The 144,179-nt window shown below is 39.6% G+C and overlaps 2 pseudogenes; both read left to right on the top strand.

Annotated features, from left to right (window-relative positions):
• The first annotated feature begins 56,046 nt into the window (after window positions 1-56,046).
• LOC149212986 (polygalacturonate 4-alpha-galacturonosyltransferase-like) lies at window positions 56,047-58,216 on the top strand (annotated as a pseudogene).
• Window positions 58,217-59,406: 1,190 nt separating this feature from the next.
• On the top strand, window positions 59,407-121,202 carry LOC149212985 (polygalacturonate 4-alpha-galacturonosyltransferase-like; annotated as a pseudogene).
• The last annotated feature ends 22,977 nt before the right edge of the window (window positions 121,203-144,179 follow it).

Below are 144,179 nucleotides of genomic sequence, written 5' to 3'. Positions count from 1 at the left end.
AAGGCACGTCAAATTACTAAACAAAGCGAATAGAAGAGATCAAACCACACATGAATCGGAAATAATGGTACATGAACAAGTGATCCACCGGGGCCGAGCCCTTAGCATCCAGGGACACATTGCTTAATGTTACTCCAGAATCAAAGATAGAACGTCAACAAGATTTATATATTAAAACATCAAAATAGAGTTACAGTGAATTGTGGAGGTTTGCCGTTACACCAAAACCCGCAGGTGTTGGTAAACGTAACAAACAGTAACTAGGATCCCCAGGGTGGAAATTACGAATTCTATAGAGGTGCAGTGATTCTTCCAACACCCCCCCTCAAATGCAACTCGGGGGAATCGACCCTGATTCCAAGCTCTGATACCATGTGGAGGTTTGCCGTTACACCAAAACCCGCAGGTGTTGGTAAACGTAACAAACAGTAACTAGGATCCCCAGGGTGGAAATTACGGATTCTATAGAGGTGCGGTGATTCTTCCAACATGAATCACTCTTCAAAGAGAGTCGATGATCAAAGTTACAAGTACAAAGGAGATTTTCATAAAATAGAAATAGTTTGTCCCCCGGGCTAGCAGTGCTACCCCCTTCTTATAATAGTCGAGCGGAGATATCAATGATACAAGAAATCATTAATGTAGCGATCCCTCAGGATCAAAGGATCCTGAAGGATTCACCAAACTGTTAGTTCTCAGTTATCCTCTTTTTCTCTTGCGCTGATTTAGTATCTCCTTTTCCTTTTCCTAGCTGATATGCTCCAATTTGGATCACCTTGTTTGAATGCGGTTCCCTGTCAAAGGGACAACAGTTAATTTTGTCTTGTCTTTTCCTTTGGGATGGCAGTCTTCCATTTTCTCCTCTTTCTGCATAGAAAAAGGGTAATTAATAGTTATTTCATGTTGCATATAAATTTTCTAGATTTTATCATAATCTCTTGTCATATACCTAGTTCATGATGTGAAGAGGTTATGAGTTTTAAAGAAAAGATGACAAAGTAAATGAAAATAACATACCTTCTCTTGTGCTGAACAATAGCCTTGATAGCCTGGGCCATTTTTACCCCCTTGCATACATTAGTCCTTCCAAACGACGTGTGCATTGGATCTGCCACCAATAACCAGGCTGAATATGATGCAGTGATGGGTTTGTTAGTCGATTCCCTTTCTCATCGCATCCTTCATCTTCATGTTCATTTATATTCCTTGCTACTTGTCATGCAATTGAATGGTGTGTATCATGTGCATAACCAAGTCAGATTTAAAAAATATCTGCGTGTTAAGCTATTGGTATGTGAATTTGAAACCATTATTTTTAGTCAAGTTCCTAGAGCCGAAAATAACTATGTAGATACCATTGAAAATAACATTCTAGATTGGAATTTATCACATGTATACCACAAAATATAACCATAAACAAAACACATGGTGAACCATCATCATCATATAAAAATGCATAATCATATTATGTATCATACAAGTGTTCGGAGCCCATAGCTCTAAATACATTCGACATGCCCATAACATGTTACAAAAATCAAAATCAAAAGGATCCACATGTCCCCATATCTAGTCACTATCTGAAGGATCACGCACCAAAGGCTCTGCCCCACCTACACGTAGATCATGTGCTGCATGACCAGCCATCGCCATGCGACGCATGATACCTCGCCACTCTAAGGGAAGGTCATTACACTCATATATGTATCGATCGTCTAGCTCATGCCATCCGTGCTCAGAAACTCTGGTCAAGAGTACCCCACATCTACGGTGTAGATAAATGAGTAGCACGCTATCCTCTGGAGCTTGACAAGATGATGATGTTCCCCAATCTACAGCCACAGGCGCTGCGGCTCGTCCTACATTTCTTGCCAGTTTTACCGGTGCTATGTCTACATACCACATATTTTACACTTAGTACCATATACATGTGATAAAAGTATGAAATGCACAACAAAAATAACAACTTAAAAATTACCGTTTGGTCCCCATGCTTGCCTGAGTGAAAGTGGCAAGTCAGGATCTCCCTGATAGTTCATCCTGCTATAAGAATAATTGTCAATCTAGAGGGGCATCTGATCGCAATGTGCAAAAAACACAAGTTGGAATACTCGTCCGACTCCCCATCCTCCTCTCTGCAGTAGCTGCCCCCAGTGGTGGATCCTGGGCTCCTGTGGGCCCCCATATCAGATCTATACATGAGGAAGGATGGTGGGTATCTTCTCAAAGAAGAATGCACACAATACTGTACCAAAAACATAGTCATGGCTCACCTGCATAGACTTAACTATCATTTGACCGATGACAACATCATCTCGGCCCACCAATAGTAGGACCTAGCCAAAACACTCTCAACTAGCATCATCTGCCCACCAATGATGTGGTGGAACGAATGGCTTCCCAAGACCCATAGCACAACTTCGGAAAAAACCTATGTCTCTACCTGGTCTAAATCACCAATCGGGATAGTCGTGCCCTTCACATGCACATCCTGTGGACAATGGTGCTCCACAAACTTTTTAATGTTCCTCCCACAAGGAAACACCAGATGTATATCCCATACCACTCTAAGGGGAGGGAGTCCGATGAAGAAATAAATAACCTGTAATGTGAGCTCAATATTGTGCCCCTGCATGACAAATATCTCATGGTCTGGATCCCAATAGCTCACAATTCTCAATAGCAAGGGCTCTCTTGCCCTCATCAATGAGTTCTCTACCAACTTGAGAACCCCATAGCGAGCCAATGCCCCTCGAACCCTCGGATCCATCTGAATCTCGGATTGGAGGGTATCCAAGTCTCACTCACACCAATTGATTTTTAGCTCTGCCATGCTTGCAAAACACCACATATCTTATCAGTTGAGAGAATAAAACACTAGTCTACAGTAATCAACCTACAACCCCCAGCAAGTGAGCAAACCACCCCACTTTTCAGCCCCAAATTGCAGTTTTATGCCCAGAAAGTGTGAGATCACAGGTTTTCACCTATTTCCTATGATATAAATAGCACTTCTAGGAACAAAATGTGTGATTAGACCATGAAGAGGAGTAAGGGTCTCCCAGGGAGCTTCCAGGAGCCAAAAATCACGAAATAAATAAATGAAATTGAAGAGATGAGTAAGGTCACCTACCTGAAAGTCGCAGATCCTGATCCTAATGGCTGTTTTTTTCTTCTATGATCTCCACAAGAATTAGGGCCTTTTCCTCCTCTCCAAATTTACCACAACTCACTTAAAAAATGAATTCCAATTGGAGGGAAAATGTCCTTTCATAGAAAAATCCACAATTTTTATGTTGCTTGCTTTGACCAAATGGTAGCTTAGCTTGACGAACCATCAACATTATTGGAAGTCTCTCACCGAGTACTATAATGAGTCTTTCTCAGTTTTGGATGATTTGAAACTTCACTAGGAAGCCATTTTTCCAAGAAGGGTCACTTCGTCGCCTCTCAAAATCACATTTCTTCATATGCAACGCTTTTAATTTGGGGATCACCTTCCGTTGGAACTTGTCATATCACGTGTCAATTTTCATCATGTGTAACCATCATTTACTCATTTTTTCATGGTCCCCACTGGGCCTATTTTGTGTGGCAATGTCATCGAGTCACCCTTGTTCAGAACATCCGCGATGAGTCACCCTTGCATCCATGGAGTCTGTTTCGTATCCCATTTTATCATATCACAGTATTCCATACATATTTTGATACCGTTCATCCCGTCTTTCCCATTTTGGCCTCCAGTCATACTTTCCGCATCCCATCTGAAGTTGATTCAGTTGCTGCTAGGTCAACCATGTACTTTATGCTCTGACAAGGGAAGTCGTCTATTTGTCCCTCAATCCCTCATTTTCCATTATACCTAGTGTCAGTCCATCAGTCACATTACTATTTTCCCTCATACCTTAGTTGAGGATCCTCATTGCCTCACCTATCGTGGGCCCTATTCTGTCGACATCAGCGCATTTATTCCATAAGAACGACCTAGAGGGTGGTGTATCTTGGTTCTAGCTTCCATTCTTGTTCGGTACTTTGGATCGAGTAGAGGGAATCATTATTGCCCTTTGACTTGGGTGATTCATGTTCGTGATCCATACATTCGATGGTCTAGTGATGTAGCAGATTGTACCAGTGGTTCCTAGGTGTGCGTGGGATGTTTGAGACCTCATGAGGGGGTGGCCTTTCAGGTAGTCCCCCACATTCTCGAATGCATTCCTATTATGCTACAGCCTTAGATGCAGTTCCAGAAATATAATGGGTTTGGTTCCTACCAATCACAGTGTTCATAGCATACACATCTCCTTCAGATGATCCATTTAGTTTTGCAGATCCCTTCCTTGTTCAACAAGGCTTCCTCAGTTGTTCTACCCTCCCTCCAACCCATTTTTTGAGGGAAGGGCCATTATATCTCATGTAATCAGTTCATATTAGATTCAATCCTGGCTCATATTTTTTCATTTACTGTCGTTCTATTTCCTTGTGATGTTCAATTTATTCTTAGAATAAAGATTGTTATTACTTTGGCTTTACTGATTTCCATTAATTAAAGTTTGCTGTTCATTTCCTTTAATTCTAGTTTGCTGTTCCATTTACGGCCGTTCCATTTTAGACTTGCTATTCCATTTCCAGTTTGCTGTTCTATTTTGCTTTTTTCCATTCCTTTTACTTGCATTTATTGCTTTGGTGTGAGAGAAGGTCCAAGGCTGTCGTGAGCCTCAGCAGATGCTACCATGCTCCCAGCTCCATGGTCCATACTCTATTCCATCAATTTCTAGAGGAAAGAGTTATTGCTACTATATCCTCGATTGATGGTTGTTTGAACAAATCATTTAGTTTCTTGCTGTTCCAATTAGATTTTGTTTCAAGCATTCATTTACTTGTGGGTTTTAAGCACTATACTGCGAAACATTACTCTTAAGTAAATAGCCGCCTCAGACAGAGTACACTCTTGAAATAAAAAGTCGTCCCTGGGTTGATAATTAATGTGAGGTAATTAGGAGTTCACAAGACACCTTTTTATCGCTCCACAAATGTGTGGAGCAAGGACCCTTGAAGCCCTCGGTCTTTGGAAAAGAAATGTGGCCTCCAAGTGATCAATCTCCAAATTTGGCTATGGGTTCAACCTCAATCCTAGGATGAGCTTGATTAAACAATTTATATTTTTCCTTGGGATCAAGTTTAGAAACTCAACCTTCCAACCTTTGCAATTTGACCTCTTTTACCTCCAATGAAATCAATCCACAATTATTTCAAGGAGACACTTTAGATCTATGAGAAAGTTGAAAATGGCATGGAAAGGCAAGGTCTCCTCCCTAGATTTAAATGATCTGGCCTCTTACCAATATAGATTACAAAAATATATTCATACCATTGATCTTGAAACGAAACAGATATAATTAGATATGATACTTATGCTCAGAATTTTGCCTTTGAACCCTCAGTCTTTGACCCACTAGAAGGAGATGAACTCTTCCGTTGGATTTCTATAGACCTGTAATCAAATTATAATCAAGATGGTAGTACTTCCTACAACAAATCTCACAGCCTTGCAATACAATTGAACAGAGACCCTCAAATCTGATAGGGGTTCGATCTCGACCCCGTAAACTTAAATGGATAAATATGGTAAAGAATACCTAGGTCCAATCTAAAAATTTGGCAAAGTAATGTTTTCTCTTTTGTTTGTAATAAAATAATAACTCTCAAAATAATGCAGAAAATTCTCCTTCCAATCAAACGAAAAATAGAACCAACTAGAATGATACAAAATACCATCAAAGATGGAAATGTTGGCTAGGGTGAGCATAAATTCCACCAAAGTTCCCTGCATGAAACCATCAAATAACCTTGCAAATAATTTAGAATTTCCCAATAAAACCCTCAGGCTGGTGGGATGCATAGCTCTGATACCATTGTAATTTCCTAATCATAAAAATTTTAATTAGTTCTGGTACATTGTAGGTGTTCGAATAATATTCTTGCAGTAAAAACACCAAACACAATAAAGATCTGAGAATGCAGCATTTTATTTATGTAAATAACTATAAAGAAAATTACATGCCCACAGAAGCACTACTAAAGCTCGTGCCTTGGAATTTATGGCTTTCGATCAACAGAGAAATTAAAGATGCTGAAGCACAATCTTAGATCCTCGATGGATCCACCAGAGAAATTAATCCCATGGGGCTTTTTTCCTTGGGATCAACTAGAACTTTCCTTGACAAGCTCTCAACAAAAGAAAAATAGATAAATAACTCTCGATGATTACATTGTTAGGTTTCTATCCCCTTTTACATGCTTCATTGAATCTCTAGAGACTTTATTTTATTGTTTTCACTCGAAAAATGAAGGCAAATACCATGGGTCAATGCCATGGGCAACTACCATGGGTAGATTCCGTCCACTTTAACCATATCCACAAAAAAAAGAATATTACAAATTGATCGCTTCTTATTTAGTCTAAGAAGTTTATGTTTAGGAATTCCCCAAGATCCATAAAAGCAGAAACTTAATAGAAATTACTCATCAACACCACAAAGTATGTTATTTTTATTGAGAATATTGAGCACATGGAAAGATGCTTGTTAAAGTGGATGTCAGAGAAATCCCTAATGCATAGGTCTAACAATAACAAGAATTGTGTTACCTTTTGGGTAATTTTCTTAAGAATCCTATCTATGTCTTAAAAATGTAGCTCGAGGCATTAAGTTTAAATGATATTCCTTATTGATTTTGGGATTGGGATGAGAGAGAGATAGGAGATATTCTCTATTCTAAAAATAAACATCTTTTCACTTGTATCTTTTCCATACATAACGTCTCTTTTTCATAAATTAATTGGACAACCTTCTTTCCTTAATTCTTCATGAGAAACCATCCTTCCAAGAGGCATTAAGGCCATTTCTAGACAAGTAAGGCCACCTACTAAGTCATAGATTCGAAACCCAACGACTCAGCTACAAGCTCACCAAGATTTAGTACCTTTTACTCTTCTCTAAATTCTCCAACAAATCAATGTACAAATGAATTGGAATTGGGGACAAGAAGCCCTTTTATAGGAAAAACTCTAATTTTTTTTGGCCATTAGGAGTAAATGGTAGCTCGGTTTGACAAACCGTCAGCACTATTGGAATTCTCTCATCGATCTCTACAATGGGTCTCCATGTTTTTCGTAATTTGAAACTTCTCCACAAAGCCATTTTTTCCATGAGGTCTCACTTTGGAACATTAAATCAAATCTCTTAATATGAGTCACATATACTCTCGTACCACTTTTCCTTTGAACTTTTAGAATTATGAGTCGAGTTTTGTCAGGAGTAATCACCATTTACTCATTCTATTATGGTGCGTTGTGGGCCTTTCCCATGTGGATGCATCATATAGTCACCTTTCTTCAAAGCATTAGAGATGAGTCACCCCTACATCTATGGAGTCTGTTCAAAGTCCCATTGAGTCCTGTTACAATATATTATCCATCTATGTGTCGCATTCATCCCATTTTTCTTATATTTGACCTGCATCTATCCTCATGTGCCTTTGAAAATCCTCTGTCTGAGTAATTGAACATCCCTTCTAGAATTTTGTTAGTCACTACGAGGTAAACCTTGCATGTTATGCTCTGAGAAGGTAAATCATAACTCCACGAGTCCCCATATCTTCTAATTGTCATCCCTGGTATTAGTCATTATTAGCCATAATACTATGATCCTTATGCCTTTGTTGAGGATTCATAATTTCCTAAACTCTAGTGGGCCTGCTTTTGTTAACATCAACACATTTATTCCAGGAGAGTAGTCTAGAGGATGGTCTACCTTGGTTTCAACTTTCATCCTTTCTTGGTGCCTCTAATCAAGAAAAGTGAATCATTATTTCCCTTTTACTTGGTTTTTTCTCGCATGCTCAAATTCAACTCATTATCGCACGATCAAGAAACATACACTTGGTGGTTTAGTGATCTAGAAAATTTTCCTAGATTTTTTGAGGTGTGTGTGAGATGTTCTAGACCTCATGAGGGGATGTCTCTTCAGCTAGCCCCTCACATACCTAGATGTTAGAAAATTATGATCTAGCCTCAAAAGAAGTTATTTTTTATTTGAATGGATTTTTTTCTGTCGATTGCGTAACTCACAACATGAACCTCTATTTAAAATGGTCGATTGAGATATTTAAATACCTCTCCTATTCATTAGGGCTTCTTTGGTTGTGATCTCTCCCCCCCGGCTTCACCACACCAACGTGGGATAATTATGTCTCATGTCCTCAAATCAACATACTTAATTGTATCAATCTTGGTCACTGTCTTCGAGGAAATTATGTATATGAGGATCATTATCTCATTGTATCATTTTTTGCCCCATTGATACCAGCATACCATGTATCATGTACTATGTACCTTAGACCTAGATTGTTAGGCACACCATTATCATTTGTACTCGGTTGTCTCGTAGGTATGGGTATACCTCCCCCACCTTATTGAGATCTTGTACTTACCAATAAAGGAAACTTTTATCTCACAGGTAGGTTTCACCCCCTCCAACTTCACTCCTTCCTATTACTTGAGTGATCTCTCTCTCTCTCTCCCTATGACTTCCCTTCGGTGTTTTACGAAAGTGAAGCTACAACATATTTCCATCATACAATGTGCTCCTCAAACTCTTATGTTGGGCAACAATCTGTTATCACCAAAAAAATGATCACCTAGTCATGTATTACTAGGTTGATCAAAATGCACCATGTAGGATAGGTTTTTACATATTAAAACCTTCTTTTATCTTAGGCAATAATTTAGTGAACCAATTTCCTAAAGTATGTCGTTGCATTCTAGACTACTACATGGAGGGGAATTTTAAGACAATTTTTCAAGACAAAATAAATCTTTTGTCTTAAAATTTTCAATATGATGCGCTAGTAAAAAAAGGTAAAGGATTACGGGTTCGTCTTTACACTATTGATGGTTTCTGCGGGAAGTAGAGTGATGGAGGTTGACAACAACTAATGGGATTTCGGGCGATGGAGGCTGAAAACAGAGGTTTGCATTGTGAGAGGAGCGATGGAGGCACTTTCGAAGAACATTAATGGGTGGTAACATAGTTGGAGTACTTTTCGGGGTCTCCATCGATTATGTTTTAATATGTGTTTTTATACTGTTTTATTTATTTTGAACGCTACTTATATAAATTTGTTGTTGTTATTAGCAAATTGTTGTGCTAGATTGGCAACATGGATTAGATTCACTTGAAGGATTGTTGAAAAATGTGACAAGAAATTCTCAATTTGATTTTGCCTTGATTAAATTGAGAAAATTTGAATTTCCACATCAGCAGACAACTTGGATGCAATTAGCTTGTATGACATGGTTTGTGTCACCCATTTTACTCAATTAATTCGAGTTGGAAAAGTTAGAGTTCAGTTAAGAATGTGTGAGTTTTAATTTGTAGCAGTCAAAGTCAGGTATCTCAAGTTGTTTTCAGTTAAACTAGGTCTAACTGTTGGAGGAACTAGTGGAAGGCTAGTTGTGCAGTGAGACTTTAGTCAAATGCAATGATCATCTAGCTAAGTGTTCAATCATCCCAAAATTGCTAGTGCATGCAAACAATTCGAGTTCCCCAGCTATGGTGGAGATTCCAAGGCAGTGTAATATTAGTTGTAAACTAGTCTTGAGCATACATGTGTTGCATGCAGTCACTTGATCAACCTTAGGAATTGTGAAATCCATTTTGGAAGAAACCTAAATAACAGGGGCCTAATTTCTCAAGGAATTGCACAAGGAAATAGTGGCTCAAGCAGAGGTAGAAATTGACGAAGTTTGGGTTTGAGCTTCTTAGTGAGTAGAGGGATAGGTTATTCAATTACGGGTTGTGCATAGTTGAGTAAATCAATTGCAATATATCTATATTCATAATATTGATCCAAAAAGGCATTGGAGTTATTAGAAGATTGCTTTCCGCACAAAAAATATTGTGTGCATGTATTTTATTTCTTATTGCATGTCTGAATTTTTTGTTCTAAATTGTGAATTAACTTTCGTAGAGTAGTAGGGTAGGTCTGTGTCTTATGATTTTTAAAAATTTCATGATGAGTTGCAAATCTACACCATAATTTCTACATCGTATCATAGTAGGATTCACGTTAGAGCATGAATTTCGAATTTGTTTCTCAGGAGGTTCAAATTTGCAGTTCAGTGTAGCAAGATCTCTTAAGAACTGAAAATATGACCCTTAACGGGCTAAGGCTAGAGTATTCCTTGGAAGGCAACTCTAATTTCATTCACTGCAAGGATCACATGGAGGAAGTATTCGATGACAATGGTGTTGAAAAATATGCAACAAGAAATGTTAAATTTAGAATGTGCTAAAAATAGACCTGCTAAAAATAACATGTCTCAATATAGTAGTTTGGCCAGTGAGGTCATTGGCCACATTGGGTGAGAGGTGAAACTGCTAAAAATAGAAAGTTCTAAAAATAGCATTTCTGGGTCCCTTCCTATTTATAGCAGTCCCTAGCCTATCTATAGGAAGTAAAAATAATTTTGGTCTTAAAAACAGTTGGAAATATTAATTAATTAATTCAGTTGAGTTAATTAGTTAAGGAAATTCAAATTTGAAGTCTTTGTGAGCATGCACATGAGTTGTCCCACTGATTGAGGAATTTATCCTTAATTTCCTCCACTGATTGAGGGAATAAGTATGAGTTCTATAATGAGAGAATCGGTTGACTTAGTTCTAACTAGTCAAGTCCAGTGAGATTATTTTAACAAGTTGTTAAAATAATGAAATATAGTTTGTTAATGCTTGCATGCATGTGACAACTATTATTTTAGATAACTGAGGATTCACTCATGGATAACTGTTGCATGTCAGTTCTATCAGAGGCCCGGTTGAGATCAGATGAGGAACAATGTACTATCAGATGCTTGGATATTTCTAGTAAGTATTCCTTGCATGGAGAAGGATCTATTTCAAGAGAAATACATATTATAGGAGATTGGATCCTTGTGGCCTATATAATGAGGCCTAGGTAGTCCGTGATTTTCATCTTCTGATTGAAGATCATCACGATCTTCTGATTACAGAGAGAGCAGGATAGCTATGGAGCTGATTCTTTTTGTATGTTTTTGAGGATCTACACTTGGTTGATAATACATGGTTGGGGTTTTATGCTGGTGCTTTCCCCTGGATATATCTTGTGTTATGTGCGATTATTTCTCTTGATCAGTTATGCATGTTTCTACTTGATGTTGCTCATGAATTCGATTATGCTTCCGCCTAATGTTTTTTAGAAGCAGAACAAGTATTATGCTTTAGGACATTGCATATATCAGTTTGTTCTACGTGTGAAATTTTTACGTGGTATCAGAGCATATGTGATCAAGCAAGAACAATATAATAGCATGAGGAATTCAAAGTTTATTATTCGAGATATAGATCTCAAGTTCTTATCACATCTATTTCATTGATGTCGTTGTATGGTTTGAGGCTTGAGTATGCCCTTGATGGTAGCTCAAACTATATAGATTGGAAGGATCGCAGGGAGGCAGTTTTGGAAGATAATGGTCTTAATGATTTCATTGATCAAGAAATCCCTAAACCTACTAACAAGGCTGAGTAGGTGGAATGGAGAAAGTGTGTGGCTAGAGCTAGGAGAATTCTCTTGGAGGGAGTGCGAGATCACATTGTCTCGAGCCTCCATGGGAAGGAGACTCCGCATGCAATGTGGAAAACATTGAAAGATTTATATCAGAATAGTAGTGATCAGAGGAAGTTGGCACTGAAGGACAAACTTCAAAAGATCAAGTGTGAAAGGGATGAGACAATTTCTATGTATCTGACCAAGCTCATCACATGTAGGGATGAGCTTGCAAGTGTAGGGGTCGAGACATCGAATGAGGATATGGTGAGTCTAGCACTCCTTGGCCTTCCTAAGAGCTGGCATAGCTACTAGGACTCGGTGAATGGAAGGCAGAAACTACCATATTGTGAACGACTATGGTCATATTTGATGCCGCAGGAGATCAAACGGAGCACCAGAGAGAGTTATTCATCCATGCATGATGAGGAGAACTATGCCTTAGCGAGTACGGCGAAGAAGGGGAAGGAGAAGGTTTCTCTTTCCGAATCCAGTTCTTCCAATGATGGGAAGAAGGTTGACAAATCGAAAGTGCGAGTGCAGGGAATCCCAGGACAGCGCATAGCTAGCAGGCTGTAGCAATGCGAGAGGCACAAGTGTTTTGCACAGTGCTAGGTGGCACAGAGAGGTGTGGAATGGTGTGAGATGCATGGAGATGTTGCAGTAGCACAGATGTCAGAGAGGGAGCACTTGTCAGCAACAGGTAGAGCATCAGCATCAGAATATGTTCCTAGCCCAACAAAGTAGTCAGTTGGGAGTGTTTTTGTTCCAAGTGTCATTGGAGCAAGTGGACCAGGTAGATATGTTGCATACAAAACATTCTAGAGTTACAGGATCGTGTTCGAGAGAAAGCCTTTCTTGTTGAGAGGGAGTGTTGAAAAATGTGCAACAAGAAATGTTAAATTCAGAATGTGCTAAAAATAGACCCGCTAAAAATAGCATGTCTAAAAATAGTAGTTTGGCCAGTGAGGTCATTGGCCACATTGGGTGAGGGGTGAAACTACTAAAAATAGAAAGTTCTAAAAATAGCATTTCTGGGTTCCATCCTATTTATAGTAGTCCCTAGTCTATCTATAGGAAGTAAAATTAATTTTGGTCTTAACAGTAGTTGGAAATATTAATTAATTAATTCAGTTGAGTTAATTAGTTAAGGAAATTCGAATTTGAAGTCTTTGTGAGCATGCACATGAGTTGTCCCACTGATTGGGGAATTTATCCTTAATTTCCTCCATTGATTGAGGGAATAAGTATGAGTTCTATAATGAGAGAATCAGTTGACTTAGTTCTAACTAGTCAAGTCCAGTTAGATTATTTTAACATGTTGTTAAAATAATAAAATATGTTTTGTTAATGCTTGCATGCATGTGACAACTATCATTTTAGATAACTGAGGATTCACTCATGGATAACTGTTGCATGTCAATTTTTCAGAGACAGAGTTGAGATCAAATGAGGGACAATGTACTATCAGATGCTTGGATATTTCTAGTAAGTATTCCTTGCATGGAGAAGGATCTATTTCAAGAGAAATACATATTATAGGAGATTGGAGGACTTGTGGCCTATATAATGAGGCCTAGGTAGTCCATGATTTTAATCTTCAGATTAAATATCATTAGGAACTTCTGATTACAGAGAGAGCAGGATAGCTATTGAGCTGATTCTTTTTGTATGTTGTTGAGGATCTACACTTGATTGATAATACATGGTTGGGGTTTTATGCTGGTGCTTTCCCCTGGATATATCTTGTGTTATGTGTTAGCCTCTTGTTGTAACAGGTGTTCATATTTCATGATTGACATTTTCACATGCCAAATATGTCATACTTTGCATGCTGCAATGATCCATATTTCCAAAAGAGGCCAAAGAAGATGCCATGAGAGTGTGCTAGTATAAATGCCACTACTGTATTCCAATTTTGATGAGTTATTCCATTTTTGAAGAACTTTCAGGTAAGGGAAGGCCAAACAACTTAATCTTGGCCCCCTAGGTTTAAATTGCTTGTTTTAGAAAATAGAGATAACTATCTATCCAAACTGTTTAATCTTGGCAGATTTGTAGATAGGTAGAGAATCTTGGGCGCTCAACAACTTAATCTGAGCCCCGACAGCAATAAGGATTGATTTAGATAGGAGGATAGTCAAAAGAAAAGTTGAAAAGTTGGGTTTGCTAGTTCAAGTGCACCCAAACCAAAAAGAAGAAAAAATGATAGTTAAGTAGGTCGGGTAGGTAGTTTTGAGGTTGCAAAATCAATGATTGTGATCAATTTTGTGTTTCAAAGTGATATTTTACTTCAGATCGCAAGTATGAGGCAGTTTTCCATTTGGATCGGCTCAAGTGAGGCATATCTAATTCCCCCTTCTTCTTATTTCCCAAATCATTCACTAACCTCCCCAAAGAGGTCAAGATCTGCTTGACATCTCTTAGTTTCATCATTTTCATATCAGTTGCCTTGGTAAAGATCTGCTTTACACAAGGAATGTCCATACTTCCTCTATGAGTCATTTTCCCCCTTAATAGCCTAAGATCTCATACTTAGCACTTTCTCATCACATTTCATATTAACTACTAACTCTATTATGTAATTCCCTATCTATTTCCCCTCCCCCTATTAAAACTATGTTAATAACTCCCCTATATACTTATCCCCTCCCCCTGGTTGAAAAGTAACCATAAATATGCTTGGCAATTACTAAGTTTACTTGAAACTTAGTAAGAACCCTCACTTTCCTCCTTAAAAGCTTTCTTCTAATGCATTTCGACTCCTTCCAATGCATGAAAGCCCCTATTTTTTCATAAGATCTCCCTCCAAGTGTACAAATCCATCTTTGGGCCTTGTTTTACCTTTTCCAAGGCATAAACCCCTTTTTTGGCCTTAAACCCTTCACAAAGCACATAAATTCCTCTCAAAATGCTTTGGGACTCCTTCCGAGCATTAAAACCCATCTTTTTAGGCTATCAGACCCCTTCTGATGCCTTAGAATTCCTTCAAAATATTAAAAAATGCCCCTCCGATTTCATAAGGCCTCCATTTTTCGCAAAAGCCTTGCTCCGAGTGCAAAAGGGTCCCATTGTACCCCCTCCGAAGCGATATCGCTATCGGGAGCCATTCACATTGCTTATTCCCATATCTCTGCTTTTTCGCAATTTCCCGTTTAAACACATATATCACGTTTTATCGCATAAACCTAAGTTTTTCATAAAACTTAATCTTATCGCAAAACCCACATTTTCACCTATCGCAAGCCTTATCGCGATATTGCCGACGGTAAAGCAGCGACCAAATCATAGACATCCATCGTTCCACCCGGATCAATGGTCCAGATCGTTTCGGCGATCACACATATGTATATACCCGTTGCCCCGCCGATTCCCGAAGTGCCAATTTAAACTCAGCCACCCATTCAGGCCCGCTGATCAACAACTCATATTGATTCACAGCAACCCCATAAATGGCTCCGACCAGCGGAGCTGAAAAGATATAAAGCGCGGCTTATAAGGTTTTCAGGTCCATAAAGGCCCCTTGTACAGTGAAGTGGAAAGGCTCCGATATGTCGGAGCCGAAAAACAATAAAATGCAGCACTTAAAGATTTCGGGTCCGTGGACCCGTTCCATTGTAAAAACCGTCGATTTGGGTTCCGCCGATGGGCCGGGCCCGAAATAAAATAAAGGGGGCCTCAAAGTAATTTCAGGTCCGCCCTCTATATCGCTCGTCGGAGGTTTAAGTGTTGGGACTGCTGATCCGCAAGCCGCCGATTTAGCACCAGCCGTTGGATCGACTCGCACCGGATCCAATGGCTGGGACTTAATCTGATGAACAGTGTCGCTCCCGCCCCGGTATTTTGTGATTTTTGCGTGTAAATGGGTATTTTGCCTATTATAAAGAAAAAGGCAGCATTTGTTCATATTTTCACATATGTGCCCGTGCCGGCTCCCGATAAGGGAATTCATGCACCCCTAAGCCATCTAAGATCGCTCCAAGGCCTAGTTTTGCATCAGAGAGCCAGTTTCGGCCTCGGTACAGTCAGCAGCATATAAATCCTCCCTTTACGCAGTTTTTTTTTCAGATTTAAGCGTTATTTTTGATCGGCCAAGCGCCGATAGCATCCCGAAGGCCACGGAAGCTTTTGCAGCAGTTATTTTGCCTTGAATAGACAGAAAAGGGGCGATGGGACAGTTTAAAGAGTATCAGTGGTGGGAAAAGGCCCAAATTTAGTGCCAAAGTGTATCAGGATGCGGCGAAGTGTATCAGTGAAGGTTTTGAGTGGAAAACTTTAAGCCCGAAGCAGGAAATCATTAAAAGAGCCCCCCAGTAAAGTCAATAAAGCGACTCTGAGCCATAAAGGCTCACCAACTCACAGTTTTTGGCCACTTAAGGCAGCAGAACCACTTGCAGGCACATATGAATGAATTTAAAGCACAGTTATGGCCATGAGGCCAGCGCATAGCTCAGAGGACAAATTTTAATCCATTTTTGAGGCAGTTGCCCCAGTGCAGCACTTGGATAAATATTTTTTGCATTTACTTCAAGATAAGATAGATTAAAGCAGGATAAATATTTTTTGCATTTACTTCAAGATAAGATAGATTAAAGCACTCATTTTCCTAAGATCTACTGTAATAGATATTTTGAGGTGCCAGCTGCCCCAGTGCAGCTGCTAGATAGATATTTCTGGCATTTACTTCTGTACATATTAGGTTAAATACATTATTTCATGAGATCTGTCTCAGATCTGTTGTTTGTAGATATTTTTTCTATTTAAAGCACCCTCTGTTATGAAAAAAGGGTTGGTTGGTTGATAACTTCCTCTCCAGACTTGCGCTGTATTTTTGAGATCCTCTATAAACAAAGATCGCTGGAATGATTGGATGATGAAACTGTCTGTTGTGTTTTAATGGCTGAAGAGCGATTGTGGAATTCTGATGCTTCTACATGGCCCAATAAGTGTTTCTTACCTCTGTTTACAGTTTACATGTGGTTATGCCACCATTGTTTCACTATCTAAATAGCAGAAAGAAAGAATAGTTCAGAGCTTACTTAGTTGTATTCTGTTCTCAATTTCTGTAATTTATCTATGTTTTCCTCTGAATTAGTCCTGAATATGAATACTGATTTGCTCATATTTAAACTAGTTCCTTCATATATGAATGTTGTTTAGGAATCCTTGATTTCTCCTATATAAATGTTCATTCACCTTCCCTCTGTTAGCATAATGAGAGCTACTTAGTTGGCTTTCATTCACTGACCTTCATTCCAGCTTGATATTGTTTTATGTGTAGCTATCCTGCTCTGTATTCCTCTTGTGACCAAGAAAACGCAACAGCAAGCCCTAATCCATGACTCCATGCCCAATGGTTTGAACTTCTCAAACTATGCATCCAAACTCTGCTTGAAAGAATCCTCCATCCCACCAAAATCAAAACAAAACCCAAGAACATCATAACTAGCCTAAAATCAACCCAAACAAAGCTAAATTATAAAGAGAGAGCCCTCTCTGATTGCAGGTAGGCTAGGACCTGCAATCCAAAGATTGGTTTGTGGTTACCTCGGCCATATCCTTTAAGGAGCTTAAGGACAACCTGAGTGTTAACATAATGGTGACTTTGCTGGGGACAATCCTCAGATAATTTCACAAATCAAGTTGGAAACCTCCGCTGGGAAAGAACCAGACCTTCAAAAAGTTTCTTTCTAACCGATATATTCTTAGAAAAATCCCCAAAAAACAAGCTAGAAGCTGGCTCCCAAAAAGAATTCGCGTTATACAAGGTCAAATCCGAACCCAAATCCCCCAGCTGCTTTTGAAAATCTGAATTTAATCCTAAGGAACCTCAGGAAATTAGATCGAAAAGAGGATTTTGCTGATTTTAGTCCTGAAATAGTTCAGCCAAGCTGTGTTCCAACCCTGTCAAAGTTTTATTTCGTTCAACCCCAACTTCCCCTAGTTCATCATCCACCTCTCAAAGCACTCCTTCCACACCTCCATTCACTGCACACACTCCCATTACCATTGTTATTGTTGTTGTTCCAGTTGTTCCATTTATCCTTGTTGTTCCACTTATCTCGGTGAATATAGCGAATAGGTATGCACCTTTACAGCTGCTTGCAAATCCTAGGGCCATGCCTCAAGATTACCAGACTAAAATAACTTATTTTGATGGCACAAGTGCCTGCACAGCCCTTCAGCATACAAAGAAAATGCAGGATTACTTTGAAAGCTATGAGATTGACGATGATGGTGTGAGAATGAAGATGTTTGTCCAAAGTTTGACAGGCGATGAAAGGACTTGGTTTAGAGCACTCCCAGCTAATTCCATAGCAGACCTAGAAGCCTTATACCAGTCATTTATCAACAGATGGGAGAGAAAGAATGACCCCTTGCACATACTAGCTGAATACGATACAATTAAAAGAGGCCCTCAAGAGACTGTTTTGGACTATTGTGCAAGATTCAATAATGTCTATAATGCAATACCATAGAACTTAAGGCCTCCACCTGACCTTGCCTTGTATAAATTCCCTGATGGATTCGACCTAGATATGGCCTACCAGTTAAAAGAAAGAGCCCCTAACAGCCTTGCTGAAATGCAAAATGTGGCTATCACTGTGGAGGCAAATTTAATTGCCAAGAGAAACAGAGCCAGAACAGAGAGGAGAACAACCTTCAAGGAAGAACCCTCAGCCTTAGACCAAAAGCTGGATGCTATTATCACTGGCATGCACAGGCTGGGAGACAGAGTAGAGAATGCTGAGAGGAAATCATCATGGGAAGGACAACAGCCCAATACCACAAGGAACCCAAATTTCAGGAAAACTCAGAACACAAATGCTGGTAGGTCTAGCCCAGACCATGATATAAGGCCTCCTTTTCATGAAAACTATGCTGAAGCATCTGCATCTAGTGAGCCCATAGAGGACACCCACATGAACTTGGTGGATTTGAAGGGTGAGCAACAAATTTTCCTAACCGAAGAAGACCAAGATGACCATGACATAAATCTATTTCAAACTAAGTCTGGTGAGTCTTTTAACTTTAAACAAGGTTATGATTCAGCTGTTTATGAGGTCCACAAACAGTATAAGCTGAGGACAAGACCATAGATGTGCCTGAACAGGTTAAACCAAATGATACCAAGCAGCCTAAGAAGATCAAAGAAAAGGCTACCCTCATAGAAACTGCTGATAAAACAGTCCCAAATCCAAAAGAAGTGACCATAGAGGATATCACAGATGTTAAGCCCTCTAAAAATCAGCCTTTTGTATCTTTTCCCTCAAAGGAAAATGTAAATAGCACTCCTAGAAGCCTTCCAAAAATAGAAATATCGCAAGGTATCACTCACCATAACGCTGATAATCAAGAGGAAAACGCAAAAAATACACTTGAAAAGAGGAAATCTGCTACTACCAACACAAAGACTCCATTGGAGAAACCATTTAACTTAGAAGCAGAAATAAGTAAACTTAAGATTTCCATCCCCCTCTCTGAGCTGGCCAAACATGATGTGTATAGGCAACAAATCCAAAGATCACTGCAAATTCCAGAGAACAGGGATGATGTCAATGTATTAGATGATCAACCTAAGCTCCTTTTCGGACCTGAAGTCGATGGCAAACCAGCACATGGAGCTTTTCTACCCTTTTATGTCAGTCTGCACATACATGACAAAGTCTTGCATAATGCCATGTTTGATTCAGGTGCCTCACACAACCTTATGCCCAAAGCTATAATGGAGAAGCTAAACCTTGATGTTACAAGACCCTACAAAGACTTATTTTCCTTTGGCTCAAGTCAGGTCAAGTGTTTAGGCTTAATCAAAGACTTATGTGTGTCTTTAGTCCAATATCCCAACAAGACAATCCTAATGGACGTGCTGGTTGCCGACATTCCACCAAAGTATGGCATGCTGTTGTTAAGATCATGGGGAGAAAAACTCCAAGGATCTCTCCAATTAGACCTCTCTTATGCCACTATTTCAGTCTTTGGGCAACCAAAGAGACTGTATAGAGAAACACTAATGAAATATGTGGTAAGTAGTGAGGAAAAGCCCCAGAACTTACCTATCTACTCAATCCATTCTTATATGGATTCTTTTATTTTGTTTAATGATGATAGCTTCCCTTTAACTGATGTGAAGCCTTTGGCTTTAGAACAGCAAACATGCATCAATCAAGAATCAGTTTCACATACGCAAGAAATTTTCAAGGCAACCAATGCAACCAGCATACTAGAAGAACCTCCCCAAAAAGAAATTTCAAATCTGCCCAATCCTAAAATGGCTGAAACTCTTAATACTAACCACAAGCAAGAAATCACATGGTATTTAGAGTTTGATGGTTCTGTTAATAAGCTAGGAGCAGGGGCAGGAATATGGATTCACAATACACATAACAGCCATGCAGAGGGTCATGCTTACAGACTTAACTTCAAATGTACCAATAACATGGCAGAGTATGAAGCCCTCCTTTTAGGCCTCAAGCTTATCAAATCTCTAGGAGCAACAAAAGTGTCCATTCTAGGTGACTCTGATTTAATCATACAACAAATGAAGGGAAACTTTGTTACCAATGATAGAAGGCTAAGAGCTTATAGGACTGCTGCCACTGCAATACTTGATACATTCAACGAATCCAAGCTTGCTAAGATTTCTAGAAGCCATAACATGCATGCTCATAACCTAGCTGCTTTTTCTAGCACTCGCAAGCTTCCTTTTGAGCCCAATCACCACTTTACAGCTGAGATAAAGCATAGGCATGTTGTCCTTAACAATATCAAAGATTGGAAAGTGTTTGAGGATGATGCTCAAATCAACCATTTTCTTACTTTACAGCATGAGTTTTCAGGCCTAAACATTGATATGGATGTCATGGATGATCCACTACAAGCAATAAACCAAAATGAGCAAACCATAACAGCTGAAGTAGCAAAACAAATGTTGCAGCCAACCATATTTGATGAAGAAAACATAGAAGAGCTAAAACAGATGCATTTGGAGGAAATAGCCAAAACAGAGGTCAAAATCATTGATTTAGAGGAGAACCTTCTGCCTGCTGGCCTCACTCCATTAGAAGATATGTTTGATGCTAATGATGCCCAAAAAGCCAAAAATGCAGCCCTTAAACACTGCTATAGAAGAACACAACATTGGGATAGCAGAGAAGCCCAAAATGATCAAACTATCTCAATCTTTGCCACCCAATCAAAAGCCCAAATATGTTGATTTGTTCAAGGAATTCCAAGATGTATTTGCTTGGAGTTATGAAGACTTGAAGTCCTATGACACCGCAGTGATCCAACACACCATTCCCTTAAAACCAAACCAAAAGCCCTTCAAACAAAAACTTAGAAGAATCAATCTCGTGCTTCTCCCTTTTATTGAGAAAGAAGTAAAGAGGATGTTTGAAGCAGGTATCATATCACCCATTAGATTTTCTGAATGGGTATCCAATCTTGTTCCCACAAGAAAGAAGACATGTGAGATTAGGCTATGTGTAGACCTAAGAAATTTAAACCAAGTCTCCCTTATAGACCACTACCCATTGCCAAAAATGGACCACATCCTACAAAGAGTAGTGGGGTCATCTAGAATCTCTTTGCTAGATGGCTTTTCAGGTTTCAATCAAATATTGGTTCACGCGGATGACCAAGAGAAGACAACCTTTACAACACCGTGGGGAACATTTAAGTATGTGAAGATGCCTTTCGGCCTAAAGAATGCAGGTGCTACCTTTCAAAGGGCCATGGACATTGCATTTGCCAAGGAAATCCATGATTTCTTGGTTGTTTATCTTGATGACCTCACCCCTTTCTCCAAATCTGATCAAGAGCACCTAAAACATTTGAGACAAGTGTTCCTAACATGTAGGAAATACGACATTTCCTTGAACCCCAAGAAGTCTTTATTTGGCCTTGAAGAAGGAAAATTACTTGGACATATCATTTCAAAAGATGGGATTAGAATTGATTCGGAAAGGATCCAAGCCATTCTCCAAATCCCATATCCAAGAAACATAAAAGAGTTGCAAGCATTCCTAGGAAAGATCAATTTCCTAAGGAGATTTATCCCAAATCTTGCTGAGCTGAGAAGACTGTTGAGCAGCATGTTAAAGAAGGATTCCAAGGTAAAATGGTCTCTTGAAACCAAGCAAGCCTTTGAGAGTATCAAAGTTGCCTTAACCCAAGCCCCAGCCCTCACAAGTCCTCAATTTGATAGGGACTTTATCATATTTTCATTTGCATCTGATAATACCATAAATGTTGTCCTATTGCAAAAGGATGATCAAGGAGCTAAAAAGCCAATTGCATTTTTCAGCCGACCCTTAAGAGATGCGCCCCTGAAGTACCAAATCATGGAGAAGCAGGCCTATGCCCTTGTTAAAGCAATCAAAGATTTCTGAATTTATATCTTATACTCCCATGTGATTTCTTATGTGCCAAATGCTGTTGTAAAAGACATATTAACCCAAGAGGGGTTAGAAGGCAAAAGAGGAAAGTGGATTGCAAACATCCTTGAGTATGACATTGAGATAAAGCCCACTAAGCTGATAAAGGGACAAGGTTTAGCCAAACTGATGTCCGAAACAAACTTTCGAGCCTTAGACATTAACCAACTGGACAATGAACCGTAGCTGGCGACTCCACAGATTAGTGAAACCTTTTTGCAATCCCCATGGTATGCTGATATATGCTTTGTATTGTTAAACATGTTTGCTCCCCCAGGATTGTCCAGAACTAGGAAAAGATTTTTAAAAATGAAGGCTTTAAAGTTTTGTGTCTTAGATGGTGCATTATTTTGGAAAAATCATGAAGGCATATTACTTAATTGTTTAACCATGAATGAAACTAACAATGTCATGAAAGAATTCCATGCAGGGGACTGTGGAGGACATCTATATTGGAAGTCCACTGCTGATAAAATTTTAAGGGCTAGTTTCTATTGGCCCTCTTTGTTTGCAGATGTAAAGAAGTTTTCTATCTCATGTCACAAATGCCAAATATTTGAGGGCAAAAGAAAGCTATTTCCCTTGCCTCTTAAGCCCATCTCAACTGAAAATCCTTTTCAACAATGGGGTCTTGACTTCATTGGAGAAATACATCCCTCTTCCTCAGGCAAGCATAAGTGGATTCTAACTGCCACTGATTATTTCACCAAGTGGATTGAAGCCATTCCATGCAGGTAGGCCAATGACTCCATCATTATCCAATTCCTTGAGACCAACATCCTTTCTAGATTTGGCTGCCCTGAGAAGATCATCACTGACAACGCTGCTGCCTTCAAATCCAAAAAGATGATCAATTTTTGCAATAAATTTCACATTACCTTAGGCCACTCCACAGCCTATTACCCTCAAGGTAATGGTTTGGCCAAGTCATCCAACAAAAGTCTGATTAGTATTATCAAGAAGATCTTAGAAGAAAACAAGAAGAACTGGCATAGAAAGCTCACAAATGCCCTATGGGTAGACAGACTTTCAACAAAGAGATCCATTGGGATGAGCCCTTATGAGCTAGTATATGGCATGGAGGCCAGATTTCCTTCATCTTTGGGAATTCCTATCATCAAGATGCTGCAAGAGATTCAAGCTGAGCCAAATGATATACAAAGGAGGATAAACCAAACAATTCATTTGCAGCAGACAAGAGAGCAGGTCTATGACAAAGCTCAAACTATGCAAGAGAAGCTCAAAATGATGTTTGATAAGAGGACTAAGGCTGAGAATTTCTGTGTTGGCAACAAAGTTCTAAGGTGGGACTCACGAAGAGAAGACAAGGAAAACATGCAAAATTTGATTTCGTTTGGAAAGGGCCATTTGTTATTTCAGTTGTTCAAGGAAATAACACATATTTCCTCAAATCTGCAGAGGGCAGCACTGCTAAAGAAGGCCCTGTAAATGGCCGTATCCTGAAGCATTATCATGATCCCTTTTGTTGAAAATAACGCAGCTTTGTATATATCTCTTTGTACATTGATATTTGTATATATCAGCACTTTGTTTTTATTTTTTATAAACAGTCCGATTGTTAGAGGAGCAGTAACAAAGTTTGTGAAGACACAACCAATGAAAGTCCTCCATTTTTAAGCTCTGTCTCTGCAATAATCTCAGCAAAATAGTAAGAGCAACGCTATCATATCACAGTGATTCATGTTAAAAAGAAATTGTTTGCAGCTTGTAGTCTTCAAGCCAACAGTATCAAAAAGAAAGGAGGATTTTCAGTTTACATTAGCACCCTTTTTTCAAGACAGAATAAGGGAAGTGCTCCAATTGTGTTCCCTATTTTGTGTTTATTTCAAAGGTAGGTTCTCAGGTAGAGGTGTATATAATATCAAGCATGCAGAAGAAAGCAAGAAGTGCTATGTATTTCACAGTATTTCAGTTAAGGAGAGTGTTGTTCATATTTCAAAGTTTCACACATTTAGCAGTCAACACAGGGGAAGTTTCAGTCTACAACAACAATAGAAGATCAAGGCAGTCTGACCTGCTGTTCTTGGCTTTTCAAAAGGAAAAGCCATCCCCAAGTGGAGCCACTGTTAGCCTCCTGTTGCAACAGGTGTTCATATTTCATGATTGACATTTTTACATGCCAAATATGTCATACTTTGCATGCTGCAATGCTCCATATTTCCAAAAGAGGCCAAAGAAGATACCATGAGAGTGTGCTAGTCTAAATTCCACTGCTGTATTCCAATTTTGATGAGTTATTCCATTTTTGAAGAACTTTCAGGTAAGGGAAGGCCAAACAGCTTAATCTTGGCCCCCTAGGTTTAAATTGCTTGTTTTAAAAAATAGAGATAAGTATCTGTCCAAACTGTTTAATCTTGGCAGATTTGTAGATTGGTAGAGAATATTGGGCGCTCAACAGCTTAGTCTGAGCCCCAGCAGCAATAAGGATTGATTTAGATAGGAGGATAGTCAAAAGAAAAGTGGAAAAGCTGGGTTTGCTAGTTCAAGGGCACCCAAACCAAAAAGAAGAAAAAATGATAGGTAAGTAGGCCGGGTAGGTAGTTTTGAGGTTGCAGAATCAATGATTGTGATCAATTTTGTGTTTCAAAGTGATATTTTACTTCAAATCGCAAGTATGAGGTAGTTTTCCATTTGGATCGGCTCAAGTGAGGCATATCTAACTCCCCCTTCTTCTTATTTCCCAAATCATTAACTAACCTCCCCAAAGAGGTCAAGATTTGCTTGACATCTCTTAGTTTCATCATTTTCATATCAGTTGCCTTGGTAAAGATCTGCTTTACCCAAGGAATGTCCATACTTCCTCTATGAGTCATTTTCCCCATTAATAGCCTAAGATCTCATACTTAGCACTTTCTCATCACATTTCATATTAACTACTAACTCTATTATGTAATTCCCTATCTATTTCCCCTCCCCCTACTAAAACTATGTTAATAAGTCCCCTATATACTTATCCCCTCCCCCTGGTTGAAAAATAACCATAAATATGCTTGGCAATTACTAAGTTTACTTGAAACTTAGTAAGAACCCTCACTTTCCTCCTTAAAAACTTTCTTCTAATGCATTTGGACTCCTTCCAATGCATGAAAGCCCCTATTTTTTCATAAACTCTCCCTCCAAGTGTACAAATCCATCTTTGGGCCTTGTTTTACCTTTTCCAAGGCATAAACCCCTTTTTTGGCCTTAAACCCTTCACAAAGCACATAAATTCCTCTTAAAATGCTTTGGGATTCCTTCCAAGCATTAAAACCCATCTTTTTAGGCTATCGGACCCCTTCCGATGCCTTAGAATTCCTTCAAAATATTAAAAAATGCCCCTTCGATTTCATAAGGCCTCCATTTTGAGCAAAAGCCTTGCTCCGAGTGCAAAAGGGTCCCATTGTACCCCCTCCGAAGCAATATCGCTATCGGGAGCCATTCACACCGCTTATTCACATATCCTCGCTTTTTTGCAATTTCTCATTTAAACACATATATCACGTTTTATCGCATAAACCTATGTTTTTCATAAAACTTAAGTTTATCGCAAAAACCACATTTTCGCCTATCGCAAGCCTTATCGCGATATTGCCGATGGTAAAGCAGTGACCAAATCATAGCCGTCCATCGTTCCGCTCGTATCAACGGTCCAGATGATTTTGAAGATCGCACATATGTATATACCCGTTGCCCCGCCGATTGCCGAAGTGCCGATTTAATCTCAGCCGCCCATTCGGGCCCGCTGATCAACGGCTCATATTGATTCACAGCAACCCCATAAATGGCTCCGACCAGCGGAGCCGAAAAGATATAAAGCGCGGCTTATAAGGTTTTCGGGTCCGTAAAGGTCCCTTGTACAGCGAAGTGGAAAGGCTCCAATATGCCGGAGCCGAAAAACAATAAAATGCAGTACTTAAAGATTTCGAGTCCGCAGACCCGTTCCATTGTAAAAACTGCCAATTTGGGTTCCGCCGATGGGCTGGACCCGAAATGAAATAAAGGGGGCCTCAAAGCAATTTCGGGTCCGCCCTCTTGTTACACTAAAAAATGTCACCATGACTATTTACAGTTAGGATGGCTCTATCAATAGTCATGCTACCCTCTTAGGCAAGTCTTATGCCTCTGCTCTCCATGTCAAACTCCAAAAAAGAGAGAAAGTCTTTCTAAATGTATTTATCTCTGGGGACGCAGGTTCTCTCAACCTTACCTGCGGGTACGCACCCAATGTTCACAAAAGCTGCGTCTTTGGACGCTCTGTATGTCAAGGGGCAGGTGCGTCCCCCTGTAAAGGTTAAAATGCGCAAGTTTCATCTTTAAAAAGTCACTTGTGGTCATTTCTAGAGCATTCTAGAAGGTTGTTCGACGTGTATTGAGCGCCTCCAGATGGTTCATGCACTCCTACCAAAGAGGAACTTATCCCATCAATAAGGGAGCTATCCCATCCAAAGAGGGGATTATCCCATTGATGGTGGACCTGATTAACTTCCTCTTGAGCACTATAAATACAACCATTGGGCCAGAACGAAGGGAGGTTGGAAGCTATACATTTCTAAGGGTAGATGCTGCAGGAATTAGGACTCCCATTTAGAAGCTTGTGAGGAGAGATTGCCATCTTTGCTTGTTCTATTTGGAAGTGGGTGAGCTTTGTCAAAGTAAAGGAGAACTCTTGATGGAGCCTGGGAGGGACTTGCACAACACCAAGGCTCAGGTTGTATTTGTTCCTTTTGTTACCTATTAATGCAAATGAGTCCATTCTTCTCAATAACTTGTTATTTATGAGTTGTTTCATGTACTCCTTGGTCTATGTGTTAAATATGTTTTATTCTATGAGATTATCAAGTGCCATTTAATCGTTTGATTGTTAGTGTATGCAGGTTTCAAAGTGAAGGAGGAGCTCATCCGGATCAGCGGAGCTGGACTGCTACAACAGCGTTGGATTACAGGTAGGATCTAAACACTTGATTTCCCATATAGTAAATGCATGTTTAGAGAAGGATTGCTCTTGTTTGTCTTGTTTGTCACTAGAGAGTCTTAGGCTCCTAGGGAGGTTGGTTGTGTCCGCACAATCGACTCTTTCCGCCTGACAAATTGGCGACTCCGCTGGGGACTCCATTGATGTGAAAAGTCTTTTCCTTTGTATGAACTTTGCTCTGAGAAAATTGGTTTATTTTTCTGGTTTTGGCTCTGTGACTTTGTCTTTGGGTGGGTTAGCTTAGGGTTAGATTCATTTTGTTTTTTCTTGAGTTTTCCAGTAGGACGCACCCTCTGAGTATTGCACAGTGCGTCCCTGGACGCACTGTCGCTGTGTGCACAGAGCGGGCCCGCACCTGTTCTAACGGGTCGCCTGCGTCCCCTGCTAAAGTTTGAGAAAAATCCATTTTTTGCATTTTTGCTCTTAGATTTTGCTTTTTCTTAGTTTTTACTGCCCAGATTCATTAGTCCCTTGTCAAAGATCTTCACCTGAACTTGTTTCGATGGCATTGAGTGTTTTAGTGGATTTCATGGAAGTTTAAGCCCTAGGGTTTGATTTTTGAGTGGATCTTGTAGTGACTTTGGTGGTAGAAGTTGTCAAGCCTTAGATCTCTCTGGTTTTGTCAGCATTCTAAGAAGTCAGACCTGTCATAAATTCTACCTGTGAGAGCATCTTACCATTGAGTTGTCTCTTTGGGCAAATTTCGAAGTGCTTGTTGATTGAGTCTTGAATTCCATTTTACAAAAAGAAAAAAAAGATTTGAGTTTTGTTTTGACTAGTCTTTTGATTCTGCATTAGCTGGTCCTTGATTTGATTTTGGTCAAGTAAAACAACCTAGAATCATCTTTGTGAGCTTTTGCCTTGTTAGGTTTGCTTAGAGTAATTTCCCTTTTGATTTGCTTGTGAGTCAAGTTTTCATAGATTTTATAGCTTTTGAGATTGTTTTTTGTTAAGATAGGTTTATATGCTTTATTAAAAAGAGAAAATACAAAAACATCTCCTTTGAAAAGTTTTGTTTCAAGTAGCTTTGAAAAGTTTTGAAAGAAAAAGAGTTTTTTCGTGCACGTAAGGAGTGGTCATGTTTGTATGCTTGAAAAGATAAAGAGAATTGTTTCTTTGATTGTCTTTTCTAAGGAAGTGGTTTTCATAAAATTTGCATCTCTCAACTCTCTTAGTTAAGAATTTCATTGAAAAAGGAAAGTAGCGTAAATCATCTTAGGTGCATCTTTGTAGTGGTTTGAGTCGAGTCTACACACCATTGGTTTCACTTCCGCTACCTTTTGTCTTAAAGAAAAACCATAAAATTAACGCTTAAAGTAAAATCGACGTAGTAACTTTTATTTACTAGGGCTCTGAAACACCAATTTAGATCAGGCTAGTGTCTTGGAGTAGGTGAGTAATTAACTCTCCAAGACAACAAAACCAAACAAGTAGCTTATCTTGTGATAGAATAAATCCAATTGTCTCATTTGTACTCTGGGAAAGCTCCTCTTAAAGGAGAAGCACGAGCTCGTGTCCGAACCAGTGAGGGGATCAATCCCCCCTCGTTGGGAACGACGCCAGACACGCACGTATTACAAACGGTAAACCTCGGATTAACCATTGTCGAGGAGCCAGGGGTCACTTGTCGGTAAACCTTGGATTATTGTCAAGGAGCCGGCAAGGGGATTGAGCTTGCTACTCTGCCCTTGCGTGCTGTCGGAGTTTAGACTGTTCCCCCAGGTGCATTTGTTACGGTTGGTAACCTTAGTGACCATTATCTTTAGGATTCTACCGAGGTGACGGTGGAGGGATGGTCCCACTGTACCTGGAGCAGACGTCGGCTAGACTCACTTGGATTTTCTGGGGGGTTCACTTCACTCGAGACGGTTAAAGTGGAGGAACTTGGTCCAGTCTATTCATTAAGCAGGTTGCCAGGGTAACTGTTCCACCCGCCACTTCTGTACTGAATCCAGCGATGTTGGGCTTCATCACCAACTAGCGCTTTCGGTCTGGAAGGCTACTGTTTGTGCTTGGTTTGACGCCCTAGATTCTTTAGGCATGTGATTCAAATTTGTTTGGTTCTTTAGAGACTTTAGGTCGTTTGATTTGAAATTTTATTTTGTTTTCGTGTGTAGTAGTTAAAAGTTTTTAGCTGTGGCGGAATTACCGAGACAGTCCCATAGACTTCGGGGCCAGTCTCCTGAAGTTATTTCTGTGGCCGAATTGTTGAGAAGATCCCGTAGGCTTAGGGGATCACCTCCTCGAGACGACCCGAGTAATCTAGAAGGTTTAAAGGTCCTTGTAACTCCTCCTAGTGGCAGTAGAGTAGGTTCACCTGAAGAAGGAGAATCTTCCTTGGTAGTCCATTCAGATTACCAAGGCTTAGAGACAGGTTATAATCCCGAAGCTGTTACAGTTTCTGAGCTTGTTGGTAGTTTTTCGTCTGCTAGTGATACAGGTGAAGAACCAGAAATATCTGAACCTGTTACTCCAACTTCTAGTGTTCCTGATTCACCGAGAATAGAAAGAATTATCACCGAAAATCTTCCTACTGGTTTGATTGCTATCGAAGAACTTGCTCCAGAGGAAGAAATAGGCGTCTCTAATCTTGAAGATCAACTTACTATTGATCTAAGGGAGCATGAATCTATCTTTTACAGTCCTCCTAGAAGTACTACTTGGTACCTTTCGTTAACCAATTATTTAGACAACTTTGGGGTAGGTTTTTCTACACCTCGTACTCCTTTTCCACCTGGAGGTATTCATACTCCTGTGAATATGGCTGGTCTGTCGTCCGTGTTTACTCAAAGTCCTGAATCTTTCTTACATGGCGGTCCTTCTTTTCCCACTGGGTATCAATCTCTTTCTGGTACCTTTGCGGGGGCATCTCCTCAACCCGTTGATCATGGGTTATTAGTTGGAAACAGTGGTAATATACCATTGGCTGTAGGAGACATTTACATGATGTCAGGCTCAGTTCCCGTTTCCCAACCTCAAGGTGGCCAATTACCGCCTGGGGGGCAGCCTCAGTTAACGCCTGGGGGGCAACCTCAAGGTACATCATTTGTGTCTGGGGGGCAACCTCAAGGTCAGTACGCGCCTATGGTGCAATAAATACCTCAAGGTCAACCCCAGCCTCAATATGTACCCCAGGGTCAACCTCAGTATCAATATCAACCTCAAGGATGGCAACCTCAAGGATGGCAACCCCAAGGGTATCAACCCCAAGGGTACCAACCTCAAGGTCAAGGTCAACCCCAGTATCCGTATTTACCTCAAGGTTATCAACCTCAAGGTCAATACTTAGGTCAAGGTTATCAACCACCTCAAGGTCAATCATATGGTCAAAATATGGGAACTACACCTTACAATTATCAATCCTATCCTCAATCCGGTTATGGATCTCAGTATCCTCAACCTATTACGGGTCAATATCCTGGAATGTTAGTGTGGGATCCGTCACAGGGTCAACAGGTGTTGCAGCCAAGTATACAGTTGGTACCTCAAGCTGGACAACCCGTAGTTTCTGGTCCACCCCAGCAACCGCAACCTGTCCAGTCAAATGTTCAAACTTCTGTAACTTCGGTAGTTACTCAGCTGCCAATTGCACCTAGTACTCCATCTCAAGCGGCTGCTGCAACTACCGCCACATCTACCATACTTACTTCTGGAGTATCGACGGCTCCGGTATCTACTGTCTCTGTAACCACTCCTCAGACATCTTTACCGTTGTTTGGATCTACGATTCAAACCACGGTCCAGATGCCTGCAGGTCAGCCTGGTATAAGTACGGTTGTCACTACTCAACCTCAATTTGTTCACCAACCGTACCAGGGACAGTACCAACCTGGGCAAGCTGTCCAACAACCGGTTTACTAGTATCAACCGTATCCTGGGTACACTTATCAACAACCTCAACAACCCCAGTACGGTCCGGTTAATCCTGGTTTTCCAGGAGGATATAATATCCCAAATGCGACTCCTGTTCCTAGTTATCCTGGATATCCTCCTCCTGGGGCTGGTATTGTGACCCAGAGTTTTAGAGATCCTAACCGACAGTTACCGTTTATCGCAACTTTGGATTTACCAGACTTGACGCGCCTAACGAACGATCCAATTCAATATCTTCCGTTCTGGCCGCTAATGCCAAATAAGTTGCCCAGCGATATACCCAAGTTCGAAGGTAAGTCTGGAGAGGATCCGTCCAATCACGTGATGACTTACCACCTCTGGTGTGCTTCAAATTCTATCTCGGATGATTCGATCCGCTTACGTCTTTTCCAGCGTACACTCATTGGTCTCGCGGCCAAGTGGTACATTGAGTTACCACGGGCCTCTTTTTACAATTTTAGCCAGTTAGCTACCTCGTTCTTAACTCACTTTCAGTTGCCAGTCAGATACGATAACGGCACGGAGTTATTAACTTCACTAAAACAATCAACGTCCACGTATATTTCTGATCACATTCATGAGTGGAGACGTCGAAGAAGGCTAGTGAAAGTTTTTATCCCGGACCAAATCTTAGCTGAATGGTTTGTTAAATCATTATTACCGAAGATTACTGAAGATGTAGCTAAGGTCGGAGTAGTCACTGAGGAGCAAGTCATTGCTCAGGCGCAATACCTTGACTTAGTTTACACTCAGTCGGGTACGTTACACGAGAAGATTCCGGATCTTCCAAAGTCGAATCAAATCGCTGCTGCTCCTTCGGGATCTCATGCCGCTGACGGTATGATTGGTATCGTGAATACAAAGAGCAAGAAGAAGTCTTCCAAGGCTTCAACTACTCCTATTATCACTTTGCCTGATTCCCCGACAGGAGAGTCTTCTCCTGAACTTACCGCCGATATTCACGCTGTAGAGTCATCTACGGCCAAATCAAAAAACGGCGGAAAGAAGAAAGGAAAGAAGAAGGCTAAAGCAGACAAGGCTCCGAAGGAGAAAACAGAAAAGTCGGAAACCAATGACGAAAAGCGCAAACCTCGATATCCTTGTCTTATTTGTGAAGAGGATCATTTTACGAGAGATTGCCCTCATCGGGCCGAGGTTGTGAAAATAGTCAAAGGTTCTCCCACTCCTGCTGTGTTAAAAAATCCATTTCCGGAGCAGGAGAATAAGATGATAGGTTCTTCCTCGAATGCCAGTGAAGAACCCATTTTGATGATGTCTCATGTGAGGATTGCGACTCGATCGCAAGATTATGGTAGTAAGAATCCTGTTGATGGTAAGGAAGCAGAATCTTCTCACTCTAACCCATCAACCTCAGCTCCTGGTTCCGATCCACTACAGATCGAGAAACCTAACCTGGACTTAGTAATTAAACCGCCCACCAAGGGTGTACTTCGAAGGTCTGCTTTCAATCCACATGCGAGAGCAGCCCAGAATTACAACATTGTTGAGGACTTAGCTGTTTCACCCTCAGCAATGTCGGCGTTAGAAGTGCTGCAATCATGCCCAGCACAACGAAAATTACTTTTGTCGGCTATCGGAGCTGTTGATGTTCAGGACCCGAATCTAATAATCTTCGATCTAGAAAATAGTACACTACGTCTCCCCCATCAAATGGCTTTCCAAATTCCAGTGATAGTAAAAAACAGGCCTATTCATAGGACTGTGATTGATGAGGGAGCTTCTACGTGTATTATGTCGATTCAATGTTGGAGATCTCTTGGTTCTCCTTCGTTGAACCAATCCCCCACCATCCTTAAGGCCTTTGATGGCCGTGGGTTCCGTCCGTTTGGTATTCTACAGGAATTGCCTATAGGGGTAGAAGGTAAAACCGTTAGTCTGGATGTGGAAGTGGTTGATGCCCCTCTAGACTACAACCTTCTTTTGGGTCGAAGTTGGTCATATGCTATGACGGCGGTCGTTTCATCGGTCTTCAGAGTAATTAAGTTTCCACATAACGGTAAGATCGTGACTATTGATCAGCTGACATACTTTTCATCCGACCCAGCCTCTTCAGAGAGTATCCAGCATGTCGGTAAGACGACAATCCCTTATAAGGACGTTGGTGTAGGTTTAGTTAAGGATTCCGGTTTACTTGGGACTTTTCCTCTCCCTCCACTCAGCGTAGAACCTTCATTTGCAACAATTCATATGATTACATCAGAAAACATTATTTATGATGATCCTTGGATTGTCCCATCTGACTCTGAGATAGACTCATTCGGTGATGCTATGCCTTTGAGTCCATATGAAATTGCTTATGAAGCTGTCATGTCTTTTACCGACTCTCGTTCAACCGAGATCGACCAAATGAATGTGGTCAGTGAAGAATCACTTTTCACCTCAACCTTAGAACGGATAGCGTTTCCCGAAGTCGTGTCATCTGACGAACAACTTCGCGAAATCCTAAGTGTAGACGATCTACCATGGGAAGATCTCCATCACAGATCTTCGTTTTTACCTAAGGATGATGCATTTGAAAATGATTTTTCATCTATCTTTACCGCTGAATATGTCAAAGACGCTCAGGATCCAACGAAACATTCTGATTCAGAGTTGAATTTAGGGAATATTTCTCGTACTATTCCCATTGATATTTCAATGAAGCCGGGAATTGAGGAGAACATTCATATAGGTGCCGCATGTACAGAAGATGAAATCCACACTTACAAGGCCCTATTCCAAGAATTCCGCGATGTGTTTGCCTGGTCTTACGAGGAAATGCCGGGAATCGATCCTGCCATTGTTGTTCATGAAATAAAGACCTACCCGGATGCTAAACCCGTCCGGCAACGGTTGCGTCAGATTCACCCTCAAAAAGCGGCTGCCATTAAAGCAGAAGTCGAAAAGCTGTTGAAAGCAGGTTTCATTTATCCGATCCCATTAACGGATTGGGTATCGAATATTGTTCCGGTCAACAAGAAACAAGGAACAATAAGAATCTGTATCGACTATAGGGATATCAATCGAGCTTGTCCAAAAGACAACTATCCTACGCCTTATATCGATCAAATTATTGATGATTGTGCCGGAAGTGAAATGTTTTCCTTCATGGATGGTTTTTCGGGCTATAATCAAATCAATATTCTACCTGCCGACCAACCAAAAACGACATTCATTTGTCCATGGGGGACATTTGCTTATTGCAAATTACCTTTTGGGCTTAAGAATGCCGGGGCCACTTTTCAACGGGCGATGTCTTACGCATTTCATGATATCAAGCACATTGTGCAACCGTATCTCGATGATTTGCCTGCTCATTCATTCCATCGAGCTGATCACCTTGTCCACTTACGAGCAATCTTTATGAGGTGTAGGCATTATCGAATTCGGTTTAATCCCCACAAGTGTGTTTTCTGTATAGAAACAGGTCGATTGCTGGGATTTGTTGTTTCAAAATCCGGCATTCGCGTCGATCCCTCGAAAGTCGAAGCTATCATCAAATTGCCTCCTCCTTCGAGTTTGCGCCAACTCCAAAGTTTGCAAGGGAAAGCGAACTTTTTACGCCGATTCATCCCAAACTACGCCGAGGTCACTAAAGGTTTTACACGGTTGTTGAAACAGAACGCTCAATTCTTTTGGGACGAGATTGCCCAACAATCTTTTGATGCACTTAAACACGCGTTGACCCATGCACCGTTGTTGCATCCTCCCAACTACAACCAGGACTACTTCTTATACCTCGCAGCTTCGCATTCCACCATTGGAATGGTGTTAGTTCAAGAAGATGAATTCGGAGCGGAACATGTGATATATTATCTCAGTAGGACCTTAAATCCCACTGAGCTAAAATATTCGCATGTGGAGAAATTGGCCTTGGCAGCCGTTCAAGCTGTCCAGCGTTTTCGTCACTACATTCTTCTCCGTAAAACTACAGTTATTTCGGATTGCAACCCTATGATTTACATTTTGACAAAACAACTGCTAGGGGGCAAGTACTCTAAATGGATCGTTATCCTGCAAGAGTTCGACTTGGAGTTCGAGAAGTCCAAGTCTAAGAAATCCTTAGTTTTTGCGGAATTGATGTGTGATTTCCCGCGTGCTGACACAGAGACTGTGGCAGAGGAGTCCATTGCGGACGAATCTTTGTTTCTTATCAGTACTTTAGATCCGTGGTACGGGGATATAATCATCTATCTCCAAACCCAAACCTTTCGGCCTGAAGCTTCAAAGGCGGAACGTCGAAAAATTCGGTTTCAATCCCAGCAATACAAAATTATTGGAGATACACTTTATCGACGGGGGACAGACTTAGTTTTTCGACGTTGTTTAACTCACGAAGAGGCTGAGAGGGTTTTGAATGATTGTCACTCTGGAGCATGTGGCGGTCATATGTTTGGGTATGCCACAGCTCAGAAGGTGTTGCGCGCTGGTTACTTCTGGCCATCTATGTTTAAAGATTGTATCATTGCAGTCCGGAAGTGCCACAACTGCCAAGTGTTTGATCGAAAGATGCGCGCACCACCTGCTCCTCTCCACCCTATAATTGCCGTTGGTCCATTCGCCAAATGGGGTATCGACTTTATTACTTGTAACCCTCACTCGGCCGGGGGGCATGCGTATATCATCCTCGCGGTTGATTATTTCACTAAATGGGCCGAGGCGATGCCTACATTCGACGCAAGCGGCAAAACAGCTGCAGTTTTCGTATTCAATCATATTATAACTAGGTTTGGTGTCCCACAAGCAATCATTACTGACCATGGGAGCCATTTTCGAAACATCATGATGACTGAGCTTACAAGCCAGCTTGGTTTGCGCCACGATAGCTCTACTCCTTATTATCCGCAAGCCAACGGTTTGGTTGAGTCTATCAACAAAGTTCTGGTTATCATGATCCGACGAACCATTGGTATTCATCGGTCGAATTGGCACATGTTATTTTCAGCGCTATGGGCATACCGAACCTCAGTGAAAACTTCAACAGGGTTCACTCCTTTCCAGCTAGTTTATGGCTTGGAAGCTGTGTTACCCATTGAATGCGAAATCCCATCACTTCAAATGGCTGTCGAATTACTTCCAGCTACTTCCGAAGAGGAGAAACGTTTATTGTACTTAGCTAAATTAGATGAGACTCGACGTGACGCTGCATTGGCAATCGAGACTCACGCGAAGCGAATGAAAGCTCAGTATGATAGAAATGTGACCCCTCGAAGTTTTTCGGAGGGAGACCTAGTGCTATTATATGATCAAGCTAACGATAAGCTAGGTGCTAGAAAATTCGTTCCTATGTGGCATGGACCCTATATTGTAAAGCGAAAGCTAGCGAAAGGGGCTTATGAGCTTGTAGATTTTGATGGGGACTCTTTGGGTAAACCCAGAAATGGACTTTACCTAAAGAGGTATTATGCTTAAATGGTGGGTATGGAGAATTTTTAGTTAGGTTAGGTTTTCTTTCTAGCTAGTATGTTTGTTAGTTAGTCAGTGTGCTTAGCTTAGCGAGTGTGTTTTTCATCGTTATTCTGGCTTATCTTGGTTTTACTCTTGATATTGCAGATGTCGACGCCTCTCCAAACATACATTGGATTTGCTGGTGGTGCTTGTCGTAGTACACGGAATATCTCTTCCGCAGCTTGGGTTATCTATTCACCCTCTGACGAGTTAGTTTCTATGCATGGGGTAAGCCTCGGTCAAACAACGAACAACATTGCAGAATACAGTGCAGTGGTTGAATTATTATCCGAATCTATTTCATTTGGAATTCGACGTTTGATAGTGAGGTTAGATTCTGAACTTGTTGTATTACAGCTTAATAGAGTTTATGCCATTAGAAATCCTGTGTTATTAAGGTTGTTTTTGAGAGTTCATCTCTTGGAACGTGAATTTGATTACATTGAATATCAGCATATTCCAAGGTCTTTAAATACATTAGCAGATGCAATTGCTTCTCGAGTGTTGGACAGACATTTACGATAAATCATGCAAGTAAATTTAAAAACATTTCATCACATATATTAAACAAGATAAGCCGGTAATAGTGATATATATATATATAGATAGGAGTGTGTCAAAAAATATACATCGTCTTCGATCATAGGTTGAAAAACACCTTATGATCGGCAAAAATGATAAAGTACAAAAAGTCAAAAATGTCACATGTGTCTACAAAGTGACTAGCCAATCACTGGTGGTGCTCCCTATACGACACCACTGCACGGGCTACCTTACGCAAAAATCTCCTAAATGGTCCAGGGACTGCGACTACATAGCGCTGAAGTCTGATAGGAATATCATCCATGGTAGTCTCAGGCATATCCGCCGTCAGACGCTCTAGATCCTGCTCCAACTCAGCTAGTGTCTCTGCAGCCGCGTCCTGTGGGGCCGGTACCGGTGCAACTGGATGTCTCCTCTCAAAAGGCCGGAGGTTGGCTGGGCGCTGTGGACCAACATCTGCATTTTGAAAATTTTTACTGTCAGTTTTGAGATGATATATATAAAAAACAAAAAAAAATACATAATTTGAAAACTTGTGAAAAATAAAGTACCTCTGTCGTCCCATTGTTCTCCCTGTGGAAGAACCGTGTCTGGATCACCTCGAAAATCTACTCCGGCATACAGAAAGTCCTGGATCGAAAAAACCTGGTCCTCTAACCAGTGAAAATAACTATCAGTGAATCGAAAAACCGCCGCGCCCTCGTCAGGATGCCGGGCCATCACCGCAACCCATCGTACCAGCTTTGGCTCCCGAGGACCCAAGATATCAATAGTGAGTTGCTGAGGGATCAGCATCGGAACTCTCTCTAAGGCAAAGCTCACGACTAAAGGCCCGTATCCAAAGGTTTTCAGTCGTCCGTTCTTTGCCTTAGTCAGTTGGCTCTTCATATTAGCCGACACAGCATCACACCAGTTGAAAATGGTGCCTTGGTAACAGTCAATTGCCATCCGCATTTGGGACCCGGAAGCAATATGTAAAGCGTCTGCGCCGCAAATTCTGGTAACCGTGAAAGCTATAACTTTGACTTCACGCAGAGAGATGTGTTTGATTTCCACGCCTTTCGCATGGTGTGCATTGGGTGTGCACCAATCTTCCCGGAGACTAGCAAGGGATTGGCCACCCGGCCTAGTCCCAGCTAGATTGAGTTGCTCGCCTCTATTTGGCAAGCCAGTGAGAAAGTATACATCAGAGGGCTCTATCTCGAGCTGGTGACCTCCTATGTAAAAGCATTTCTCTTGAACGTTCCATCTCTCAACCAGCCATTCTAAGAATCTCACCTGAGCCCTCATGCCAGGTATGGCCCAGTATTTATATAGCCCGCATGCTTTTAGGGCATCAATGGAAGGTTGATGTTCAATTGCAGCTAAATCAACGTCCTCGTGCTCTCTTTCTCTCCAATCCAACATGGTGAGTGCCCTACACACCGAGAAACAATGATTAGAATTAATTTTGGGAATTTTGAATGGTTATTTGTGAGGATTGGGGTTTCAAATTCCGCATTTCACGGAGGACGCACCCCGCGTTTAGAACACAGGGCGTCGGGATGCAGCTGGCCTGAAGGTGGGCTGCGTCCCCTGACCTTTTTCCTGTATAGGAAAAAGTCGGGGGACGCAGGTCACCCGAAGGGCACCTGCGTCCACCGCAGAGCGCATTTTGAAACCTAAACCCCCCCAAAAAACAAAACTAAAACCTAAAATACAATTTTAATCGGATGAAATTGAAGAGTAGGATGTTGTAAAATACCTGGAAGAGACGGCGTTCTATTCTGACGGTCAGATTTTCCGCAGCGACCACGGGAAGTTTCTTGCCAAAAGCCCTTTTTTCAACCTCAACAGTAAAATGGTAAAAATGACATGGTAAAAAGTCTTTTTATAGGTTTTTTGGATGAATTTGTTCATTTTTCACCATGGAAGGATGTTTTTCCGATGTATTTTTGCCTATCTTAAACAGGTATGAGTAATGTGTTGTTTTTGTGTAGGACAAAGGGACTTAGAGGGAAAATTGTCATTTTTCACGAACCAAAATATCAGAGTCATCTTTTTAGCCCTTTTCTGACTCCTAAAAAATGAAAAGATTGCCGAGCGTTTCTTTTACACTCGTTAAAATGGAATTAAAAGACGGTCCCCTTATAGCTCTTTTCTGACCGTAAAATCAGGAAAAGATTGCCCGGTTTTTGTCGTTTCAAACTCGATACGGAAATAAAACGACGTGTCCTTGATCGCTTTTTACTTTTCAGGTCAGTGACACTAATTATGAAAGTACTCCTTGGTCGCAAGATCAAGCGGTTCCCCCAGGTATTATTTTATACTTTTTCGGGCTTGAGGGACACAAATCTACAAAAAAGTTCAACTTGGAGTCTTCTTAAGTTTTTCAGACTCTCTAAAATTGAAAAACACCGAGTTTCTCCTATACTGGGCTCGTTAAACATTTCACAGTAAAGGACCTGTTCAATTACAAACAGGAACGAACCACTCCTTCCTAGGGTTCGAATCAAAACTAGGTTGGACTCATCCGAAGGATGAGCTTATAATCAAGCATATGTTATCCTCCTCAAGCTTGTTAAAAATAAAGAGGTACTTGCCAGAAATGGTGGGGGAAAAGAGAGAAGAATGAGCCTATTTGTTACCTTTTGTCTCAGAAGAAACTTTATTACCACTCTTGAACACGACACTTTTTCATTCACCTGGGTTGGGAAATCCTTTACCTCACAGTTGATCAAACCACTTTGAAAGTCTTCAGCCGGGTTCCGGGGATTAACTTTGAGTCGTTTATCACCAAGCCATCTGTTGTGTCGTTATGTGTTCAAGAGGTCTGCAAGCAAAACTTTCATCTGCAAAATACTTGTCATCCATTTGACCATCCCTGAGTCAGTCCTTACAGCAACATTTCTTCAACTTGAACAATGATTTCGTGTTGCGGGCTTGCCTGCAACAAGTCGCTTTCTATCGACATCAGCACATTATCTAGAGAGATGACTTAGAAATCGTCAGTACCTTGAAGTCTGTATGCATCAATGGCAGGTTTCTCGCCTTTGACGTCAGTTTACATCATTGACTTTCGATCAAAGGATTCCGTGAAATGTTCGACATCAACTCATTCATTCACATCTCATGGATTGTACTGGGTACTTTGAGAACCATTGACATTACTGGTGGTCTCTCTCACGCTTGTTAACAGTTTACATCATCGACTGGTAATCAAGTGGTTTCTACCATGTTCGACATCAACTCATTTATTCGCATGGCTAGAATCGTACCAATTCGAGAAGTAGAAATGAAGACCCTGGATCTAGTTTCCACCATCCAGGCTGCGAGGAGTTTTGTATTCATTATCTAAGTAGACTAATCATAAACAGATGGCTGCGCCCATACTGTGTCTACAAAAGTCTATGATTATGATGTACTGCAAGATCATTCCTGTATCAGAGTAGTTAGTCTGTTAGTTAAAGTTTTAATCTGAGTATGGGAATGCCTACCTCAGTGATGATATAATCTTATACATGTATTTTGTGTTGAAAATTGCAGGTTCTGACCAGGCTCTCCACGAGATAATCCTTGAAATGATAAAGCGCTTCACCCTTCCTAGATAATACAAAACCCTAATCTATTTTAAGGCTTCGCACTTTAGGGGGCAATCTGTTACACTAAAAAATATCACCATGACTATTTACAGTTAGGATGGCTCTATCAACAGTCATGCCACCCTCTTAGGCAAGTCTTATGCCTCTGCTCTCCATGTCAAACTCCAAAAAAGAGAGAAAGTCTTTCTAAATGTATTTATCTCTGGGGACGCAGGTTCTCTCAACCTTACCTGTGGGTACGCACCCAATGTTCACAAAAGCTGCGTCTTTGGACGCTCTGTATGTCAAGGGGCAGGTGCGTCCCCCTGTAAAGGTTAAAATGCGCAAGTTTCATCTTTAAAAAGTCACTTGTGGTCATTTATAGAGCATTCTAGAAGCTTGTTCGACGTGTATTGAGCGCCTCCAGATGGTTCATGCACTCCTACCAGAGAGGAACTTATCCCATCAATAAGGGAGCTATCCCATCCAAAGAGGGGATTATCCCATTGATGGTGGACCTGATTAACTTCCTCTTGAGCACTATAAATACAGCCATTGGGCCAGAAGGAAGGGAGGTTGGAAGCTATACATTTCTAAGGGTAGATGCTGCAGGAATTAGGACTCCCATTTAGAAGCTTGTGAGGAGAGATTGCCATCTTTGCTTGTTCTATTTGGAAGTGGGTGAGCTTTGTCAAAGTAAAGGAGAACTCTTGATGGACCCTGGGAGGGACTTGCACAACACCAAGGCTCAGGTTGTATTTGTTCCTTTTGTTACCTATTAATGCAAATGAGTCCATTCTTCTCAATAACTTGTTATTTATGAGTTGTTTCATGTACTCCTTGGTCTATGCGTTAAATATGTTTTATTCTATGAGATTATCAAGTGCCATTTAATCGTTTGATTGTTAGTGTATGCAGGTTTCAAAGTGAAGGAGGAGCTCATCCGGATCAGCGGAGCTGGACTGCTACAACAGCGTTGGATTACAGGTAGGACCTAAACACTTGATTTCCCATATAGTAAATGCATGTTTAGAGAAGGATTGCTCTTGTTTGTCTTGTTTGTCACTAGAGAGTCTTAGGCTCCTAGGGAGGTTGGTTGTGTCCGCACAATCGACTCTTTCCGCCTGACACCTCTATATCAATCATCATAGGTTTAAGTGTTGGGACCGCCGATTTAGCGCTAGCCGTTGGATCAGCCAGCGCCAGATCCAACAGCTGGGATTTAATATGATGAACAGTGTCGCTCCCGCCCTAGTCTTTTGTGATTTTTGCGTGTAAATGGGCATTTTGCCTGTTATAAAGAAAAAGGTTGCATTTGTTCATATTTTCACATATGTGCCCGCGCCCGGCTCCCGATAAGGGAATTCATGCATCCCTAAGCCATCTGAGATCGCTCCAAGGCCCAGTTTTGCTTTAGAGAGCCAGTTTCAGCCTCGGTACAGTCAACAGCATATAAATCCTCCCTTTTTGCAGTTTTTTTCATATTTAAGCGTTATTTTTGATCGGCCAAGCGCCGATGGCATCCCAAAGTCCACGGAAGCTTTTGCAGCAGTTATTTTACCTTGAATAGGCAGAAAAGGGGCGATGGGATAGTTTAAAGAGTATTAGCGGTGGGAAAAGGCCCAGATTCAGTGCCAAAGTGTATCAGGATGCGGCAAAGTGTATCAGTGAAGGTTTTCAGTGGAAAACTTTGAGCCCGAAGTAGGAAATCATTAAAAGATCCCCCCAGCAAAGTCAATAAAGTGGCTCTGAGCCATAAAGGCTCACCAACTCACAGTTTTTGGCCACTTAAGGTGGCAGAACCACTTGCAGGCGCAGATGAATGAATTTAAAGCACAGTTATGGCCATGAGGCTAGCACATAGCTCAGAGGATAGATTTTAATCCATTTTTGAGGTGGTTGCCCCAGCGCGGTACTTGGATAAATATTTTTTGCATTTACTTCAAGATAAGATAGATTAAAGCACTCATTTTCCTAAGATCTGCTGTAATAGATATTTTGAGGTGCCAGCTGCCCCAGCGCAACTGTTAGATAGATATTTATGGCATTTACTTCTATACAAATTAGGTTAAAGACATTTATTTCATGAGATCTGTCTTAGATCTGTTGTTTGTAGATATTTTTTCTATTTAAAGCACCCTCTGTTATGAAAAAAGGGTTGGTTGGTTGATAACTTCCTATCCAGACTTGCGCTGTATTTTTGAGATCCTCTATAATCAAAGATCGCTGGAATGATTGGATGATGAAACTGTCTGTTGTGTTTTATTGGCTGAAGAGTGATTGTGGAATTCTGATGCTTCTACATGGCCCAATAAGTGTTTCTTACCTTTGTTTACAGTTTACATGTGTTTATGCCACCATTGTTTCACTATCTAAATAGCAGAAAGAAAGAATAGTTCAGAGCTTACTTAGTTGTATTCTGTTCTCAATTTCTGTAATTTATCTATGTTTTCCTCTGAATTAGTCCTGAATATGAATACTGATTTGCTCATATTTAAACTAGTTCCTTCATATATGAATGTTGTTTAGGAATCCTTGATTGCTCCTATATAAATGTTCATTCACCTTCCCTCTGTTATCATAATGAGAGCTACTTAGTTTCCTCTCATTCACTGACCTTCATTCCAGCTTGATATTGTTTTATGTGTAGCTATCCTGCTCTGCATTCCTCTTGTGACCAAGAAAATGCAACAACAAGGCCTAATCCATGACTCCATGCCCAATGGTTTGAACTTCTCAAACTATGCATCCCAACTCTGCTTGAAAGAATCCTCCATCCCACCAAAATCAAAACAAAACCCAAGAACATCATAACTAGCCTAAAATCAACCCAAACAAAGCTAAATTATAAAGAGAGATCCCTCTCTGATTGCAGGTAGGCTAGGACATGCAATCCAAAGATTGGTTTGTGGTTACCTCAGCCATATCCTTTAAGGAGCTTAAGGACAACCTGAGTGTTAACATTATGTGTGATTATTTCTCTTGATTAGTTATGCATGTTTCTACTTGATGTTGCTCATGAATTTGATTATGCTTCCACTTAATGTTTTGCAGAAGTAGAACAAGTATTATGCTTTAGGACATTGCATATATCGGTTTGTTCTATAGGTGAAATTTCTACATTGCTAGAATACATCAAGAGAGATGTTACAAAACCAATAGAATCTGATGCACAAAACCTTGCTCAATTGAAGAAAGTTGTAGCCAAGGTGTGGATAATAATATTGGAGGGAGTACAAGACCACATTGTCAGCAATCTCCACGGGAAAGAAAATCCTTATGGAATGTGGTAGGCACTCACAAATCTGTTCTAGAATACTAATGACCACAAAAAGTTGGTGCTCATTGATAAACTTTGAAATATCAAGATGTAGTAGAATGACTTTACCCTACAATAGGAGGTTCACACAAGTTCATGATGAGCTTGCAGGAGGTCGTGTTACTCTTTCAAAGGATGACTTGGTAAGAATATCCCTTCTGGGCCTTCCCAAGAGTTGGCATACCTATCAAGATTAAGTGAACGAGAGGGAGAAACTACCAAATTGGGAACACTTATGGTACGATTTTTACAACAGGAAATAAGGCAGAATACTAAAGATGGGACCTCATCGAAGGGCAAGGATGAAGAAAAATTTGCATTGGTTGGAAATGGAAAGAATGGAAAAGGGGAAGAAATCTCAAACCAAACTAGAATCCAACCAAGGGAGAAAGAAGAAGGATTTGTCAAAAATTAAATCCTTCTGTTGTCACGAATACGAGCACTATGCCACGAAGTGCCCACAGAAAGAGGCAAGTGAGAAGACCTTAGGAGGAGTAGTGGGTGAAGCCTTGGATTCATAGTTCGACCTTGACTTTACCCTTATTGCATGCATGTCCAACATAGTGATGGGGAGCATGTGGTACTAGGACTCAGGTGCATTGTTCCACATGACAGGGTGTAGAGACTTTTAGTGACTTGGAGGAGAAAGATCTCCATATGTACATCAAGCTAGGGGATGTCGGAAGGTACAACATGACTAGTATTGGTACAGTCAACTTTCAGAGGGAGTCAGGCTCCCCTCTCAGGCTTAAGGATGTCATGTTTGTTGTAGGCCTAAAGAAAAATCTCATCTCTGTTGCAGCTTTCGAAGACCGTGGTTATGATGTGATCTTCAGCAAAGGATAAACATTCCTGAGACACATAGCCATGAGACAGGTGAAGAAGATCGAGGTTTGTGTGAAGAATCTACATAAGTTAGATGTGGAAGATTGTGTTACATTAAAAACTAAGGAAGAGAAAGTGAAGGGCCATCATGTAGGTGAACTTTAGCACATAAGCCTTGGCCATTTGCATCATGGCACCTCGAATAGTATACAACAAATATCCACTAGCCTCCCTAAAGGAGCACTTGAGTAGCAGGATGTATGCAAAGGATGTACCTTGAGGAAGTATATAAAATCCGAATTTCATGATCGGGACAACAAAGCACATGTAGTCCATGAAAGGATCCACTTTGACGTCTGTGGACCTTTCTTTATAGCCTCCACTACCCGACAAAAATATTTTGTCCTTTTTATTGATGACTTCTCACATAAGTGTTGGATCTCTCCATGCAGAAGAAAGATGGGACATTCTCCAAGTTCATAGAATTCAAGGCATTGTATGAGAAGGAAACCAACAAAAAGGTGAAGGCTCTCTGGAGCAATAATGGAGGTCAGTATGTGTTGAATGAATTTAAAAATTTATGTGCGAAAGAAGGCATTCGACGAGAGTTGACAACACCCCACAACCCACATCAAACTGGGGTGGTTGAGAGAAATATCCATAGCATTTTGGGAGCGACAAGGGTGATGTTGCATGACCAAGCCCTACCACTACATTTGTGAGTTGAGGCATGCAATACAACAGTTTGTTTGCAGAACTAAAGTTCTCATCGGATTCTTGGCATGATATTACACCAGAGGAGGCTTTCTCGGGAAGAAAGCCAGATGTGTTGCATTTCAAGATTTTTGGAGCCTCTGTTCACTGCCATGTCTCCAAAGAATCAAGGAAGAAGCTTAGTCAACAGCAAAATTGGGGGTATTTGTGGGTTACACAAAAACTCCCCACAACTAACATGTGTACTTGCTATCACTCATAATGATAGTTATGTGAAGGGATGTAAATTTTGATGAGGAGAAATCTATGTGGTGCTCTCTTTAGAGGGAGTTTTAGATGCCACCAAAAGATGATATTTTAGCTCAAAAAGAGGAACTTCAAGAAGTTTTAGAGAAACCACAAATTGTGGAGAAGAGAGTGGAGACATTCACTAAAGCAAAACCTCCAGAGAAGGCAAAAAAAGAACTAAGGAAGTTGATATACTTGTGCAGGATGCGAGGGAGAATGTGGGATATCCTTCAAATTTGCATAAGCAAAGGAGGTCACCCGAGAGGTACACTGGCAACATGGCTCTTATGATTGAGCTTATAGAGATTGAGCCATCCTATTTTGAGGAAGAAATAGAGAAACCTGTATGGGTTGATGCAATGGTGGAGGAATATGAATCCATTGCAAAGAACCATGTTTGGGAAAAGCTCCCATGAACAACATATAAATCAATAGTGGGTTTGAGATGGATCTTCAAGGTGAAGCAAGCAACAAACAGAACAATATGGAAGTATAAGGCCAGATTTATGGCCAAGGGGTACTCTCAAGTTGAGGGAATTGACTATGAGGAGACATTTTCTCTTGTAGTAAGGTGCTCATCCATTAGATCAATTCTTCGTCTTGCTGCACAAATGGGGTGGGATATCCACCAGATGGGTGTAAAAACAACATTTCTGAATGGGGTTAGTAATGAGGAGGTGTACATAGAATAAAAAAAAGGTTTTGAGACATTTGATCAAGAGTCTCATGTGTGCAAACTCAAGTGAGCACTGTATGATCTCAAGCAAGCACCTCATGCGTGGTACACCAAGATCAATAGTTACCTCATCGGTTTGGGCTTCACCATAAGTGAACCAGATGTAAACCTCATCACGTATGGATAGAAGATAAATTTTTTATTATTGTCTTATATCTTGATAATTTTATTTTAACTAGTGATGAGACGTTGATCATGTCTTGCAAGAAGGACCTTGCAAGGGAATTTAAATGAAGGACATGGGTCTCTTCCACTACTTTCTCGGGTTGGAAGTATGACAAGGTGATGGGTATTTATTTGTCTTTCAAGGCAAGTATGAAAATGAGATACTGCAGAGATTCTGCATGGAGAGTTGTAAACCCATGGAAACACCTCTAACAAACAACTAGAGGAAGGAGGATGCCACTTCAGGTGAAGTGGATGCTACCACTTATTGACAGCTAGTGGGTCCACTCATGTATCTTGTGAACACATGACCAGACATGTGATGTGCAATCAACGAGCTAAGACACGCTATGGTTAGGTCAACCAAACTATTTTGGAAGGCAATTAAGCATGTTTTACGGTACCTCACAAGCATTACGCAGTTTAGGCTATGGTATAGACGAGCAGAGGGAGTGAAGTTGTGCGGCTTCATTGATGCAGGTTGGGCACGAAGTCCATTAGAACAAAAGAGTACATCAAGTGTAATTTTTAGTGTTGGGTTTGTAGTTGTTTCTTGGTACGAAAGAAAGAAAAGATCTGTGGTGCTTAGCTAGACAGAAGCATAATACATGGCTACAAATCAAGAAACATGTGAGGCGATATGGATGAGAAAGATACTTGTTGGACTATTTGGTCAGATGATGGATCCAATTGTGATAATTAGAGTTGCATCAATATCTCTGAGAATCTTATATTTCATGATCAATCCAAGCATATAGATATCCAATATCACCATTTACGAGACTGAGCCTAGAGGCAGATGATGTTTCCACACTCCATTCTGATAGAGGATTAAGATGTTGACATTTTGACAAAATCTTTGTCAAGAGGGAAGTTTGAATTCCTTAGCTGCAGGATAGGGGTGGTTGATAATCTCTTTCTTGCAGAGAGGGAGTCTTAAAAAATGTAGCAAGAAATTCTCAATTTGATTTTTCCTTGATTAAATTGAGAAAAATTGAATTTCCACATCAACAGACAGCTGGGATGCAGTTAACTTGTGTGACATGGCTTCTGTCACCTGGTTTACATAGTAAATTCGAGTTGGAGGAGTTATAGTTCAGTTAAGCATGTATGATTTTTAATTTGTAGCAATCAAAGTCAGTCATCTCAAGTTATTTTCAGTTAAACTAGTTCCAACTGCTTGAGGAACTAGTGGAAGGCCAATTGTGCAGTGGGACTTCATTCAAACTTAGTGATCATCAAGTTAACTAATCAATCAACCCAAAATAGCTAATGCATGGAGAATTCGAGTTCCTAACTGTGGTGGAGATTCCAAGGCAGTGTAACATCAACTGTAGACTAGCCTTGAGTGTGCAGGTGTTACATACAGTCAGATGATCAACCTTGGGAATTTCGCAATCCAATTTGTAAAAATTCCTAAATAATAGGGGCCTAATTTCTCAAGGAATTGTGCAAGGAAATATGTGCTCAAGCAGAGGTAGAAATTTACTAAGTTTGGCTTAGAGCTTCTCAGTGAGCAGAGAGACAGGTTATTCACTTGTAGGTTGTGCTCAGTTGAGAAAATAAATTGCAATACATTTCAATTGATCATATTATTGCAAACAGACATTGGGGATTTTAGCATATTGTTTTCCATAGGAACAATTTTGTGTGCATGTGTGTTATTTCTTATTGCATGTATGAAATTTCAGTTCTAAATTGTGAATTAACTTCCGGAGAGCAGTAGAGTAGGCTTGTGTCTTATGATTTTGATTAAAAATTCATGATTAGTTGCAACTCTACACCATAATTTCTACAAGGATGGTGGAGGAAAATTATAGAATATTCATTAGTAGACAATATGCCTACTTCAAAATATCTATTACAACTTTTGCGAGAAGAAGACGTTGAGGATAAAAGATTGGATTTTCGAAGAATTAGTCACAAAATTCACAAGGGCAGTAATTTTGGTTGCAGGTGTGGAGGTAGATGGATTAAATGTAATTTTGGCTGCATGTGTGTAGGTAGACAAGTCATAGTTACTCCTTTGATTTTTGTCGATGATGTGTTACTATTTGGTAGATTGACCTCTTTTGATCGATCTTTGGACTCCTTATGAATAATATTAAATCTCATATGATTTATTCTTACCTAGATGATGCATTGCTACTGGAGATTTATCATATTTTTGGTGTTATCTCCATTGCATTGGATGCAGATTTTAAATATCATAGATTTATGCTCCAACCTAATTGTTATGGAATTAAGGATTGGAGCTGAGTTATAGAGAAAATCCACTGTATACTTTTATCATGGGAACACAAGAGGCTCTCCCTAGGAGGCAAGTTGACTCTAGTTCGAGCAGTCCTTCAGAGCATCTCTGTATATTGACTTCATATTTTCACTCTGCCTAATAATATCAGTAAATGTATCTTTCTGGCTTCATCTTGGCATGGGACAATTTGTGTCGTAAAGGATAGAGTGGGCCTGGTTGTTGTTTACTCTGTATGGAGCTGATGGATGACCAGAATGATCTATTTCTTTGATTCTCCTTAGTAAAATCAATTTGGAATGGTGTATTTAATATGTTCAATTTACAGGCAGATTAGAACTACTCTTTTGTGGTTTATTGTATTTTGCACTAGATTATTTAATATAAAACATTTGGACCACTTCCAATATACATTGGGGGTTCGACCCAAAGAATGGATTACTATCCCAAGCTCCTTTATTGTGATACATCAACCTCCGTCTTTGTGAAAAAATCTAAAGGCCTCCCTGAACTTAGACATAACCTCCATCCCATATTCCTTTAGTAGATAAAACCTTTCTCTCATTTTTTGACCATGCCAATCTACCCTCCATCCCATATTCTCTCATGAGCCTTGTGTAAACCACCATTTCATTCAAGGATGGGGATTTTGATGCCTACTCTAACCATATTTGTTAGATACTTTCCCCCTTTTCTTGCTTATGGTTTCTTGAGTTGGCCTCCTCTAAATATTCCCTCCTCTCCTTAAATTATTTGAAAGGTATCCTTTGGCTACCAACCCCATTTTACCAGAGATCCTTGACATGTCCCTTGAAATTTTGATTCGGCCCCATGAACTATTTTATGCCAGTGAGTCGAAAGATTTAGATTTCTTTTCCACATATTCATTCATGACCAAACACTATACCACTAGTTCTAAGAATCTTGTGGTTACTATCACCACAATAAATGTATATTGTATTTTAGAGGAGATAAGAATTGTATATTTCCCTTTGGGACACTCCAAAAATATTTTGATGCACCCTATTTCTCTAACACTCTAGTATACTTTATGACCTTAATTCCCATTCCATGTTCATCCATGTGGATGCACTTTATGATGTTCTAGGACAACCTAATGTCCTTTTCAACTCCCTCTCATCTTCCTTGTCATGTTTTCTAGGACTTGCGTATCCAACAAGAGATTTTGGAGGTGAATGACATCAAGGTAGAAAATCAAGGGGTTTTCAAGCCACTTATTTAGAGTTCCCACTAGCATAGTCCCACCATATGATTCACCCAATCCCTAAATTGGGGTTTAGTGCTATTTCAATTAATTATTAGATGATCATGGTGGGCGATAATTCCAAGTTAAATGTTATGACTCTTCATAGGATATTATTGGAGATACTTTAGGAGACACCTCTTTGGATAAAGGGTCAAGGAAGGATTTTGACTTCAATATCAAACCATCGACCATATCCTCAACATTTGTCCCATCAACCATATCCTCAACATATCGAACCAACAATCAAGAAGACAACTGAGGTGAAGCATGGGAATCCTCTCTCGCCCACGTTGTTAAGGATATATATCAATATATGAATGCCTCTACACTCCACCAACTGTGCATCAATAAAAATTTTGTTTTCCCCATTGTCCACCAATATGTATGCATATTGTTCCAACATTGTGCCTCTGATTGCCAAAATTATAAATTGGGATTTTCCAAGTCAAAATTTCAATTCAAGACTAACCATGCATTGGAAGGCCATTAACACAATATTAGGACATAAAAACTGAATAATTGACACAATACCAAATAAAATACGTACATTGAGTTTTGTCTCACAAGGTATCTAATTGAGCAAGTTCACACAAAGAGAGAAAGGCAATGTCATGATACATTGTTCAATTTGTAATCAAGAGCATTATCTTGGATAAGGGAGAAGTAACATTTAGTTTCATTCTCATATACAAAGGCAAAATTATGAATCAATGTCAAATGCCTTTTGTGAAGCAATGTTGTTGTAAAGGGTGTTAGAAAGCTTGCATTGTAGGCAAGGCCCTCACATCATACTAGATCATGTTAACAAAAGCATGTTAACCATGTCTAATGATCTCAAATTTCATGAGCATGTTCAATGAGTGACCATAAATGAGGGGTGTCAGAGTGGCTAACAATCATAGCTTATAGTGGATAATTGTCATCGTACATAACATCTATGGTCCAAGTCATTTTTTGGTGCCCAATAATGATGAATCATTCTATTACATCATGGTAGCATATCTTGCCTTTTTTAAAACAAAAATATATTGAAAATAAATTAAGTTATGTCTCATGCAAATGTTCAATATTGTTGTGTTGTGAGTGGTTTGCATATTGTATGTATCATATATCTATAATCACTTATTTCAAGCCTACCTTAAGAAATAAACGAAGAGGTGCAGGGCCTTTTCATAATAAGGACTCCCACCAACTCCTCTCCTTGTAGCAATATTTCAAACGTTAGCCCATAAATCAAACACATGCCCTTGTTTCTCTAGTTTGGAAACCCTTGGATGGATATGACAGTGAACTCCTCCCAACCACTTCTTGAACCATATATTGAATGCCTTTGATCGGTATGTGTAAATGATCTTGATTGATTCCTGGAGAGGTGTGAAACCTAATTTTGCATTGACATAATACAAACACCAAAATTAACCCATGGTAGCCAAAATTTCAGCCTTACAACTCTCTCATCCAATATTAAATACTTCACTAATTAGTCAAGGGGTAATCTCCTTAACAATATATTAAATATTAGAAGCATTCATATTAATTGAAAAAATAAGAATATTATTTAATATTAAGTTATAATGCAGGTAGCTACCAAGTTGACATATGAGACCCCCTTTTTTGTGAGACAAGGGATGCCCTCCATTCAATGCTTTAACTATTTAATCTATGTATGTGTACATACCTTGATTTCCATTGGATCGAATCCTGTGACCTTTAAAGAGGAAACACTTTAACACAAATCGAACATGTAAATACAAACTTAATTTGTATATGTATCAAAGTTACATTGAGAGTTGCATGGAATGCTTAATTTTGTATAGAAGCAATGGAAAACTTGAAGGGTTGATCACAACAAACATGTATGGTCAATTATGATTATCATAGGTATATTAGTTTGGTTTTCCCAATCTGAAACTTGCACACTTTCTTACTATTGTTAAAGGCATGTCATCAAAGTTTACTGGTGTAACATCATGTACATTTAGTTGTGTCTATTAAAGGCATGTTAGTTCAATGACAAAACCAATGGTTTGTCAACTTGGTCAGCTTAGTGAGCTATGTGTCAATCATCTCAATGAAGAACATATAAGGTCAATTAGCTTAGCCATTGACATGCACATTCCATTTTCACTATTAGTGACATGTTAGGTTGGATATTAATATGTATTTTTGATTAACATTATCTAGGACATTAACCAAATCAACAAGCATGTTTGACTACAATTGTGGGAGATATGTTAGATAGGTCAACCCCATCAACAACATTTATGTTCAATTGCACATGTTAGAGGTATGACACAATGGTCAACTGATTAGTAACATGTATATTTTGGTTATCACTATTAAAGTTGTGTTAGGTTGGTTAACTTGTTCAACAACTTGTATGTTTGGTTACAATTATTAAAGCCTCATTGTCGAAGGTATGTTTTGTTGGTTAAATTAGTTAACATCATATACATTCAAATATGATCATTAGAGTCGTCCAAGGCTATTAAACCCATTTAAAGTAGTGCATAACATTGATGGGGGCTTGCTTATTGCATTGTGTGTGAGTATAGTGTGTTATGTTTTTTGTAAGTTGAAGATTTTTCATTAATAAAAAAGAATGTACAAGGGCGTCAAAATTCATGGCTTATAATTACTTATATATTTAATGTAATATGTCTTTCATTAAGAAGAAGAAACAGACTTTGGGGGATGGGGGAAATGGCTTTTTCTAGGGGAAATGTTGATCACATCTATCTCATCTTCACTCTCCCTTCCCTATCATTAGCATCCCTCTGCTTTTTTTCTTTATCCACCAACACCAATAATAGACTCTTTGTTAAGAAGTAGCACTGGATGACTCAGGACAAGGGTTAGAGCTCATATGTTTATTTTCGGTTTCTCCTTGGGGTTTCTAAGCTTACGTATCTTGCTTTAAATTCTTCTTAAACGTCCCAACAGTATCCTTTCCCATCTCTTGTTCATGAAACTTCATCTTGCGAGCACAATATTCATCCTAAATTTCCTTTGAAGATCCATGTAGCCATTTTTCACAGAGGCCTATTCTTGGGGGGAGATTGGGATGATCTACATTTGTCAACAGACCTTTTTATTGTTGTCCCATGCCGCCCCAAACTTTATAGCCCATGTTTGTAGCCAAGATATACCCTATTCCATATGTAATCTACTTTTCATATTGATAAAAAGAGAAGACTAAGCTCTTCCATGAGATTTTATTTGAAGATGAGAATGACAGTGAAATATTCATTTTTAACTATACACCTAAACAAGCTTAGAGACCCTTCCACCTCACTAGCTTAAAATCTAGACTCAAACCATGGTAGAATATGACATTGTGAAGCGTGTCACTCTAGTCCCTTTGACAAGGAGTGACATGACACCTTTTGTGAAAGAGCAACAAGAGATTGTCGCCTCTTGCCCCTTTGAAAGTGGTGAAACTTTTTAGAAAAAGGGTAAATGTCTAAAAACATCATGGAAAAAGGTTTCCAAAAATTTAAGAATGATTCCATTTTATTGAATCACTACTACAAGAGACTATCGCCTCTTCCCCCTTTGAAAAAGGTGAAACTATCTAGAAAAGAAAATATATCTGAAAACATCGTGAAAAAAAGTTTCCAAAGCATTTAAAAATGATTCTGTTCCATTGAATCACTACTACATGAACTCATCTTAAAATTTCATTTTATTTATTAAATTTATCATAATCAAAATTCCCCATGGAAGACATTGAGAGGCATTAGAAGATATATATTTTTTTTTCATAAGAGCTTGTTAAAATATACCATGACAATTTAATAACTTTATTTAAGACATTTTGTCTGCTGCGTACCAGTCACCAAATAAAATTTTGAGGTGGGTGATGTCATTTTTGTGCAAACCCTCAAGGAGCACCCTCGAGGAGCTTTCAAGAAAGGAAGAAGAACAATGGGCGACGCAATTTTGTTCATACCCTGGATTTTTGAATTCTGGAGAAGGTTTCAGCAATTTTGTTCAAACCATGAATTTTTGAATTCTTGACGAGGTTTCAGTAATGGAGACCAACATTTTGCTACGAGTATCCTATTTTTCCCTTCCAGTTTGATAGAGGAAGAGGATTGTTGGGGTTTTGTGCAGGGAACGGGACACGTAACTAGAACTTGTGCGGCTCCTTGATTTCGCTATGGAACCCGAGACCCACATAAGGTTCAAACAGGGCTTTTCCTTTCCACCGTCACCCAAAAAATGCCCCTCTCTCTCTATAGGTTGTCGCCTTCTCCTCCAAGGTATTGAAAGAGGTTGATAGAGCTATTCCAAAAATTCCGGACTCGAGTAACTGATGAAAAAGTTTCGGTTGTTTGACATCCCCTTCGGAATCATACATTTTCCCTAGCATAGGCAACAAAAACCCCTTTGAGGCTGCTGCAGTAAAGGCCATTGATAAATCTGGGGAAGAGGGAAAAAAAATTCATGGAGCCCGTCGACCCGCCAAGCCTTAGGAAAGAACTTTCGACTGTATCCATTTCTTGCAGCGGTAAGTCTCTATTTGACTCTAGTTCTATTATCGAATTTCTATCTTTGGAAGATTTGATGGTTATTGAAACCAGAGTAAATTAAAGGAAAGGAAAAACCATAGTAAATTAAATTCATTTTGAATCCATCAAATAAAATAGACTTCTTTGACTAAGACTAATTCTATCCTAGCTTTAACTGATGGAATGCAAATTTGGCAACTATGAAAAATAATGTGCAGCATTCACCGAGCATGGGTACTAGAAATTACTAATTAGAGTATATAAAGGTTTTTTAAACCCAAGATGTAAAATCATATAAAAAGTGATGGCTCTAGGCTAAACCCACGTGTGTGTTCTGATTGCCTCAATGAGTTGATATGAGAAGAAATATTGAGATGCATTTGGCTTAGACACCAATAATAGTCATACCTATTTAAATGAGATTTTAGAGCCTTGTGTTTCGGATTTCAAGATCCTTGAAATGATCTTTATTTGTCATGAACCCCCTTTCCTTTTGATACTAGAATCTTAGAGATGCACAAAGGTTGATCCTTTACCTTCAATATCTACCCAATGGAAAACCACGAACACTATTTTTCAAACCCTCTTGATTGATGTCCAAGGGCCGAAGATACTTCACCTTTTGTAGCCTTTTATACTTCTCTATGAGACAGACAAAGCCCTAATACAAGGCCAAAGGCATGTCAATGAGCTCAAGAATAATATTATATATATGAGCTTAGATGCTAGCAACTTTATAGCTTCAGATATGCTTTTACATAAACCCGCAACAGAGAAGGAATTTCGAGGGAGACACTATCTCCAAACCAAATTCAATTTAATCAACTTGAGTGGATTGAAATAGAGAGGAATTATTGAGGATACTGGAGCTCTGTCATATGTTTAAAATCACTCTTATCTATTTATCTGTGGGGTTCATAGGAACAGGCAGATGACTGGAGAAAGCAGAGTTTAACAGAGAGCATTGCCTCTCTCTTCCCAAAGGAGGCAAGTATAAGAAACCTGCTGCATTTGGATATCTTAAATTTGATTTCTCCCCTATTGAGCAGAGAATTGAAAATAAATTTTATTTACTGGGTAGGCGATTGATGTCATAACAGCTAACACAGAGGACTCGAGAACTCTAAACTTAAAGATTGTTGGACGGAATGATTTATCTTCCTCATGGGTATTAGAAAAGCCCTTCGAAGTAAACCAAAGGGATATTACTAACTTTGAGGTACGATTTGTGAAGATTTTGGTTATTTTCTCTATTGAACATGTAAGGAAACCTATGTGATGATGATCTATGTAGTTGAGTAGGGTTGTATTAAGTAGGAAGTGAAAACTGACATTGGCAGGGGTGCTTCTCTATTTCTAATGGTGTACATCAAGCAGAGGCAAACAACTTCTGGAGATAGCTCAGAAAAGTTACATTCACAACAAGATGGTGTGATATTCAATGAAGAAGGCAAGGAAAATCCTAAGGGGGGTAAAATGAATGACGAGGTGTAGAAAAAAATTTCCAATGACGAAGAACTTCTTACGAGGTTTCAAGAGGATGACACAGGAAGTGAACATCGAGACGTCAAAGAGAATTCTCTTGATGGTATGTTTTGATTTTCCCTGGTTAACTGATCTATGATGTTGGTAGCCTACTGTAAGGTAATGTCTTGTCAAACTCCTAGGACAATGGTTGTTGTAATGCAGACCATTTGTAGCTTGAAGAAAGTCCAACAAAAGTTTTGTGGAGGGTAAAATTCTTTACTGCACTAGATCGCTACTTTTTGTTCTCATGGAAAAGGGAATTGTTATATTATTTTCCAAAATCCTTTTTGAATGTTACTTCTCCAATAGAAAAATTTTATATTTCTTAGATTTTAGCATAGTATGCTTTAATTTATAATAGTTTAATGCTTACAACAATTGAGACAAAGGAGAAGGGAGAAAAGGCCAACAGAGCTGATTCAACAGGATGAAGAAAAACGAGTTGATCTTGAAAACGCAGCAATTAAATGTTCCAAGGAGGTAGATTCTATTGTCTTGGGAAAATACAACATTCGGAGGTAGGAGAATGAGAACGAGAATTTTGACTCCACTGTTAGATTGATGCGAGACCAACTAATCATGGCTAGGGTGTATTCAAGCATTTCCTAGGCTAGGAATAATCTTGATTTATACCATGAATTCATGTTTCATATTAAATAATGTCAGCGTACATTGGGTGAGGCTAATGCAGATTCTGATCTACGTCAAAGGTAATAGTTTTCGCATTGGCTGCTTCTAAATCAAGAGTAGTAAGTGCTTCCATTTGCATTTGGTGTTCATATCCTTTGTTTCTTTTAAAGTTGCAGTCTGTGTGTCAATATTTCTGCTTTTCATTCTCATTTTCATTGCCGATAATTGATATGAATGTTTCAGTGCACCTGAGAAGATCAAGGCTATCAGTCATGTCCTATCCAAGGCTAGAGAACAATTTTATGACTATGGGATAGTAACAAAGAAGTTGTGAGCCATGCTTTAGTCTCCAGACGAGCAAGTAAGGACCTTGAAAAAGAAAAGTACATTTTTAAGTCAATTGGCAGCAAGAACTATTCCCAAGGACCTGCATTGTCTGTCCATGTGATTAACCATGGATTATTAATTGCTTGCCCTTGAAAAGTGAAATTTCCTAAAAGGGACAAGTTGGAGTATCCAACTCTTTATCACTATGCATTATTTTCTGACAATGTATTGGCTACATCTGTGGTTGTGAATTCAACTGTCATGAATGCTAAGGTGAAGTGTTATTAATTTAAAATACTCTAAAGTTCGGAAGTCTAATAGTTTTGCTGCATTTTACATTTAATATTTGGATCTCATTGTAGGTGATTTACTTGTGTTTTGCAGGAATATCAGAAACATGTACTTCATCTCGTCATAGACAAGTTAAATTTTGGGGCCACAAAAATGTGGTTTTTACCTAATCCCCCAAGGAAAGCTGTGATACATGTAGAAAATGTTGATGATTTTAAATGGCTCAATTCCTCCTATTTCCCTGTGCTTTGCCAACTTGAATCCGCAGCTATGAAAGAGTATTATTTCAAGGCAGATCACTCGACTACACTCTCGTCACGTTCCTCCAATTTGAAATATATAAAACCAAAATATTTATCCATTCTAAATCATCTTCGTTTCTATCTTCCACAAGTTTATACCAAACTGGACAAGATCCTTTTCTGGGATGATGATATTATGGTTCAGAAAGATTTGACGCCCTTGTGGTCAATAGATCTTCATGGAAAGGTTATTGGTTCAATGGAAATTTGTAGAGAAAGCTTTTTCTGGTTTGACAAATACCTTAATTTTTCCAATCCGCACATAGCCAGGCACTTTGATCCTAATCCTTGTGGTTGGGCATATGGGATGAATGTATTTGATCTCAAAGAATGGAAGAAACAAGATATAACTGGAATACATCACAAGTGGCGGAACATGGTAAGTGTGTAGTGTGGTTTATTTAGGTTAATTCCTGTGATGCTTACTTTAAAGTATTTGAAGTAAATCTGAAGTAATTAGCTAGAAAACTTAATGGGTTTTTCTTTGATCGATTTCTAAGTTTTTCTTTTATTGTATGTTAGACTGAGGATAGAGTGTTGTGGAAGCTTGGAACACTACCCCCTGGATTTTCGCATTGGCTACTTCTAAACCAAGAGTAGTAAGTGCTTCCATTTGCATTTGGTGTTCATATCCTTTGTTTCTTTTAAAGTTGCAGTCTTTGTGTCAATATTTCTTCTTTTCATTCTCTTTTTCATGACCGATAATTGATATGAAAGTTCTGGGCTCTGACATGGCCGCAGGCGGGTAGGTGGCGTGCACGGATTGCTGCAACTGCACAGAGACAGAACAAATATTAAACTCAGTAAATCGGGCACCCGCGTTAGCTGTTACCGTACAATTTCGACCTGTCGACATCTGTTTACTGTGCGCATGGTCAACTATCTTCCTGGTGGTTTTGGTGGTAGTTTCCGTTAATGGAAGAGATGGATATCGAAGAGGAGGCCCTTGATTATTCCCAAGATCCGTTCACGAGACAAACCATATTTGGCAGTCGTAGCCCTAACCCTAACATTGATAGTTCTGCTTCTCCTTACCCGGGTTCTTTGCTGATTGTCACGCGTCCGGGAACCTCGACCTCACCGCTGCGCTTTGGATCTCTCTCTCTAGAAACCTCGGGACTCGATTGCCCCCTGCTCTCTCCTGGAACTCTCGATCTTCTCACTGCCATATCACCTCCCTCACCTGCATTCGATCCACTCCCTCTCCATAATCCGGCACCCCCCCGAGCTTACCTCCTACGATTATTGCAAACCCTAATGCCCTCCCTTCGGGCTGTTTCGACTCTTCGGTCATAAAATCAAAAGCGGTGATTCCCTTGAAGGATGTGGGCTTAGATCCATTGATGGAACACCCATCAGCTTCAAGAACAGGGAAGAGAAAGGTCAAGTGTGTGAAGACCTTAGCAAAGGACCTTACCATCACATTTGGTGAAGACATACCATTGGGCGAGGTGGTGGACAAGACCAATAGAGTATTTGTTGGGCATGTGAGAGGAAGGACTTACTCAGCAACCAGGCTCACAAATTGGGTAAAAGAGATCTATTGTGGCATTCTTTAGGAGCTCCCAGAGGTTCAGAGCCTGGCTTGGGGTTGGTTTGCACTACATTTTTCAAAGGAAAACTATACTGATCTTATTCTTGCAAAATACTGTCACATAGAGATGGCACTGGTCCTCCTCAAGCGTTGATCACCGCTATTTGATCTAGAACAGGAGCAAATTGGAGTAGGACCTATCTAGGTGCAATTACCAGGTCTTCCTCTACAATTCTGGTCTGAAGTGGTGTTTATTATGACTGGAAATGCCCTTGGGACATATCTGGAATATGATAAAACCTATATTCAGACAAAAAACCATGTGCTGGCAAGAATCTTGGTTCACTTGGACACGACGGAGGGTCTTGAAGAGAAGATCAACTTGAAATGGAGGCATTGCACCAGAATACAGATCTTGGATTACGAGGGTGTTCCATTATGCTGTAGAAGGTGTCATAAGGTAGGGCACGTATTCAAGGAATGTCCTCTGCTCGCAAAACGAGCTGATCCCCTCAACTCTCCACCGCCACAAAAAGTAAAAGCACCTGTGTGGGCAACTCGAGCTCTTGCGTTGACATTGCGAATCAGCATCCCGGTCCCAAATCTATATAACTTGGGTTAATCCTCAAAGGATGCGGAAGAAACCTACAAGCCGCCCTTGCCCCCTTTGACTCAGGCAAGAGCTGCTACTGCTGCGGAGATGGTGCGAAAAATAGGTACTACTCCTTTCTCTACCCTATCCTCTCACTCATCTTCATTATCACTTTCCGTTGGTTCATCATTGGATTTTATTGCACCTCTGGCTCCTGCCATTATTTGCGTGATTTCCATCCCTCCGCCCATCATAGCCCCCTCTTCCCTAATTGTCCAACCGACCCCATCCTCATCTAGGGTTTCAACCTCTTTCCACCTGGTATTGCCTCACTCCTACAACCTTCGCTCTAGGCACATACTGGGTCTTGACTTGCATACTGGGTTGGGGCTAATCTACCCTCGACCCCCTGCACAATCTTCCCAAGGACGAAAATCTTTCCTGACAAAGGAAATTCAAAAAGGTGGTTCCGAGGTTGCATCTAGCAAGAAATCTACCATGGAAGGGCTTCTTATAGCATTGCAAACCCCAAATGGGGTTCCACCACGAAATGCCTCTACTTTAACTACAGAGGTCTGGCTAGTACCTCCAAAAAACTAGGCATGCAGAGGTTGATTGAGAATGAACCGACTGATATCATTGTGCTGCAAGAGACTTTGGGCAATGCTGATTTTGTTGAGAAAACCCTATTTATCATCAGAATCGGATGGCACTTCCATGCACTAGATGCCATAGCTAGAGCCGGGGGCTTAGGCATCAGATACAATCCCCAGACCATAAACGTATCTACCACCTGGGGAGGAGTGGGCTTTATAGGTATGGATCTCTTCTCAGCTGAGCTAGGGGAGACCTTGAGGATCATCAATGTATATGGCCCATGCTAGCAGAGAGAGGAATTCTAGCAGTATTTTCTTGGATTAAACTCGACATCTATGGATCAGGTTATCATAGGGGGTGTTGTGGGGGAAAGTATCCAACTCGGAATGACCCTAACCCACTCTAAGGGTGACAGTTCCTTAGCAACAGCTGAAAGCAAAGCTATCTAAAGTTTCTTCTTTATGACGTGCAAGAGATAAAAAAGGATAGATCCACTTACCGATGTCTTGTGCAAATGGTTGATCCTATCTCCTTTGTTTGCCGCTTGCTCCCAGCTCCAAGTCTTTTCACGGGCCCAGCTACACGAGATCCTGCAAATAAGACAAGAAAAGGAAACTACAAGAAGCATGCATGCATAAATGATTCAAGGATTAGCATAAATCAAAAACGCAAGTAAGACAATTCATCATTGAAACACATGTGAATAGAAGAACCTCAAATGCTTTATTAATATATGGAAGTAAGGTTCAGGCGGTGATACAAGCATGCGAGGTCCAATCCAGCATCACCTTCCCGACGGAGAGAAATCTCTTCTTCACCTCCCTCAAGCAATCACGCAATACTCTCAACTGCAAACCAACAACGATTCTTTGCCCTGATTTCCACCCTCTAGATCCCATGGGATGAGATCCTTATATAGAGTTTTGGAGTGAAGGCAAGTCATGTTGATGTGTGACTTGCTGTGCTCTTCAACTCCAGTTGTTCTTCAGTCCTTAACTTTGAGTTTCTACCTTCCACTTGGAGTTCTAGAAGCTCTTAACTCATTATTAGGCGAATCTTTTGATCACATGCCTTTCTGGAAGCTTCCTGGGCACTGGCACTTTGAGAAAAAGATTCCTCCACATGTCCAGTTACGCCCAACGCAGGTAGCCTTTGTCCTACCTGCTTTGCAACGCAGGTAGCCTTTGTTGCACCTGCTATGCAACGCAGGTACCCTTTGGAGCAGCTGCTTTGATCCAAAATTGACCTGTTTTGAGTGTTTTTTTAGTGGAAGACTGATTTGCAGAGCTGTGGTTTGCTGACCTTGTTCCTCTAAGGGTAAGAACAACATGTTTGGGGACTTTGGATCCCTCAGATTATTGACATTTCATGCTCCATGTTGTGAGGCACAAAAATGTCTATAACAGTTGCCCCCTAAAGTATGAGGTCGTTTATTGGGTGAAATGCTTTATTAGGAGGATCCGAAGTTCATTCAATCGTCGGGAGGTGACCTGTAATAAAATACAATACAATACATCATTTTTCATACTTTCTTTTCATGATCTAGCTGAGGCGGGCATTTCCCATGCTCAGCTTTATAAATACATTTTCTGTACATAAACAGACGATCGTCTGATAGTAGACTGATAATTCTCTGCTTTTTTAATTATCATCCTTTTAGTAGGATGATCATCTGCTGCACATGTCTATGTTTTTATCTCCTGAATATATATCGTAGCCCGGATGGATGAAACTAGATCCGGGGTCTTCAAACTTCCGATCTTCACACTAAGTACAAGTCGATCCATGTGAGAATTTCTTGAAGTCGAACATGGAAAGACATCGCTTGATTACCAGTCAATAATGTAAACTGTTAACAAGCGCGAGAGGAATCACCGATAATGATGATGACCCTCAAGGTACTGCAGCACAATTCACGTGGCATGAATATAGGATCTGACGTCGAACACCACGCAAAGTCCCCCGGTCGAAGGTCATTAATGTATACCTATCGCCGGAAGTGAGAAACTTGCCATTGAGGCATGCAAGCTTCAAAGTACTGAGGGGGTGTTCCTAGATCAACTTCTTGGATAGTGAGCTGATGTCGACAAGAAGCGATTCGTCAAAGGAGGGCCTTAATGAATCCCACATCAGTGACACGGAACGGAGCTGGTGATGATGGTGAAAACGATCTGTGAAATATGATTCAGGGTGGCGGTCATGGAAGGATGAAAGATGATGTATGGTAGTGGATGGGACCCGGTTGACACTTTCTGAATGACATCTCTTGAACATATAACGACACTGATGAGATGGATCGGTAGCATTACCCCATGTATGGATGGTATGGAGAGACCATCGTGAAGGGACCGGTGAATGATAATAACCCAACCCAATATTTACGGAGGCAAAAGTGTCATTTTCAAGAGCGACTTGCTACCATTAAGCTTTGAGGTTCTTCCCAATTTTTCCCCAGTCATTTCTGACCAGTACCTCTTTATTTTTGACAAGCTTGAGGAGGATAACATATGCTTGATCTATAACCTGCCCTTCGGGCAAGCCCATCGCTATGTTTTTAATGAGCCTAGCGATAGGGAAACTCGTTCTCGTCTATAGACAAGTTTGTCGCTTATCACCCCTTTTTAACGAGCCCAGTGACAAAGACAGCTCGGTCCTTTTCATTTTTAGAGAGTCTGAAAAGGGTACATAAAGTGGACTCCAAAGGTCCTTTTTCGTCATCTAATCCCTTAAGTCCAAAAAAGTATAAAACAATGCAGAAGGGATGAATGTTCGATAGCTTTATCGAGCCGAACTAGACAAGCGCTCGATCTTTTTGTGCAATAATCCCTCAGGTCCAAAAAGATTAAAATCTAGAGGAGGGATAGCTCTTCCGATCCTTTTAACGAGCCGGAAGGCCAAAAACTCGACAAACTTTTCATATTTTACGAGTCAGTGAAAAGAGCTCAAAGAAGACTCGTCTTCTGAGGAACGAGTGATAAACAGGGATAGCAGCAGATTCAAGGTACAGGTTGGAATTTTCCAATCACGGCAGTGTCACAAGGATGGCTAGGTGAAATCACTCTTCGCAGCTGTTCCTCAAAATAGGTAAACAATCAAGTGGATGTGAATGATCGGCCAAATGAAAAATGGAGGTGACGGTGCACAAACATGACCAAGGCTTTTATGGCTGATGAATTTACGGTCTCAAATGGTTATTTACCGGTTCATTTTTTCTGAATGAGCTTGAACACTGGGGGAAGCCTGCTCACAAGCTTATGTTTATTTTTTTAACGAGCATGAATTTCCGCATTAAAACTGCTCGGATCTTGCGTTTATTTTTTAACGAGCATGAACTTTGCCAAAACTGCTCGTTCTTACCAGTCATAATGTAGAAAGGTCTCATGGAAGATTCCTATTTTTTAAAGAGCTTTCATCTCCCTATGCATTGCTCCATATCCTCTTTTTGTGCAAGCCAGGTATCGACTTATCTACGGGTTAGTGGGTTAGTTCTACCTAAAACTAAAAGTCACCTATGCTTGCCTTCCAAGAGGTTTGCATGCCCCCAGGTGTAAGTCTAATTTCAAGGTTACCCCTCAATTTGCAGGTAAAACAAATTGTTCTACCGGGAGAGGCCTACCTCTTTCTGGTTACCCAAAGAATGGTTTTATTTGCTGCCGCAAATGAAACTCTTTCTTCGGCGATGTCTATCATTAGGTTACACAAAGATGGTTACAATCTGTTGCAGCAAATAGCATCTCTTTCTTTGGGGGCTGCCCCTACTTATCCTTTAAAACATTTGTTTTAATGGGTGAGGCTGGCCTTTTACCCAAAGACGGTACCTACTTGCTGCCGCAAACGGATCCCCTTCTTCGGTAGAGCCTACATATCTAGACAAAGTTGAATGACCTTTGTCAAACAAGTAACCTTGACAGAAGAATCCTATTCTAGAACAACCCCACTCCTAACAGCCCCTTCTGAGATTCCCAGTCTCTCTTTGTCTTCTTGTCCTTCTTCTCCACGAAGATGGCTCAGAGGAAGATTCACAAAGATGAAGGAGGGGACGGGGTACGGACTAGTCATATTCTCCCGTGGAAATTCTACTTTACACCCAAGGTTTCTTCTGCCTCCAGAGCAGACCAGGATGCATGCCCCCTGGGTTCCAGCCTTCCTTTCCCGAATCACTCGCCTTCATCAGGAAGAAGAACCGGAGGTAGAGACCCTTCTTGATCAAATAGATCAAATAGACCATTCAGGATGGGTATGTGACTATTTGTGATGCGTGATCCCGGAAATGAAAGTTGGTCTACGAGCTTGACCATTCTTCCTTCGTATGGAAAACACATTATTCGAACGAGTGAGGAGACTATTGCTTCCATGCAATATATGTAGTCCCGTCCAAGGATTAGGTTATAATCCAAGGGTCCTTGGACGACCATCAAATTCATCTTGACGTCCTTCCCTTTCAAGGTAATAGGCACATTAGGTAGAATCCCTAATGGTCGACTGGTTCCTCTGTCAAAACCCGAGAGATTTCTTGTCTGAGGCAAAAGCGCCGGGCAACCCAGTGCTTTCCAAGCAATAGAGGAAAGAATACTCACAGATGCCCCTTCATCAATGATAGTTCCAACCATCACCATTTTGTATATTTGGACTATAATTCTAAATGGTATACTGGCTGGTAACCGGGGTCTGCCTAGTTGGTTCCAATCAAAGGACACAACTAGGTTGCTTGGTGGTGGGACCGAATATACGGCCGGATATGATCCTGATGACACCCCTTCCTGCGATAAAGGAGTGGGCACATTGCCCTGATGTTCATCAGAATCGGTGTTGACGAAGAGAACCTGGACGGTGTCATCCTTACTCTCTCCGGTAGGGGTGTCAACTGAAGATGAATCCTCAGTGACTGTGGTGTGTGAAGGTGAAACTTCTGAAGGGAGAACCGGGTCAACTGCCGTTTCGACCTTTGGACTTTCGTCTGGTCCGGATTCAGTAGGTTCACTTTCAGCGACTGACACTTCAGCTGGCCCTATGAGCGGGGCAGCTGTATTTTTGACCAATGAAGGACTTGGCGCGAGTTTTTGATATCCAGGAGGAAGTAGCACCGGTGTCACCGGTTGATCTTCCAAAACTCTCTTTGCTTCGTCTAAAAAGGGACAACGGCGAAGGGTGTGATTGCCTTCACACAGTTCGCAGGGGGATCTCAATCCCTTTCGTTGCCTAGAACCTTCACTTTCGCTGGTCGATGGTAAGCATTCAACCTGGTTGTCAGAGGTTGACACTTCCGAATCGTGCAAACGAGGGGACCAGTCCCTTAGTATCCGGGGAATACTGGGACAATCTCTGTGGAAGTGGTTCCCTCTACATATGACACATGGCGATTTGGGCCCGGTCCGTGCTGTGCGTGGGTTTTCGTTAGATACCTTCTGCTTGCCCCCAGGCGCCTTTGGCTCCTTCTGCTTCTTTTCTTTCTTCTTCTTTTCCTTCTTCTTTTCTATGGGAGCTGCACTTTTGGCGGCTTGACCTCTCGAAGAAGAAGGATCGGAGGAAGGCATATAAGAAGTGGAAGGTTGGGGGGTAGCTCTAGACGGGTCTAACTGTCGACTCGACTGTTCAGGAACCGTGGTGGTCTGAACTACAGCGGTTGAGAATAGCCAAACTGGCAGGCCAATCGTCAGTCCTGGAAGCGACAATGTGGCCATGTGGGGCGCACCAACTTCTCCCCAAGAGGAGAAAGGGCTAGGGTTCCCATCATGCGGAATCCATTGGTCGGTGCGTTCCATGTTCTCAACCTTAAGATCAATGTAGGAATCAGGGGTGATTATGTTCCGTTTAGAATGAATTTTATTATGACGACGCTTTAGACACAACTTGCTTTTTCACTTTTTAAGAGTCGAGAAAAAACTAAAGATGACTCTAGTCTCCTTCGATGTATTAACGAGCCCGAAGTGACAAATGCTCGGATGGACTTTTTCAGTTATAGAGTTTGAAAAAGGCCAAAAGAAACTACTCTGGAGTTCTAGGCAAGGGTGTGCCAAACCTTTCGCGAAACCACAGAATACGTTTTACGGTACGAGTGGTCGATCTTCGTGAATGCTGTGTTCACTGCATCGCGATCAGTAGGGCAGCCAACACGGCTTCCTATGGATAAAGGCTTTGTTCCTATAGGGGTCCCCCAATATACATGACAGTACACGGGGGCACAAGTCCGTATTAGTGCTATCGTCCCTCAGGAGGAATCACCCACCTTCGTAGAGATCGACAGTCACTATGTTTAACGATGCTGGTTCACGTCTCTACCTAGACCTCTACTATGTTTCGTTATGTTTCAAAGCGTTGTTAGATAAATTCAGTTCTTTTTAGGTTGATCTTGCTTAGCAGTTTGCCTTTATGGATCACCACGTGATGTATATACAACTCCTAAATGCAGTCTAAGAATGATAAGCAAGCTTTTTTCAATTCTTTCAACTTATGAAAACCTTAACTACTGAAGGAAAAGAAAGACATCATCGTTTCAAACAGATCATGGAGCACACACTAATGCACTTTTCCCTAAATCGACATGCAAACTGTCAAAATGCACATGCACAGTGCAAGTATTTCTTTTCTTCTTCCTTAATGTTGATGATTACAAAAAGAAAGTTGTTGTATAATTTCGAATTCGATTTCAAGCGTAAGCAAACAAGTTTTGTCCAATAATCAAAAGAACACCTTAAGATTCGCTCTTTTCAACACAAGAAATAATGAAATTCGAACCATATAACGAAAGCAAATGCTCAAGCAGCTATGAACAGCAATAAACTAGCTCTTAGAATCGTAACGACTCTTTCTCACAGGTCTAGATCCAAGAGGTCATAGCAAGACTAGTTCGCTTTCGCTATCGGAAACAGTGAATGACAACAAGAAATACAATAAGAACAATCACGGTTTCAACATACAACTGAGGCGGAATGAAGGCAAAGAGAAGTGGTTTCAGCTGGGTATACAGGTTGATAGCAGGCTGCAAAAACAATATTGAAAACTGGGCAACAGACAGTGGGGAACCCCAGTTGCTCAAGGCAAAACTGGATTAGCGCAGGTACTGCACTGTCAAACAGGGATGCAGCGCAGGTAGCCCCTTCGGGACCTGCGTTGCAGTGCAGGTAGCCTTTGTTGCAGTTGCACTGAACGAGACAACTCTCGTCCTTCCCAGATTCCAGGTCACAGTTTGCTCAAAAATCAACGGTTTTTGCTCAAATCAGAGGCTATCAGTCAAGTATACTCTAGAGGATGATTAAGGAAGATGAACACTATCACAAAGAGAAAAAGAGTCCTTGTGGATCAGCTCTTCAATCATGAACATGCCCAGCACTTGGCTGGAGTAGCTGCCCTCTACTTTGCATTCGAAGGACTCGCATGCAGTTCGATTCGGCACCCCCTTTGTTCAAGAGATGGATAGCAAGAATACACAAGCTACCAACAAGACACGATCCCCAGTGGAGTCGCCAGTCTGTTGTGGGGGAAAGTATCCAACTCAGAATGACCCTAACCCACTCTAAGGGTGACAGTTCCTTAGCAACAGCTGAAAGCAAAGCTATCTAAAGTTTCTTCTTTATGACATGCAAGAGATAAAAAAGGATAGATCCACTTACCGATGTCTTGTGCAAATGGTCGATCCTATCTCCTTTGTTTGCCGCTTGCTCCCAGCTCTAAGTCTTTTCAAGGGCCCAGCTACACGAGATCCTGCAAATAAGACAAGAAAAGGAAACTACAAGAAGCATGCATGCATAAATGATTCAAGGATTAGCATAAATAAAAAACGCAAGTAAGACAATTAATCATTGAAACACATGCGAATAGAAGAACCTCAAATGCTTTATTAATATATGGAAGTAAGGTTCAGGCAGTGATACAACCATGCGAGGTCCAATCCAGCATCACCTTCCCAACAGAGAGAAATCTCTTCTTCACCTCCCTCAAGCAATCACCCAATACTCTCAACTGCAAACCAACAGCGATTCTTTGCCCTGAATTCCGCCCTCTAGATCCCATGGGATGAGATCCTTATATAGAGTTTTGGAGTGAAGGCAAGTCATGTTGATGTGTGACTTGCTGTGCTCTTCAACTCCAGTTGTTCTTCAGTCCTTCACTTGGAGTTTCTACCTTCCACTTGGAGTTCTAGAAGCTCTTAACTCATTATTAGGCGAATCTTTTGATCACATGCCTTTCTGGAAGCTTCCTGGGCACTGGCACTTTGAGAAAAAGATTCCTCCACATGTCCAGTTACGCCCAACGCAGGTAGCCTTTGTCCTACCTGCTTTGCAACGCAGGTAGCCTTTGTTGCACCTGCTATGCAACGCAGGTACCCTTTGGAGCAGCTGCTTTGATCCAAAATTGACCTGTTTTGAGTGCTTTTTTAGTGGAAGACTGATTTGCAGAGCTGTGGTTTGCTGACCTTGTTCCTCTAAGGGTAAGAACAACATGTTTGGGGACTTTGGATCCCTCAGATTATTGACATTTCATGCTCCATGCTGTGAGGCACAAAAATGTCTATAACAGGGGGTGATCTTAATTTCTCCATGGGATATGGGGAATCTTGGGGATCACATGCCCAAGTTGACCCCTTATCTAATTTCTTTAAGGACATTTTGGACTAGCACCATCTTACTGACATCCCCATGAACAAGCCTATGCCTACGTGGAGGAACCGGAGAGTATGGGATGCAGCCCTGGCTAGAAGACTTGACAGATTCCAAATCAAAATCCCCCTGCTTCGAAGATTGACCAGATACAGACAATGGGTGGGGTCAGGGGCAATATCAGATCACTCTCCTATTTACCTGGAGATTCTTGGACTTGATGCCAAGCCAAAGGCACCCTTCAAATTCAATCATGTCTGGCTCCAAGATGATGGATATACAAGTTTAGTCAAGGACTTTTGGGTCACCCACCCTATAACAAATCACAGAACAACGGCGGAAGGTTTCTGCCACAACCTTTCTCAGCTAAAACAACTAACCATGGCCTGGGCTAAGGAGAAGAAGGCTAAGGATGATCAGAAGATTTCGGCCATTGAAGCTGAGTTGGAATTATTTTTGGATGACAAGAATATTGGTTTTACCTCAGCAGTAGAGAAGACCAAGTTGATTGAGCTTGGGAAGTAAAAATACAAGATACTCAAGGAGAGGGAAGAATCATGGAGACTAAAGAGCAAGGCCATTTGGTTAAAGGCAGGAGACGAAAACACCAAATTTTACCAAAATTTTGCCAAGGGAAGGAAGACTACAAACACGATTTGGAAAATGCCCCTTCTTGATCAAGAGCAAGCTGACAATTTCCAAAAGTTCTCCGAACTGGGCACCTCCCATTTTCAGACCCTGTTTAGATCTCCCCATGAGGCCAATCTAGTAGATATCATACAAGTGGCTGGACTCTTCCCTCGTTTTTTAGGGGAGGAAGAAGCAAATGAATTGATTTCACCTATCACTCTGGAAGAACTTGAGGGGGTATTAAAGTGGTTCAAAAGGGATAAAAGCCCGGGACCTAACGGGTGGACAATCAAATTCTATTTGGCATTTTATGATCTATTGGCCTTGGATCTTCTACAGGTTGTGGAGGAATACCAATCATCAGGTAGACTGTATAATGCTATCAACTCTACCTTCATTTCCCTCATCCCAAAATCTGACTCCCCTGCCTCTTTTGATGATTTCCGGCCCATCTCCCTCTGCGATTGCCTTTACAAGATCATCTCAAAAATCATTGTGAATCGTATTAGGCCTATCCTTTCTCGGCATATTCTCCCTGAAAATTTTGCTTTCCTTGAAGACTTCCAGATTCATGAAGCTATTGGCACTGCTCAAGAAACCATTCTTTCCATTCATGCCCGTAGACTAAAAGGTATCATCCTCAAAATTGACCTCACCAAGGCTTTTGATCGAGTGAACTGGCTTTATATCAAAATGCTTCTTATCAACTTGGGCTTCCCCCTCTCATTTACCAACTGGTTAATGGCTTGCATAACAACCCCAACCTATAGTCTTCTCATTAATGGCCCTGCCTCTCCTTTTTTCCATGCTGAAAGGGGACTCAGGCAAGGTTGCCCACTCTCACCTCTCCTCTTTCTGCTTCTTATGGAATGCATGAGAAGACTGATTTATCTTGGAAAGAAGAATGGCATATTATCAGGTTTAAAGATTACTGATCAGTGTTACCTGACTCATCTCATGTTTGTGGATGATCTCCTCATCTTCTTGGACAAAAGTATTCGAGATTCGATCACTCTTGAAAATATCCTTGCCACTTTTTACAGAACCACTGGTATGATGGCAAACCACTCAAAATCTACTATTTCCCAGGCATATACTTCTGCACAAGAGTCCAACCTTGCCTTGCATCAATTCCCATATAAACCTCAACCTCTGGAGTAGGGCTTCAAATATTTGGGTTACTAGATCAAGCCTTTGGGACACAAGATAGCGGATTGGACTTAGCTGATCTCCAAATTTGAGAAGAGGATTTCTCATTGGAGCCATCACTTTCTATCCAGAGCAGGAAGGTTGGTGCTTATTAAATCTATCCTGGAGGCTACACTTGTATTCTGGATGGCTTTAGCTTGGATACCTAGAGGTATTCTAGCTCGTCTCAAGCAAATTTGTTGCAGATACCTTTGGAATGGAGGACAAGATAAACGAGTTTTTTCATCGATTAGATGGGATAATATTGCCATGCCTAAAAAGTGGGGAGGATGGGGTATTAAGGATCTATCATCCTTTGCACATGCTCTGGCTGTGAAAATGGGATGGACTTTGCTCACCAAGAAAAATCTCTGGAAGTCTATCTCATACCACAAATACATCTGCCCCCTACAAGTCATGGATTGGATCCGACTGTTTGGTTGGAATAGAACAAGCATCTCGTCGGTTTGAAAAGCTCTATTGTGCTCACTCCCCCTCATTCGTAGCCATCTTACTTGGAGAATCAATGATGGATCCAGGGCATGCATAGGAATGGACCCATGTACCAGTGGAGGGGGGAGATGTTACCTCCCTCTTGAGCTTATTCAATTACTGGATCAACAGAACATAAAAGTAATTGCCCATATTGCGGACCATGAGAATTCATCCATTTTCACACAAGCATGGAAATCGGCAGCGCAACTAAATTTGCCTCCTATTTGGCACCACAACTGGGAGGATTACACAAGCACACTGAGTGAATCCCACATCCGCATCAAGGAAGGCCCAGATGAGCTCATGCGGAGCAAGGCCGAATCTGGTTAATACTCCCCCATGGAAGGTTACCTATGTCAGATTATAAACAAACAACCAGAAATCACTCAGAGATGGTGGAAGCTCATTTGGCAATTAAAGACTCCACCCTGGACCAGACTCTTTTTCTAGTGCATTCTCTGAAATAAGGTTCCTACAGGGGACTCGCTTATGCACAGATCCTTTCCTTTCCTACATTACCACAAAACAAATATGGAATGACGTGGCTGATGAAATCAGGTTCACGGGAACATGGGAAGGTGACAACATCACAGTAGCATGGGATGCCTGGAACCAAGCACATGCAGGAACTAACCTCCTGTGTCTTCCTCTCATCATTTGCTGGGAAATTTGGCTGGCAAGGAACAAATTGTCCTTTGGAAATGGCCCGATCTATTGGCAATCCATTATTGCCAAAATCATAGCATCATATCACAAATTTCCTGAACATACTCCTCCTTGTTCTCGCAGACCAGCTGCCTCCGATCCCATAGACCACTCCTCACGATGGGAATTTTTCGATGGAGCTGCTCAACAACATGGATGTGCGAGGGGGGGGGGGGTTCATTCTATATCTATCAGATCAACATTATTACAAAGTCAAGAAGGGCCTAGGCGTAGGAACGAACAACTTTCAGAACTCATAACTCTTCGTCATTTTATGAATTTTTCTTTAAATCATGAATGCAAAGACTTACAGATATATGGTGACTCAAATATTATCATAAATTGGATCAATCAGAATGCTAGATGTCATGCTCACACACTCTTAAATATTCTGGATGAAGTAATGCATCTGAAATCTCAATATAATTCCTTTCTCGTTCGTCATATCTACAGGGAGCATAACCAAAGTGTCGAAGGATTATCCAAGGAAGCCATGTACTTGCCAAGAGGACAGTGGATAATCCAAGAACAGAGGGGTACCTCACAATACCAGTAATACCACAGGCCTTATATAGATCAAATCTATCATCAGGTGGATGGCCACTAAATTTTTGAAGAACTATCAAACATATATGATGATGTAGATAATTTAGTTTTATTTATGATCATCATCCTGCGAGGTGTAAATATGTTTATATAGAACACTATTACAACATCATCCTGGGAGATGATTTTTTGAATTTGATATAGCATCATCCTACTTGATGATTTTTTTATTTTGACACAGCCATTTACAGGAATGGTTTGTAGATATTATAGATATATGGGCTCAAATCGCATATGCAGAACAACGTATACTACATGTAATTTTTCACCATATAATGAAAGATTATGATTTTTCCGATGGGAAAAAAAAAGTTTCCATTGGATTATTTGAGTTATTACTGTTTCTTTTTGTTGTTTAACTATGATTATGGAATAGATTAGGACTTTCGTAGGTTTTGTTTCTATCATTTGTTGTAGATCTACAATTTTTAGCAGCCATTTATATTATTGATACTGTTTATCATCCACAGTCTTAAGTGGGTTCTTTTCATACATCTTTAAGAAGAAAACACTACAAGAGAAAGAATTCTGGAAAATGCATGGAGCAAGGACCCTTGAAACCCTTAGTCTTTGGAAGAGAAATGTGGCCTCCAAGTGATCAATCTCCAAGTTTGGCTATGGGTTCAACTTCAATCCTAGGACGAGCTTGATTAAAAATTTATATTCTTCCTTGGGATCAAGTTTAGAAACTCGACCTTCCAACCTTTGCAATTTGACCAATTTTACCTCCAATGAAATCAATCCACAATTATTTTGAGGAGACACTTTAGATCTATGAGCAAGTTAAAAATGGCATCGAAAGGCAGGGTCTCCTCCTTAGATTTAAATGATCCAGCCTCTTTCCAATATACATTACCAAAATATATTCATACCATTGATCTTGAAATGAAACAGATATAATCTGATGTGATACTTGTGCTTAGAATTTAGCCTTTGAACCCTTGGTGTTTGACCCACTAGAAGGAGATGAACTCTTCCGTTGGATTTCTATAGACTTGTAATCAAATTATAGTCAAGATGGTAGTACTTCCTACAACAAATCTCACAGCTCTGCAATATAATTGAAAAGAGATCCTTAATCTGATAGGGGTTCTATCTCAACCCCGTAAACTTGAATGGATAAATATGGTAAAGCAGACCCAGGTCCAATTTAAAAATTTGGCAAAGTAATTTTTTCTCTTTTGTTTGTAATAAAATAATAACTCTCAAAATAATGCAGAAAATTATCCTTCCAATCAACCGAAAAGTAGAACCAACTAGGATGATACGAAATACCATCGAAGATGGAAATGTTGGCTAGGGTGAGCATAAATTCCACCAAAGTTCCCTGCATGAAACCTCCAAATAACCCTGCAAACAATTTAGAATTTTCCAATAAAACCCTCAGGCTAGTGGGATGCACAACTCTGATACCATTGTAATTTCCCAATCATCAAAATTTTAATTATTTTTGGTATATTGTAGGTGTTCTAATAAAATTCTTGCAGTAAAAACACCGAACACAATAAAGATCTGTGAATGCAACATATTATTTATGCAAATAAATGTAAACAAAATTACATGCTCACAGAAGCCCTACTAAAGCTCGTGCCTTGGCACGTATGGCTTCCCATCAACAGAGAAATTAAAGATGCTGAAGCACAATCTTAGATCCTCGATGGAACCACTAGAGAAATTACTCCCATGGGGTTTTCTTCCTTGGGATCAAATAGAACTTGCATGGACAAGCTCTCAACAAAAGAAAAATAGATAAATAACTCTCGATGATTACATTGTTAGGCTCCTATCCCCTTTTATATGCTTCATTGAATCTCTATAGACTTTATTTTATTGTTTTCACTCGAAAAATGAAGGCAAATACCATGGGTCAATGCTATGGGCAACTACCACGGTAAATACCATGGGTAGATTCTGTCCACTTTAACCATATCCACAAAAAAAAGAATATTACAAATCGATTGCTTCTTATTTAGTCTAAGAAGTTTATGATTAGGAATTCCCCAAGATCCATAAAAGAAGAAACTTAATAGAAATTACTCATCAACACCACAAACTATGTTATTTTTATTGAGAATATTGAGCACATGGAAAGATGCTTGTTAAAGTGGATGTTAGAGAAATCCCTAATGCATAGGTCTAACAATAACAAGAATTGTGTTACCTTTTTGGTAATTTTCTTAAGAATCCTAACTATGTCTTAAAAATGTAGTTCGGGGCATTAAATTTAAACAATATTCCTTATTGATTTTGCGATTGGGATGAGAGAGAGATAGGAGATATTGTCTATTCTAAAAATAAACATCTTTTCACTTGTATCTTTTCCATACATAATGTCTCCTTTTCATAAATTAAATGGACAACCTTCTTTCCTTAATTCTTCATGAGAAACCATCCTTCCAAGAGGCATTAAGGCCATTTCTAGACAAGTAAGGCCACCTACTAAGTCATAGATTGGAAATCCAACGACTCTACTACAAGCTCACCAAGATTTAGTACCTCTTACTCTTCTCTAAATTCTCCAACAAATCAATGTACAAATGAATTGGAATTGGGGGAAAGAAGCCCTTTTATAGGAAAAACTCTATTTTTTTTGGCCATTAGGAGTAAATGGTAGCTTGATTTGACAAATCGTCAGCACTGTTGGAATTCTCTCACCGATCTCTACAATGGGTCTCCATGTTTCTCGTAATTTGAAACTTTGCCACCAAGCCATTTTTTTCATGAGATCTCACTTTGGCGCATTAAATCAAATCTCTTAATATGAGTCACATGTACTGTCGTACCACTTTTCCTTTTAATTTTTAGAATTATGAGTCAAGTTCTGGCATGAGTAATCACTATTTACTCATTCCATTTTGCGGGCCTTTCCCATGTGGAAGCATCATATAGTCACCTTTCTTCAAAACATTAGAGATGAGTCACCCCTACATCTATGGAGTCTGTTCAAAGTCCCATTGAGTCCTGTTACAATATATTATCCATCCATGTGTCACATTCATCCCATTTTTCTTATATTTGACCTCCATCTATCCTCATGTGCCTTTGGAAATCCTCCGTCTGAGTAATTGACCATCCCTTATGGAATTGTGTCAGTCACTACGAGGTCAACCTTGCATGTTATGCTCTGATAAGGTAAATCATAATTCCACGAGTCCCGATATCTTCCAATTATCATCCTTGGTGTTAGTCGTTATTAGCCATAATAATATGATCCTTGTGCCTTTGTTGAGGATTCATAATTGCCTAAACTCTGGTGGGCCTACTTTTGTTAACATCAACACATCTATTCCTGGAGAGTAGTCTAGAGGATGGTGTACGATGGTTTCATCTTTCATCCTTTCTTGGTGCCTCTAATCAAGCAAAGTGAATCATTATTTCACTTTTACTTGGTTTTTTCTCACATGCTCAATTTCAACTCATTATCGCATGATCAAGAAACATACACTTGGTGGTATAGTGATCTAGCAGATTTTCCTAGATTTTCTGAGGTGTGTGTGAGATGTTCTAGACCTCATGAGGGGATGTCCCTTTAGGTAGCCCGTCACATACCTAGATGTCAGAAAATTATGATCTAGCCTCAGAAGAAGTTATTTTTATTTGAATGGCTTTGTTTCTGCCGATTGAATAACTCACAACATGAACCTCTATTTAAAATGGTCCATTGAGATATTTAAATACCTCTCCTATTCATCAAGGCTTCTTTGGTTGTGATCTCCCCCCCTCCACCACACCAACGTGGGAGAATTATGTCTCATTTCCTCAAATAAACATACTTAATTGTATCAATCCTGGCCACTGTCTTCGAGGAAATTATGTATATGGGGATCATTATCTCATTGTATCATTTTTTGCCCCATTGATGCTAGCGTATCATGTATCATGTACTATGTACCTCAGACCTAGATTGTTAGGCACACCATTATCATTTGTACTCGGTTATCTCGTAGGTATGGGTATATCTCCCCCACCTTATTGAGATCTTGTACTCATCAATAAAGGAAACTTCACTCCCAGGTAGGTTTCACCCCGTCCAACTTCACTCCTTCCTAATACTTGAGTGATCTCTCTCTCTCCCTATGACTTCCATTTGGTATTTTGCGAAAGTGAAGCTACAAAATATTTCCATCATATGATGTGCTCCTCAAACTCTTATGTTGGGAAACAATCTATTATCACCCAAAAAATGATCACCTAGTCATGCATTACTAGGTTGATCAAAATGCACCATGTAGTATAGGTTTTTACATATTAAAACCTTCTTTTACCTTAGGCGATAATTTAGTGAACCAATTTCCTAAATTATGTCGTTGCATTCTAGACTACTACATGGAGGGGAATTTTAAGACAAATTTTTAAGACAAAACAAATCTTTTGTCTTAAAATTCTCAATATGATGCACTAGTAAAAAAGGTAAAGGATTAGGGGTTCGTCTTTATGCTATTGATGGTTTCTTCGGGAAGTAGAGTGATGGAGGTTGACAACAAGTAATGGGATTTAGGGCGATGGAGGCTGAAAACAGAGGTGTGCGTCGTGAGAGGAGCGATGGAGGCACTTTCGAAGAATGTTAATGGGTGGTAACATAGTTGGAGTACTTTTCGGGGTCTCCATCGATTGTGTTTTAATATGTGCTTTTTTATTGTTTTATTTATTTTGAACACTACTTATATACATTGGTTGTTGTTATTCGCAAATTGTTGTGCTAGATTGGCAACATGGATTAGATTCACTTCAAGGATTCTTGAAAAATGTGGAAAGAAATTCTCAATTTGATTTTGCCTTGATTAAATTGAGAAAATTTGAATTTCCACATCAGCAGACAACTTGGATTCAATTAGCTTATACGACATGGTTTGTGTCACCCATTTTACTGAATCAATTCAAGTTGGAGGAGTTAGAGTTCAGTTAAGCATGTGTGATTTCTAATTTGTAGTAGTCAAAGTCAGTTATCTCAAGTTGTTTTCAGCTAAACTAGGTCTAAATGTTGGAGGAACTAGTGGAAGGCTAGTTGTGCAATGAGAATTCAGTCAAATGCAATGATCATCTAGTTAAGTGATCAGTCATCCCAAAATTGCTAGTGCATGCAGACAATTTGAGTTCCCCAGCTATGGTGGAGATTCCAAGGTAGTTTAATATTAGTTTTAGACTAGTCTTGAGCGTACAGGTGTTGCATGCAGTCACATGATGAACCTTAGGAATGGTGCAATCCATTTTGGAAAAAACCTAAATAATAGGGGCCTAATTTCTCAAGGAATTGCACAAGGAAATAGGGGCTCATGTAGAGGTAGAAATTGAAAAAGTTTGGGTTTGATCTTCTTAGTGAGCAGAGGGATAGGTTATTCACTTACGGGTTGTGCACAATTGAGTAAATCAATTGTAATACATCTATATTCATAAGATTGATGCAAGAAGGCATTGGAGTTATTAGAAGATTGCTCTCCCGAAGAAAAATATTGTGTGCATGTATTTTATTTCTTATTGCATGTCTGAATTTTTTGTTCTAAATTGTGAATTAACTTTTGTAGAGTAGTAGATTAGGTCTGTGTCTTATGATTTTGAAAAAAACGTCATGATGAGTTGCAAATCTACACCATAATTTCTATATTGTATCATAGCAGGATTCACATTAGAGCATGAATTTCGAATTTGTTTCTCAGGAGGTTCAAATTTGCAGTTCAGTGTAGCAAGAGCTCTTAGGAATTGAAAATATGACCTTCAACGGGCTGAGGCTAGAGTATTCCTTGGAAGGCAACTCTAATTTCATTGACTACAAGGATCGCATGGAGGAGTTATTCGATGACAATGGATTGCTAGAATAAATCAAGAGAGATGTTACAAAGCCAGCAGAATCTGTTATGAAACCAACTCACAAAAAGATAGAAAAGATAGTTGAACACCTTAGAATTCAGCCTTTTCGAGGGGGCAACCTCATTTACATTTCACAAATGAACAATTCTTAGATGATTCAAATGACAAAACCTCCTTTCTATATATAGGAGTCTAAGGACTCACAATATAACCCAGCTGACGTAACAATAATAATATAAAGCCACAAAAATAACAGTAGAGGGATTCTATGGGGCACAGTAATAACAATATGGGGACAATAGGGGCACAACAATATTAATAAGGGATACAACTATAATAGTAATGGGGTAATCACTCGTATTATAGGGACCTAACATGCCCCTCTCCTTCAAAAAAGTGTTGTCCTCAATGCTTGAGTAGTTCTGGATGCTTCTGTATAAAATTCTCATGCTCCCATGTGGAATCTTTAGCGGATAAGTTCTTCCACTTGATGAGATACTCCGAAATTGATCGATTTCGTAGCTGTCGAGTTCTTGTTTCTGTGACTGCTTCAGGTTCAAATATAATTTTTCCTTCCTTGTCAAGTTCTGGCAATATTGTTTGAATTGGGAGCTTGTCACCTATAACCTAATTTAAACATGAAACATGGAAAACTAGGTGCACTCAAGAAGCTACAGGAAGCTCCAATTTGTATGCCATTGTACCAATATTTTGCAACACCTTGTACGGACCATAATACTTTGGTGATAATTTATTATCCTTCTTAGCTTGCTTGAGGGACATTTGTTTATATGGTTGTAGCCGTAGCAATACCCAATCACCTATATCAAAACTTCTTTCACTGCGATGTTGATCTGCCTGTTGTTTCATTCTATTCTGTGCCAACACGAGGTTATCCTTTAAGAGTTGGAGGACTTGTTGTTGATGTTCGATGTGATGTTCCACTGCTTGAACCTTAGAATTTTCTCTTAAATATGATGTGATGGATGGTGGTTGATATCCATAAAGTGCCATAAATGGGGTCATTTTTGTTGTTGTATGGAAGGAAGTGTTATACCACAATTTAGCCAGAGGAAACCATTTGACCCATTGTGTCTATTTATCAGATACAAAGAAACGAAGATATCCTTCCAAACATTTGTTTACTATCTCAGTTTGCCCATCAGATTGAGGATGATAAGATGAGCTATGAGCTAACTGAGTACCAAGACAAGAAAATAATTCTGTCCAAAAATTTCCAGTGAAAATGGGATCTCTGTCACTTACAATAATCTTTGGATTTCCATGTAGCTTTTGAATTGTTTCCATAAATGCAGGAGAAACTATATTGGCTTTAAATGGATGTGATAATGCACACAAGTGTGCATACTTGGTAAGTCTGTCAACTACCACCATGATGACACTCTTTCCCTCAAACTTGGGTAAACCTATGATAAAATCCATTGAAACCTCCTCCCAACATTGGATTGGAATGGATAAAGGTTGTAATAGACCCGAGGTCTTAATTGTTTGAACTTTATTTTGTTGGAAAACCAAACATTCTGCCACAAACTTTTGAATATCTGATTTAAGGCCATGCCAAAAAAATTCTTTCTTAACCCTGTGGTAAGTTTTTAAAAATCCTAAGTGCCCTCCTAAGGGAGAAGTGTGCAATTCCATAAGAATCTTTTGTTTGAGTTGGGAATTCTTACAGAGGTATTGTTAAGATATGGTATGTTCTATGCTTATAACAATTTTCTTCTTTCTATTATTATATTCCACAGATTAGAAATCACATGTACATAAAGTAAAGTGTAGATAGAACATTAAACGATCGACACAAAACAAGCCAAGAGAAGAGACACAGGATGTGGTGGCTAGCCAGGGACAAACCCCACAATGTGTGGGGAAACCCTTTGATCAAATCTTCTTTTATCTTCAATAATTCAGCAGAGAGAAATAGTACAATAAATCTGATTCATATCAGCAGTAGCAAACCCTAGATCAACAGCATCAGCATTAGCGACTTCATCATCAAACTAGGGCAGACGATATCTCACAAACTGACCGTCGGATCAGCTTGATTCCACCACCAAAAGTTGCAGCTTTCAAAGGAGGTTCAGATAAACCTACAACACAGTTCAAATGAGGAGATCTTCTAGTCCACGTAGGTCAATCTTTACTTCTGCAGTTGTAGCTTTAGTTTCAGTAGCTTTCGGCTTCAAACTAGGGCAGTCGATATCTTGCAAACCGTCCATCGGATTGACCTGATTCCACCACCAAAAGTTGCAGCTTTCAGAGGAGGTTCATATGAACGTAGAGTTCAGTTAAGATGAGGAGATCTTCTAGTCCAAGTAGGTGAATCTTTACTTCTGCGGTTGTACCTTCAGTTTCGGCAGCTTCCGGCTTCACATGTGTGAGAGAGAGACTCATTTTTGTGTAGTAGAGAAGAGACTCTTTTCTGCACAGTAGAGAGAGAGAGATGTGATGAGATGAGTGAGTCCAAATGAGGAAGAGTCCTCCTGTATTTATACACAATGTTGGTGTTTGAATAGATGCGACTGTTGGGCTTCTGAGCCTACATGAGTTGTAGGTCAGCTTGATAATAATTCCATAATCAAAATAAATTCATATCTCGATGAATACTTATCGGAATCAGATGATCTTTAGATCAATCCTACACCTCTCGATGAGAGGAATCTAATAAAAATATTATCAGCCATGAATAAGATGACCCATATGAAGTTTTTCCCTAGTTGCCAATTTTAACACTCCCTCTCAACTAAGGAGAACTTCATCTGCAATCTGTCTATCGGTTGTTACTATTCATCCATCAAATGCACTGTCCTATACAGCCTGACCCTTACCCTGCTCTGCTCTATTCTGCCTGTTCTGCTTTGTCTTGTTCTACCCTGTACTGATCGATATTGTTCTGCTCTGTTCTGTTCTGCTCTTGCATTGTTCTATTCTAATCTGCTTTTGTCTGAATTATGAAGAAGAAGAAATGATCGAAGATGTATCATACTGACTCAAAGTCAGTCTCAGAGTATGTACCATTGGTCCCAGACCAGTCTCAACCAACTCAAAGTTAGCGTCATAGTGAGTACAACTCCACTGGTCCCAGACTAGTATCATCCTCCACTGACTCAAAGTCAGTCTCAGAGTGCGTATGGTCCGAGACCAGTCTCAACTGACCCGAAGTCAGCTTCATAGTAGGTACCACTTCTACCATTGGTCCCAGACCAGTCTCAACCAACCCGAAGTCAGCGTCATAGTATGTACCACTCTCACTGGTCCTAGACTAGTACTGCACTGACACAAAGTCAATCTCAGAGTATGTACCACTGGTCCTAGACTAGTCTCAACCGACCCGAAATCAGCGTCATAGTATGGTACAACTCCTACCACTGGTCCCAGACCAGTATCATAGTCTCAGGGAGTGTACCAGTGGTCCCAGACTAGTCTCAACCAACCCGAAGTCAGTGTCATAGTATGTACCACTCTCACTAGTCCCAGACCAGTACTGCACTCACACAAAGCCAGTCTTAGAGTATGTACTACTGGTCCCAGACCAGTCTCAACCGACCCGAAGTCAGCGTCATAGTATGGTACAACTCCTACCACTGGTCCCAGACCAGTATCATTGATCCCATATCAATGGAGGTCATCCTAGTGTAGGGAGCACGATAGATACAATTATGCATCCATCGGTACTACTATGGTCCCTAACTTCATTTCCCTGCTCATTGATCAGATGAGAGGTACTTCCCATGAGTCACAGATTGCATGGGTAGGATGCCTCGACAGGAGAACTAATCAATCCTGTCCTCACAGGAGAACACATCAATCCTGCTACAATCTCCATGGAGAACACATCAATCCAGGCCGCCATGGAGAACACATCAATCCAGGCCTCACAGGAGAACACATCAATCCTGCTACAATCACCATGGAGAACACATCAATCCAGGCCTCACAGGAGAACACATCAATCCTGCTACAATCGCCATGGAGAACACATCAATCAAGGCCTCATAGGAGAAGACATCAATCCTACTACAATCGCCATGGAGAACACATCAATCCAGGCCTCACAGGAGAACTAATCATCCTGCCACACAAGAGAGCGAATCATCCTATTCCACAAGAGAGCGAATCATCTTGTCCCACAAGAGAGCGAATCATCTTGTTCTAGTGCGCACTGCCAGGGGAGGGTGAGTCACCCTGTGGTCATATGTTGCTCCAGTAAGAACCACAAGCCCTTAGAGCTCCTAGACCTCAATGTATGCAACATGCAGGACCCTTGTACAAGGGTTTCTTGAAGACTCCAAGTCGTTTAGGAAAATCACAAATTAGATCTTTCCTCGGGGCTTTGACAAGGTGTGTCGACCTGTACATCATCTTAATGCGATGGAGCCTCCTTGCTCATCGACTTACCATATCCCAGATGATGTCTATCTATTGGAGCAATCAACGAATATGGGATTCCTCAATAATTGAATCCCACCTCAGGTTGTTACAGAGAATCACAGTGGTATGTGTTCAAACAGCTCACTGAAGAGCTTCCCCAACTAGGCAGCTTCATACAAGATCATACTCGTAGATATGTATCCGGTCTCGATGGTGCTTATGGAAACCGACTTTTGCTTCCTGCTCATCCATTATATCGAAGCAGAATCCAAAGAGAAACAAAACTAAAAGTGCTCCAGTGATCCTCCACACTACTTGCCTAATCAGCATTTGAATAATCATGCATTTTCATATTTCTGGCAGTGTATCTCAATCCATGAGAGATTGTGACCTGAAGACATCTCAGAAGATTCTTGGCATCAATCCAGTGAGGCTCAACCAAATATGAGCTCACAATGCTAACTACAAAGCATATGTTTGGACGGAGGTTCACTAAGAACATCAATGTGAATGAGTTTATGAAACTCAAAGGCATTTCCCAAATCTGGTCCGACATCACTACCATATAACTTCTAAAAGTTAAGATCCTCGAGGTAGTCACAGGCTTGCAGTCCACTGTACCAAATCTTTTTAGAATATTCACCACATATTTTCCTTGAGATAGAAAAAATTTCCCTTGGCTTCTACCATACTTCAAGTCTTTGGCCCTTCATTTCAAATTCAGAAGCCAACTCCCTCTTACATTTGTGAATGAGAGGGTTTGCACCTGTTAGAAAGAGGTCATCCACATACAGCGCCAGTATGAGAGGCTTGTCATCTTCAACCTTAAAGTAAAGGTTAGGATCGGCTTCACTCCTAGTGAATCCCAGCTTCATCAAGTAGCTATCGATCCTCTCATACCATGCTCGAGGTGCTTACTTCAGCCCATAGAGAGCCTTCTTCAACCTGTATACATGAGATTTTCAATCATAAATCTCAAATCCTTCAAGTTGCTCCACATAGACCTCTTCTTTGATCGAACCATGCAAGAATGCGGTCTTGACATCCATCTGATGTAGGTTCCATCCTTGTGAAGCCGCAAGGGCTATGATCGAGCGGATGGTCGTATATCTGGTAACAGGTGAAAATATCACATCATAGTTTATACCTTCCTTCTGGGAGAAACCACGAGCAACAAAACGAGCCTTATACTTTTCTGTACTTCCATATGTTGCATGCTTTATCTTGTAAAGCCATTTAGAAGTGACAATTGTCTTGTCTTGGGGTCTGGGAACTACTTCCCAGACATCATTCTCCATAATAGACTCATATTCTTTGGTCATAGCATCCTTCCATACTTGATGCTTGACGACATCTGAGAATGATGGAGGCTCATTTTGTATGATCGTGCTCATGATGATCAGGTATCCCTAATACTTGTTAGGTTTCTTACTTTCACGGAAGGTTCCTCGGGGTGCAGCATGTCCTTCAGCATCATCAAGTATCCCCCTAAGCCATGAAGGCCTCTTCCTAGAATAGGAAGGCTTAGGTGGATAAATAGGATCCATGGGTTCCTCCACATCAGGCATTGTTACATCATCTACCCATAGAGACAGCTTCCACAATCGTATAGTTATTCCTTTTCACCGCACCATTCTGTTCAGGAGTATGTGGTGTAGTAGTCTCCCTCTTAATGCCAGCCTCAGATATGCCTAAGTGAACCAGCTGTAATATATCAGAGGTCTTGCTTTGGCTTGAGGGGAATGGTCCCTTTTGAGCTTTCCTTCGTCACATCCTGGACATACACCTTCTTTCTCTACTTGGAATTCAGGCATCCCTGTCACCATTTGTCTTACACCGAGTATAGCTTTATAATGAAGGGGGGCAAACCTCCGATGCTAAAGTTCAGACTAAAAAGATGTGTCATAAGACATGATACCTAGTGGACTTCCTTTGACCCGATATAATGAATCAACACGAAACCCAAGAGTAAAGGCATCTTGAACATTATTTTTCGATACACGTACCTTGCCATTGCTGAAGGTTACCTTGTAGCCTTTGTCTTCCATTGCCGAGATGGACACCAGGTTCCTTTTGAGGGTAGGTGCATTTAATACATCTTGGAATTTCTGGCCTTCTTGAATGGTTGTTCTCTTCCTTGAGAAGGGTTTAAATACTACTAACTAAATCTAAAAATAATTAATTACAAAAATGTAGGATACGGTTTAAATAACCGCCCTTATTTCAGGCAAAAATAAAGTAAAACTAATACTAACATTGAATCTAAAATTAAAACTAACAACTAACTATTTATGTATCTGTTCCTTGAAATCGTAAGCGTTCAGCATTTGCTTGAGAATATTCGGCTGGCCAACTTCTGACTTTAACTGTCTAGCGAAAATGGCATCGGAAAGAGCTGGCGCCATCTTCAAGGTAGAATTGATGATACATTTGAGATTCATGCACTGGCTGTGTGGTTTTACCAAATACGCCCAGTAAGAATCCCAATTCAACTTAGTTAATCGTTTGATTGATTCTGCCTTTTCTTGAGCCTTCTGTCTCCATCCTGTTTGCAGTTGCTGTACTTTCGGTAGATATCCTGGTGTGGTTTCTGAGATCAGATTTGCCATATTCAAATTCTCATTTATGTAGTCAATAACGTTGTTTGTTGTTGTGGCTGCTTATTCTGCCGCTTGCTCTGCTTTCTTGATTTGCGCATCCCATTTGTTAAAGAGCATTTCTTTGTGATTATTGTTGATTATTGGTGCGCATGCTCTTTTCCCCTCCTCTGTTTCTTGCCAAGCCAAATATTCAGTAACTCTTTTATCAATTAAATCATAATCATGTCGTAAGTCCACGACTTGATTAGTGATTTTATCGCTTATTTCATAATACGAGTTCCACTGTGATATTCTTTGGCACAATGCTTCCTGTTGCTGTAGTAGTTGATCATTTAAGGAAGTGGATTCTGTGATGAATTTTGTAAGCTTAGGATCATCCTTGGGAATCTCCTGCATATCTTGTAACTGTTTTCCTTTATCAGCCAAACTGTTCTGGTAACCTATCTGCATTTGTTGGAAGTCCTGCTGTAATCATTCAAGCTGTTTCTATGCTTCGTTGTTGGTGTTGGCTTGTTGCAACTATTGCTAAAAAACTTGTATCTGGTCTTCCTTCTCCTTCAGTAGTTGTTGTACCGTAGATTCTTTATCAATGGTCGCAAAGGCATATGCTCCTGCGATCTGAGATAATTTGGTGAGATTTTCAGTGGGATTGGTGGTAGGGTCTTGCCATAGGATGTCTAATTCTCTGCCTCATGAGAGAGCACATTTTCCAATTTTCTTTTCTTCCTTTGTCTTCTCACTATTGCCTTGTGTTGTGGACTATAAAATACATCAAGAGGAGGAATCTCCTCTATCTTGAGCATAAGTTCAGAGGACGGGGTAATGGGAATATGTTCCATTTCCGAGACATTACTAATTGTACCTGTGACTATATCTTTTGTTGGTTGTACATTACTCACAGGTGTCTTTGTGCTCTGTCCTTCAATATTGATTAAAACATTGAATGTCTCCCATTCTTTATCTAGCTCGGTTTTGACTGATGGTCGTTGGATGATGAGAGGGAGAGGATCTAGCTGTGGAGAGGTCAAAACCTATTGCTGTGGGAGCTCTTTTGATTGGGCAGTATCCCTTATTGACCCCTCGCTTTTATCATGGTCACTTTCAGATCTCTTAGAATGTTCTGATGTTCCTTTCCCGGACTTAGATTTAGATCTATATGTGCCTGAACTTCCACTGATACTAATACTCGGAGTTGGTTCCGTTACGGGTTCCAAGCGTAGTTTTTCCAATGGGTTATTAGCTAACCTTCTTTCCCTGTATATTTTTAACTCTTGAAAGTCTACTGGAGGGAATCGCATTTGGTCCGAATGCAGAACTTCTTTAAGCATACTTTTCTGTTCGAACATGTCATCAAAAAGATCATCTTATTTAGAAAACGGTTTTATTTTGACTGCAACAGTGAAATTCTTAGCAATATCATGAGGGTCGAACGATCTTCCTGGAAATTTGAACAATTGTAGGCATGTTATGTTGTTTACTTATTTAAATGCATGGCCTACATCAAATAGTGAAAAGGCCCCGCAGGCTACAAGAAATTGTGGCCAAATAGCCTTCTTTTTGTCCTTCAAATCTTTAGTCAAACCCCTTTCTCCGCAGATTTGATAAGCAATTTCTTGTGCCATAAGTTTATCAGGAACATATAAAGGTAAGACATGAGGGGAAGCGAGACTTCCGAATACACAGACATATGTAAATAGTTCTTCTCTGAACCATCTCGCGACAGGGAGTATATCTACCTCTGCTTCAGGAGAAATTCGTGGAGCATCTTTATCATACAACATTTTGTATAGGGGCAACATGATTCTGTGACAAATCTTGTAGAAAAATGGAGTGAACTTAGAATCCCACAATTCTTTATGATAAATGTGAATGGGTAAGGGGTCTTGAGTCGTCCATTTCCAACCCATTAAAGGAAATTTGGAAACATAACAGATTGCATCCATCACATATGCTGATAAGTAGAAAGGGGGATAAATTCTCTGAGAAACAGTTCTTTTAGACCGGTAATTTAAAATGGATGTGGCTAAGTTGTCAGACAATATTTTAGCCCAATCCATAACAGTAGCATTAATGGTGGCATCCAATAATGGTAGCCATTCAGATGAAAATTTGTTAATGTCTGGCTTCCCAAAAAGTCTACAGAGCATAGCAACAGCAAAGCAATACGGGGAAGTGAGAGAACCAATACTATACATACCATGTTTATCCCTTTTTAGTGGTTCATCTCTCCTTGACCAGTATTTGGTGCATTCTGCCAGGTCTTCATTTTCTTTAGCAAACTTCTCTATGAACTGTTTGTTGTAAGTCACCTGTGGCTTTGGCAAATGGTACATGAGCTTCAAATCTTGTGAAGTGAATGAGCCAATAAGTCCTTGGCCCTGAGTCTTAAATTGTCTGTTTTTAATGTTAGCACTGTCCAGTACCCATTTAACCATATCCGTGTAGGGAAGAATTTTGGGCCTCACCGCTATACGGTGCAGGAACAAGCAAGCTAGATCTGTAATGGATGCCTCAGAAGAATTATGTGAGCCTGCAGTAGTTGTAACCTTCATCACTTTGGGATTCTCTTCCTCAAGCAGATTGTACATGCCTTCCCAAGTAGTAATGCTAGCATCTTTGTTACAGGCGATGTCTGTATACAAGGGCGTCATCTGTTTGTCCTCAGAACTCGGGGCTTTGCCTTTCTTTCCCATAATATCCTGAATACTGCTTTGTATAGTTCTTTGTTCTTTGTTCCCGCAGTTTACAAGTTAGGTGAGAATAATGATAAAGAAAGTTGATGGGAAAGCTTTAAATGCCTAATACATATAAAATATACCATCTTACGTGAAATGGCTCTTTGATCAGCATAAAACCATATTTCATTAATCACTGGCAACTAACTCATTAATTAGCATTAAAGCGCATAACCAGGTCTCGGTTTATGAAAAAAGCTTTCTTGAACAATGAGCCTAAAATATTTGCAATGAAGTTATTTTGTGATTTGCTTCACAATATCACAGATTGGTGTATCGCACTATCGCAACATCGCTCTATCGCGTTATCGTAACATCGCAATATCGCTGGAGCGTGGCATATGACAATTATCTATTAACGTGTCTTCCGTGAAATGTGATTTGCGATATGTGCCATCGCATATCGGCAGTTTGAGGTATTTCAGCGTAAGTGATATTTGATGCATGCGATGCGATGAAGTTTCGCATCACGATCTCGCAATCTTAGAATTCCGCTTGTAAGGAGGTCTCCATTATCCTTTTTGCGATGCAATATTTCTTAAGGGGTGGTTTTACCTTACCTTATCATAAAACTTAAGGTTTTTTAGATTTTTCAAGGGTATTTTCCTAAGTTTATGATGGTAAGTTTTATTGAAAAAAGGAAATATAAGAACGAATTGATTTTAATTTTTTTTACTAAGGTCCCCCACTTATTTAGTATTAGCAATAACAGTAAATAAGAAGGGGGGTTGTTGCTGGCCACAACAGGTCTTCATATTTAACGGGTGTTTCTTTTCGTGATAATAGGTCGGATAAGGTGCCAACTACTTGGACTATTGGGTTATTTGTTATTCTCCTCCTTGGTTTTTTATACATAGCTCTTTGATGGTCTTTGCATATATTGGGATGTCTTGGATGGCTTGGAGGAGTGTGATTTTTATGTACAGATTTTTAAGTTCTCCCAGAATGTCAAAATCAGGATGTTGTATAGGTCGAGGTATAATTAATTGTTCTGGGAATGGGGGAGAAGATGTGATTACTTGATCATGAGTTCGTTGTCTGATCACATCCTCTTCTTGTAGTGGTTTTTCTATAGGTAACTGATTTTCAACTTGAGCGGTTTTATCTCCCTCTGTTTCTATAATGCGCCCAGATCTTAATTGAAGGTCATTACACTCCCTTAGATCAGTTTCTATCTATGGTGTTTCAATTATTTGAATGGATTAGACTGCTCTGTTATTCGGATTAGGGTTGGTTTGGGCTAGGAGTTGTGGTCTTAAGTTAAACTGGAGGTTTTGTTGTAATGCTGGCACTGTAGGTTGAGGGAGTGGAATGGTTCCTACTAGTTGATTCATTGGTCTTCGCCAGTTTGTCTACCAGGCTTGACTCTGTGAAGTAGGAGGAGACCATTGTGCTGGATATACAATGTTTTGCCAATATGGTGGGGCATAGGGAAAATTTGGCCAATTGGGTTGACTTGCTTGATTCGGCCATGGTGATGATGAAGGAAATGGTTGATGTGACCAATTCGAGAAGGGAGGTTGATTTTTCCACATAGTATTATATTGCTGAGCATGATATTATGGAGGCTGAAAAGAAGAGGTTGGATCAGGGAACATACCTGATTGTCACAGTTGCCATTGACGGTGCTGATTAAGTAGGTACACCGGTTCTGGCTCTTCTTCCGCTTCCTTGTATACTGCTTTCAATCCAGGAAGTGAGGGACAGCTCTCTGTAGAATGGTCTTTTGTACAGATGGCGCAAACTTGAACCGCATCTAACGGACACTCTTTGTGGTTGTGTTTCTTTCTACATCTAGGACAGAATATTGCCAAATTTTGTTCTGTCTCTGCTTGTTTCTACTTGGCTTGCATAATATCAAGTTGTGCTGTCAAAGTCCCCAATATGTCAGTTTCGAAATTTTCTAATAAATTTCCAATTTCTACGTGAGTTACTCCTTCTTCAAAGATCTTGTTGTCTCTTATAAACCTATCATGTTCTCCTAGTTTTAGTCTTATGCTGCCTCTTGAACTCCTGATACATAAATCAATAATGTCAGCAAAATTTTTCTGATAAATATATCCTTTTCCCACAATATTTAGTGTTTAAATCCATTGTTCCTTCATTCCTCTAATTAATGTTGTTTTTAATACATTATTAGGTAAGGGTAATGATGCATAAGGAGATCTTTGAAGATTATACTGAAACCATTCAACATACTCTTCTAATGTTTCATTCAGTCTAGCTATCATCTGAAATATTTCATCTTTTAACTCTCTAGACCTGCAATAGTCCTGATATTTTTTTATAAAATCCTCTTTCATTTGATCCCAGTTCTTTATAACACCACCACCCAATCCATAAACCATCTTAAAGCAGCCCCTTTTAATGTAGAGGGAAATAGTTTCAGTTTCTGGGGATCGGTGGTATAGTCATATCCTCTACACAGCACATCAAATTCAAACAAGAATGCATCCGAATCTTCTGATGTAAGGCCATGAAATGTATGGATATGCTGGAGAGGAATTGCTTTCATAGGTGCATTAGATGCAGTGTCCACAATGGGATATTGGAGTGTAGAAGTTTGGGTGTTTGGTTGGTTTTGGGCCATTTGGTAAAATATGTGCCAATAATCTTCTGGGATGTCTAGGAGGGTATTCCTAGGCTGACGAGGGGGAATGGCTTCAACATGAATGGCCTCAACATCACTTCCTTTGTCTGGGATGATGAGAGTTCCTAATGTCTGGGGGGATTTTTATTCTTGAGGTTCTTCAACTTTGTTATGGATGATTTTTGTAGCACTTCCCTTATCTGGGCTATTTAATGGCTGAATTATCCCAAGAGGAGATCTTGGATGAATTATCCCAAGAGGAGATCTTGGTTCTTCAGTTTCCCCTGTTTCTCCTCTGCCTTCACAGAGGTTGCTAAGGTTCCCTTCTTGGAATGATTTTGGGCTAGAATTCTCAATTTCTTGAAAATCTTGCTCTTCGGTTTGACTATGCACCTCAGTAAAGTCTACAAATGGTGATCCTGTGGCCTGAAGGGAACTAGTAGGTTGTCTAGAAGCAACCTTTCTAAGTCCTACTGAGGGCTGAGATTCTGTTTTCTTAAGGATTTCGTCTATAGAGGTCGATCGGCCAAGGGTCACTGGCCCCATAGCTTTATCAGACTTGGGTAGTGGTTTAGGATTCTTTTCGGGCTTTTTCTGCTTAGTCATACACACAAATCAAATGCTAATTTCTACCCAAAAGAACAACAACAAATCTAAAGGAAAGCGGGCAGAGGAGCAGGGCTATTACATGCTCTGTACGCAGGTTCTTACATTCCGTTTTTAAGACCCAATTCTCTCCTAGTAGGTTCTTACACTACTCTGGAAAAGAAACAAATGGCTACACTCTTCCCTGGAAACAATGCCAAAATGTTGAGCAGTAAAAAGGGTCTTTTTCACCTCTATGTACCCTACATTTATTGTCAATCCAGGAACGATTTGTTATCTCAAAGAGTGTACTCAGTTTGAGGCGGTCATTTGTCAGAGTAATGCTAGTAGTATAGTGTTCTAAATACAAGAGTAAATGGATGCTTGGAATAAAATATACCTAAAACTCAAATCATGGATTCAGAAAGCTACAACAATTTATCATTCAAGGGTACAATAATGGTAACTCTTCCCTCTGTAAACTGATGCAATTAAAAAGAAATCAAGGAAAAGATCAACAATCGGGAACTACACAATATACGTCAATGTTCACTACAGTCTCAGATCATTCTGCACACCAAAGTGATGATAACTCAAATGATAGGAAATGGAACAACAACTAATTTTATAAACAGGATTGAACAACAAAACCTTAACCTACAAAAATGAATGCAGCAATAATTATATCCTATAGGAATTAAGTAACAATATTTACTTTAGAGATTAATTGAACAACACACAGAAAAGGAACAATAAACTAACAAAAATAAAATATAAAACAACAACTTAAATCAAATATAAACGTACAACAAACCAGATTAAACACACGACACTCTTAATATTGAAAGGGGCAGTAATCTGAGCTTCGATACGACAAGTATGAATCACAGTTATAAAGAAACAGCAATTGTGATCACGACGGAACAACAATATCGAATGAACAACAATCACATTTTAAGAATAAACCATAGATAAATACAGTAGTACCGATTTAGGAATATACAACACTATTACTCTGTAATCGAACAACAATGGAAATCTGTAAGGAACAACAATATTATATCAATTGTCAAAAAGGACAGCAATGTGATATAAAGTTAGAATGAATAACATAGCATTCCTGTTGCAAAGAATAACATTACTTAGTCAAGTATAGAAGAAATATAACAGAACCGATATGTAAAATAGCAAGGCACGTCAGATTACTGAATAGAGTGAATAGAAGAGATCAAACCACACATGAATCAGAAATAATGGTACATGAACAAGTGATCCACCAGGGCCGGGCCCTTAGCATCTAGGGACACATTGCTTAACATTACCCTAGAATCAAAGATAGAACGTCAACAAGATTTATATATTAAAACATCAAAACAGAGTTACAGTGAATCACTCTTCAAAGAGAGTCGATGATCAAAGTTTCAAGTACAAAGGAAAATTTCATAAAGTAGCAATAGTCTATCCCCCGGGCTAGCAGTGCTACCCCCTTCTTATAACAGCCAAGCAGAGATATCAACGATACAGGAAATCATTAATGTAGCGATCCCTCAGGATCAAAGGATCCTGAAGGATTCACCAAACTGTTAGTTCTCAGTTATCCTCTTGTTCTCTTGCGCCGATTTAGTATCTCCTTTTCCTTTTCCTAGCTGATATGCTCCAATTTGGATCGCCTTATTTGAATGCGGTTCCCTGTCAAAGGGACAACAATTAATTTTGTCTTGTCTTTTCCTTTGGGATGGCAGTCTTCCATTTTCTCCTCTTTCTGCATAGAAAAAGGGTAATTAATAGCTATTTCATGTTGCATATAAATCTTCTATATTTTATCATAATCTCTTGTCATATACCTAGTTCATGCTGTAAAGAGGTTATGAGTTTTAAAGAAAAGATGACAAAGTAAATGAAAATAACATACCTTCTCTAGTGCTCAACAATAGCCTCGACAGCCTGGGCCATTTTTACCCCCTTTGCATACATTAGTCCCTCCAAATGACGTGTACATTGGATCTGCCACAAATAACCAGGCCGAATATGATGCAGTGATGGGTTTGTTAGTCGATTCCCTTTCTCATCGCATCCTTCATCTTCATGTTCATTTATATTCCTTGCTACTTGTCATGCAATTGAATGGTGTGTATCATGTGCATAACCAAGTCATATTTAGAAAATATCTGCGTGTTAAGCTGTTGGTATGTGAATTTGAAACCATTACTTTTAGTCAAGTTCCTAGAGCCGAAAATAACTATGTAGATACCATTGAAAATAACATTCTAGATTGGCATTTATCACATGTATACCACAGAAGACAACCATAAACAAAACACATGGTGAACCATCATCGTCATATAAAAATGCATAATCATATTATGTATCATACAAGTGTTCGGAGCCCATAGCTCTAAATACATCCGACATGCCCATAACATGTTACAAAAATCAAAATCAAAAGCACCCACATTTCCCCATATCTAGTCACTATCCGAAGGATCATGCACCAAAGGCTCTACCCCACTTGCATGTAGATCATGTGCTGCATGACCATCCATCACCATGCGCCGCATGATACCTCACCACTCTAAGGGAAGGTCGTTACACTCATATATGTATCGATCGTCTAGCTCATGCCATTCCTGCTCAGAAACTCTGGTCAAGAGTACCCCACATCTACGGTGTAGATAAATGAGTAGCGCACTATCCTCTGGACCTTGACAAGATGACGATGTTCCCCAATCTGCAGCCACAGGCACTGCGGCTCATCCTGCATTTATTGCTGGTTTTACGAGTGCTATGTCTGCATACCACATATTTTACACTTAGTACCATATACATGTGATAAAAAGTATGAAATGCACCATAAAAATAGCAACTTAACAATTACCGTTTGGTCCCCATGCTTGCCCGAGTGAAAGTGGCAAGTCAGGATCTCCCTGATAGTTCATCCTGCTATAAGGATAATTGTCAATCTAGAGGGGCATCTGATCGCAATGTGCAAAAAACGCGAGTTGGAATACTCGTCCGACTCCCCGTGCTCCTCTCTGCATTAGCTTCCCCTAGTGGTGGATCCTGGGCTCCTGTGGGCCCCCATATCAGATCTATACATGAGGAAGGATGGTGGGTATCTTCTTAAAGAAGAATGCACACAGTACTGTACCAGAAACATAGTCATGGCTCACCTGCATAGACTTAACTATCATTTCACCGGTGACGACATCATCTCGGCCCACCCATAGTAGGTCCTAGCCAAAGCACTCTCAACCAGCATCATCTGCCCACCAATGATGTGGTGGAACGCATGGCTTCCCAAGACCCATAGCACAGCTTCGGAAACAACCTATGTCTCTAGCTGGTCTAAATCACCAATCAGGATAGTCGTGCCCTTCACATGCACATCCTGTGGACAATGGCGCTCCACAAACTTTGTAATGTTCCTCCCACAAGGAAACACCAGATGTATATCCCATACCACTCTGAGGGGAGGGAGTCCGATGAAGAAATAAATACCCTGTAATGTGAGCTCAATATTGTGCCCCTGCACAACAAATATCTCATGGTCTAGATCCCAATAGCTCACAATTCTCAATAGCAAGGGCTCACTTGCCCTCATCAATGGGTTCTCTACCAACTTGAGAACCCCATAGCGAGCCAATGCCCCTCGAACCCTCAGATTCATCTGAATCTCGGATCGGAGGGTATCCAAGTCTCACTCACACCAGTTGATTTTTAGCTCTGTCATGCCTTCAAAACACCACATGTCTTGTCAGTTGAGAGAAGAAAACACTAGTCTACACTAATCAACCCACAACCCCCACCAAGTAAGCAAACCACCCCACGTTTCAGCCCCAAATTGCAGTTTTATGCCCAGAAAGTGTGAGATCACAGGTTTTCACCTATTTCCTATGATCTATATTGCACTTCTAGGAACAAAATGTGTGATTAGACCGTGAAGAGGAGTAAGGGTCTCCCAGGGAGCTTCCAGGAGCCAAAAATCATGAAATAAATAAAAGAAATTGAAGAGATGAGTAAGGCCACCTACCTGAAAGTCGCAGATCCTGATTCTAATGGCTGGTTTTTTCTGCTATGATCTCCACAAGATTTAGGGCCTTTTCCTCCTCTCCAAATTTACCACAACTCACTTAAAAAATGAATTCCAATTGGAGGCAAAATGTCCTTTCATAGAAAAATCCACAATTTTTCTGTTTCCTACTTTGACCAAATGGTAGCTCAGCTTGACGAACCATCAACATCATTGGAAGTCTCTCATTGAGTACTATAATGAGTCTTTCTCAGTTTTGGATGATTTGAAACTTCACTAGGAAACCATTTTTCCAAGAAGGGTCACTTCATCGCCTCTCAAAATCATATTTCTTCATATGTGACGCTTGTAATTTGGGGACCACCTTCCCTTGGAACTTGTCATCTCACGTGTCAATTTTCATCATGTGTAACCATCATTTACTCATTTTTTCATGGTCCCCACTGGGCCTATTCTGTGTGGCAACGTCTTCGAGTCACCCTTTTTCAGAGCATCCACAATGAGTCACCCTTGCATCCATGGAGTCTGTTTTGTATCCCATTATATCATATCACAATATTCCATCCATATTTTGATATCATTCATCCCGTCTTGCCCATTTTGGCCTCCAGTCATACCTTCTGCATCCCATTTGAAGTTGAGTCAGTCGCTGCCAGGTCAACCATGCACTTTATGCTTTAACAAGGGAATTCGTCTATTTGTCCCTCAATCCCTCATTTTCCATTATACCTAGTGTCAGTCCATCAGTCACATTACGATTTCCCTCATACCTTAGTTGAGGATCCTCATTGCCTCACCTATCGTGGGCCCTATTCTGTCGACATCAGCTCATTTATTCCATAAGAGCGACCTAGAGGGCAATGTATCTTAGTTCCAGCTTCCATTCTTTTTCGGTACTTTGGATCGAGTAGAGGGACTCATTATTGCCCTTTGACTTGGGTGTTTCATGTTCGTGATCCATACACTTGATGGTCCAGTGATGCAGCAGATTGTACTAGTGGTTCCTAGGTGTGCGTGGGATGTTTGAGACCTCATGAGCAGGTGGCCCTTCAGGTAGCCTCCCACATGCTCGGATGAATTCCTATTATGCTACAGCCTTATATGTAGTTCTGGAAATATAATGGGTTTGGTTCCTACCAATCACGGTGTTCATAGCATGCACATCTCCTTCAAATGATCCATTTAGTTTTGCAGATCCCTTCCTTGTTCAACAGGGCTTACTCGGTTGTTCTACCCTCCCTCCAACCCATTTTTTGAGGGAAGGACCATTATATCTCATGTAATCAGTTCATATTAGATTCAATCCTGGCTCATATTTTTCCAGGTGCAATATATATATGGGACACATTGTATTATTTTCTGACTCAGTTATGCCAACATGTCATGTACCATTCAGCATGTACTTCATTGCACAGTTTGATGTTTCTCAACACACCATTATTTTTGTACTAAGTTATCTCAGCAGGTATATGTATGCCTCCCCCGCCTCATTGAAGTCTGGTACCACAACATAAAAGGTGAGTTGCATTGGTCTTGCCCCCTCTATCCCTATCCTCCTGCTTTAGTTGTATTGGTCTCTCTCTCTCTCTCTCTCACTCCACTTTGTTGTGTAGTGATTATGTCTTTACAACACAGTTCGGTCATATATTTTCCTCCTAACACTCGTACATTGGGGGGAAATCTGTTATCACCAAAATATTGATCATCTAGCCTAATTTACTAGATGGATCGAACTACACCATGTAAAGTGAATTTTACAATAGTAAAATTTCTTTCACTGTGAAAAATTACTTAATAAACCAGCTTTTTTAAGTAATTTATAATTAAACTCATGCGGAATAATTAAATAAATCAGTATTTATTGTTTTCCTTCTAGGAATAATTAATTAAACCATTGTTCAATTATTATTCCTTGTCATATTTGACCCAATTATGAAAAATCAACAGATAAATTACTAATTATCTTATTTTTCTCTAGGATAATTGATTATTATTCCTTGCAAATTTGAAAAATCCCTTGGGAATAATTAAATAAATCATTGTTTCTTTATTATTCCTTAACCAATTTGTTGAGATGATAAATAAATCATTTATTTATTTATTATTTCTAAATAAAAATTTAAATATTTTTTCCCTCCTAACCAAATACAATAAAATATTCCAAGTAGTTATTCCAAGAATGGGGTTAACAATATTTTATTATTGCTCATTATTCGAGGATAACTCAATATTTGTTATAAATAGAAGGGTTTTCCATTCATTATTCACTTTTGACTATTTTCATTGTTGCACTCACTATTGTAACTCTAATTATTTTCATTGATGCACGCCATTTCTCTGCCATTTGAGTTCCCATTAAGCTCAAACATTTTATTTGTTGGGTTTTCACATTATAGAGAAGAGAGACTCTAAAGAAGATGAACACATTTGAGGATAACCAGGAACCCATCCCATAGAGGGGGACAGGTAACATTTATTTTTTCCCTTCACAGGTGTTATAATAAAATCTATTATTTGTATATATAGTTTCCTTTGGATTATTTGAGTTATTACTGTTACTTTTTGTTGTTTAACCATGATTGTGGCATAGATTAGGACTTTCGCAGGTTTTGATTCTATCATTTGTTGTAGATCTAAAATTTTTAGCAGCCATTCATATTACTGATACTGTTTATCATCCACAGTCTTAAGTGGGTTCTTTTCGTACATCTTTGAGAAGAAAACACTACAAGAGAAAGAATTTTGGAAAATGTGTGGAGCAAGGACCCTTGAAGCCCTCAGTATTTGGAAAAGAAATGTGGCCTCCAAGTGATCAATCTCCAAATTTGGCTATGGGTTCAACCTCAAAATTAGGATGAGCTTGATTAAACAATTTATATTCTTCCTTGGGATCAAGTTTAGAAACTCAACCTTCCAACCTTTGCAATTTGACCTCCTTTACCTCCAATGAAATCAATCCACAATTATTTCAAGGAGACACTTTAGATCTATGAGAAAGTTGAAAATGGCATCAAAAGGCAAGGTCTCCTCCTTAGATTTAAATGATCTGGCCTCTTTTCAATATAGATTACAAAAATATATTCATACCATTGATCTTGAAATGAAACAGATATAATTCGATATGATACTTGTGCTCAGAATTTTTCCTTTGAACCCTTGGTCTTTGACCCACTAGAAGGAGATGAACTCTTCCGTTGGATTTCTATAGACCTGTAATCAAATTATAGTCAAGATGGTAGTACTTCCTACAATAAGTCTCACAGCCTTGCAATACAATTGAACAGAGACCCTCAAATCTGATAGGGGTTCGATCTCGACCCCGTAAACTTGAATGGATAAATATGGTAAAGAATACCTAGGTCCAATCTAAAAATTTGGCAAAGTAATGTTTTCTCTTTTGTTTGTAATAAAATAATAACTCTCAAAATAATGCAGAAAATTCTCCTTCCAATCAACCAAAAAATAGAACCAACTAGGATTATACGAAATACCATCGAAGATGGAAATGTTGGCTAGGGTGAGCATAAATTCCACCAAAGTTCCCTGCATGAAACCATCAAACAACCTTGCAAATAATTTAGAATTTTCCAATAAAACCCTTAGGCTGGTGGGATGCATAGCTCTGATACCATTGTAATTTCACAATCATCAAAATTTTAATTAGTTCTGGTACATTGTAGGTGTTCTAATAAGATTCTTGCAGTAAAAACACCAAACACAATAAAGATCTGAGAATGCAGCATTTTATTTATGTAAATTACTATAAAAAAAAATTACATGCCCACAGAAGCACTACTAAAGCTCATGCCTTGGCATTTATGGCTTCCCATCAACAAAGAAATTAAAGATGTTGAAGCACAATCTTAGATGCTCGATGGATCCACCAGAGAAATTACTCCCATGGGGTTTTTATCCTTGGGATCAACTAGAACTTGCCTTGACAAGCTCTCAACAAAAGAAAAATAGATAAATAACTCTCGATGATTACATTGTTAGGTTCCTATCCCCTTTTATATGCTTCATTGAATCTCTAGAGACTTTATTTTATTGTTTTCACTCGAAAAACGAAGGCAAATACCATGGGTCAATGCCATGGGCAACTACCACGGTAAATACCATGGGTAGATTCCGTCCACTTTAACCATATCCACAAAAAAAACAATATTACAAATCGATCGCTTCTTATTTAGTCTAAGAAGTTTATGTTTAGGAATTCCCCAAGATCCATAAAAGCAGAAACTTAATAGAAATTACTCATCAACACCACAAAGTATGTTATTTTTAATGAGAATATTGAGCAGATGGAAAGATGCTTGTTAAAGTGGATGTTAGAGAAATCCCTAATGCATAGGTCTAACAATAACAAGAATTGTGTTACCTTTTGGGTAATTTTCTTAAGAATCCTAACTATGTCTTAAAAATGTAGCTCGAGCATTAAATTTAAATGATATTCCTTATTGATTTTGGGATTCGGATGAGAGAGAGATAGGAGATATTGTCTTAATTCTAAAAATAAACATCTTTTCACTTGTATCTTTTCCATACATAATGTCTCTTTTTCATAAATTAATTGGACAACCATCTTTCCTTAATTCTTCATGAGAAACCATCCTTCCAAGAGGAATTAAGGCCATTTCTAGATAAGTAAGGCCCCCTACTAGGTCATAGATTCGAAATCCCATGACTCTGCTACAAGCTCACCAAGATTTAGTACCCCTTACTCTTCTCTAAATTCTCCAACAAATCAATGTACAAATGAATTGGAAGAGGGGGCAAGAAGCCCTTTTATAGGAAAGACTCTAGGTTTTTTTGGCCATTAGGAGTAAATGGTAGCTCGGTTTGACAAACCGTCAGCATTGTTGGATTTCTCTCACCGTTCTCTACAATGGGTCTCCATGTTTTTCGTAATTTGAAACTTCACCACAAAGCCATTTTTTCCATGAGGTCTCACTTTGGCGCATTAAAGCAAATCCCTTAATATGAGTCACATATACTCTCGTACCACTTTTCCTTTGAAGTTTTAGAATTATGAGTCTAGTTCTATCAGGAGTAATCGCTATTTACTCATTCTATTATGGTGCGCTGTGGGCCTTTCCCATGTGGAAGCATCATATATTCACCTTTATTCAAAGCATTAGAGATGAGTCACCCCTACATCTATGGAGTCTGTTCAAAGTCCCATTGAGTCTTGTTATAGTATATTATCCATCTATGTGTCACATTCATCCCATTTTTCTTATATTTGACCTCCATCTATCCTCATGTGCCTTTGAAAATCCTCCGTCTGAGTAATTGACCATCCCTTATGGAATTGTGTTCGTCACTACGAGGTCAACCTTGCATGTTATGCTCTGACAAGGTAAATCAAAACTCCACGAGTCCCCATATCTTCCAATTTTCATCCCCGGTATTAGTCAGTATTAGCCATAATACTATGATCCTTGTGCCTTTGTTGAGGATTCATAATTGCCTAAACTCTTGTGGGCCTGCTTTTGTTAACATCAACACATTTATTCCAGGAGAGTAGTCTAGAGGATGGTGTACCTTGGTTTCAACTTTCATCCTTTCTTGGTGCCTCTAATCAAGCAAAGTGAATCATTATTTCCCTTTTACTTGGGTTTTTTCTCGCATGCTCAAATTCAACTCATTATCGCACGATTAAGAAACATACACTTGGTGGTTTAGTGATCTAGCAGATTTTCCTAGATTTTCTGAGGTGTGTGTGAGATGTTCTACACCTCATGAGGGGATGTCTCTTCAGCTAGCCCCTCACATACCTAGATGTTAGAAAATTATGATCTAGCTTCAGAAGAAGTTATTTTTATTTGAATGGCTTTGTTTTTGCCGATTACATAACTCACAACATGAACCTCTATTTAAAATGGTCCATTGAGATATTTAAATACCTCTCCTATTCATTAGGGCTTCTTTGGTTGTGATCTACCACCCCCCCCCCCTTCACCTCACCAACGTGGGGGAATTGTGTCTCATGTCCTCAAATCAACATACTTAATTGTATCAATCCTGGCCACTGTCTTCGAGGAAATTATGTATATGGGGATCATTATCTCATTGTATCATTTTTTGCCCCATTGATACTAGCATATCATGTATCATGTACTATGTACCTCAGACCTAGATTGTTAGGCACACCATTATCATTTGTACTCGGTTATCTCGTAGGTATGGGTATATCTCCCCCACCTTATTGAGATCTTGTACTTACCAATAAAGGAAACTTTTATCTCACAGGTAGGTTTCACCCCCTCCAACTTCACTCCTTCCTATTACTTGAGTGATCTCTCTCTCTCTCTCCCTATGAATTCCCTTCGGTGTTTTGCGAAAGTGAAGCTACAACATATTTCCATCATACAATGTGCTCCCCAAACTCTAATGTTGGGCAACAATCTGTTATCACCCAAAAAATGATCACCTAGTCATGTATTACTAGGTTGATCAAAATGCACCATGTAGGATAGGTTTTTACATATTAAAACCTTCTTTTACCTTAGGCAATAATTTAGTGAACCAATTTACTAAAGTATGTCGTTGCATTCTAGACTACAACATGGAGGGGAATTTTAAGACAAATTTTCAAGACAAAATAAATATTTTGTCTTAAAATTTTCAATATGATGTGCTAGTAAAAAAAGGTAAAGAATTAGGGGTTTGTCTTTACGATATTGATGGTTTCTTCAGGAAGTAGAGTGATGGAGGTTGACAACAACTAATGGGATTTCGGGCGATGGAGGCTGAAAACAGAGGTGTGCATTGTGAGAGGAGCGATGAAGGTACTTTCGAAGAACATTAATGGGTGGTAACATAGTTGGAGTACTTTTCGAGGTCTCCATCGATTGTGTTTTAATATGTGTTTTTATACTGTTTTATTTATTTTGAACGCTAATTATATACATTTGTTGTTGTTATTAGAAAATTGTTGTGCTAGATTGGCAACATGGATTAGATTCACTTGAAGGATTGTTGAAAAATGTGACAAGAAATTCTCAATTTGATTTTGCCTTGATTAAATTGAGAAAATTTGAATTTCCACATCAGCAGACAACTTGGATGCAATTAGCTTGTATGACATGGTTTGTGTCACCCATTTTACTCAATCAATTCGAGTTGGAGGAGTTAGGGTTCAGTTAAGCATGTGTGATTTCTAATTTGTAGCAGTCAAAGTCAGTTATCTCAAGTTGTTTTCAGTTAAACTAGGTCTAACTATTGGAGGAACTAGTGGAAGGCTAGTTGTGCAGTGAGACTTCAGTCAAATGCAATGATCATCTAGCTAAGTGATCAGTCATCCCAAAATTGCTAGTTCATGCAAACAATTCGAGTTCCCCAACTATGGTGGAGATTCCAAGGCAGTTTAATATTAGTTGTAGACTAGTCTTGAGCATACAAGTGTTGCATGCAGTCACATGATCAACCTTAGGAATTGTTCAATCCATTTTGGAAGAAACCTAAATAATAGGGGCCTAATTTCTCAAGGAATTGCACAAGGAAATAGTGGCTCAAGCAAAGGTAGAAATTGACGAAGTTTGGGTTTGAGCTTCTTAGTGAGCAGAGGGATAGGTTATTCACTTACAGGTTGTGCATAGTTGAGTAAATCAATTGTAATACATCTATATTCATAAGATTGATGCAATAAGGCATTGGAGTTATTAGAAGATTGCTTTCCCCACGAAAAATATTGTGTGTGTGTATTTTATTTCTTATTGCATGTCTAAATTTTTTGTTCTAAATTGTGAATTAACTTTTGTAGAGTAGTAGGGTAGGTCTGTGTCTTATGATTTTGAAAAAACTTCATGATGAGTTGCAAATCTACACCATAATTTCTACATCGTATCATAGTAGGATTCACGTTAGAGCATGAATTTCGAATTTGTTTCTCAGGAGGTTCAAATTTGCAGTTTATTGTAGCAAGATCTCTTAAGAACTGAAAATATGACCTTCAACGAGCTAAGGCTAGAGTATTCCTTGGAAGGCAACTCTAATTTCATTCACTGCAAGGATCACATGGAGGAGGTATTCGATGACAATGGTGTTGAAAAATGTGCAACAAGAAATGTTAAATTTAGAATGTGCTAAAAATAGACCTGCTAAAAATAGCAGTTTGGCCAGTGAGGTCATTGGCCACATTGGGTGAGAGGTGAAACTGCTAAAAATAGAAAGTTCTAAAAATAGCATTTTTGGGTCCCTTCCTATTTATAGCAGTCCCTAGTCTATCTATAGGAAGTAAAATTAATTTTGGTCTTAGCAACAGTTGGAAATATTAATTAATTGATTCAGTTGAGTTAATTAGTTAAGGAAATTCAAATTTGAAGCCTTTGTGAGCATGCACATGAGTTGTCCCACTGATTGAGGAATTTATCCTTAATTTCCTCCACTGATTGAGGGAATAAGTATGAGTTCTATAATGAGAGAATCAGTTGACTTAGTCCTAACTAGTCAAGTCCAGTTATATTAGTTTAACAAGTTGTTAAAATAATAAAATATAATTTGTTAATGCTTTCATGCATGTGACAACTATTATTTTAGATAACTGAGGATTCACTCATGGATAACTGTTGCATGTCAGTTCTACCAAAGACCTAGTTGAGATCAGATTAGGGACAATGTACTATCAAATGCTTGGATATTTTTAGTAAGTATTCCTTGCATGGAGAAGGATCTATTTCAAGAGAAATACATATTATAGGAGATTGGAGGACTTGTGGCCTATATAATGAGGCCTAGGTAGTCCGTGATTTTCATCTTCTGATTGAAGATCATCAGGATCTTTTGATTACGGAGGGAGCAGGATAGCTATGGAGCTGATTCTTTTTGTATGTTGTTGAGGATCTACACTTGATTGATAATACATGGTTGGGGTTTTATGCTGGTGCTTTCCCCTGGATATATCTTGTGTTATGTGTGATTATTTCTCTTGATCAGTTATGCATGTTTCTACTTGATGTTGCTCATGAATTCAATTATGCTTCTGCTTAATTTTTTGTAGAAGTAGAACAAGTATTATGATTTAGGACATTGCATATATCGGTTTTTTCTATCTGTGAAATTTCTACACGGTATCAGAGCACATGTGATCAAGCAAGAACAGTATACTAGCAGGAGAAATTCAAAGTTTATTATTTGGGATATAGATCTCAAGTTCTTATCACATCTATTTCATTGATGGTGTTCTATGGTTTGAGGCTTGAGTATGCCCTTGATGGCAGCTCAAACTATATAGCTTGGAAGGATCGCAGGGAGGCAGTTTTGGAAGATAATGGTCTTAAGGATTTCAGTGATCAAGAAATCCCTAAACCTACTGACAAGACTGGGTAGGTGGAATGGAGGAAGTGTGTGGCTAGAGCTAGGAGAATTCTCTTGGAGGGAGTGTGAGCTCACATTTTCTCGAGCCTCCATGGGAAGGAGACTCCACATGCAATGTGGAAAACATTGAAAGATTTATATCAGAATAGCAGTGATCAGAGGAAGCTGGCACTGAAAGACAAAATTCGAAAGATCAAGTGTGAAAGGGATGAGATGATTTCTATGTATCTGACCAAGCTCATCACATGTAGGGATGAGCTTGAAAGTGTAGGGGTCGAGACATCGGATGAGGATATGGTGAGTCTAGCACTCCTTGGCCTTCCTAAGAGTTGGCATGGCTACCAAGACTCGGTGAATGGAAGGCAAAAAATACCAGATTGTGAACAACTATGGTCAGATTTGATGCAGGAGGAGATCAAATGGAGCACCAGAGAGAGTTCTTCATCCATGCATGATGAGGAGAACTATGCCTTAGTGAGTACGGGGAAGAAGGGGAAGGAGAAGGTATCTCTTTCCGAATCCAATTCTTCCAATGATGGGACGAAGGTTGACAAATCGAAAGTGTGAGTGCAGGGAATCCCAGGACAATGCATAGCTAGCAGGCTGCAGCAATGCGAGAGGCACAAGTGTTTTGCACAGTGCTAGGTGGCACAGAGAGGTGTGTAATGGTGTGATATGCATGGAGATGTTGCAGTAGCGCAAATGTCAGAGAGGGAGCACTTGTCAACAACAGGTAGAGCATTAGTATCAGAGTATGTTCCTATCCCAATAGAGTAGTCAGTTGGTAGTGTTTTTGTTCCAAGTGTCGTTGGAGCAGGTGGACTAGGTAGATGTGTTGCATACAGAACATTCTAGAGTTACAGGATTGTGTTCGACAGAAAGCCTTTCTTGTTGAGAGGGAGTGTTGAAAAATGTGCAACAAGAAATGTTAAATTTAGAATGTGCTAAAAATAGACATGCTAAAAATAGCATGTCTAAAAATAGTAGTTTGGCCAATGAGGTCATTGGCCACATTGGGTGAGGGGTGAAACTGCTAAAAATAGAAAGTTCTAAAAATAGCATTTCTGGGTCCCTTCCTATTTATAGTAGTCCCTAGTCTATCTATAGGAAGTAAAATTAATTTTGGTCTTAACAGTAGTTGGAAATATTAATTAATTAGTTCAGTTGAGTTAATTAGTTAAGGAAATTCGAATTTGAAATCTTTGTGAGCATGCACATGAGTTGTCCCACTGAATGAGGAATGTATCCTTAATTTCCTCCACTGATTGAGGGAATAAGTATGAGTTCTATAATGAGAGAATTAGTTGACTAAGTTCTAACTAGTCAAGTCCAGTTAGATTATTTTAACAAGTTGTTAAAATAATAAAATATGGTTTGTTAATGCTTGCATGCATGTGACAACTATTATTTTAGATAACTGAGAATTCACTCATGGATAATTGTTGCATGTCAGTTTTCTCAGAGACCTAGTTGAGATCAAATGAGGGACAATGTACTATCAGATGCTTGGATATTTCTAGTAAGTATTCCTTGCATGGAGAATGATCTATTTCAAGAGAAATACATATTATAGGATATTGGAGGACTTGTGGCCTATATAATGAGGCCTAGGTAGTCCATGATTTTCATCTTCAGATTAAAGATCATCAGGATCTTCTGATTATAGAGAGAGTAGGATAGCTATTGAGCTGATTTTTTTTCTATGTTGTTGAGGATCAACACTTGATTGATAATACATTGTTGGGGTTTTATGCTGGTGCTTTCCCCTGGATATATCTTGTGTTATGTGTGATTATTTCTCTTGATCAGTTATGCATGCTTCTACTTGATGTTGCTCATGAATTCGATTATGCTTCCACTTAATGTTTTGTAGAAGTAGAACAAGTATTATGCTTTAGGACATTGCATATATCGGTTTGTTCTACAAGTGAAATTTCTACATTGCTAGAATACATCAAGAGAGATGTTACAAAACCAGTAGAATCTAATGCACAAAACCTTGCTCAGTCAAAGAAAGTTGTAGCCAAGGTGTGGATAATAATATTGGAGGGAGTACGAGACCACATTGTCAGCAATCTCCATGGGAAAGAAAATCCTTATGGAATGTGGTAGGCACTCACAAATCTGTTCTAGAATAGTAGTGACCACAAAAAGTTGGTGATCAAGGATAAACTTTGAAATATCAAGATGTAGTAGAATGACTTTACCCTGCAATATTTGAGGAGGTTCACAAAAGTTCATGATGAGCTTGCAGGAGTTGGTGTTACTCTTTCAAAGGATGACTTGGTAAGAATGTCCCTTTTGGGCCTTCCCAAGAGTTGGCATACCTATCAAGATTGAGTGAACGGGAGGGAGAAACTACCAAATTGGGAACACTTATGGTATCATTTGTACAATAGGAAATAAGGCAGAATACTAGAGATGGGACCTCATCCAAGGGCAAGGATGAAGAAAAATTTGCATTGGTTGGAAAGGGAAAGAATGGAAAAGGGGAAGAAATCTCAAACCAAACCAGAATCCAACCAAGGGAGAAAGAAGAAAGATTTGTCAAAAATTAAATCCTTCCATTGTCACGAATATGAGCACTATGCCACGAAGTGCCCACAGAAAGAGGCAAGTGAGAAGACCTTAGGAGGAGAAGTGGGTGAAGCCTTGGACTCATAGTTCGACCTTGACTTTACCCTTATCGCATGCATGTCCAACATAATGATGGGGAGCATGTGGTACTAGGACTCAGGTGCATTGTTCCACATGATAGGGTGTAGAGACTTTTCAGTGACTTGGAGGAGAAATATCTCCATATGTACATCAAGCTAGGGGACGATGGAAGGTACAACATGACCAGTATTGGTACAGTCAACTTTCAGAGGGAGTCAGGCTCCCCTCTCAGGCTCAAGGATGTCATGTTTGTTGTAGGCCTAAAGAAAAATCTCATCTCTGTTGCAGCTTTCGAAGACCGTGGTTATGACGTGATCTTCAACAAAGGAAAAACATTCCTGAGACACATAGCCACGAGACAGGGGAAGAAGATCGAGGTTTGTGTGAAGAATCTACATAAGTTAGATGTGGAAGATTGTGTTACATTAAAAACAAAGGAAGAGAAAGTGAAGGGCCATCATGTAGGTGAACTTTAGCACATAAGCCTTGGCCATTTGCATCATGGCACCTCGAATAGTATACAACAAATATCCACTAGCCTCCCTAAAGGAGCACTTGAGCAACAGGATGTATACAAAGGATGTACCTTGGGGAAGTATATAAAATATGAATTTCATGATCGGGACAACAAAGAGCATGTAGTCCAAGAAAGGATCCACTTTGACGTCTGTGGACCTTTCTTTATAGCCTCCACTACCCGAATTTTTTTTTTTGTCCTTTTTATTGATGACTTCTCACATAAGTGTTGGATCTCTCCATGCGGAAGAAAGATGGGACATTCTCCAAGTTCATAGAATTCAAGGCATTATTTGAGAAAGAAACCAACAAAAATGTGAAGGCTCTCTGGAGCAATAATGGACTGAGTATGTGTTGAATTAATTTAAAAATTTATGTGCGAAAGAAGGCATTCGACGAGAGTTGACAACACCCCACAACCCACATCAAACTAGGGTGGTTGAGAGAAATATCCATAACATTTTGGGAGCAACAAGGGTGATGTTGCATGACCAAGCCCTACCACTGCATTTGTGAGTTGAGGCATGCAATACAACAGTTTGTTTGTAGAACTAAAGTTCTCATCAGATTCTTCGCATGATATTACACCGGAGGAGGCTTTCTCGGGAAGAAAGACAGATGTGTCGCATTTCAAGATTTTTGGAGCCTTTGTTTACTGCCATGTCTCCAAAGAATCAAGGAAGAAGCTTTAGTCAACCGCAAAATTGGGGGTATTTGTGGGTTACACAAAAACTCCCCACAACTAACATGTATACTTGCCATCACTCATAATGATAGTTATGTGAAGGGATGTAAATTTTGATGAGGAGAAATCTATGTGGTGCTCTCTTGAGAGGGAGTTTTAGATGCCACCAAAAGATGAGATTTTAGCTCAAAAAGAGGAACCTCAAGAAGTTTTAGAGCAACCATAAATTGTGGAGCAGAGAGTGGAGACATTCACCAAAGCAAAACCTCCAGAGAAGGCTGAAAAAGAACTAAGGAAGTTGATAGACTTGTGCAGGATGCGAGGGAGAATGTGGGATATCCTTCAAGTTTACGTAAGCAGAGGTCACCTAAGAGGTACACTGGTGACATGGCCCTTATGAATGAACTTATAGAGATTGAGCCATCCTATTTTGAGGAAGAAATAGAGAAACCTGTTTGGGTTGATGCAATGGTGGAGGAATATGAATCCATTGCAAAGAACAGTGTTTGGGAAAAGCTCCCATGAACAACATATAAATCAATAGTGGGTTTGAGATGGATCTTCAAGGTGAAGCAAGCAACAAACAGAAGAATATGGAAGTATAATGCCAGATTTGTGGCCAAGGGGTACTCTCAAGTTGAGGGAATTAACTATGAGGAGACATTTTCTCTTGTAGTAAGGTGCTCATCCATTAGATCAATTCTTCATCTCGCTGCACAGATGGGGTGGGATATCCACCAGATGGGTGTAAAAGCAACATTTCTGAATGGGGTTATTAAGGAGGAGGTCTACATAGAGTAAGAAAAAGGTTTTGAGACATTTGATCAAGAGTCTCATGTGTGCAAACTCAAGTGAGCACTGTATGATCTCAAGCAAGCGCCTAATAGTTATCTCATCGGTTTGGGCTTCACCATAAGTGAACCAAATGTAAACCTCATCACGTATGGATAGAAGGTAAATTTCTTATTATTGTCTTATATGTTGATAATTTTATTTTAACTAGTGATGAGATGTTGATCATATCTTGCAAGAAGGACCTTGAAAGGGAATTTAAATGAAGGACATGGGTCTCTTCCACTACTTTCTCGGGTTGGAAGTATGACAAGGTGATGGGTAATTATTTGTCTTTCAAGGCAAGTATGAAAATGAGATACTGCAGAGATTTTGCATGGAGATTTGTAAACCCATGGAAACACCTGTAACAAACAACTAGAGGAGGGAGGATGCCACTTTAGGTGAAGTGGATGCTACCACTTATCGACAGCTAGTGGGTCCACTCATGTATCTTGTGAACACATGACCAGACATGTGATGTGCAGTCAACGAGCTAAGACACGCTATGGTTAGGTCAACCAAACTATTTTGGAAGGCAACTAAGCATGTTTTCCGGTACCTCACAAACACTACACAGTTTAGGCTATGGTATAGACGAGCAGAGGGAGTGAAGTTGTGCGGCTTCACTGATGCAGGTTGGGCATGAAGTCCATTAGAACAAAAGAGTACATCAAGTGTAATTTTTAGTGTTGGGTTTGTAGTTGTTTCTTGTTACGACAGAAAGCAAAGGTCTGTGGTGCTCAACTAGACAGAAGCGCAATACATGGCTGCAAGTCAAGAAACATGTGAGGCGATATGGATGAGAAAGATACTTGTTGGACTATTTGGTCAGATGATGGATCCAATTTTGATAATTAGAGTTGCATCAATATCTCTGAGAATCTTATATTTCATGATCAATCCAAGCATATAGATATCCAATATCACCATTTACGAGACTATGCCTATAGGCAGATGATGTTGCCACACTCCATTCTGATAGAGGAGTAAGATGTTGACATTTTGACAAAATCTTTGTCAAGAGGGAAGTTTGAATTCCTTAGCTGCAGGATAGGGGTGGTTGATAATCTCTTTCTTACAAAGAGGGAGTCTAAAAAAATGTAGTAAGAAATTCTCAATTTGATTTTTCCTTGATTAAATTGAGAAAAAATGAATTTCCACATCAACAGATAGTTGGGATGCAGTTAACTTGTGTGGCATGGCTTGTGTCACCTAGTTTACACAGTAAATTCGAGTTAGAGGAGTTATGGTTCAGTTAAGCATGTATGATTTTTAATTTGTAGAAATCAAAGTCAGTTATCTCAAGTTATTTTCAGTTAAACTAGTTCCAACTGCTTGAGGAACTAGTGGAAGGCCAATTGTGCAGTGGGACTTCATTCAAACTTAGTGATCATCCAGTTAACTAATCAATCAACCCAAAATAGCTAATGCATTGAGAATTCAAGTTCCCAGCTGTGGTGGAGATTCCAAGGTAGTGTAACATCAACTGTAGACTAGCCTTGAGTGTGCAAGTGTCACATACAGTTAGATGATCAACCTTGGGAATTTCGCAATCCAATTTGTAAAAATTCCTAAATAATAGGGGCCTAATTTCTCAAGGAATTGTGCAAGGAAATATGTGCTCAAGCAGAGGTAGAAATTTACTAAGTCTGGCTTAGAGCTTCTCAGTGAGCAGAGAGACAGGTTATTCACTTGTAGGTTGTGCTCAGTTGAGAAAATAAATTGCAATACATTTCAATTGAGCATATTAGTGCAAACAGACATTGGGGATTTTCGCATATTCTTTTCCTTAGGAAAAATTTTGTGTGCATGTGTGTTATTTCTTATTGCATGTATGAAATTTTGGTTCTAAATTGTGAATTAACTTCCGGAAAGTAGTAGAGTAGGCTCGTGTCTTATGATTTTGATTAAAAATTCATGAGTATTTGCAACTCTACACCATAATTTCTACAAGGATGGTGGAGGAAAATTACAGAATATTCGTTAGTAGACAATATGCCTACTTCAAAATATCTGTGACAACTTTTGCGAGAAGAAGACGTTGAGGATAAAAGATTGGATTTTTGAAGAATTAGTCACAAAATTCACAAGGGCAGTAATTTTGGTTGTAGGTGTGGAGGTAGATGGATTAAATGTAATTTTGGCTGCATGTGTGTAGGTAGACAAGTCACAGTTACTACTTTGATTTTTGTCAATGATGTGTTACAATTTGGTAGAATTACCTCTTTTGATCGGTCTTTGGAATCCTTATGAATAATATTAAATCTCATATGATTTATTCTTACCCAGATGATGCATTGCTACTGGAGATTTATCATATTTTTGGTGTTATCTCCACTGCATTGGATGCAGATTTTAAATATCTTAGATTTATGCTCCAACCTAATTGTTATGGAATTAAGGATTGGAGCTGAATTATAGAGAAAATCCACTGTATACTTTTATCATGGGCACACAAGAGGCTCTCCCTAGGAGGAAAGTTAACTCTAGTTCGAGCAGTCCTTCAAAGCATCTCTGTATATTGACTTCATATTTTCGCTCTGCCTAAGAATATCAGTAAATGTATCTTTCCAGCTTCATCTTGGCATGGGACAATTTGTGTCGTAAAGGATAGAGTGGGCCTGGTTGTTGTTTACTCTGTATGGAGGTGATGGATGACCGTAATCATCTATTTCTTTGATTCTCCTTAGTAAAATCAATTTGGAATGGTGTATTTAATATGTTCCATTTACAGCCAGATTATAACTACTCTTTTGTGGTTTATTGTATTTGGCACTAGATTATTTAATATAAAACATTTGGACCACTTCCAATATACATTGGGGGTTCGACCGAAAGAATGCATTACTATCCCGAGCTCCTTTGTTGTGATACATCCACCTCCTTCCTTGTCAAAAAAGCTAAAAGCCTCCATGGAATTAGACATAACCTCCATCCCATATTCCTTTAGTAGATAAAACCTTTCTCTCATTTTCTGACCATGCCAATCTACCCTCCATCCCATATTCTCTCATAAGCCTTGTGTAAACCACCATTTCATTCAAGGATGGGTATTTTGACGCCTACTCTAACCATATTTGTTAGATACTTTCCCCCTTTTCTTGCTTATGGTTTCTTGAGTTGGCCTCCTCTAAATATTCCCTACTCTCCTTAAATTATTTGAAAGGTATCCTTTGGATACTAACCCCATTTTACCAGAGATCCTTGACATGTCCCTTGAAATTTTGATTCAGCCCCATGAACTATTTTATGCCAGTGAGTCGAAAGCTTTAGATTTCTTTTCCACATATTCATTCATGACCAAACACTATACCACTAGTTCTAAGAATCTTGTGGTTACTATCACCACAATAAATGTATATTGTATTTTAGAGGATATAAGAATTGTATATTTCCCTTTGGGACACTCCAAAAATATTTTGATGCACCCTATTTCTCTAACACTCTAGTATACTTTATGACCTTAATTCCCATTCCATGTTCATCCATGTGGATGCACTTTATGATGTTCTAGGACAACCTAATGTCCTTGTCAACTCCCTCTCATCTTCCTTGTCATGTTTTCTAGGACTTGCGTATCCAACAAGAGATTTGGGAGGTGAATGACATCAAGGTAGAAAATCAAGGGGTTTTCAAGTCATTTATTTAGAGTTCCCACTAGCATAGTCCCACCATATGATTCACCCAATCCCTAAATTGGGGTTTAGTGCTATTTCAATTAATTATTATATGATCATGGTGGGCGATAATTCCAGGATAAATGTTATGACTCTTCATAGGATATTATTCGAGATACTTTAGGAGACACCTCTTTGGCTCAAGGGTCAAGGAAGGATTTTGACTTCAATATCAAACCATCGACCATATCCTCAACATTTGTCCCATCAAACATATCCTCAACATATCGAACCAACAATCAAGAAGACAACTGAGGTGAAGCATGGGAATCCTCTCTCGCCCATGTTGTTAAGGATATATATCAATAAATGAATGCCTCTACACTCCACCAACTGTGCATCAATAAAAAAAAAAATTTCCCCATTGTCCACCAAGATGGATGTATATTGTCCCGACATTGTGCCTCTGATTGCCAAAATTGTAAAATTGGGATTTTCCATGTCAAAATTTTAATTCAAGACTAACCATGCATTGGAAGGCCATTAACACAATATTAGGACATAAAAATTGAATAATTGACACAATACCAAATACAATACATACATTGAGTTTTGTCTCACAAGGTATCTAGATGGTAATTGAGCAAGTTCACACAAAGAGAGAAAGGCAATGTCATGATACATTGTTCAATTTGTAATCAAGAGCATTATCTTGGATAAGGGAGAAGTAACATTTAGTTTCATTCTCGTATACAAAGGCAAAATTATGAATCAATGTCAAATGCCTTTTGTGAAGCAATGTTGTTGTAAAGGGTGTTAGAAAGCTTGCATTTTAGGCAAGGCCCTCACACCATACTAGATTGTGTTAGCCAAAGCATGTTAACCATGTCCAATGATCTCAAATTTCATGAGCATGTTAAATGAGTGACCATAAATGAGGGGTATCAGAGTGGCTAATAATCATAGCTTATAGTGGATGATTGTCATCGTACATAACATCTCTGGTCCAAGTCATTTGTTTGGTGCCCAATATTGGTGAATCATTGTATTAAATCATGGTAGCATATCTTGCCTTTTTTAAAGCAAAAATATATTGAAAATAAATTAAGTTATGACTCTTGGAAATGTTCAATATTGTTGTGTTGTGAGTGGTTTTCATATTATATGTATCATATATCTATAATCACTTATTTTGAGCCTAACTTAAGAAATAAACAAAGAGGTGCAGGGCCTTTTCATAATAAGGACTCCCACCAACTCCTCTCCTTGTAGAAATATTTCAAACGTTAGCCCATAAATCAAACACATGCCCTTGTTTCTCTAGTTTGGAAACCCTTGGATGGATATGACAGTGAACTCCTCCCAACCACTTCTTTAACCATATATTGAATGCCTTTGATCGGTATGTGTAAATGATCTTGATTGATTCCTGGAGAGGTGTGAAATCTAATTTTGCATTGACATAATACAAACACCAAACTTAACACGTGGTAGCCAAAATTTCAGCCTTACAACTCTCTCATCCAATATTAAATACTTCACTAATTAGTCAAGGGGTAATCTCCTTAACAATATATTAAATATTAGAAGCATTCATATTAATTGAAAAAATAAGAATATTATTTAATATTAAGTTATAATGCAGGTAGCTGCCAAGTTGACATATGAGACCCCTTGTTTGTGAGACACGGGATGCCCTCCATTCAATGCTTTAACTATTTAATCTATGGATGTGTACATACCTTGATTTCCATTGGATTGAATCCTGTGACCTTTAAAGAGGAAACACTTTAACACAAATCGAACATGTAAATACAAACTTAATTTGTATATGTATCAAAGTTACTTTGAGAGTTGCATGGAATGCTTAATTTTGTATAGAAGCAAGGGAAAACTTGAAGGGTTGATCACAACAAACATGTATGGTCAATTATGATTATCATAGGTATATTAGTTTGGTTTTCCCAATCCGAAACTTGCACACTTTCTTACTACTGTTAAAGGCATGTCATCAAAGTTTACTGGTGTAACATCATGTACATTTAGTTGTGTCTATTAAAGGCATGTTAGTTCAATGACAAAACCAATGGTTTTTCAACTTGGTCAACTTAGTGAGCTATGTGTTAATCATCTCAATGAACAACATATAAGGTCAATTAGCTTAGCCATTGACATGCACATTCCATTGTCACTATTAGTGACATGTTAGGTTGGATATTAATATGTATTTTTGATTAACATTATCTAGGAGATTAACCAAATCAACATGCATGCTTGACTACAATTGTGGGAGATATGTTAGATAGGTCAACCCCATCAACAACATTTATGTTCAATTGCACATGTTAGAGGCATGACACAATGGTAAATTGATTAGTAACATGTACATTTTGTTTATCACTATTAAAGTTGTGTTAGGTTGGTTAACTTGTTCAACGACTTGTATGTTTGGTTACAATTATTAAAGCCTCACTTGATTGTTTAATGCAGTAAATGGAGTGTAAGTCTAGTTACCATTGTCGAAGGCATGTTTTGTTGGTTAAATTAGTTAACATCATATACATTCAAATATGATCGTTAGAGTCGTCCAAGGCTATTAAACCCATTTAAAGTAGTGCATAACATCGATGGAGGCTTGCTTATTGCATTATGTGTGAGTATAGTTTTTTATTTTTTTTGTAAGTCGAAGATTTTTCATTAATAAAAAAGAATGTACAAGGGCGTCAAAATGCATGGCTTATAATTATTTATATATTTAATGTAATATGCCTTTCATTAAGAAGAGGAAACAGACTTTGGGGGATAGGGGAAATGTCAATCTCATCTATCTCATCTTCACTCTCCCTTCCCTATCATTAGCATCCCTCTCCTTTTTTTCTTTATCCACCAACACCAATAATAGACTTTTTGTTAAGAAGTAGCACTGGATGACTCAGGACAAGGGTTAGAGCTCATATGTTTATCTTGGGTTTCTCCTTGGGGTTTCTGAGCTTACGTATCTTGCTTTAAATTCTTCTTAAACGTCCCAACAGTATCCTTTCCCATCTCTTGTTCATGAAGCTTCAGCTTGCGAGCACAATATTCATCCTAAATTTCCTTTAAAGATTCATGTAGCTATTTTGCACCGAGGCCTATTCTTGGGGGGAGATTGGGATGATCTACATTTGTCAACAGACCTTTTTATTGTTGTCCCATGCCGCCCCAAAATTTATAGCCCATGTTTGTAGCCAAGATATACCCTATTCCATATGTAAACTATTTATCAGTTTGATAAAAAGAGAAGACTGAGCTCTTCCATGAGAATTTATTTGAAGATGAGAATGACAGTGAAATGTTCATTTTTAACTATACACCTAAACAAGCTTAGAGACCCTTCCACCTCACTGGCTTAAAATCTGGACTCAAACCATGGCAGAATGTGACATTTTGAAGCGTGTCACTCTAGTCCCTTTGACAAGGAGTGACATGACACCTTTTGTGAAAGAGCAACAAGAGACTGTCACCTCTTGCCCCTTTGAAAGTGGTGAAACTTTTTAGAAAAAGGGTAAATGTCTAAACACATCATGGAAAAAGGTTTCCAAAAATTTAAGAATGATTCCATTTTATTGAATCACTACTACAAGAGACTATCACCTCTTCCCCCTTTGAAAAAGGTGAAACTTTCTAGAAAAAAAATATATCTGAAAACATCGTGAAAAAAAGTTTCCAAAGCATTTAAAAATGATTCTGTTCCATTGAATCACTACTACATGAATTCATCTTAAAATTTCATTTTATTTATTAAATTTATCATAATCAAAACTCCCCATGGAAGACATTGAGAGGCATTAGAAGATTTATATTTTTTTTTTCATAAGAGCTTGTTAAAACATACCATGGCAATTTAATAACTTTATTTAAGACATTTTGTCTCCCACATACCAGTCACCAAATAAAATTTTGAGGAGGGCGATGACATTTTTGTCCAAACCTTCAAGGAGCACCCTCGAGGAGCTTTCAAGAATGGAAGAAGAACAATGGGCGACGCAATTTTGTTCATACCCTGGATTTTTGAATTCTGGAGAAGGTTTCAGCAATTTTGTTCAAACCATGAATTTTTGAATTATTGAGGAGGTTTCAGTAATGGAGACCAACGTTTTGCTACGAGTATCCTATTTTTCCCTTCCAGTTTCATAGAGGCAAAGGATTGTTGGGGTTCTGTGCAGGGAATGGGACACCTAACTAGAACTTGTGCAGCTCCTTGATTTTGCTATGGAACCCCAGACCCACATAAGGTTCAAACAGGGCTTTTCCTTTCCACCATCACCCAAAAAATGCCCCTCTCTCTATAGGTTGTCGCCTTGTCCTCCAAGGCAGTGAAAGAGGCTGATAGACCTATTCCAAAATTTCCAGACTCGAGTAACTGATGAAAAAGTTTTGGTTGTTTGACATCCCCTTCGGAATCATACATTTTCCCTAGCACAAGAAACAAAAACCCCTCTGAGGCTGTTGCAGCAAAGGCCGTTGATAAATCTGGGGAAGAGGGAAAAAAATTCATAGAGCCCGTCGACCCACCAAGCCTTGGGAAAGAACTTTTGACTGTATCCATTTCTCGCAGCGGTAAGTCTCTATTTGACTCTAGTTCTATTATCGAATTTCTATCTTTGGAAGATTTGATGGTTATTGAAACCAGAGTAAATTAAAGGAAATGAAAAACCATAGTAAATTAAATTCATTTTGAATCCATCAAATAAAATAGACTTCTTTGACTAAGACTAATTCTATCCTAGCTTTAACTGATGGAATGCAAATTTGGCAGCTATGAAAAATAATGTGCAGCATGCACCGAGCATGGGTACTGGAAATTACTAATTAGAGTATATAAAGGTTTTTTAAACCCAAGATGTAAAAATCATATAAAAAGTGATGGCTCTAGGCTAAACCCACGTGTGTGTCCTGATTGCCTCAATGAGTTGTTATGAGAAGAAATATTGAGATGCATTTGGCTTAGACACCAATAATAGTCATACCTATTTAAATGAGATTTTAGAACATTGTGTTTCAGATTTCAAGATCCTTGAAATGATCTTTATTTGTCATGAACCCCCTTTCCTTTTGATACTAGAATCTCAGAGATGCACAAAGGTTGATCCTTTACCTTCAATAAGCATCTACCCAATGGAAAACCATGAACACTATTTTTCAAACCCTCTTGATTGATGTCCAAGGGTCGAGGATACTTCACCTTTTGTAGCCTTTTATACTTCTCTATGAGACAGACAAATCCCTAATACAAGGCCGAAGGCATGTCAATGAGCTCAAGAATAATATTATATATATGAGCTTAGATGCTAGGAACTTTATAGCTTCAGATATGCTTTTACATAATCCTGCAATAGAGAAGGAATTCTGAGGGAGACACTATCTCCAAACCAAATTCAATTTAATCGACTTGATTGGATTGAAATAGAGAGGAATTATTGAGGATACTGGAGCTCTGTCATATGTTTAAAATCACTCTTATCTATTTATCTATGGGGTTCACAGGAACAGGCAGATGACTGGAGAAAGCAGAGTTTAACAGAGAGCATTGACTCTCTCTTCCCGAAGAAGGCAAGTATAAGAAACCTGCTGCATTTGGATATCTTAAATTTCATTTCTCCCCTATTGAGCAGAGAATTGAAAATAAATTTTATTTACTGAGCAAGAGATTGAAGTCATAACAGCTAACACAGAGGACTTGGGAACCCTAAACTTAAAGATTGTTGGACGGAATTATTTATCTTCCTCATGGGTATTAGAAAAGCCCTCCGAAGTAAATCAAAGGGATATTACTAACTCTGAGGTACGATTAGTGAAGATTTTGGTTATTTTCTCTATTGAACATGTAAGGAAACCTATGTGATGATGATCTATGTAGTTGAATAGGGTTGTATTAAGCAGGAAGTGAAAACTGACATTGGCAGGGGTGCTTCTCTATTTCTAACGGTGTACATCAAGAAGAGGCAAACGACTTCTGGAGACAGCTCAAAAAATTTACATTCGCAACAAGATGGTGTGACCTTCAATGAAGAAGGAAAGGAAAATCCTAAGGGGGGTAAAATGAATGAGGAGGTGCAAAAAAAAACTTCCAATGACAAGGAACTTCTTATGAGGTTTCAAGAGGATGACACAGGAAGTGAACATCGAGATGTCAAAGAGAATGCTCTTGATGGTATGTTTTGATTTTCCCTGGTTAACTAATCTATGATGTTCGTAGCCTACTGTAAGGTAATATCTTGTCGAACTCCTACGAGAGTGGGTGTTGTAATGCAGACCATTTGCAGCTTGAAGAAAGTCCAACAAAAGTTTTGTGGAGGGTAAAATTCTTTGTTGCACTAGATCGCTACTTTTTGTTCTCATGGAAAAGGGAATTGTTATATTATTTTCCAAAATCCTTTTTGAATGTTAATTCTCCAATAGAAAAATTTTATATTTCTTAGATTTTAGCATAGTATGCTTTAATTTATAATAGTTTAATGCTTACAACAATTGAGACAAAAGAGGAGGGAGAAAAGGTCAATAGAGCTGATTCAACAGGATGAAGAAAAACGAGTTGAGCTTGAAAACGTAGCAATTAAACATTCCAAGGAGGTAGATTCTACGGTCTTGGGAAAATACAACATTTGGAGGCAGGAGAATGAGAACGAGAATTTTGACTCCACTGTTAGATTGATGTGAGACCAACTGATCATGGCTAGGGTGTATTCAAGCATTTCCCAGGCTAGGAATAATCTTGATTTATACCATGAATTGATGTTTCGTATTAAAGAATGTCAGCATACATTGGGTGAGGCTAATGCAGATTCTGATCTACCTCAAAGGTAATAGTTTTTGCATTGGCTGATTCTAAATCAAGAGTAGTAAGTGCTTCCATTTGCATTTGGTGTTCATATCCTTTGTTTCTTTTAAAGTTGCAGTCTTTGTGTCAATATTTCTGCTTTTCATTCTCATTTCCATGGCCGATAATTGATATGAATATTTCAGTGCACCTGAGAAGATCAAGGCTATGGGTCATGTTCTATCCAAGGCTAGAGAACAATTTTATGACTGTGGGATAGTAACAAAGAAGTTGCGAGCCATGCTTTAGTATGCAGACGAGCAAGTAAGGACCTTGAAAAAGCAAATTACATTTTTAAGTCAACTGGTAGCAAGGACTATTCCCAAGGACCTACATTGTCTGTCCATGTGATTAACCATGGATTATTAATTGCTTGCCCTTGAAAAGTGAAATTTCCTAAAAAGGACAAGTTGGAGGATCCAACTCTTTATCACTATGCATTATTTTCTGACAATGTATTAGCTACATCTGTGGTTGTGAATTCAACTGTCATGATTGCTAAGGTGAAGTGTTATTAATTTAAAATACTCTAAAGTTTGGATGTCCAATAGTTTTGTTGCATTTTACATTTAATATTTGGATCTCATTGTAGGTGATTTACTTGTGTTTGCAGGAATCTCAGAAATATGTATTTAATCTCGTCACAGACAAGTTAAATTTTGGGGCCACAAAAATGTGGTTTTTACTTAATCCCCCAAGGAAAGCTGTGATACATGTAGAAAATGTTGATGATTTTAAATGGCTCAATTCCTCCTATTTCCCTGTGCTTTTCCAACTTGAATCCGCAGCTATGAAAGAGTATTATTTCAAGGTAAATCACTCGACTACACTCTCGTCATGTTCCTCCAATTTGAAATATATAAACCAAAATATTTATCCATGCTAAATCATCTTCGTTTCTATCTTCCACAAGTTTATCCCAAACTGGACAAGATCCTTTTCTGGGATGATGATATTGTGGTTCAGAAAGATTTGACGCCCTTGTGGTCAGTAGATCCTCATGGAAACGTTAATGGTTCAACGGAAATTTGTGGAGAAAGCTTTCGCTGGTTTGACAAATACCTTAATTTTTCCAATCCGCACATAGCCAGGCACTTTGATCCTAATCCTTGTGGTTGGGCATATGGGATGAATGTATTTGATCTCAAAGAATGGAAGAAACAATATATAACTGGAATATATCACAAGTGGCGAAACATGGTAAGTGTGTAGTGTGGTTTATTTATGTTAATTCCTGTGATGCTTACTTTAAAGTATTTGAAGTAAATCTGAAGTAATTAGCTAGAAAACTTAATGGGTTTTTCTTTGTTCGATTTCTAAGTTTTTCTTTTATTGTATGTCAGAGTGAGGATACAGTGTTGTGGAAGCTTGGAACACTACCCCCTATATTTTCACATTGGCTGCTTCTAAACCAAGAGTAGTAAGTGCTTCCATTTGCATTTGGTGTTCATATCATTTGTTTCTTTTAAAGTTGCAGTCTGTGTGTCAATCTTTCTTCTATTCATTCTCTTTTCCATGAGTGATAATTGATATGAATGTTCTGGGCTCTGACATGGCCGCAGGCGGGGAGGTGGCGCGCGCATCGTTGCACCTACACAGAGACAGAACAAATATTAAACTCAGTAAATCGGGCGCCCGCGATAGCTGTTACCTTACCATTTCGACCTGTCGACATCCGTTTACTATGCGCATGGTCAATTATCTTCCTGGCTATTTTAATGGTGGTTTCCGTTAATGGAAGAGATGGATATCAAAGAGGAGACCCTTGATTATTCCCAGGATCCGTTCGTGGGACAAACCTTATTTGGCAGTCGTAGCCCTAACCCTAATATTGATAGTTCTGCTTCTCCTTACCCGGGTTCTTTGTCGATTGTCATGCTTTCAGGAACCTCAGCCTCCCCGCTGTGCTTTGGATCTCTCTCTCTAGAAACCTCGGGACTCGATTGCCCCCTGCTCTCCCCTAGCACTCTCGATCTTCTCACTGCCATATTGCCTCCCTCACCTACATTCGATCCACTCCCTCTTCATAATTCGGCGCCCCCCCTGAGCTCACCTCGTACGGTTATTGCAAACCCTAATATCCTCCCTTCGGGCTGTTTCAACTCTTCAGTCATAAAATCAAAAGCTGTGATTCCCTTGAAGGATGTGGGCTTAGATCCATTGATGGAACACCCATCGGCGCCAAGAATAGGGAAGAGAAAGGTCAAGTGCATGAAGACCTCAGCAAAGGACCTTACCATCACATTTGGTGAAGACATACCATTGGGCGAGGTGGTGGACAAGGCCAACAGAGTACTTGTTGGGCATGTGAGAGGAAGGGCTTACTCAGCAACCAGGGTCACAAATTGGGTAAAAGAGAGCTAGGGTGGCATTCTTCAGGAACTCCCAGAGGTTCAAAGCCTGGCTCGGGGTTGGTTTGCACTACATTTTTCAAAGGCAGACTATACTAATCTGATTCTTGCAAAATATTGGCACATAGAGATGGCACTGGTCCTCCTCAAGCATTGGTCACCGCTATTTGATCCAGAACAGGAGCAAATTGGAGTAGAACCTATCTGGGTGCAATTACCAAGTCTTCCTCTACAATTCTGGTCTGAAGCAGTGTTTATTAGGATTGGAAATGCCCTTGGGACGTATCTGGAATATGATAAAACCTATATTCAGACAAAGAACCATGCACTGGCAAGAATCTTGTTTCACTTGGACATGAGGGAGGGTCTGGAAGAGAAGATCAACTTGAAATGGAGGCATTACACCAGAATACAGATCTTGGATTACGATGGCGTTCCATTATGTTGTAGAAGGTGTCATAAGGTAGGGCACGTATTCAAGGAATGTCCTCTACTCGCAAAACCAGCTGATACCCTCAGCTCTCCACTGCCACAAAAAGGAAAAGCACCTGTGTGGGAAACTCGAGCTCTTGTGTCGACATCGCGAATCAACATCATGGTCCCAAATCTATATAACTTGGGTGAATCCTCAAAGGAACCTACAAGCCGCCCTCGCCCCCTCTGACTCAGGCAAGAGCTGCTGCTGCTGCGGAGATGGTGCGAAAAACAGGTACTACTCCTTTCTCTACCCTATCCTCTCACTCATCTTCATTATCACTTTCTGTTGGTTCATCATTGGATTTTATTGCACCTCTGGCTCCTGCCATTATTTGCGCGATTTCCATCCCTCCACCCATCATAGCCCCCTCTTCCCTTACTGTCCAACCGACCCCATCCTCATCTGGGGTTTCGGCCTCTTTCCACCTAGTATTGCCTCACTCCTACAACCTTCGCTCTAGGCACATACTGGGTCTTGACTCGCATATTGGGCTGGGGCTAACCTACCCTGGACCCCCTGCACAATCTTCCCAAGGATGAAAATCTTTCCTAACAAAGGCAATTCAGAAAGGCGGTGCCGACGTTGCATCTGGCAAGCAATCTACGATGGAAGGGGTTCTTAGAGCATTGCAAACCCTATATGGGGTTCCACCATGAAATGCCTCTCCTTTAACTACAGAGGTATGGCTAGTACCTCCAAGAAACTAGCCATGTGGAGGTTGATTAAGAATGAACCGACTGATATCATTATGCTGCAAGAGACTTTGGGCAATGTTGATTCTATTGAGAAAACCCTATTTACCATCAGACCCAGATGGCACTTCCATGCACTGGATGACATAGGTAGAGTTGGGGGCTTAGCCATCAGATACAATCCCCAGACCATCAATGTATCTACCACCTGGAGAGGAGTGGGCTTTATAGGTATGGATCTCTTCTCAGTTGAGCTAGGGGAGACCTTGAGGATCATCAATGTATATGGCCCATGCTAGCAGAGAGAGGAATTCTGGTAGTATTTTCTTGGATTAAACTCAACATCTATGGATCAGGTTATCATAAGGGGTGATCTTAATTTCTCCATGGGATATGGGGAATCTTGGGGATCACATGCCCAAGTTGACCCCTTGTCTAATTTCTTTAAGGACATTCTGGACTAGCACCATCTTGTTGACATCCCCATGAACAAGCCTATGCCTACGTGGAGGAACTAGACAGTAGGGGATGCAGCCCTGGCTGGAAGACTCAATAGATTCTTGATCAAAATCCCCCTGCTTCGAAGATTGACCAGATACAGACAATGGGTGGGGTCAGGGGCAATATCAGATCATTCTCCTATTTACCTGGAGATTCTTGGACCTCATGCCAAGCCAAAGGCACCCTTCAAATTCAATCATGTTTGGCTCCAAGATGATGGATATACAAGTTTAGTCAAGGAATTTTGGGTCACCCACCCTATAACAAATCACAAAACAACGGCGGAAGGTTTCTGCCACAACCTTTCTCATCTAAAACAACTAAGCATGGCCTGGGCTAAGGAGAAGAAGGCTAAGGATGATCAGAAGATTTCAGCCATTGAAGTTGAGTTGGAATTATTGTTGGATGACAAGAATCTTGGTTTTACCTCAGAAGTAGAGAAGACCAAGTTGATTGAGCTTGAGAAGCAGAAAGACAATATACTCAAGGAGAGGGAAGAAACATGGAGACTGAAGAGCAAGGCCATTTGCTTAAAGGCAGGAGATGAAAACACCAAATTTTACCAAAATTTTTCCAAGGGAAGGAAGACTACAAACACGATTTGGAAAATGCCCCTTCTTGATCGAGAGCAAGCTGACAATTTCCAAAAGCTCTCCGAACTGGGCACCTCCAATTTTCAGACTCTGTTTAGATCTCCCAATGAGGCCAATCTAGCAGATATCATACAAGTGGCTGGAATCTTCCCTCGTTTTGTAGGGGAGGAAGAAGCAAATGAATTGATTTCACCAATCACTCTAGAAGAACTTGAGGGGGTATTAAAGTTGTTCAAAAAGGATAAAAGCCCGGGACCTGACGGGTGGACAATCAAATTCTATTTGGCATTTTATGATCTATTGGCCTTGGATCTTCTACAGGTTGTGGAGGAATGCTGATCATCAGGTAGATTGTATAATGCTATCAACTCTGCCTTCATTGCCCTCATCCAAAAATCTGACTCCCCTGCCTCTTTTGATGATTTCCGGCCCATCTCCCTCTGCAATTGCCTTTACAAGATCATCTCCAAAATCATTGTGAATCGTATCAGGCCTATCCTTTCTCGACATATTCTCCCTGAACAATTTGCTTTCCTTGAAGATTGCCAGATTCATGAAGCTATTGGCACTGCTCAAGAAGCCATTCTTTCCATTCATGCCCGCAGACTAAAATGTATCATCCTCAAAATTGACCTCGCCAAGGCTTTTGATCGAGTGAACTGGCTTTATATCAAAATGCTTCTTATCAACTTGGGTTTCCCCCTCTCATTTACCAACTGGTTAATGGGTTTCATAACATTCCCAACCTATAGTCTGCTCATTAATGGTTATGCCTCTCCTTTTTTCCATGCTGAAAGGGGACTCAGGCAACGTTGCCCACTCTCACCTCTCCTCTTTCTGCTTTTTATGGAATGCATGAGTAGACTCATTTATGTTGGAAAGAAGAATGGCAGATTATCAGGTTTAAAGATTACTAATCAGTGTTACCTAAGTCATCTCATGTTTGTAGATGATGTCCTCATCTTCTTGGATAGAAGTATTCGAGATTCGATCACTCTTGAAAATATCCTTGCCACTTTTTACAGAACCACTGGTATGATGGCAAACCACTCAAAATCTACTATTTCCCAGGCATATACTTCTGCACAAGAGTCCAATATTTCCTTGCATCGATTCCCATATAACCCTCGACCTCTGGAGCAGGGCTTCAAATATTTGGGTTCCTAGATCAAGCCTTTGGGACACAAGATAGCGGATTGGACTTGGCTGATCTCCAAATTTGAGAAGATGATTTCTCTTTGGAGCCATCGCTTTCTATCCAGAGCAGGAAGGCTGGTGCTTATTAAATCTATCCTGGAGGCTACACTTGTATGCTGGATGGCTTTAGCCTGGATATCTAGAGGTATTCTAGCTCGTCTCAAGCAAATTTGTTGCAGATACCTTTGGAATGGAGGACAGGATAAACGCGTTTTTTCATCGATTAGATGGGATAATATTGCCATGCCTTAAAAGTAGGGAGGATGGGGTCTTAAGGATCTATCATCCTTTGCACATGCTCTGGCTGTGAAAATGGGATCGACATTGCTCACCAAGAAAAATCTCTACACATCTATCTCATACCACAAATACATTTGGCCCCTACAAGTCATGGATTGGATTTGATTGCCTGGTTGGAACAGAACAGGCATCTCATCGATTTGGAAAGCTCTATTGTGCTCACTCCCCCTCATTTGTAGCCATCTTACTTGGAGAATCAATGATGGATCCAGGGCTTGCATTGGAATGGACCCATGGACCGGTGGAGGGGGGAGATGTTACCTCCCTCTTGAGCCTATTCAATTACTGGATCAACATAACATAAAAGTAATTTCCCATATTGCAGACCATGAGAATTCATCCATTTTGACACAAGTATGGAAATCAGCAGCGCAACTAAATTTGCCTCCTATCTGGCACCACAACTGGGAGGATTACCCAAGCACACTGAGTGAATCCCACATCCACATCAAGGAAGGCCCAGATGAGCTCATGTGGAGCAAGGCCGAATCTGGTTAATACTCCCCCAAGGAAGGTTACCAGTGTCTGATTATAAACAAACAACCAGAAATCACTGAGTGATGGTGGAAGCTCATTTGACAATTAAAGACTGCACCCCGGACCAGACTCTTTTTCTAGTGCATTCTCCGAAATCAGTTTCCTACAGGGGACTCGCTTATGCACATATCTGTGTATGGTCCCGCCTGGTGCATACTCTGCAAACAACACTCCAAATCGAAAAAACATCTTTTCCTTTCTTGCAATACCACAAAACAAATATGGAATGACGTGGCTGATGAAATCAGGTTCATGGGAACATGGGAAGGTGACAACATCACAGTAGCATGGGATGCCTAGAACCAAGCACATGCAGGAACTAACTTCCCGTGTCTTCCTCTCATCATTTGCTGGGAAATTTGGCAGGAAAGGAACAAATTGACCTTTGAAAATGGCCTGATCTGCTGGAAATCCATTATTGCCAAAATCATAGCATCATATCACGAATTGCCTGAACATACACCTCCTCGTTCCCGCAGACCAGCTGCCCCCGATCCCATAGACCACTCCTCACGATGGGCATTTTTCGATGGAGCTGCTCAACAACACGGATGTTGGAGGGGGGTTTCATTCTATATCTATCAGATCAGCATTATTACAAAGTCAAGATGGGCCTAGGCGTAGGAACGAACAACTTTCAGAACTCATAACTCTTCGTCATCTTCTGAATTTTTCTTTAAATCATGGATGCAGAGACTTACAGATATATGGTGACTCAAATATTATCATAAATTGGATCAATCAGAATACTAGATGTCACGCTCACACACTCTTAAATATTGTAGACGAAGTAATGCATCTGAAATCTCAATATAATTCCTTTCTCATTCGTCATATCTACAGGGAGCATAACCAAAGTGCCGAAGGACTATCAAAGGAAGCCATGCACTTGCCAAGAGGACAGTGGATAATCCAAGAACAGAGGGGTACCTCACAATACCAGTACTACCACAGGCCTTATATAGATCAAATCTGTCATCAGGTGGATGGCCACTAAATTTTTGAAGAACTATCGAACATATATGATGATGCAGATAATTTAGTTTTATTTATGATCAGCACCCTGCGAGGTGTAAATATGTTTATATAGAACACTATTACAGCATCATCCTGCGAGATGATTTTTTGAATTTGATATAGCATCATCCTACATGATGATTTTTTGATTTTGACATAGCCATTTACAGGAATGGTTTGTAGATATTATAGATATATGGGCTCAAATTGCATATGCAGAACAACGTATACTACATGTAATTTTTCACCATATAATGAAAGATTACGATTTTTCCGATGGGAAAAAAAATGTTTCCATTGGATTATTTGAGTTATTACTGTTTCTTTTTGTTGTTTAACTATGATTGTGGCATAGATTAGGACTTTCGCAGGTTTTGTTTCCATCATTTGTTGCAGATCTACAATTTTTAGTAGCCATTTATATTATTGATACTGTTTATCATCCACAGTGTTAAGTGGGTTCTTTTCATACACCTTTGAGAAGAAAACACTACAAGAGAAAGAATTCTGGAAAATGCATGGAGCAAGGACCCTTGAAACCCTCAGTCTTTGGAAGAGAAATGTGGCCTCCAAGTGATCAATCTCCAAGTTTGGCTATGGGTTCAACTTCAATCCTAGGATGAGCTTGATTAAACAATTTATATTCTTCCTTGGGATCAAGTTTAGAAACTTGACCTTCCAACCTTTGCAATTTGACCTCTTTTACCTCCAATGAAATCAATCCACAATTATTTTAAGGAGACACTTTAGATCTATGGGCAAGTTAAAAATGGCATCAAAAGGCAGGGTCTCCTCAGATTTAAATGATCCAGCCTCTTTCCAATATAGATTACAAAAATATATTCATACCATTGATCTTGAAATGAAACAGATATAATCTGAGATGATACTTGTGCTTAGAATTTAGCCTTTGAACCCTTGGTGTTTGACCCACTAGAAGGAGATGAACTCTTCCGTTGGATTTCTATAGACATGTAATCAAATTATAGTCAAGATGGTAGTACTTCCTACAACAAATCTCACAGCCCTGCAATATAATTGAGAAGAGACCCTCAAATCTGATAGGGGTTCGATCTCGACCCTGTAAACTTGAATGGATAAATATGGTAAAGCAGACCGAGGTCCAATCTAAAAATTTGGCAAAGTAATTTTTTCTCTTTTGTTTGCAATAAAATAATAACTCTCAAATTAATGCAGAAAATTCTCCTTCCAATCAACCGAAAAATAGAACCAACTAGGATGATACGAAACACCATCGAAATACCTTCTAATAAAATTCTTGCAGTAAAAACACCGAACACAATAAAGATGTGTGAATGCAGCATCTTATTTATGCAAATAAATATAAACAAAATTACATGCTCACAGAAGCACTACTAAAGCTCGTGCCTTGGCATGTATGGCTTCCCATCAACAGAGAAATTAAAGATGCTGAAGCACAATCTTCGATCCTCGATGGATCCAATAGAGAAATTACTCCCATGGGGTTTTCATCCTTGGGATCAACTAGAACTTGCATTGACAAGCTCTCAACAAGATAAAAATAGATAAATAACTCTCGATGATTACATTGTTAGGCTCCTATCCCCTTTTATATGCTTCATTGAATCTCTAGAGACATTATTTTATTATTTTCACTTGAAAAACGAAGGAAAATACCATGGGTGAATGCCATGGGCAACTACCACGGTAAATACCATGGGTAGATTCTATCCAATTTAACCATATCCACAAAAAAAAGAATATTACAAATCAATTGCTTCTTATTTAGTCTAAGAAGTTTATGTTTAGGAATTCCCCAAGATCCATAAAAGAAGAAACTTAATAGAAATTACTCATCAACACCACAAAGTATGTTATTTTTATTGAGAATATTGAGCACATGGAAAGATGCTTGTTAAAGTGGATGGTAGAGAAATCCCTAATGCATAGGTCTAACAATAACAAGAATTGTGTTACCTTTTGGGTAATTTTCTTAAGAATCCTAACTATGTCTTAAAAATGTAGTTCGGGGCATTAAATTTAAACAATATACCTTATTGAATTTGCGATTGGGATCAGAGAGAGATAGGAGATATTGTCTGTTCTAAAAATAAACATCTTTCCACTTGTATCTTTTCCATACATAATGTCTCCTTTTCATAAATTAAATGGACAAATTTATTTCCTTAATTCTTCATGAGAAACCATCCTTCCAAGAGGCATTAAGGCCATTTCTAGACAAGTAAGGCCACCTACTAAATCATAGATTCGAAATCCAATGACTCTGCTACAAGCTCACCAAGATTTAGTACCTCTTACTCTTCTCTAAATTCTCCAACAAATCATTGTACAAATGAATTGGAATTGGGGGAAATAAGCCCTTTTATAGGAAAACCTCTAGTTTTGTTTGGCCATTAGGAGTAAATGGTAGCTCGATTTGACAAACCGTCAGCACTGTTGGAATTCTCTCACTGATCTCTACAATGGGTCTCCATGTTTCTCGTAATTTGAAACTTCGCCAAAAAGACATTTTTTCCATGAGGTCTCACTTTGGCGCATTAAATCAAATCTCTTAATATGAGTCACATGTACTGTCGTACCACTTTTCCTTTGAACTTTTAGAATTATGAGTCAAGTTCTGGCATGAGTAATCACTATTTACTCATTCTATTATGGTGTGTTGTGGGCCTTTCCCATGTGGAAGCATCATATAGTCACCTTTCTTCAAAGCATTAGAGATGAGTCACCCCTACATCTACAGAGTCTGTTGAAAGTCCCATTGAGTCCTGTTACAATATATTATCCATCTATGTGTCGCATTCATCCCATTTTTCTTATATTTGACCTCCATCTATCCTCATGTGCCTTTGGAAATCCTCCGTCTGAGTAGTTGACCATCCCTTATGGAATTGTGTTAGTCACTCCACGAGTCCCTATATCTTCCAATTGTCATCCTTGGTGTTAGTCGTTATTAGCCATAATACTATGATCCTTGTGCCTTTATTGAGGATTCATAATTGCCTAAACTCTGGTGGGCCTACTTTTGTTAACATCAACACATTTATTCCAGGAGATTATTCTAGAGGATGGTGTACCATGGTTTCATCTTTCATCCTTTCTTGGTGCCTCTAATCAAGCAAAGTGAATCATTATTTCCCTTTTACTTGGTTTTTTCTCACATGCTCAAATTCAACTCATTACCGTACAATCAAGAAACATACACTTGGTGGTATAGTGATCTAGCAGATTTTCCTAGATTTTCTGAGGTGTGTGTGAGATGTTCTAGACCTCATGAGGGGATGTCCCTTCAGCTAGCCCCTCACATACCTAGATGTCAGAAAATTATGATCTAGCCTCAAAAGAAGTTATTTTTATTTGAATGGCTTTGTTTATGCCGATTGCATAACTCACAACATGAACCTCTAGTTAAAATGGTACATTGAGATATTTAAATACCTCTCCTATTCATCAGGACTTCTTTGGTTGTGATCTCCCCCCCTCCACCACACCAACGTGGGGGAATTATGCCTCATGTCCTCAAATCAACATACTTAATTGTATCAATCCTGGCCATTGTCTTCGAGGAAATTATGTATATGGGGATCATTATCTCATTGTATCATTTTTTGCCCCATTGATGCCAGCCTATCATGTATCATGTACTATGTACCTCAGACCTAGATTGTTAGGCACACCATTATCAATTGTACTCAGTTATCTCGCAGGTATGGGTATATATCCCCCACCTTATTGAGATCTTGTACTCATCAATAAAGAAAACTTTTATCTCATAGGTAGGTTTCACCCCATCCAACTTCACTCCTTCCTATTACTTGAGTGGTCTCTCTCTCTCCCTATGACTTCCCTTCGGTATTTTGTGAAAGTGAAGCTACAACATATTTCCGTCATACTGTGCTCCTCAAACTCTTACGTTAGGCAACAATCTGTTATCACCCAAAAAATGATCACCTAGTCATGTATTACTAGGTTGATAAAAATGCACCATGTAGGATAGGTTTTTCCATATTAAAACCTTCTTTTACCTTAGGCAATAATTTAGTGAACCAATTTCCTAAAGTATGTTGTTGCATTCTAGACTACTACATGGAGGGGAATTTTAAGACAATGTTTTAAGTCAAAATAAATCTTTTGTCTTAAAATTCTCAATATGATGCACTAGTAAAAAAGGTAAAGGATTAGGGGTTCGTCTTTACGCTATTGATGGTTTCTTCGGGAAGTAGAGTGATGGAGGTTGACAACAACTAATGGGATTTAGGGCAATGGAGGTTGAAAACAGAGGTGTGCGTCATGAGAAGAGCGATGGAGGCACTTTCGAAGAACGTTAATGGGTGTTAACATAGTTGGAGCACTTTCGGGGTCTCCATCTATTGTCTTTTAATATGTGTTTTTTTATTGTTTTATTTATTTTGAACACTACTTATATACATTGGTTGTTGTTATTAACAAATTGTTGTGCTACATTGGCAACATGGATTAGATTCACTTGAAGGATTGTTGAAAAATGTGGCAAGAAATTCTCAATTTGATTTTGCCTTGATTAAATTGAGAAAATTTTAATTTCCACATCAGCAGACAACTTGGATGCAATTAGCTTGTACGACATGGTTTGTGTCACCCATTTTACTCAATCAATTCGAGTTGGAGGAGTTAGAGTTCAGTTAAGCATGTGTGATTTCTAATTTGTAGCAGTCAAAGTCAGTTATCTCAAGTTGTTTTCAGTTAAACTAGGTCTAACTGTTGGAGGAACAAGTGGAAGGCTAGTTGTGCAGTGAGAATTTAGTCAAGTGCAATGATCATCTAGTTAAGTGATCAGTCATCCCAAAATTTCTAGTGCATGCAAACAATTTGAGTTCCCTAGCTATGGTGGAGATTCCAAGGCAGTTTAATATTAGTTTTAGACTAGTCTTGAGCGTATAGGTGCTGCATGAAATCACATGATCAACCTTAGGAATTGTGCAATCCATTTTAGAAAAAACCTAAATAATAGGGGCCTAATTTCTCAAGGAATTGCACAAGGAAATAGGGGCTCATGTAGAGGTAGAAATTGACAAAGTTTGGGTTTGAGCTTCTTAGTGAGCAGACATATAGGTTATTCACTTACGGGTTGTGCACAATTGAGTAATTCAACTGTAATACATCTATATTCATAAGATTGATGCAAGAAGGCATTGGAGTTGTTAGAAGATTGCTTTCCCCAAGAAAAATATTGTGTGCATGTATTTTATTTCTTATTGCATGTCTGAATTTTTTGTTCTAAATTGTGAATTAACTTTCATAGAGTAGTAGAGTAGGTCTGTGTCTTATGATTTTGAAAAAAACCTCATGATGAGTTGCAAATCTACACCATAATTTCTACATCGTATCATAGCAGGATTCACATTAGAGCATGAATTTCGAATTTGCTTCTCAGGAGGTTCAAATTTTTAGTTTAGTGTAGCAAGAGCTCTTAGGAATTGAAAATATGACCTTCAACGGGCTGAGGCTAGAGTATTCCTTGGAAGGAAACTCTAATTTCATTGACTGCAAGGATTGCATGGAGGAGGTATTCGATGACAATGGATTGCTAGAATAAATCAAGAGAGATGTTACAAAACCAGCAAAATCTATTATGAAACCAGCTAACAAAAGGATAGAAAGATAGTTGAACGCCTTAGAATTCAGCCTCTTCGAGGGGGCAACCTCATTTACATTACACAAATGAAAAATTCTTAGATGATTCAAATGACAAAACCTCATTTCTATATATAGGAGTCTAAGGAGTCACAATATAACCCAGCCGACGTAACAATAATAATATAAAGCCACAAAAATAACAGTAGAGGGATTCTATGGGGCATAGTAATAACAATATGGGGACAATAGGGGTACAACAATATTAATAACGGATACAACTACAATAGTAATGGGGTAATCACTAGTATTATATGGACCTAACATGCCCCTCTCCTTCAAAAAAGTGTTGTCCTCAATGCTTGAGTAGTTCTGGATGCTTCTGTATAAAATTCTCATCCTCACATGTGGAATCTTTAGCGGATAAGTTCTTCCACTTGATGAGATACTCCGAAATTGATCGATTTCGTAGCTGTCGAGTTCTTGTTTCTGTGACTGCTTCCAGTTCCAATATAGTTTTTCATTCCTCGTCAAATTCTGGCAATATTGTTTGAACTGGGAGCTTGTCACCTATAACCTAATTTAAACATGAAACATGGAAAACTAGGTGCACTCGAGAAGCTGTAGGAAGCTCCAATTTGTATGCCATTGTACCAATCTTTTGCAACACCTTGTACGGACCATAATACTTTGGTGATAGTTTATTATCCTTCTTAGCCCTCTTGAGGGACATTTGTTTATATGGTTGTAGCCGTAGGAATACCCAATCACCTATATCAAAACTTCTTTCGCTACGATGTTGATCTGCCTGTTGTTTCATTCTATTCTATGCCAACACGAGGTTATCCTTTAAGAGTTGGAGGACTTGTTGTTGATGTTCGATGTGATGTTCCACTTCTTGAACCTTAGAATTTTCTCTTAAATATGATGTGATGGATGGTGGTTAATATCCATAAAGTGCCATAAATGGGGTCATTTTTGTTGTTGTATGGAAGGAAGTGTTATACCACCATTTAGCCAGAGGCAATTTGACCCATTGTGCCTATTTATCATATACAAAGCAACGAAGATATCCTTCCAAACATTTGTTTACTATCTCAGTTTTCCCATCAGATTGAGGATGATAAGATGAGCTATGAGCTAACTGAGTACCAAGACAAGAAAATAATTATGTCCAAAAATTTCCAGTGAAAATGGGATCTTTGTCACTTACAATAATCTTTGGATTTCCTTGTAGCTTTTGAATTGTATCCATAAATGCAGTAGAAACTACTGGAATTGTTTCCATAAATGCAGTAGAAACTATATTGGCTTTAAATGGATGTGATAATGCACATAAGTGTGCATACCTGGTAAGTTTGTCAACTACCACCATGATGACACTCTTTCCCTCAGACTTGGGTAAACCTATGATAAAATCCATTGAAACCTCCTCCCATCATTGGCTTGGAATGGATAAAGGTTGTAATAGACCCGGGGTCTTAATTGTTTCAACTTTATTTTGTTGGCAATCCAAACATTCCACCACAAAATTTTGAATATCTAATTTATGGCCATCCCAAAAAAATTCTTTCTTAACCCTGTGGTAAGTTTTTAAAAATCCTAAGTGCCCTCCTAAGGGAGAAGTGTGCAATTCCATAAGAATATTTTGTTTGAGTTGGGAATTCATACAGAGGTATTGTTAAGATACGGTATGTTCTATGCTTATAACAATTTACTTCTTTTTCTTATTATATTCCACAGATTAGCAATCACATGTACATAAAGTAAAGTGTAGATAGAACATTAAACGATCGACAGAAAACAAGCCAAGACAAGAGACACAAGATGTGGTGGCTAGCCAGGGACAAACCCCACAATGTGTGGGGAAACCCTTTGATCAAATTTTCTTTTATCTTCAATAATTCAGTAGAGAGAAATAGTACAATAAATATGATTCATATCAGTAGTAGAAAACCCTAGATCAGTAGCATCAACATTAGCGACTTCATCATCAAACTAGGGTAGACAATATCTCACAAACCGACCATCGGATCAGCTTGATTCCACCACCAAAAGTTGCAGCTTTCAAAGGAGGTTCAGATAAACCTATAGCACAGTTCAAATGAGGAGATATTCTAGTCCACATAGGTCAATCTTTACTTCTGCAGTTGCAGCTTCAGTTTTGGCAGCTTCCAGCTTCAAACTAGGGCAGTTGATATCTTGCAAACCGTCCGTCAGATTGACTTGATTCCACCACCAAAAGTTGTGGCTTTCAGAGGAGGTTCAGATGAATGTACAATGTAGTTAAGATGATGAGATCTTCTAGTCCATGCAGGTCAATCTTTACTTCTGCGGTTGCAGCTTCAGTTTTGGCAGCTTCCGGCTTCACATGTGTGAGAGAGAGACCCATTTCTGTGCAGTAGAGAAGAGACTCTTTTCTGCACAATAGAGAGAGAGAGATGTGATGAGATAAGTGAGTCCAAATGAGGAAAATTCCTCCTGTATTTATACACAACGTTGGTGTTTGAATAGATGCGACTGTTGGGCTTCTGAGCCTACATGAGTTGTAGGTCGGCTTGATAATAATTCCATAATCAAAATAAATTCATATCTCCATGAATACTTATCGGAATCGGATGATCTTTATATCAATCCTACACCTCTTGATGAGAGGAATCTAATAAAAATATTATCAGCCATGAAGAAGATGACCCATATGAATTTTTGCCCTATTTGCCAATTTTAACACTCCCTCTCAACTAGGGAGAACTTCACCTGCAATCTGTCTATCGGTCGTTACTATTCATCCATCAAATGCACTGCCCTATATAGCCTGACCCGTACCCTACTCTTCTCTATTCTACCTATTCTGCTTTGTCTTGTTCTACTCTGCTCTATGCTTCCACATCCTCATCCTTTCTTGAGAGTGCATCTGCCACCACGTTTTGCTTCCCTTTTTTGTAGATGATTTCAAAGTCATAACCCAACATCTTTGTGACCCACTTTTGTTGCTCTTCAGAGGATAATCTTTGTTCTAAAAAGTATTTAAGGCTATCATGATCTGTTTTTACCTTGAAGTGTCTTCCCATTAGGTAGGGTCGCCATTTCTTAAGTGCATGTAGTATTGCCAACATTTCCTTCTCATAAATAGCTTTGTGTAAAAACTTTCCCTTGATTGGACGACTTTCAAAAGCAATTGGTCTTTCATCTTGCATTAAAACAACACCAATTCTATTTCCTGAAGCATCACATTCCACAATAAATGTTTTTGTCAAGTCTGATATAGCTAAGACTGGTGCTTGGCACATTGCCTCTTTAAGATGTTCGAAGGCCTTTGTTGCTTCTGGAGTCCATGAAAATGCATCTCTCTTCAATAATGTTGTTAGAGGTGTTGCTATTCTCCCATAATTCTCAACAAACTTGTGATAATACCCTGTCAACCTGAGAAATCCTCGCAGATGCTTTATGGATGTGGGGATTTTCCATTCCTTAGTGGCTTTAATTTTGCTAGGGTCTACCTTAAATCCTTCATGAGATATAATATGACCCAGATATTCCACCTCTTGTACTCCAAAGAAATTGTTGACACCTAATCCTCGTGATTGGGTGAATATATGTAAATAGATAAATAAGTAATATGAACAGTCATCGGGAGATGAACTGAACAGTCTCTCCCTCATGTATATAATGAAGAACTACCTGATGGAATAATACATACGAATCAGTTTTTTCCTTGAGGAGTTACTACCTGGCCTGACATGGTATCAGAGCCAGCTCCTTTTCTTAGCTTTTATGCCCTTTGTAACTCCTTATTCTGCTCCTCTGCTCTCCATTTAAAAGCCTGCTGCATACAAAGTGTTGTCCATAAACGTTGCATACTGAAAGTTGGTGCCACGCAGTGGCCTGAACGCTGCTCCAATGTAGTAGCCTAAACGTTGCTTCGATGCAGTAGCCTGAACAATGCTCCATGCAGTCACTAGAACGCTACTCCATGCAGTGACTTGATCCGATGCAGTAGCACGAATGCTGCTCCACGCAGTGACCTATACGCTGCTACGTTCCTCTGCTGAATATTCCTACCGACCACAATTTCTTTCTTTTCTTCATTTCCAAAACCTTGGCCATTATCAGAATGGTTACTAACGCTGCCATTTTTGTCCCCATCGGTCCTGTTCAAGGGAGCACATATCTCAACCAGATCAAATTCCTCGGGGAGAGGCTCGACCCAGTCACCTGCCAAAGACTTAGGGTTAGCATTCGTGCTTGGTTTCGCAACTTGTACTATGAAAACCATGGCTCTTCTGTTATCTGTCACTTTGGGAATATGCCAACGATGTGCTGAGGTCGATTCGCACTAAACCAATAGAGGCCAAGAATATGACTTACGCGTTGTTGCTTCCCTCAATTCATCAATATCCATTTCACTGAAATTTGTCGAGCATTTTTTGATTTAACAGGTTACTTACAAATATTTGAGTGCACCTTATTAAGTTCACGTTGTAGGTCACCTATCTTCTAGTGCTATAATTGTAGGATGGCTTCAGTGGCTTCTTTTTTTTGGTGACAGTTGAAAGGATTTGTGAAGCGTTGAGTGCGACAAAAGAATCATTGACACATTTAATCTCTTTGTAGTACTAGATCGAGTAGCTACGCGGAGGAGAAGTATTTCAATTTTGAGCCTTTATTTTACAATTATATTCTCCTTCCAGTTTTGGTTGATGAGGGCCTTACATCTTCATGTTGTAGTGGTCATAGTGCTTGGCATATTTTTATAACTTATGAAACATGTATCCGATTATGTTTGCTGAATGTGATGTTGGGTGTTCTCCAAAAGGCAGTGTTGAATAAGTTTGTGGCTTTTAGAAAATGTCGAATGCTGCTGCAATAACCATATGGGTTGAAAAAGCTAAAAGAACTCTATGACTCACATTCTGCACTTGAAGTTGTTCCACTCATGATTAAACTCTTCACTCTTGAACTGCAAAATAATGATCCTCTTGCTCTTGCATCTGAAGTAAAGTCTATAATGCATGATATTAAATCCACTAAGGTTGAATTGGATATTCCTCTTATCACTTTTCTCCAGGCACTTTATCCTACTTACTCCAATTATCTTGAGTCATTGCAAGTAAATGGTAATCTCAAAGATATCACCTTTGACTCTCTTGTGAAAAAGTTTGCTGAAAGAGAAAAAGCTTTTGGAAAGAAGATAGCCCCTGAATCTTTGAAGAGGTTGTGTGCCTTGCTCATAAAGAAAAACATCTTGCTCAAGATTCTTCAAGAGGAAGAGGTGGTTGGAGAGGAAGAGGAAGATATTTTAGAGGCGGGGGGGGGGGGGGGGGGGGGGGGGGGCAGACATTCTCAAGGAGAAAAGGCAGATTTGCACTGCATTCGCTGCAAAAGAAATGGATCACATGATGCCTCTACATGCAAGTTACCATGGGACAAAATTGAGCAGAAAAGAAACCAACAGAAAGGTAAAACTGATGATATAGACAAAGGTAAAGCACCTGAATATGCTCACTATGTTGTGGCACAATGTAACATTGGAGTAAATGAATATTTATTTTATGCTTCACTTGCTTCTTGAAAAAATGATTGGTTGCTTGATTCAGGAGCAGCCTGCCACATGACTCATAGAAAAGATTTTTTTGAAGAATTTACTGACAATGTTGATGGAGCAGTATACTTTGCAGACCAATCAAAAATCAAGCCATCAGTGCTTGGCACAATCAGGCTTAAACTGCTTGGCCTTCCAGACATTCTTCTGCATCATGTTCTATATCTCCCACAGCTCAAGAGAAACTTGTTGTCCTTAGTCCACATCCGCTAGCAAGGTCACTCCATTCATATGTTTGATGGCAAGCTTGAGGTAAGAAAAGCATCTGACCACTCACTTGTCATGAGGGGAATAGAAGAAGAAAGGCTTCTCAGGCTGCAAGGAACCTCTTCTCATGCACATCATTTCTCATACAATTCTCATCATGAAGAAGGTACACTTCCATCACGTTTATTATGGAATGCTAGATTTGGACATTTGAACTATGACAGTCTTTGCTTGTTGAAGAATAATGGTGTTGCTGGTTTGCCTAAAATTCCTAGGGAACTTAAGCAATGTGATGCTTACATTCTAGGAAAGCATAGCAAACAGTCTTTTCATGATTCACATTCAAGAGCACATAGAAAACTTGAACTCATTCATTCAGATTTATGTGGTCCAATGCCTGTTCCTTCTGTAAATGGAAATAAGTATATGATGACATTTATTGATGACTACCCCAGAATGTGTTGGGTTTATTGATTAAAGAACAAATCTGATGCTTTTCAAACATTCAAGAATTTTCATAAATGGATTGAAAATGATGCACAATCTCATATTAGGTCTATTCGCACTGATAATGGAAAATAATACACATCAAATGAATTTGAAAACTATCTTTGCCAACATGGGATCAAACATCAAACAACTGTACCTTATAATCCCAAACAGAATGGTGTAACTAAAAGAATGAATAGGACAATCTTAAATATGGTATAATCCATGCTCTTCTTCAAAAATGTAAATGTAATGTTTTGGGCTGATGCTATTCTATGTGCTGCATATATAAAGAATAGATGTCCATCTAATTCTATTAGAAACAAGACTCCTTATGAAATGTGGTATGGACATGTTCCTTCGGTAAAGAATCTCAGGGTCTTTGGTTCCACCTGTTATGCCTTGATACCAAAGATACATAGAAACAAACTTGGTTCTTGAAGTCGTAAATGTATCTTCCTGGGGTATTTAAACACCTCCAATGCATACCGTCTCTATGATGAAGTAAATAAGAAGTTTGTTGTATCTAGAGATGTAATTTTTCTTGAATCATCCAAAACTGACAATGTTGTTGAGTGGCAACTTGATCGCTTGGATAGATTCGCAAAAGCAAAATCATTTCAAGAATTTGATAATCAGATTCCACATCTTGAAGGGGGGATTCCTATACTAGATCAACATGTGGAATCTTCTTCTGAAGAACACTCTCCCCCGCATGAAACTCCAACAACGGATGATTCTTTAAGTAATGTAATTGATAGAATTGGGAGACTCTGTTAACTCCCAGGTTGTTCCCTATGATTCCCAAGGGAATACGGCCGGGGTAACCACTAACCAATCTTTGGGTTACAGTTCCTAGCCCAACTGCAACCAGAGAGGGCTCTCTCTTTATGACTTATCTCTGTTATAATTGTGTTTTAGGCTAGCTATGATGCTCAGGTTTTCTTTATGTTTTGGTTGAAGGATCTCTTTCAGGTCTTATGATGTAATACTTTGATGATGAGTTTCCATTGGGCAATGGAGTCTAGATGTTGTGAGATGATCTTATATGTTGAGTAGTGTCCTAACTGCAAGGCCTATTGTGTATTTAACAGACAAGTTTAAATTTGAGTGATGATATGCGCCAACCAGCAGAAATCTGTTAGGAATTTTCTGTTAGGTTGTTGAAATGAAAGTAAACGCAGAGCACAGGAGCAAAGTATGAATTCCTGTGACAGTGGTCAATATGAAAGATATATTCTGAAAGTGCAGCAGCTTAAGAATCACACTTTATATAGATTATACCTGAAGAAAACACTTAATAAACAACATAGACTGAACTCAGGGTGCTGAATGAGCAAATCCTGGGAGTTATTCTTTTTCTCTGTTGCTTAATATAGGAAATCAGATAGTGTATATGGATCTATAACAAAACAAACTAAACATGGAGAAAGTTACAGAGACTTATTGCATGGTAAGATACGCAGGGATCCAGCAGTCATGAACAGGCACAAAACATCTTCAACACATCAAGCATCCATGAAATTCCATTGCTTTCCTTTATTAACTTTCAGAAAACAATTACAGCATAAGAGACTCTTTAGGAGAAATTCACAACAACCCTTGCTATATCATGCGAAGGGGTTTATATAGAAATATGTATACAAAATATCTCAGGTATTGAGTCATCTGAGAGAGAGAAAATATCTTCAGTAGTGTTCAGAAAGTAGGCAAGAAGTTATTACAATGTTAAATGCAGCGTAAATGCCCTTTATATCTGTCAGAGGATTGTTTTGACTTTTAGGAGTCACTGAGTCGGTTGCATTACTCTGTATTAATCCTGTAGGTACGCATTTACTTTTCCCTGCACAGTGAGTTCTCGGATTTGCCAGTTGTGGTTCTCTTTTTCTGCTTTGTTGGCCGCTTCATCTGCTGAGTTGGCTCAGCTTTGATTTTATGATGCCTGCTGACTTTGTTGACTGTTCTTTTCATCAAAATTTGTAGCAAAAAACAGAAGTTGATGACTGAGTCACTGTTCACAAGATTCTCTGGATGGCATCTATCCACCATTCCTGTGTAGGGAGCTGATGCTTGAGGATGGCCTCCATTGTCTCTTCAGCTTCTGTATATTTGAAAAAATTTGGGGCTACATCAAACAAGTGATTGATTTCATTCATTACAAAAAGTAGATTTTCTATCTTACTATAGAAAATCTGTCCTGTAATAGGCCCTGTGTCTTCTGAAGTGCTGGCCTTCTCATTGACTTGTGTTGAGGCAAAAACATTTACTCTTTTAGCATATTGTTCATGGGTGAATAATTTCCCTCCGCTGTTCAGCAAGCTAGGGAGTCCTTTATTCTGCAATACCTGGAACCTCTCCATGAACCTGTTTACCTCTGTTTGCATATCCTGGGTTCTTCTGTCCAATGTCTGTACCAGATTTCTAAGAGTAAGAACCCTCTTGATCATTTGAATAGTCTCAGTCCTATTTGCAATTCCCATGGTGGCCAACTGAGAACTTGTTTTGTGATTGAGCACATTGATCATTCTTGTAGCAATTTCAGGCATATTTCCCAATAAGGCCCTTGATGTTCGGATTTCCCTCTGTGCCTTTGGAATGAGCTCTAGTTGTTCATGGATTGTCTCGATGTATGGCCATTGGTTGTTGATGGATTGACCAATATTGGACCATATCATTGCTCTGATCTCAGCTATGATTTTATCTAGTTTGAGCTCATTCTCAAGCTCCTTGATCTTGTCTTTAAGGGCTTTGATTTCCCTGGCCTTCTCTCCCACCTCTCTTTTTGTCTTATCATGCCTTTCATTTACCTTGGCCAGCTGTTCCTTAGTTTCATTTAGCTCTGTCATCTGGGCTTCCAAAACTTGTATTTCATTCTTTAGCTTTTGCATATCTAGGCTCTGATCTGTGCTGATGGGTCCTGCTGAAGTGGAGGTACAGTAGTAGGAACAGTCTCCTCAAGATTGATGACCTGTGGAGAGGGCTGAGATGTCTGCCCTTCTTGTGCTTGTTTTGATGATGCTTGTATAGGTGCTTGTATAGCTTCATATTGCCCCAATTTTTCTTGTGCTTTCACAAGCTCTTTGTAAATGGAAACTAGGAGGGCAGTAGAATCCTGCTCATACCTTTGCTTTGCTACCTCATCAGTCTGTGGATGGATAGTGGCTGGAATTTTGATCTTCTTTCTCAGTGCAGCCATGTCAGCATCTCTAAGTTTCAGGATCTCTTGTATCCCTTTGATGTCATTGGGATTGTGCCCAATTTCTATAATAATTTCCTCCAGGGATCTTATCCTGTTGTCTTTGGCCTGAGAAGAGGCCCTCTCTAGTTCTAGCTGGGAAGCTGTGGCATTCAGACTGCTTGTTAATTTGTAATTGTCCAAAGTCTTGTCGGCCAATGAAGCATACACCATTTCTCCAGTTTGCTTATGCAGCTCAATTTTGTCCATAGGGTGTATGTCTTTGGCAAGGACCTCTAGGTTGGTCCTAAGATAGTCAGCAGTGGATTGTGGCCGGAGTGCCGTAGGCATAAAGTGACTCATTGTCAATTTTCCTTCACTTACATCAAAAGCAGACATAAGTCTCTGCTGATTGGAAGGAGCCATGTTTAGCAGGTGATTGTACAATTGTACCTTGATAGGGTCACTCCTCCTCCTGATGTCTATAAATTGCTGCTTGATGCTTACTTGTCCTTCTTTCTGCTGGCTGGAGGAGCTGACCTCCCCTCCCATGGTCCTGTCTAGTTCCTGCTGGAAGGAACTTGCTGGAGCTTCTCTGCTGGGTGGGCCCATGCCCAATGCCTCTCTGATTGCTATATCCTCCTCTGGAAAATCATTGAGTCTCTGCCTTTTCTCTCCCTGGTCTATAGAGGATGTCAGGGGAGTCTCTCTGTCCCTTTTTCTAAAGACAAATGTATCCTCCTTTTGAGGGGTTTGGAGGACCGAGGCATCAAAGGTAGTGTCTTGTCTTGTAGGCACTGTTCTTTCAGTGGTCTGAGGAGTCTCCACTGTTTTCTTTTGTTGGGCAGACTGCTCCTGCCCTTGTTCTTCTTGATGTTGTTGCTCTTGCTGTTCTGATTCTTCTTGCTGCCCTTGCTGCAGCCCTTCTGCTTGCTGCTGTTGTTTTTGTTGCTGTTCCTGCTGTTGCTCATGCTCCATCTCTTTCTCTGCCTCCATCTCCTTTTCTTTTCCCTTCTCTGATATCTTTCCAGCAACTCTTGTAGTTTGCTGTGGGGTGGTTGAAGAGGAGGCTGCTGCTCCAATTTGTGTGCTTGGCAGTGAGGGGACCTGTGAATAAAACTCAAGGTCAGCCATCTTCTTTTGGTTGTTTAGAGCTCTTTGATTAAGCTCTTCTTGAGTGACATTTTCTTCTAAAGTTCCTCTTTTCCACTTGCTTTGGTTGGCATATTTTTCTAAGTGAGGAAGGCTATAATGACCATAAGCAGATAATTTGTATTTGAGTCTCCTCATTGTAATGAAGTTGTTGGAGTCATAGGGTTTCCATATGAAGCTGTATTTGAGACCAAATCCCCCCAGTATTGAATCTGCTTCCTTCCACCCTTCATCCCTTTCATTATAGAGGAAATGGCCAAGTTGACTTTTGACCTTTAGCTATGCCTTTTTGCCTCTGCCTGAGAAGTGGAACATATCCACAAAGCCAAACTGCCTGAAGTATTCTAAGGCAAATAGCCTCATAGGCACAAATCTGGGTAGTCTAAATGGGGGCAACTCACACCCATATATTCTAATGACGGTGTGGTGTTGGTAGAAATACCAATCCCCAATACTGTATGCTTTTGATAAATGCAGGAGTCTTTGCATTTCAT

The sequence above is a fragment of the Pinus tabuliformis genome, chromosome 1_1 (genome assembly GCF_031772625.1).
Source record: "Pinus tabuliformis cultivar Carrire ecotype Pingquan chromosome 1_1, CPIR1, whole genome shotgun sequence".
Taxonomy (NCBI): Eukaryota; Viridiplantae; Streptophyta; class Pinopsida; order Pinales; family Pinaceae; genus Pinus; species Pinus tabuliformis.
Note: the sequence above shows the minus strand (reverse complement) of the source record. Positions and strands in the feature narration are given on the sequence as shown.